Below are 144,179 nucleotides of genomic sequence, written 5' to 3'. Positions count from 1 at the left end.
AAAAACACATGTCCATCAAGTTCAACCAAGGGATGGATAAAGGGAAGCAAAACATTTCTACATATAGGAGCTAATATTTTTTTGTTCTAGGAAATTACCTAAGCCTTTTTTAAAGCCATCTACTGTCCCTGCTGTGACCAGCTCCTGTGGTAGACTATTCCATAAATTCACAGTTCTCACAGTAAAGAAGGCTTGCCGCCTCTGCAGGTTGAACCTTTTTTTTTTCCAGACGGAGGGAGTGCCTTGTTTTTTTAGGGGGTTTTACATGGAACAGGATTTCACCATATTTTTTGTATGTGCCATTTATATATTTATATAAGTTAATCATGTCCCCCCTTAGTCGTCCTTTTTCAAGGCTAAATAGGTTTAGTTCTTTTAATGTTTCCTCATAACTTACATTCTCCAAGCCCCTTATTAGCTTAATTATTCTTCTTTGTATTTTTTTATAACTCCAGGGCATCCTTTCTATGAACTGGAGCCCAGAACTGAACTGCATATTATAGATGAGGCCTCACTCATGCTTTGTAAAGTGGTAATATTACATCCCTGTCCCCCGAGTCCATGTCTTTTTTAATACACAACAATATCTTGCTTGCCTTTGAAGCAGCTGATTGACATTGCATGCTGTTATTTAGTTTATGATTTACAAGTACACCTCTCAACAAGTTACTCCCCCCGTGTAGCTTCCCCTAGGACATATGATGCATGGAGGTTGTTCGTACCCATGTGCATAACTTTACATTTATCTACATTAAACCTCATTTGCCAAGTGGACGCCCAAACACTCAGTTTGTTTAAATCCGCTTGCAATTCACAAACATCTCCCATAGACTGAACATTACTACATAGCTTGGTGTCATCTGCAAAAATAGAAATAGTGCTATTAATCCCATCTTCGATATCAGGGGTCTCAAGCACGCGGCCCACGGGCCGCATGTGGCCCCTGAGGCTGTCATCTGCGGCCCACGGGACACAGAGCCGCTAGTATCGGATCTGCTCCGGTACTCTGTGAAACCCCTGACATCGCTGTCCATGAATGGATACGCGTGGAGTCCCAAGCATTGCGCTAGCATTGGCTCTGCTCCGGGACTCTGTGGAAATCCCTGACATCACTGTCCATATATGGACAGTTTTGTCAGTGTCTTCCCCAGAGCGGAGTCCCGGGCAGAGCGCTAGTATCGGCTCTGCTCCGGGACTCTGTGGAATTCCCTGACATCGCTGTCCATATATGGACAGATTTTATCAGGGTCTTCCCCAGAGCGGAGTCCCGGGCAGAGCACTAGCACAGGCTCTGCTCCGGGACTCTGTGGAATGCCCTGACATCGCTGTCCATGAATGGACACACGATGTCTGTGGCTTCCCCAGAGCCTGAGTCCCGGGCAGAAGGCTAGTATAAGCTCTGCTCCGGGACTCTGTGGAATTACCTGACATCGCTGTCCATATATGTACAGTTTTGTCAGGGTCTTCCCCAGAGCGGAGTCTTGGGCAGAGCGCTAGCATAGGCTCTGCTCCGGGACTCTGCAATCCCCTGACATCGTTGTCCACATACTACTAGCGCTCTGCCCGGGACTCCAGCTCTGGGGTTGCCCCTGACATCTCTGTCCATATATGAACAGTGATGTCAGGAGCAGAGCTGGAATCCCAGGCAGGGTGCTAGAAGCGGCTCTGCTCCGGGACTCCAGCTCTAGGCAAGCCCCTGACATCACTCTCCATATATGGACACTGATGTCAGTTGCTTCCCCAGAGTTCCGGAGTAGAGCCTATACTAGTGCTCTGATCTGGGAGACCGGCTCTAGAGTTGCCCCTGACATCACATTCCGCGGTCATGGAGGATCCTCTCACGTCTCTGTGTATGAACAGTGACATCAGGGGCTCCTCTAGCAGAGGAATCCCTGGCCAAAGCGTCGGCAACACTCTGGCTGGGGATTCCACTCCTAGAGGGAGCCCCAATGGAGCTATCTACTGGGGGTGTCTGTGGCACTATCTACAAGGGGTGTGTGTGGCATTATCTACAGAGGGCACTGTGGCATTATCTACAGAGGGCACTGAGGCAGCATCTACAGAGGGCACTGTGACAGCATCTACAGAGGGCACTGTGGCAGCATCTACAGAGGGCACTGTGGCAGCATCTACAGAGGGCACGGTGGCATTATCTACAGAGGACACTGGCATTATCTACAGAGGGCACTGTGGCATTATCTACAGAGGGCACTGTGGCAGTATCTACAGAGGGCACTGTGGCAGTATCTACAGAAAGCACTGTGGCAGTATCTACAGAGGGCACTGTGGCAGTATCTATAGAGGGATCTGTGGCACGATCTAAAAAGGGGCTGCCTAATTTTGACATTTGTGTGTCTGCCAAACGCTGCCAACTGAGCTGCCGGACTGCATTTAGCAACACTTAAAGAGGCTCTGTTACCAGATTTTGCAGCCCCTATCTGCTATTGCAGCAGATCGGCGCTGCAATGTAGATTACAGTAACGTTTTTATTTAAAAAAAACGAGCATTTTTGGCCAAGTTATGACCATTTTTGTATTTATGCAAATGAGGCTTGCAAAAGTACAACTGGGCGTGTTGAAAAGTAAAAGTACAACTGGGCGTGTATTATGTGCGTACATCGGGGCGTGTTTACTACTTTTACTAGCTGGGCTTTCTGACGAGAAGTATCATCCACTTCTTTTCAGAACGCCCAGCTTCTGGCAGTGCAGACACAGCGTGTTCTCGAGAGATCACGCTGTGACGTCAATCACAGGTCCTGCATCGTGTCAGACGAGCCGGCACCAGAGGCTACAGATGATTCTGCAGCAGCATCGGCGTTTGCAGGTAAATCGATGTAGCTACTTACCTGCAAATGCTGATGCTGCTGCAGAATCAACTGTAGCCTCTGGTGCCGGCTCGTCTGACACGATGCAGGACCTGTGAGTGACGTCACAGCGTGATCTCTCGAGAACACGCTGTGTCTGCACTGCCAGAAGCTGGGCGTTCTGAAAAGAAGTGTTGCTGTATTTCTGTGTTTGTGAATCTGTTTGATTGCTAGCAAATAGAAGATAGCAAAAACTCACACAATTTAAAAAAAAAAATTTGTAAATTTTTTTATTTTTTTTCCCCTTGCAGATTCGTTCCAGCTGAGCAGCTGACGAGGGGGAAGGGGTTAACTGGACACAGGTGGTATAAATTAGTCAGCAGACCTCATTTTGAGCTTGCTCTTTCTGAGCTTGGTGGTTTAAGTGGCTTGTGAACTAAGTGGAGTTCTAAAACCGGATTGTGTTGCTGTACTTCTGTATTGTGTTGCTGTATTTCTGTGTTTGTGAATCTGTTTGATTGCTAGCAAATAGAAGATAGCAAAAACTCACACAATTTAAAAAAATAAATTTGTAAATTATTTTTTTTTTTTTTCCCTTGCAGATTCGTTCCAGCTGAGCAGCTGACGAGGGGGAAGGGGTTAACTGGACACAGGTGGTATAAATTAGTCAGCAGACCTCATTTTGAGCTTGCTCTTTCTGAGCTTGGTGGTTTAAGTGGCTTGTGAACTAAGTGGAGTTCTAAAACCGGATTGTGTTGCTGTACTTCTGTATTGTGTTGCTGTATTTCTGTGTTTGTGAATCTGTTTGATTGCTAGCAAATAGAAGATAGCAAAAACTCACACAATTTAAAAAAATAAATTTGTAAATTATTTTATTTTTTTTTCCCTTGCAGATTCGTTCCAGCTGAGCAGCTGACGAGGGGGAAGGGGTTAACTGGACACAGGTGGTATAAATTAGTCAGCAGACCTCATTTTGAGCTTGCTCTTTCTGAGCTTGGTGGTTTAAGTGGCTTGTGAACTAAGTGGAGTTCTAAAACCGGATTGTGTTGCTGTACTTCTGTATTGTGTTGCTGTATTTCTGTGTTTGTGAATCTGTTTGATTGCTAGCAAATAGAAGATAGCAAAAACTCACACAATTTAAAAAAATAAATTTGTAAATTATTTTTTTTTTTTTTCCCTTGCAGATTCGTTCCAGCTGAGCAGCTGACGAGGGGGAAGGGGTTAACTGGACACAGGTGGTATAAATTAGTCAGCAGACCTCATTTTGAGCTTGCTCTTTCTGAGCTTGGTGGTTTAAGTGGCTTGTGAACTAAGTGGAGTTCTAAAACCGGATTGTGTTGCTGTACTTCTGTATTGTGTTGCTGTATTTCTGTGTTTGTGAATCTGTTTGATTGCTAGCAAATAGAAGATAGCAAAAACTCACACAATTTAAAAAAATAAATTTGTAAATTATTTTTATTTTTTTTCCCTTGCAGATTCGTTCCAGCTGAGCAGCTGACGAGGGGGAAGGGGTTAACTGGACACAGGAGGTATAAATTAGTCAGCAGACCTCATTTTGAGCTTGCTCTTTCTGAGCTTGGTGGTTTAAGTGGCTTGTGAACTAAGTGGAGTTCTAAAACCGGAGTTGAAAAGAGGAGTTGAAGCCCCAGTAAGTACTCTTCTTTTTCTTTGACAATTGTTCGCTGTTTTGGTGTAACTTGGATAATGGATAGCAAGATTGGAGGTTTTCTTCAGTGCACAGTTTGTCATATGTATACACGACTGGAGCCGGAGTTCCAGGGTGAATATCTCTGTGGCAGATGTGAGCATGTTGTTCACCTGGAAGCTCGCAATAGAGATCTGGAGGCGCAAAATGCAACACTGAGGAGGATAGACAATTTTGAGCGGAGCTTGCTGCTCACAGAGCATGCAGTTAGTGGGTTACAACTGGAGGGTGAAGACATGGGTGAGCAGGATCAGGTAAGTAGCTGGGTTAATGTAGTTAGGGGCAGTAGAAAGGGGTCAAAGACAAGGAAGGCCGATCCGGTTTCTGACATTCCAGGCAAAATTGCCAAGTTGGGTGATGATGCGAGGGTGTCAGTCTCAGAAATGGCAGCCCTAGTGGATACTGATCTCCCTAACAGCCGGGAGAACAGCCCAGCTAGTAGTCGGTGGGATGGTAATGCAGGTAAGCCAAGACAATGGATAGTCGTAGGGGATTCTATAATCAGGAAGACGGATAGAATTATTTGTCGCCAAGACCACCTCAACCGAATGGTTTGCTGTCTCCCTGGTGCCAGGGTTCGGCATGTGGTGGAACGGGTGGACAAATTGCTGGGAGGGGCTGGTGATGATCCAGCTGTCGTGGTCCATGTCGGTACCAACGACAGAATAAATGGTAGGTGGAGGAGCCTTAAGAATAATTTTAAAGAACTAGGCTACAAGCTGAAGGGAAGGACCTCCAAGGTTGTATTCTCAGGAATACTGCCTGTGCCATGCGCATCACAGGAAAGACAGCGGGAGCTTAGGGAGTTAAATGCATGGCTGAAGTCTTGGTGTAGAGGAGAAGGATTTGGGTTCCTAGAGCACTGGGCTGACTTTTCATTGGGGTACAAACTGTATTCTGCAGATGATTTGCACCTAAATGGAAGGGGGTCCGCTGTGCTGGGGGAGAGAATTCTAGCTGGGGTGGCGGAGTATTTAAACTAGGGCTGAGGAGGGAGGTCAATGTAGAAAAAAAAGGGGTAGCCAGGTTAGAGAGGGGTCAGACTATATTGGTGGGGGGAGAAACAGAATGTGGGGAGAGGACTAGACAACAAGATAAGGAGATCCTTTCGTTACAAAACATCAGTGTAAATAAAAAGGACCGATTAATGTCAAATCACATTTCTGATAATAAAAGTGAAAAACTGACAGGCAAGTTAAAGTGTATGTTCACAAATGCCAGAAGTCTAGCAAGCAAAATGGGGGAGCTGGAGGCCTTGATACTGGAAGAAAATATAGATATAGTTGGTGTTGCTGAAACATGGCTGGACTCTTCACATGACTGGGCTGTAAATCTACAGGGTTTTACACTTTTTCGTAAAGACAGGACAAATAGGAAAGGTGGTGGTGTATGTCTGTATGTGAGAAGTGATATGAAGGCGAGTGTGAAAGAGACAATAGTGGGTGAAGACTGTGAGGAGGTTGAAACCTTGTGGGTGGAACTAGAAAGGGAGGTAAACACTGAAAAAATTACTTTTGGTGTAATCTATAGACCCCCCAATATAACTGAGGAGATGGAAGGTCAGATATATAAACAGATGGAGCGGGCTGCACAGGCGGGTACTGTAGTGATAATGGGAGATTTTAATTTCCGGGATATTAATTGGTGTCATGGTTCGGCTTCAACTGCAAAGGGGAGACATTTCCTCAACCTGTTGCAGGAAAATTTTATGGGCCAGTTTGTGGAAGACCCGACTAGAGGTGAAGCTCTGTTGGATCTGGTAATTTCTAATAATGCAGATCTTGTTGGGAATGTCAATGTTCGTGAAAACCTCGGTAACAGTGATCATAATATAGTTACATTTTACCTGTAAAATACTGTAAAAAACAAACGCAGGCTGGGAGGGCAAAAACATTTAATTTTAAGAAAGCCAATTTCCCCAGGATGAGGGCTGCAATTCAGGATATAGACTGGGAAGAACTAATGTCAAATAATGGAACAAATGATAAATGGGAGATTTTCAAATCTACTTTGAGTTATTATAGTGCAAAATTAATTCCTACAGGTAATAAGTATAAACGACTCAAATTAAACCCCACATGGCTTACACCTTCTGTGAAAGGGGCAATACATGACAAAAAAAGGGCATTTAAAAAATACAAATCTGAGGGTACAGCTGTAGCCTTTGTAAAATATAAAGAGCTTAATAAAATCTGTAAAAATGTAATAAAATTAGCAAAAATACAAAATGAAAGGCAGGTGGCCAAGGATAGTAAAACAAATCCTAAAAAATTCTTCAAGCATATAAATGCAAAAAAGCCAAGGTCTGAACATGTAGGACCCCTAGATAATGGTAATGGGGAGTTGATCACAGGGGATCAAGAGAAGGCAGAGTTACTAAATGGGTTCTTTAGCTCTGTATATACAACAGAAGAAAGAGCAGCTGATGTAGCCGGTGCCAGTGCTGTTAATATATCAGTTGATATACTGAATTGGATGAATGTAGAGATGGTCCAAGCTAAATTAAATAAAATAAATGTGCACAAGGCTCCGGGACCAGATGGGTTACACCCTAGAATTCTTAAAGAGCTTAGTTCAGTTATTTCTGTCCCCCTTTTCATAATATTCAGAGAATCTCTAGTGACTGGTATAGTGCCAAGGGACTGGCGCAGGGCAAATGTGGTGCCTATTTTCAAAAAGGGCTCTAGGTCTTCCCCGGGTAATTATAGACCAGTAAGCTTAACATCCATCGTGGGGGAAATGTTTGAGGGGCTATTGAGGGACTATATACAGGATTATGTGACAATAAATAGCATTATAAGTGACAGCCAGCACGGTTTTACTAAGGACAGAAGTTGTCAAACTAACCTAATCTGTTTTTATGAAGAGGTGAGCAGAAGTCTAGACAGAGGGGCCGCTGTGGATTTAGTGTTTTTGGACTTTGCAAAGGCATTTGACACGGTCCCCCATAGACGCCTAATGGGTAAATTAAGGACTATAGGTTTAGAAAATATAGTTTGTAATTGGATTGAGAATTGGCTCAAGGACCGTATCCAGAGGGTTGTGGTCAATGATTCCTTCTCTGAATGGTCCCCGGTTATAAGTGGTGTACCCCAGGGTTCAGTGCTGGGACCACTATTATTCAACTTATTTATTAATGATATAGAGGAAGGGATTAATAGCACTATTTCTATTTTTGCAGATGACACCAAGCTATGTAATATAGTTCAGACTATGGAAGATGTTCATGAATTACAGGCAGATTTAAACAAACTAAGTGTTTGGGCGTCCACTTGGCAAATGAAGTTTAATGTAGATAAATGTAAAGTTATGCATCTTGGTACCAACAACCTGCATGCATCATATGTCCTAGGGGGCGCTACACTGGCGGATTCACTTGTTGAGAAGGATCTGGGTGTACTTGTAAATCATAAACTCAATAACAGCATGCAGTGTCAATCAGCTGCTTCAAAGGCCAGCAGGATATTGTCGTGTATTAAAAGAGGCATGGACTCGCGGGACAGGGATGTAATAATGCCACTTTACAAAGCATTAGTGAGGCCTCATCTAGAATATGCAGTTCAGTTCTGGGCTCCAGTTCATAGAAAGGATGCCCTGGAGTTGGAAAAAATACAAAGAAGAGCAACGAAGCTAATAAGGGGCATGGAGAATTTAAGTTATGAGGAAAGATTGAAAGAATTAAACCTATTTAGCCTTGAAAAAAGAAGACTAAGGGGGGACATGATTAACTTATATAAATATATTAATGGCACATACAAAAAATATGGTGAAATCCTGTTCCTTGTAAAACCCCCTCAAAAAACAAGGGGGCACTCCCTCCGTCTGGAGAAAAAAAGGTTCAAGCTGCAGAGGCGACAAGGCTTCTTTACAGTGAGAACTGTGAATTTATGGAATAGCCTACCGCAGGAGCTGGTCACAGCAGGGACAGTAGATGGCTTTAAAAAAGGGTTAGATAATTTCCTAGAACAAAAAAATATTAGCTCCTATGTGTAGAAATTTTTCCTTCCCTTTTCCCTTCCCTTGGTTGAACTTGATGGACATGTGTCTTTCTTCAGCCGTACTAACTATGTAACTATATGTAACTATGTAACTATGTAACTGTAGCCTCTGGTGCCGACACGATGCAGGACCTGTGAGTGACGTCACAGATCTGCACTGCCAGAAGCTGGGCGTTGTGAAGAGAAGTGGATGATACTTCTCATCAGAACGCCCAGCTAGTGAAAGTAGTAAACACGCATCGATGTACGCACATAATACACGCCCAGTTGTACTTTTACTTTTCAACACGCCCAGTTGTACTTTTACAAGCCTCATTTGCATAAATACGAAAATGGTCATAACTTGGCCAAAAATGCTCGTTTTTTAAAAATAAAAACTTTACTGTAATCTACATTGCAGCGCCTATCTGCTGCAATAGCAGATAGGGGTTGCAAAATCTGGTGACAGAGCCTCTTTAAACTGTAAAAGTGGATTGTTGAAATAAGCACGTGGAGAAATCTCGCAAATTTCCGGTAAGTTTAAACCTAGCGCTATTATTATAGTAATGTAGTATTATAGTAATGTATCATTGTTATAGTAATGTAGTATTATTATAGTAATATAGTATTATAGTAGTTCAAATAACTAATTAATTAACAATAAGTTTGTAATGTATCAAATTTGAAAGTAATGCGGCCCGTCAACTTCACATTTTTTCTATATGTGGCCCACTTACCCGGCCGAGTTGAGACCCCTGCTCTATATCATTAATAAATAAGTTGAATAATAGTGGTCCCAGCAAAGAACCCTGGGGTACACCACTTATAACCGGGGACCATTCAGAGTAGGAATCATTGACCACAACTCTCTGGATACAGTCCTTGAGCCAATTCTCAATCCAATGACAAATGATAATTTCTAAACCTATAGTTCTTAAAGGGAAGGTGTCATGAGTTTATTTTTTTTATTATTGCTTTTAATATAATATTAACAAAAATTTTATTTATTTGTGTTCTCATTTTTTACTTTTTACTGTACTCATACTTTTACTTCTCCATGGGGGCCGCCATTTTTTTTTTCATCTCTGTATGTGTCGATTAACGACACATACAGAGATGCTATATGGCACATACAAGCCCATAGAGAATTCGAACGGGTGCCGCATGCGCCGCTCCCACACAGACCAAAACAAAGCTCGTTCATAGAACGAAATACGGCGTCATTTTCATGTGGACCGGAAGCCACTGCCGGATAGTAAGATGACGACTTCCGGCCGCGGCTTCCGGCCATATGTTCAACGTAGCGAAGGTGCAAGGAAGAAGAGCGTAGGCAGCAAGAACTTTGTTAGACCAGCGAAGGCGGAGGCAGGAGCAGGTAATTTATGTTCATGTATGATGTGCGTATTATGTTCGTGTATGTTCATGTGTGATACTGTCTGCTGAACCCTGTATCTAATCCTCCTACCACTGTGCATTCGCTCAGAAAATGGCGGAACACAGTGTAGGAGGTTTGAAGACATTCAAACCCCTCCTTCTCCTGGCACTAGCCAGAAGAAGGGAGGGGGGATTGTGTGAGGACACTAGAGGAGAGTGTGTCCACCCCAAATTTGCAGCATAAATCAATGAGTTTGCTTTACCACAGTGACCATGCTGCAATTTTGGGAACTGCTCCCTCTAGTGGCCAGCACAATAACAATGTTATAAATTAGAATCTAATTTATAATATTTCCTGACTTGTGAAAAAATAAAAAAATTAAAACAATGTGTAATCACTTATATACTAAATGTTTAACTGAAAAAAAACATTTTCTAGCGACACATTCCCTTTAATTTACCCATTAGACCCATCTATGAGGGACAATGTCAAATGCCTTTGCAAAGTCCAAAAACACTATATCCACATCGGCCCCTCTGTCTAGGCTTCTGCTCACCTCTTCATGATAACAAATCAGGTTGGTTTGACAGCTTCTGTCCTTAGTAAAACCGTGCTGGCTGTCACTTATAATGCTATTTATTGTCACATAATTCTGTATATAGTCCCTCAATAGCCCCTCAAACATTTTCCCCACAATGGATGTTAAGCTTACTGGTCTATAATTACCCGGCGAAGACCTAGAGCTAGTGGGGGGCAGGCGGGGCGCAACATAGAGGGGGGCGCCAGCGCCACCTTCTCCTGCACTATAATTGTACCTGTGTCTATAGGACACAGGTACAATTAGAAGAAATGAATGACAGGGCACGTTCCGTGCCCGGCTATTCAGAGCTTTTGCACCAGTGAAGCTACTGGTACCTTTTGTACCAGTGAAGCTTCCGTCGATGAAAGGCGCTGATTGACAGGGAAAGTCACCCTGCCCAGCCAATCAGCGCCTTTCATAGACGCTTCGTTCAACCCCCAGGAGACCTGCGCAGAAGAGAGCAGGTCTCCATGGCTGCCGGCCGGCGTGGGAGCGGGATTAAGGTGAGTTTGAATAGTTTTTCTTTTTTTAATTGTAATAAAAAAGTGTGTGGCTGTATCTACAGGGGGGACTTTATCTACAAGGGGGACTTTATCTACGGGGGGACTTTATCTACAAGGGGGACTTTATCTACGGGGGAGACGACTTTATCTACGGGGGGGCTTTATCTACACGCGGGGGGCTTTATCTAAGGGGGGCCCACAGGGGGGCTATATACTGGGGTGGGCTATCTATGAAGCACCATATACAGGGGTGGGCTATAGCTACAGGGCGGCTATATACAGGGGTCCGCGATCTATGGAGCACTATATACAGGGGTGGGCTATACCACCCCTGTATATAGTATCCCACAAATAGCTCCCCCTATAGAGCTCCACAGAAAGCCCACCCCTGTATATAGCCCCCCCTGTAAATATAGTCCACCCCTGTATATAGTGCTCCACAAATAGCCCACCCGTGTATATAGCCCTCCTGTAGATATAGCCCACCCCTGTATATAGTATCCCACAAATAGCTCCCCCTATAGTGCTCCACAGAAAGCCCACCCCTGTATATAGCCCCCCTGTACATATAGTCCACCCCTGTATATAGTGCTCCACTAGATGGTCCACCCCTGTATATAGCCCCCCTGTACATATAGTCCACCCCTGTATATAGTGCTCCACAGATAGCCCACCCCTATATATAGTATATACAGGGGTGGGCTATCTGTGGAGCACTATATACAGGGGTGGGCTATCTGTGGAGCACTATATACAGGGGTGGACTATCTAGTGGAGCACTTTATACAGGGGTGGCCTATATGTACAGGGAGGCTATATACAGGGGTGGGCTATCTGTGAAACACTATATACAGGGGTGGACTATATGTGGAGCACTATATACAGGGGTGGGCTATATCTACAGGGGGGCTATATACAGGGGTGGGCTATCTGTGCAGCACTATATACAGGTGTGGACTATATGTGGAGCACTATATACAGGGGTGGGCTATATCTACAGGGGGGCTATATACAGGGGTGGGCTATCTGTGGAGCACTATATACAGGGGTGGGCTATATCTACAGGGTGGCTATATACAGGGGCGGGCTATCTGTGGAGCACTATATACAGGGGTGGGCTATATACAGGGGTGGCCTATCTGTGGAGCACTATATACATGGGTGGACTATATCTACAGGGGGCTATCTGTAGAGCACTATAGGGGGAGTTATTTGTGGGACACTATATACAGGGGTGAGCTACATGGGGGCACTATCTACACGGGGCTCTATGGGGGCACTATCTACAGGGGGCTCTATGGCAGACACTATCTACAGGGGGCACAGTGTGTGTGTGTGTGGGACACGGTGTATGGTGCTATTATAATTAGAGGTGCAGTGTATGGTGCTATTATATTTAGGGGTGTAGTGTGTGGTATAATGAGAACTTTATCTTTATTTATAGGTGTAGAAATGTTGGAAAAGTGAGAAGCTGAAGACATCTGAGCGGCAAACTGCAGAAATGGCCTGTGACCGAGAGAAGTCAACATAGAGGTCTGGACCAAATGGAGAAAAAGAACTAGAATCTGAGACATCACAGGTGAGTCACTTAATGTAAATGCTTATTCTGCCTCTAATCAGTAATGTAGTCACTGTATGATCTGCAGCGTGATGATGGGTGGTATGATTTTTTTTGTGAAACAGCATCTCCCAGCATATCCTTACCATTGTTCGGCCCATGCTGGGAGCTGTAGTTTTTCGCCGTACATACCTATACAGCAGGGGTTGCACTAAATTGAGCTGTATTTGTGCTGGTGCTGTATATATGTAATGAGCTTGGTTCTGGGGCTGTATTTATGTACTGAGCACTATTCTGGTGCTGTGTATTGAACTATATTGCTTGTAAAATGTACAAATGTTTTTATGCTCGCATTACATAAAAAGAAATGTGGAAAAGAAATGACATGTCGATTGGTAGAGAAAACAAACACGGCGAGGGGGAAGGAGATGTCGGGAAAGAGGTTGGGGGGGGGGCGCCAAACTGAATCTTTGCCCCGGGTGCTGGAGAACCTAGCTACGCCTCTGATACCAGTCACTAGAGAATCTCTAAATATTATGAAGAGGAGGACAGAAATAACTGAACTAAGCTCTTTAAGGACTCTAGGGTGTAACCCATCTGGTCCCGGGGCCTTGTGTACATTTATTTTGTTTAATTTAGCTTGGACCATATCTACATTTATCCAATTCAGTATATCAACTGATATATTGACAGCACTGGCAGCGGCTACATCAGCTGCTCTTTCTTCTGTTGTATATACAGAGCTGAATAACTCATTTAGTAACTCTACCTTCTCTTGATCCACTGTGACCAACTCCCCATTACCACTATCTAGGGGTCCTACATGTTCAGACCTTGGCGTTTTTGCATTTATATACTTGAAGAATTTTTAGGGATTTGTTTTACTATCCTTGGCCACCTGCCTTTCATTTTGTATTTTTGCTGATTTTATTACCTTTTTACAAATTTTATTAAGCTCTTTATAATTTACAAAGGCTACAGATGTACTCTCAGATTTGTATTTTTTTTAAATGCCCTTTTTTTGTCATGTATTGCCCTTTTTACAGAAGGTGTAAGCCATGTGGGGTTTAATTTTAGTAGTTTATACTTGTTACCTATAGGAATACATTTTGCACTATAATTACCCAAAGTAGTTAAACCAAGATTTTTCTTTAGTAGTTTGTAAATCCATAAGCCGTGAACGACCTAGATTTATTCTCTACCTTTCCTCCTATTGACACAAGGCTCGTCCCATGGCTCAATATTGCTGCATATCTGAAAAGATTGCTAGGTAAGATATATATTTACGTAGATATAGATCATCTATTTTGGATTGTTGCTCCTTTTGCTTCCTAATGTAATGACGGGGTAGGGAGACAGACAGGTGAGCCCTAATCTACCCGCCACTCAGTCCCTGCCTACTTGCAACGACCTGTCCTAGGCGACGGGGTACAACTGGGCGACGGTCCCTACGCTCAGTAAGTGCACAACAGACAAACAGACATGGGTACACAGAAGCTAGGGAAATGCGGCAGCAGCCCACGGAGACACCGTGAGCAACGAGAGTAGTGAATGAGCCGAGTCAAACCAGGAGTGCACAAGGTACAAAACGCTGAGCAGGAGAGTGGTCAGTAAGCCAAGCTCAATAACAAGCAGAGGATCAGTAGTTCAAGCAGCAGCAGAGCCAGGAAACAAGCAGAGCAGAATCACAGGCAAAGGAGGAACAGGAAAGGCAGGTATAAATAGACAGTGGGCGGGAGCTAGCTCCATATGGCCAGGCTGTGATAGGCTCTCCCACTCCTAAGCCTGCCATCCTGAGTGGTGGAAGATGGAGTCAGTCTCACAGACATAGGAACAGGTGCAGACTGATTACCCACGGGCGTCGACACAGAAGCTGTGTCTGGCAGATCCTTTACAGTACCCCCCCTTTTATGAGGGGCCACCGGACCCTTTCTAGGTGGACCTGGCTTATTGGGGAAACGAAGGTGGAACCTCCTGAGCAATACCCCAGTGTGAACATCCCGGGCGGGTACCCAAGTCCTCTCCTCAGGACCGTATCCTCTCCAATGGACCAGGTACTGGAGGGAGCCTTGGACCATCCTGCTGTCCACAATCTTGGCCACCTCGAATTCTACCCCCTCAGGGGTGAGAACAGGGACCGGAGGTTTCCTCGAGGGAGCCAAGGACGGGGAGCAGCGTTTAAGGAGGGAGGCATGAAACACGTCGTGTACTCGAAAAGACGGGGGCAACTTCAGTCGGAAAGAGACAGGGTTAAGTACTTCAATGACCTTGTACGGCCCTATAAACCGGGGAGCAAACTTCTTGGACGGGACTTTAAGGCGCAAATTTTTTGAAGATAGCCACACCAGATCCCCGACCACAAACAAGGGGTTAGCAGAATGTTTTCTATCTGCCTGAGTCTTTTGTATGCTCTGGGATGCCTCTAGGTTCTTCTGAACCTGGGCCCAGACTGTGCACAGTTCCCGATAAACGACCTCTACCTCGGGATTGTTGGAACTACCAGGTAAAACGGAGGAGAACCGTGGATTAAACCCAAAATTACAGAAAAATGGGGAGACCCCTGACGAGTTACTGACCCGGTTATTAAGGGAAAATTCGGTGAGGGGAATGAAGGAGACCCAATCATATTGACAGTCAGAGATAAAACACCTTAAATATTGTTCTAGAGACTGATTAGTCCTCTCCGTTTGGCCATTAGTTTCAGGATGGAAGGCCGAGGAGAAGGACAGATCAATCTCCAACTTTTTACAGAAGGCTCTCCAAAACAATGAAACAAATTGTACCCCTCTGTCAGAAACAATATTGACAGGAACCCCATGGAGACGAAGGATGTGTTTGACAAACAAGGTAGCTAACGTCTTAGCATTGGGTAGTTTCTTGAGGGGCACAAAGTGGCACATCTTACTGAAGCGGTCTACTACAACCCACACAACCGACTTGCCTTGAGATGGAAGCAAATCGGTGATAAAATCCATGGAGATATGGGTTCAAAGTCTCTGGGGAATGGGCAAAGAACATAGTAAGCCCGCTGGTCGGGACCTGGGAGTCTTGGACCTAGCACAAAGTTCACAAGCGGCGACGTAGGCCTTAACGTCTTTAAGCAACCCAGGCCACCAGTAGTTTCTGGCAATGAGGTGCTTGGTACCCAGGATGCCTGTATAGCCAGATAGTGCAGAGTCATGATTTTCCCTAAGTACCCTTAGCCGGAATTGCAGGGGAACAAACAGCTTGTTCTCAGGAAGGTTCCCGGGAGCTGAACCTTGATCAGCCGCAATTTCGGAGACTAAATCAGAATCAATAGAGGAAATGATTATACCTGGAGGCAAAACACAAGCAGGATCTTCCTCTGAAGGAGGGCTGGCCATGAAGCTACGCGACAGTGCATCAGCCTTAATATTTTTAGACCCAGCCCTATAGGTGACCAAAAAGTTGAATCTGGTAAAAAATAACACCCATCGAGCTTGTCTCGGGTTTAGCCTCCGGGCAGATTCTAGGAAAACCAGATTCTTGTGGTCGGTAAGGACCGTTATCTGGTGCCTAGCCCCCTCCAGGAAGTGGCGCCACTCTTCAAATGCCCATTTAATGGCTAAGAGTTCGCGGTTGCCAATATCATAGTTACTCTCAGTGGGCGAAAACTTTCTGGAGAAGTAGGCACAGGGACGGAGATGGGTGAGGGACCTGGTACCCTGGGACAAGGCAGCACCCACTCCCACCTCGGAGGCGTAAACCTCCACGATGAATGGCTCCATTTGGATGGGCTGAACCAGCACTGGGGCCGAGATAAAGCACTTCTTAAGGACCTCAAAAGCCTGGACAGCCTCAGGAGGCCAGTGGAGGAGATCAGCACCTTTGCGAGTGAGATCCGTAAGAGGCTTAGCGATGACCGAGAAGTTAGCAATAAATCTCCTGTAATAATTAGCGAACCCCAGGAAGCACTGTAACGCCTTCAGGGAGGCAGGTTGGACCCATTCCGCCACAGCCTGGACCTTAGCGGGGTCCATGCGGAATTCATGAGGAGTGAGGATTTGACCCAAAAATTGTATCTCCTGCACCCCAAACACACATTTTTCGGTCTTAGCAAACAGTTTGTTTTCCCAAAGGGCCTGGAGCACCTTCCTGACATGCTCAATGTGGGAGGACCAGTCCTTGGAAAACACAAGTATGTCATCAAGGTACACTACAAGAAATACCCCCAGGTAGCCTCTTAAAATCTCATTTATGAAATTCTGGAAGACCGCGGGAGCATTACACAACCCAAAGGGCATGACGAGTTATTCGAAATGACCTTCGGGCGTGTTAAACGCAGTCTTCCACTCATCCCCCTCTTTGATGCGGATAAGGTTATAAGCCCCCCCGTAGATCAAACTTAGAGAACCATTGGGCCCACTGAACCTGATTGAAGAGATCAGGAATCAAAGGAAGGGGGTACTGGTTCCTTACAGTGACCTTATTCAAATTCCGGTAGTCAATGCACGGCCTAAGACCACCATCCTTCTTCACTACGAAAAAGAAGCCAGCACCTACCGGAGAAGTAGAGGGGCGAATGTAACCCTTGGCCAGGCATTCCTGGATATACCCTCTCATGGCTTCACGTTCGGGACAAGAGAGATTAAATATCCTACCCTTAGGGAGCTTAGCTCCTGGTACCAAATCGATTGCGCAATCGTATTCTCTATGAGGAGGTAACACTTCGGAGGCCTCTTTAGAGAAAACATCAGCGAAATCCTGTACAAACTCAGGTAGAGTGTTCACCTTCTCAGGGAGAGAAATAGAATTAACAGAAAAACATGACGTCATGCATTCATTACCCCATTTGGTAAGATCCCCAGTATTCCAGTTAAACGTGGGATTATGCAACTGCAACCAGGGAAGGCTTAAAACCAAATCGGACGATAATCCCTGCATCACCAGTACAGAGCACTGCTCCAAATGCATGGAGCCAACAAGGAGTTCAAAAACAGGGGTATGCTGTGTAAAATAACCATTAGCAAGAGGAGTGGAGTCGATACCCACTACTGGGACAGGTTTAGGCAAATCAATCAATGGCATAGCTAGAGACATAGCAAATTCCACAGACATAATATTAGCAGAAGACCCTGAATCAACGAAGGCACTGCCGGTAGCAGACATACCACCAAAAGAGACCTGAAATGGAAGCAAGATTTTATTAGGTTTCATATTTACGGGAAATACCTGTGCGCCCAAGTGACCTCCCCGATGATCACTTAGGCGCGGAAGTTTTCCGGCTGGAGTATTCTTACGCCTAGGACAGTTGTTCACTTGATGCTTGTCATCCCCACAGTAGAATCAGAGACCATTCTTCCTGCGGAACTCTCTACATTGTTGGGGGGACACGGAGGCCCCGAGTTGCATAGGTACATCCGAGTCTTCCGTGGAAGAACGAAGCAACGGAACCTCGGGAGGCATCATGGGGGAGTCAGAGGAGAAGGCACAAAAACGTCCAAGTCGTCGTTCCCTGAGACGTCGGTCAAGTCGTACCGCTAAAGCCATAACCTGATCTAGGGAGTCAGAAGAGGGATAGCTAACTAGCAGGTCTTTCAGGGCGTTCGACAGACCCAATCTAAACTGGCACCTTAAGGCAGGGTCATTCCACCGAGAAGCTACACACCACTTCCTAAAGTCAGAACAATACTCCTCAACAGGTCTCTTACCCTGACGTAAGGTCACCAGCTGACTCTCAGCAAAGGCAGTCTTGTCAGTCTCGTCATAAATGAGCCCGAGAGCAGAAAAGAAAAGATCAACGGAGGAAAGTTCAGGGGCGTTAGGAGCCAAGGAGAAGGCCTATTCTTGGGGCCCGTCCTGGAGCCGGGACATAATTATACCCACCCGCTGGCTCTCAGAACCTGAGGAGTGGGGCTTTAAGCGAAAATAGAGCCTACAACTCTCCCGAAAGGAGAAAAAAGTCTTCCGGTCCCCTGAGAACCGGTCAGGCAACTTGAGGTGGGGTTCAAGAGGTGAGGTGGGGGGCATTACCAGGGTAGCATCATGCTGGTTGTCCCTCTGAGCCAGGGCTTGGACCTGTAGGGAGAGGCCCTGCATTTGCTGAGCCAGGGTCTCAAGGGGGTCCATAGTTGTGTCAGGGACCAGGGTAGACTAGGTTTATGGGCCTGTGATTATGTAATGACGGGGTAGGGAGACAGACAGGTGAGCCCTAATCTACCCGCCACTCGGTCCCTGCCTACATGCAACGACCTGTCCTAGGCGACGGGGTACAACTGGGCGACAGTCCCTACGCTCAGTAAGTGCACGACAGACAAACAGACATGGGTACACAGAAGCTAGGGAAATGGGGCAGCTGCCCACAGAGACACCGTGAGCAACGAGAGTAGTGAACGAGTCGAGTCAAACCAGGAGTGCACGAGGTACAAAACGCTGAGCAGGGGAGTGGTCAGTAAGCCAAGGTCAATAACAAGCAGAGGATCAGTAGTTCAAGCAGCAGCAGCAGAGGCAGGAAACAAGCAGAGCAGAATCACAGGCAAAGGAGGAACAGGAAAGGCAGGTATAAATAGACAGTGGGCGTGAGCTAGCTCCGCCTGGCCAGGCTGTGATAGGCTCTCCCACTCCTAAGCTTGCCATCCTGAGTGGTGGAAGATGGAGTCAGTCTCACAGACATAGGAGCAGGTGCAGACTGATTACCCATGGGCGTCGACACAGAAGCTGTGTCTAGCAGATCCTTTACACCCACTTTCTCAAATCTTTTAAGGAACAATACATAGATTATATATCCATTCTTTTCGTGCCCAGCCCCCCCCCCAGTCACAAGGGACTGTGACCATGAGTCATCATAAAAGACACGTAAAGATTATATCACATGATTTATCATAAATGTTCTCATCATATTTTTAGCTGTGTGACAGTTTGGGCTGAGCTATAACTGATGCGCCATATCTAATAGGAACAAACGTTACAGTTTGTGGTTAGCCTTATCTGATAGGCATGTAAGAAAGAGGAACTAAAGTTTAAATAGTTGTTACACAAATTAATTCTAGAATGTAATAGTTTTAAGATAATAGAACGAAAATTAATTATTGTTACCAAATGGATGACATAACACAAAAGCAAATCTTCAGCATATTGCAATAGACAAGTGGTGGAGTGTTCGGGGGACCACTTATCCAACAGCTTTTTCATTGCATGGGTGGAAAATATCAGGGGAATTTGCTGCACCCTGGAGAAGCACCATCCAGGCGCACTGTTTGCCTCTATTGGTGAAAGCAAAATATTGGTAACAATCTGGAGACACAGAGATAGAGAAAAAATACATAATTATCAATTTCCTTTCTAATAAATGAGCAATGTCCTTTATGCAGACCATGCTTGTTGTAATATTTCACTTGAGGGAGAGAGAGCAGCAGCAACTTACTTCCTTCTGACATTCTCACACACTGCCCCGCCGCCTTTCACAACTTTCCTTTTCTTGTAGAACTAGAAGCCTTAGCAAGCCAAAATGCTGAAAGGAAACTGCTGTATTCATAACTGTAAAACCTGACTTTACACAGACAACTTTAATTAATTAAACCTTATATATAAGGTACTTTAAAAAGTCAGTCTATTTAGACAATCTTGTACTTCAGTTCAATGTTCTAGGACTTTTTACACAATATTTTTACATATAATAACAATAATTCAAAGTTCATAACATTCAGTTCTCAATCTGGATTGAGAAAAACATCTCACATCAAACAGTACGATCCATTCTCATTTGCTCCGGTCTGCGACACACACACTGTATACATGTCTACATCATACTTCTCATCATAATTCCGCAGCCATGGATCAGTAAGCGCTGGTCCGCATCTCAGGACACGCCAGCGCTCACTTCCGCTTCACTCGGCTCGTGTCCGCTCTTAAGGGGCCAGTGAGCACACCAGAATGAAAGAACCAAATTAGCCCATGAGCACCTGGACTGTAAGTAGGGCCCTGCCCCTTCCGGCATTGCCTGAGCTTACTGTCACGTTGGGTGCATGGACCCACTGGACTGTACCGCCTTAACGGTATGGAATCTGGCCAACAGGACACAGGTCAAAGACTATAGTTGAAATAGGTGTACCTGTGGCATCTTCGGACAGCAGCAAGACAGGCTCGGATGAGTCTTTGGTAGCAGGCAGGCACTAGGTGAGGTGTAAAAGGACAGGCGTAGTACTCTGCGCAGCACGACTACAACTCTATACGGCACTTGGACCAGGATAACACTGGATAAAGGTTAGAGGTAGTAGGAACGTGAACAGTGGGAACCGGAAGACACTTAGGGAACCATTTGCAGAGACGAACATAGGTAATGACAACAACGCTCAGGCAATGCAGGAAGGTGCAGGCCCCTAGCATGGGCGAACCCTATCTGGGAGAGACAAGGACAAGAGAACCGCAACTTCCAGGGGTTCCAATGGACATTTCGCACAGTGTTTGAGGAGCCTGGACGAGTCTCGTTGGCAGCTGCCTCCTTGCTGAACCTTCGCCAGGGAGACACTTCCGTGGGCGAGTATACACTTCCGCACCCTGGTGGGAGAATTGTTGTGGAACAATAAGGCCTTGGTGACTACATTCTGGCAGGGACTGTCTCCTGAGATTAAGAACAAGCTTGGCACCCGAGATCTGCCATCTACCCTGGATGACCTCATCCTTCTGGCCGCCCGGATTGACATAAGGATCTGAGAACGGTTCCAAGAATCTCGTCGTGAGGGAGGACTCCCTAGCCCTGTTCCTACTTTGCATAGTGTCTTGCAAATACACGCATCAGGGTTTTTGCCTATCTGGACTCTGGATCCACAGCTTACTTCATTCAGAGAGACCTGGTGGATCTTCTCCAGTTGCCCACAACCTCTCTGGAGAGGCCTTTGTTGCCTCGGTGAATGGACTACCCGGTTGTAGCTGCTGTGACCAAGCCACTGAAACTTCAAGTGGGAGCCCTTCATTCCGAGCTCATCTAATTTTTAGTCCTGTCTAAGGCAGTCAACCCTCTGCTGCTGGGCCTGCCCTGACTCAGACTACATGCCTCAGTCCTGGACTGAAATTCTGGAGAGGTCCTCCAGTAGGGTTCCGAGTGTGTCAACTGCTGCCTGGTACAGATTCATCCGGCTCAGCCTCCTCTGCCTCAGTCCTTAGCAGGATTGCCTTGTCAATATTCTGCGTTCTCGGATGTCTTCAGCAAGAAAGAGGCGAAGGTGCTGCCCCACACCGGGCGTATGACTGTTCTATCAAGCTGATTCATGGTGCATCCGTTCCCCGTGGTAGGGTATATCCTCTCTCCTTCCCAGAGACTCAGTCCATGTCCGCCTATATTAAGGAGAACCTGGAGAGGAGCTTCATACGGAAGTCCTCCTCTCTGGCAGGAGCCGGGTACTTCTTCGTCTAGAAAAGTGATGGTTCTCAGTGACCCTGCATTGACTACCGGGGTCTCAACCCTATCACGGTAAAAAATAGATATCCGCTGCCATTGATTTCAGAACTGTTTGACCGCATACGAGGAGCCAAGATTTTTTCTAAGCTAAACCTGCGGGGGGCTTATAACCTAATCCGGATTCGTCAGGGTGACGAATGGAAGACGGCATTAAGCACCCGTGATGGACACTATGATTATCTAGTAATACCCTTTGGCCTGTGTAACGCTCCCGCGGTCTTCTAAGAGTTTGTTAATTACATCTTCCGTGACCTCCTCTATGTTTGTGTTGTGGTCTATCTTGATGACATCTTGATTTTTTCTCCAGATCCGATGACTCATCAGAGACATGTCCGTCAAGTTTTGCTGCGATTAAGGGAGAATCGCCTGTACACCAAGTTGGAGAAGTGCATGTTTGAGAGAAATGCTCGACCTTTCCTGGGCTAGATCATCTCGGATCAAGGCCTCAAGATGGATCCTGAGAAGGTAAAGGCCGTCCTGGATTGGCCACGTCCTCAAGGTTTGAGGTCCATACGGCGTTTCTTGGGATTCGCAAATTTCTACAGACAGTTCATTCCAAACTCCTCCTCATCTCCACCCTCACCAAGAAAGGCATGAACGCCAAGGTGTGGATTCCAGAAGCGGAATCCGCATTTAATATCCTGAAGAGTGCCTTCACGTCAGCCTCTATCCTCCATCATCCAGATGTATCTCGACAGTTTTCGTTGCAGGTGTACGCCTCCTCTGTTGGTGCTTGTGCACTCCTGTTCCAGAGAGGTTTCAAGGGCAAGACAATGGTATGTGACTATTACTCTAAACACTTCTCTTCCGCAGAACGTAACTACTCGATTTGGGGATCAGGAGTTACTTGCCATCAAATTGGCTCTGGAGGAGTGGAGACATCTTTTAGAGGGCGCAGTTCATCCTATCTTGATATTCACTGACCACAAGAATGTCACCTATCTATAGATGGCCCAACGGTTGAACCCTCGTCAGGCCAGGTGGTCGCTGTTCTTTGCCCGGTTCCAGTTTGTGCTCCACTACCGTCCAGCCGACAAGAATGTGAGGGCCGATGCCATGTCCAGGTCGTTCGAGACAGAGGACACCATGGAGTCTCCACAAAGTATTATTGCCCCGTCTTGCATTGTCTCAGTTAACCCTCTGCAAGTTAGATACAATCCTCCGGGGCAGACTGTTGTGCGACTGGCAGATAGAGGGAGAATCCTCCACTGGGGACAGAGCTCCAGAGGAGGGGGCGTAAGAGGGGGGTACTGTAATACTCATGGCCACGGGCTGTCAGGTTTACTCACCTCCTGACGGCCGCAGCCATGGATCAGTGAGCGCTGGCCCGCATCTCCTCCTCAGGAGACGCCAGCACTCAGTTCCGCTTCACTCTACTTTGTTCTGTAGGGTGCGCGCGCACGCTCGTGGTCGCTCTTAATGGGCCAGCGCACGGATCTGAATTAAAGGATCAAATTAGCCCATGAGCACCCTGGCCTATAAGAAGGGCCCTGTCCCTTCCTTCCTGAGTGTTGTTGTCGTTACCTATGTTCGTCTCTGCAAATGGTTCCCTAAGTGTCTTCCATTTCCCAGTGTTTCTGTTCCTGCTACCTGTAACCTGTATCCCATGTTATCCTGGTCTATGTGCCGTATGGAGTTGGAGCCATGCTGCGCTGAGTACTACGCCTGTCCTGTTACACCACGCCTGATGCCTGCCTGCTGCCAAAGTCTCATCCGATCCTGTCTTGTTGCTGTCCGAAAATGCCACAGGTACACCTATTTGAACCATAGACTTTGACCTGTGTCCGATTGGCCAGCTGCCATACCGTTAAGGCGGTATGGTCCAGTGGGTCCACGCACCCAACGTGACATTGTTCTTTTCTAATATTCTTAATTATCTTAATCATCACAAATATAATAAATAATACAAGACCAACCAAACTTAGTGAAAAGCCTTCAGGACAATAGACGTTAATCCACTTTTGTGCTACGTGACAATTTGACTTACTAGTATTAATTTATCCTTTTATTCTATTATTTGGTCTTGGTTCTATGGTCTGACCTAATCTGTGGACATAAATTGACTCCCTTATACAGTCAGGACTTTATTTATTTAATCCTCATACATTCATCCACACATCTCATTCAAGGAGACTTGTAGGATTTTTATGGTTAGTTGGGAATGTTGAATAACAGTGCTCGCTGCACCTTATAAATAAAGCCGCTTACCAAAACGTTATTCTCCCTGGACTGTAGTGCTCGCTGCACTCTAGACGCCTAGAGCCGCTTACCAAAACACAGTCCCATGACAGTAATGTCGCTCACCCAAAGTGACCACGACGAGGATTTGCAAAAGACTATCTCAACTTTCACTTTTGCAACATTGAAGACAAAACATACAAATAAACAGATTCAACAGGTTTTCAATACTTATTATCCTATTATTTTACTCTATAAGTATACTTCTCATATCTTTAAAGTGCTGCATGGAGTTATTTATTACCTGTAGTCTTCTCACACAGACTATGGACCATCAATCTTGAGACGCCTTATCTCAGATTCAACCTCAAGACACCTTATCTTGGGTTCTACAGACAACAAATTACATATACTTCTATATATGAACAATAATAAAAATACAATTACCTATATTCAGATTAATTCTTGACTCCTCGATTCTCCTTACTACGTTCTTTAGAATTTGTCACTCCCCTCATCTCTCTGTCTGATTGGCCTCAGTTTGACGGCAATTCAGCCGTAGGTCTATAGATTTAGTGAATGAATAACTCACCCCGTTCACGGTGTACAGTCCTCGAGAGGACGAGGTCTGGAGATGTTGGATTCCGGCTTGAAGAACCAAGATGACAGGAGAATTCTTATTTTCTATCAAGTGAGGCACGAAGTCATCTGAATCAAGGATAAGCACTTTTTATTCTTGCTGGCAAAAAGACAACAAGACACACAGCATATAGTTGTCAAGCAGTTGTCTGAGTTTCATCACATAAGCCCAGGTTTATTTACACATATTAGTGCATATTGTGGCTCAGACTTGGCTGAAGACAGTTTGTCGGTTTCCTGTCATATAGATACATGCGTTAATCTCTTAGCGGTTGACCAAACTTCCTGACAGTTTCGTTTTATTCGTATCAGTCAATCTTGCCAGTACATCTTTGTATTAACTCTAAAAATATAGTACATATATAAATTTCAAACTTTTCCAACATGCTCTCTGGTTATCCGGCTGTTTACAGGCAGGTGATGTCTCACTTTATCACTAGGGCTAGGCGATATGTGCTGACCACTACTAGCAGCGTAAAAACCAGAGTAGATTGTGCCACACTCAGTGCCCCGTGTAGATGGTGCTCCACACTGCCCCCAGTAGATAGTGCCACACACTGCTCCCTGTAGATATTGCCACAGTGCCCACTGTAGATAGTGCCACACAGCCCCCTCTGTAGATAGTGTCACACACCCCTGTAGATAGAGCCACATAGCCCCCTGTAGATAGAGCCACATCACCCCCCTGTAGGTAGTGCCACATTGCCCTCTGTAGATAATGCCACAGTTCCCTCTGTAGATGATGCCACACCCCTTGTAGTTAAGGCCACAGTGCCCTCTGTAGATAGTGCAACAGTGCCCTCTGTAGATAGTGCCATAATGACATCTGTAGATTGTGCCACACAGCCTCCTGCAGAAGGTGCTATACACACCTCCTGCAAAAGTTGCCATACACACCCCCTGTAGATTGTGCCACACACACCGTTGTAGATGGTGCATGACACCCCCCCCCTTGTAGGTAGTGCCACACACACACTCTTGTAGATAGTGCCACACACCCCCTTGTAGATAGCACTACACCCCCTCCCTGTAGATAGCGCCATTAGGGCTCCGTCTAGGAGTGGACTCCCCAGCCAGAGCTTTGGTGAAGCTCTGGCTGGGGATTCCTCTCCTAGAGGAGCCCCTGACGTCACTGACAATAAATGGACAAAGACAACAGGGGCTATCTCTAGGAGAGGAATCCCCAGCCAGAATGTCGGCAATGCTCTGGCCAGGGATTCCTCTACTGGAGGAGCCCCTGATGTCACTGTCCATATATGGATAGTGATGTCAGGGGGGTTCTACAGGAGCAGAATCCCTGACCAGATAGTCGGCAACGCTCTGGCCGAGGATTCCGTTCCAGACGGGGCTCCTGATGTCACTGTCCAAATATGGACAGGGGCGTCAGGGGCGTCAGGGGCTTCCTCTAGGAACGGAAACCCTGGACAGAGATTTAACCCCAACAGGGATTTAGCTCCAGGAGGGAATGGCAGAGCAGGGAGAGGATAGTTTCAGTAGCATTCAATTGTATCTACGTTCTGAGGATGGGACACATCTGGGACAGTCTCTGTAAAGTCGGGACAGTCCCTGCATATTCAGGACTGTTGGCAACTATGGTATTTCATATGATAGGCTTAGATACAGTGTCCCAGCAGAGAGTATCACACATGATATGCTTAGATACATGGCCCCAACCGACAATATCACACATGATAGTCTTAGATACAATGCCCTCAGCAGACAATATCCACTATATTATACTTACCCAGTCACCGCTTGAGTTCTAATCACCTTTGGGCGCAGCACTGGCTTCTGACGCCGTTTAGTACCCGGACTTAATCTGCGCAGCACAAACAACGTCTTGATATTGAACGGTGTCAGGAGCCAGCGCTGTGTCCAGAGGTGAGAAAGACCCGACAGCAGGAGGGTGAGTAAATATATATAGTGGTGGAGTGATGGCAGCGGTGCCAACAAGTGTAGACCCTGCTCACCCCGGCCTGGAAAGGAATAACTGTTTCTAATTAGAAATAATGACAAAACTGAGTTTGTCTGGTTATAACTGGGCTCCTTCAAGATATAGCCCTGAGATTCAAAAAATTTAGGTAGATTACAGAGATTTGGATTAAAGTCCCTAGGACCCAGAGAACGCTCTCACTGATATATCGGGGTCCCCTGAATGTGAAATCCACTCTAATAACTGCATAAATATTAAAAAATGTGCTGTACATTAAAATCAATGAACAGAGACCTTAGGAGTGGGGTCTGTTTTTTCAGAGCTTTTTCTTGGCCTTAGCTCATATGTCTGAAAAAGCTGAAATAGGCTAAAATACATTTTTTAAAGAAATAGTTAATAACTAACAAGTGTCACATAAACAGCCAACTCATTTTGAAGAAATTTTTTTATTCTCCCCAGAGGAAAAAAAAGCAATATAAATAGAGTATAAAACTTGCATGTAATACAACAACGATGGTTTAAATGGATTATAGTGTATAATATAATGCACAGTAAAATGTATAATATGACACAATTGACATAACTGGTGCATTGGTAGAATGAACATGTACTGTACATCACAAGCCACACAGGAGGATTGAAAGGAAGGTAACTGATATCTACAGGTAATTAGCATAAAAGGGTAAATCACTAATACACAATGGTGGTTGCTTCACAAGACAAGCATTTCGAAAAACAGATGGAAAATTATTTGAGTAGACCTGCAATAAGTTTTAACATTCCCAAGGGATAACTGTGGAGTATAATTTTTCCCCAAGGACATAGATGTATAAATTGTCATGTATGTAAGTGCACTATGCTTAGGTCCTGTCAGTTAAAGGCTGGGATGCTTACAGTCCTGAGCCACAATCTGGCAAATATACATCATAAATGCAGTAGAGTAGTTACAAACTTGACATACAAAAATGAACATTGCAAAAATCTCCAAAAAAAATCTGATAAATCATATACATAACATGCAATAGTACATCTAGGAACCTTACTAATTACCTTTCCTGTATGCTGGAACACTGAAGAAAGGCACTTTAAACTATCCATGTTACTTGTTATATAATACAAAGGTGATGTTAATAATAAGTCCTGTAAACTATGTCTGTCTATGGAGAATTTAGATGGATTCTAGGTGTGAATAACCAGTCCTTGTGGTATCACCTTGGAGTTCTGTGCTCTATATTGATACAACAGGTCTGCAGGGGAGAAGCGACAATGTCCAAGTTGTTCTACAGTACATAAAGGGCTACGGCTGGGTTCACATCTGCATCAATGTTTTCGTGTTCTGCTCCGTCAGTGGAGCAGAACAATGGAAATACCTGAAGCGACGGTTCCATTGTATGACAGACAACACACGGCAGCGGATGGAACACATTGACTTTATTGGGCTTGTCAGGGTGTCCGTGGTTTTAACAGAAATGATAGCTCAGCATTCTGTGCTTTTGTTTCTGATATTTTCAGCCGGATCTGCGACGGAGGCCCCTAATGGAACCTGCAACGCACATATGAACGAGGCCTTACTCTGACTAGATCTTGTTTACTTCTGCAAATGACAATTTTTGCATTACATAGAGAGACTTGATCATCAATGTGACTATTCTGAAGAACGTACAAGTTCAAGTCATATAGATAAAGTTATTGTTGGTATATTACTTTAGATGGTGTTGCCCCAGGTTATACTAGTCAGCCTCCAATTGTTGGACTGCAAACGTCTGCACTAGTATGGTCAGGGTTCCTCTATGACATTCATAGTAGAAGGTAGATGTTTTTCTTAAATTCATGTTATATAATGACGTTTTCCATTTAGTCAACCTTCACATTGTTTTCCTCCCGTATTCTGTGAAGACGTAGTGCTAAAATATCCATAGGACAGCAGGACTTGGGAGTGTTTAACCATGTGAGGTAATGTAAATAAAGACCTGTCTCATATTTGACTGGCTTCAGAAATAGATTTACCAAAAGAGTATTTCTAAAATGTAAGTAAATCAAATGTTAATACCATACCAGTAAGCAAGTCTTTTAGACTGTGAAATTAAAAATGTGGAGGTTAAAGAGAGCCCTTCATCATGTTCTTATAAATATTACTTCAATTTGCTACATAGGTCAACAATTTAGCCCACTGAAACAATGGTATCAGTTTTCTCCAACTCTTATATAAAAACTAGAGGGAACTAAGCCTAAACCTAGACATATGTGAACGAGTCCTAAAACTGGCTCTAACAGTCATGGGACTGCTCTGTTCACACTACGTTTTCAGTCCACGTTTGACATATTTCACGAAAATCTCCCGACGTATATATGCCAAAAGTAACACTCAGATGTATGCATATGTCCACCAGTGACTCCTATTGTAAAAAAATGTATACCATGTGGTATAATTTTTTTTGCTGGATGTATTTGTAATGGAAAGCGTAGTAGGCTTTCTAATACAGTTGAAAAATATATTGTGACACACATTGCCCAGACATATACTAAAAGGATAGAAGTCTATGGATACTTTCATTATATACAGTGGAAGAAATAAGTATTTGATCCCTTGCTGATTTTGTAAGTTTGCCCACTGTCAAAGTAATGAACAGTCTAGAATTTTTAGGCTAGGTTAATTTTACCAGTGAGAGATAGATTATATTAAAAAAAAAGAAGAAAATCACATAGTCAAAATTATATATATTTATTTGCATTGTGCACAGAGAAATAAGTATTTGATCCCCTATCAACCATTAAGAGTTCAGCCTCCTCCAGACCAGTTACACGCTCCAAATCAACTTGGTGCCTGCATTAAAGACAGCTGTCTTACATGGTCACCTGTATAAAAGACTCCTGTCCACAGACTCAATTAATCAGTCTGACTCTAACCTCTACAACATGGGCAAGACCAAAGAGCTTTCTAAGGATGTCAGGGACAAGATCATAGACCTGCACAAGGCTGGAATAGGCTACAAAACCATAAGTAAGATGCTGGGTGAGAAGGAGACAACTGTTGGTGCAATAGTAAGAAAATGGAAGACATACAAAATGACTGTCAAACGACATCGATCTGGGGCTCCATGCAAAATCTCACCTCGTGGGGTATCCTTGATCCTGAGGAAGGTGAAAGCTCAGCCGAAAACTACACGGGGGGAACTTGTTAATGGTCTCAAGGCAGCTGGGACCACAGTCACCAAGAAAACCATTGGTAACACATTACGCCGTAATGGATTAAAATCCTGCAGTGCCCGCAAGGTCCACATGCTCAAGAAGGCACATGTACAGGCCCGTCTGAAGTTTGCAAATGAACATCTGGATGATTCTGAGAGTGATTGGGAGAAGGTGCTGTGGTCAGATGAGACTAAAATTGAGCTCTTTGGCATTAACTCAACTCGCCGTTTTTGGAGGAAGAGAAATGCTGCCTATGACCCAAAGAACACCGTCCCCACTGTCCAGCATGGTGGTGGAAACATTATGTTTTGGGGGTGTTTCTTTGCTAAGGGCACAGGACTACTTCACCGCATCAATGGGAGAATGGATGGAGCCATGTACCGTCAAATCCTGAGTGACAACCTCCTTCCCTCCACCAGGACATTAAAAATGGCTCGTGGCTGGGTCTTCCAGCACGACAATGACCCGACACATACAGCCAAGACATCAAAGGAGTGGCTCAAAAAGAAGCACATTAAGGTCATGGAGTGGCCTAGCCAGTCTCCAGACCTTAATCCCATCGAAAACTTATGGAGGGAGCTGAAGATCCGAGTTGCCAAGCGACAGCCTCGAAATCTTAATGATTTACAGATGATCTGCAAAGAGGAGTGGGAAAAAATTCCATCTAACATGTGTGCAAACCTCATCATCAACTACTAAAAACTTCTGACTGCTGTGCTTGCCAACAAGGGTTTTGCCACCAAGTATTAAGTCTTGTTTGCCAAAGGGATCAAATACGTATTTCCCTGTGCACAATGCAAATAAATATATATAATTTTGACAATGTGATTTTCTGTTTTTTTTTAAATATAATCTATCTCTCACTGGTAAAATTAACCTAGCCTAAAAATTCTAGACTGTTCATGTCTTTGACAGTGGGCAAACTTATAAAATCAGCAAGGGATCAAATACTTATTTCCTTCACTGTACATCAGGAGCATATATATGCCGAATAGTCTTTATTCTCAGTTCCACTTAGCGTTCCCTATAAATACCTGCAGCAAGTCATAGTATCCTTACTTGTAGAAACCAGCTAAATTAATTTTTTTGTACAAAATGAAGAATGTTGAAACTTAAAATCTTAGAATTTAGAACCTAATTTTCGACTCTCTTTGATAGACACAGATTCCAAAGTTAATGTGGTCACTTTAAAAGCATTTTTTATTGAATTGCACCTGTTGGCCACACACAGTCAGGGCAGTTGTTTTTAAGACTTGAGAGATGCGAACAACTACACAACCACTTTTTTTTTTTTGCTGAGATGAACACTGAATCAACTTTGCAAATAGTCTTGAAAAAAATGTCTCTACCATAGCTCCTATGCAGACCTATGCATCTCCATGGTAACAGACTACAAACACATTCTAATCTGATCCTGCAGTCATACTACCTTCCATCTGTCCACTATGCTAAGATTCATTCATTAGGTTAGCAGGAAATAGGGGAAAAATGGAGCAGCGTGTGACTACAGGATCAGACTATACAGGGTTTATTTTTAGTCTGGTACCATGGAGACGCATAGGTCTGTATAGGAACTGTAGACATAAAATGTTAAAAAAATCAAGACTATTTGCTAAGTTGCTTCATTTTTTCTTTTAGATGCGCTAGGACGATAAAAAAAAGGTTGTGAAGCTGATCTAACTTGTTAACCAATATTTAATAAAATGTATTGTACCAGTTCATTAGGAAAGAATGACAATCATGAGAAAGTGATATCTTTAGTTCTGAATCATTCAAAGGGCTCGACATCGGTTTGGCCACAATACTGCTGCCTTTACAATGATAGGTGGAAAGTAAATTCGTTTGTAAATCCTTTTGTCTTTTCCTTAATGTAGAAAATAAAATAAACCCCATGCTTCATTAACTAAGACATGCACATATGGATCTTATTCCAATGCACCTCTGGATACCTTATGGATTGTCAGCATGCAGATTTTTGTATAGCTATGTAATAATATTATCAACCTCAAACAATGGATGTATATAAAGACACATTAGCCACTTATTGTTGTGTTGGCCTGCGACTGTCCCAAATTTCTGAAAACTGTGATCAGATAGTATTTTCCGAATGTTATGTAAATTAAATAACTCTTGTCTATTTTATTAGAAGAAAATGCATGCTTTAATTTCCGTTTTTTAACTACTCTACTCTATGATGGGCTTTTAGTTGGGAGATAAATCTTTATGTAGCTATCACCAAGGACATAGCGCTACATTGCAGAATATTGAAAAGAGAGAAAACAGCTGGAGTTACATCAGAGGCGGACATATCATATGTGCAGCCTGGACAGTTGCACGGGGCCCTGAAGGGAAGGAGTTCCAGGCCACCTTTAAAAACAATAGTGCTCTCTACTACACTTATTCTTATCTAGGATTTACAATTATTGGTGTATTAGCATCACACTGTCATCAATTTAGCAGTTGAAAAACAAAAGGTCCACATACTGTTCTTGTACAGTTGCCCTCTTTTGTCAGTGTCCACCCCTGGACTACACAGAGATTTTTTGTAGCGTGACTTTCAAATTTGAACTAGTGACAGCTGCAGTCTACAGAAGTCACATGCAAAGTATTAGTTTGGACTGCAGCTGTAGCTCAAAAGATAAAATTGGAAAGTCTAGCTACAAAAAGTCTCCATGGTGTCCCAGCCTAATAGTTATATATTATGATTGTTAAGCTATGCATTGTTTCAAATAAAATAAAGTTATTGTTATACAAGGTAACATTTCGATAATGGTTCCCTTTAAACCTGAACCTGTTGCCTCTACACAGTGGAGATGGTGATTTTGTGACCTTTTGCAAATATTTGTCATATTACACTGTACTATTATTTTAAACTAGCTTAAAATGGAATTCTACAGGAGTGACTGTTGAAATTGAAATTGATCTTTTCTATACAGTGTCTACCACCACCCTTCTCCTCAGTACACAGATTAGATATAACTTACAATCGTTAATTGATTAAAGTTGCATGATTAAAGTATTTTTATGCTTGCTTCCGCATGATTGGACAAATACCTAAAGAAAGGCTGTGCAGCATGAAGTGGCAGTCTGTTGTATAGCAGATAATACTTCCTTTAAATACTTCAGCAAATGTAAATACATGTATTCAAATGGTGGTCACCAGGCAATAATTCAGATGGTTGCTAGACAACCTGAACTACAAGTCCCTTCATATTTGAACTAATAGAAATATATATAGATTCCACAGGTATGACATATGTATTAAATTTACAGCCGTGAAGTTAGGCATTCATTCATCAGGTCTGTATTAATTGTTTAGTGAGGACAGGTGGACATTTCTAGATAGGTTTTTAAATGTAATCTGTTGTCCCAAAACAAAAATCAAGATAACACAATGAATAGTACTAGATTATTTGCTACACAATCGCTTATACATTATTAGAATCACAACATACATTCTTTACATCTCAATAAACATTTTTTTTTTTTTACTTTTTCATTATAGAGTCTTTTTGTTATTTTTATGCTGCTTAAATTTTACAGGTATAGAAAGAATTGGGCACAATACTGACTGCAGATACCAACCGGGCACTTCTTTGAGTATCAAAATATGGAATGTTCGTATAACTTTTCCTGGACATTGCCTTCTTTTGTATTGATACATTCTCGTTATTACTGGTCAGATATTACAATTGATTTTTAAAGGGACATCTCTTTCAAGATCCATGCTCTGGATCTTCCTTGTTGCCTTCTGAGTCATGTCCATATATCACAGCTTTATGACCCTCCTAGATAAATATGTATCACATACTGCCCATACTTTTCTGAAAAATGTTCATTCAGCCAAACTTTTTGTAACAGTGAAAGCCATTGACTTGAGTATAGGTTTAGCTTGTACACCAGGCGCTATAGTGAGGGCTCTGACATAGCTAATATTTTTGAAAAGAAATGTCATTAAAGAAGGAAAATGTGCTCTGTACTCAGTAACATTGTTACTATTATATTATAAAACACAAAAGAGCATTATATTATCTTCCTACTTACTAAGAATAATATATCATAATAAATGTCATTATTATAATTGGTCGAAGATAACATTTTAAAAAGTAATTATTAAGTGCAAGAATTTTAGAGTCAATGGACTTTTGCTTATTTTTTTTGCCATTGATTAATACTTTTATTCAACTAGAGTTTTATGTTTTTAGTAGTATGGTTTTTTTTGGAGGGGGATTTTATAGGTCAGGCAATAATATTAAAAGACTGACTACTACATAAATGATCATTGCATGTACTAAAAATAACTTTGTAAATGGCTCCAGAGTATGTTTTACTAGCATCATCTTTCCTATAAACAGTGAACATTCTCCTTTTTTTCCCCCTTTCATTGTAACAATGACATTCAACACGATTTGGCTGGGTTAAGTGCTTGAAGGATTATGTTCTGCTGCTGCAGAATGTTATTTCTTCTCCTTTTTGGCTGCTTTTTTCTTGTTTCCTCCTGAAGGTGCAGGGGCCCTCACTTCTTGTTTCATGGCAGCATTAAGAGTAGCAGCGCCTGGAATATATATGTTTTTTCTGTAGTCAGGTACATGCTGCAGCGTAAACTGGGGTCCATAGCAGGCACCAAGACCCATAGTCCCTGTTCCTCCTCCAATATTGGAGCTTTCAGCAGCTTCTGTAAGATAAAATGGAATATGAATATTTATAAATACAATTTATGCATAGTTATGGACAATACATAAGAAATATTTTACGCTAGCCTTTAAATATATAATCTTAGTAAATGTTCACAAATTCAGCTGTTTTTGTCAGATATGTTTGGACCTTTTTACTTGATCATAGAAGGTCAGACACATAGCACCATAGTTGAAAAAGGCACTCGCTAGCTGCATGATCCAGCGGAAAGAACCCTTTCCTACATTGGCATTTATATTTTATTGTCTTTCCTCTACACATAAAGGATGTCCCTGGTCCTTGTACTGTTTTTAGAATTAATAAATCATGCCAGTTCTTTGTATTGACTACACATATATTACATACATGTAGATAAGATCACCTCCAAGTAATTTTTTTTCCTAAATGAACAAGCCCAATTTTTCAGCCCCACATTTATTAATCTAGTCACCCATTTGAAACCCTCTCTAGCTCTCTTATATTTCTGCAAAGTTTGCTTTTGTAGCTACTGCTAGACGTTGACTGCTTCAGTTTGATTTGTTTTCCCTAGTTGTATAAACCATTAATTTATAGGCAGCTATACTATTACTGTGACATAGGTGCATAACTTTACATTGCTTAAAGAGGACCTGTCACTAAGTCATAGAAAGTGAACCAGCAGTCTCACCTTACTACCGCTGTCTCCTGGACTTCAGCAGTGCTTTCATTTTATTTCTACAGGTTCCCTGTTCCCGAGATATTGCCCCCATTTTTTTTGTTGTTCCAAATATGGTAATGAATCGCTTACTGGCCAAGAGGGCGTCAACACCAGCGATTCTCCCGAGGTGGAGCTTCCTCACAGCCTCTCACGCTATCCTATCAGCATGAAGCCACTTCGCACACAGTGCTAGCTCAGCGTGAGGCTTACTGTTGGGAGACAGTCTGGAGGGAAGGTGGGGTCACTTTAAATAGACATTACTTGGGCCGTGGACAACAAAAACAGTGGTTCTGGTGGCATATGAACAATGAGATTCTAGCTGTCATACAACCGGAGATATCACCAGTTAAATTAGGGTTGTCACGATATCAGAATTTGGATTTCGATACCGATACTTAGGCTATGTTCACACGAGGTATTTTGCAGAGTTTTTTGACGCGGAAACCGCGTCGCAAAACTCGGCAAAAACGGCCCGAAAATGCCTCCCATTGATTTCAATGCGAGGCATCTGCGTCTTTTTCCCACGAGCAGTAAAACTGCCTCGCGGGAAAAAGAAGCGACATGCCCTATCTTCGGGCGCTTCTGCCTCTGACCTCCCATTGACTTCAATGGGAGGCAGAGAAAGCGTATTTCGCGCTGTTTTATGCCCGCGGCGCTCAATGGCCGCGGGCGAAAAACGGCGCAAAAATCGCCGGGAAAATCGGCGTGCAGGGAGAGGAAAATCTTCCTCAAAGTTCCAAACAGAATTTTGAGGCAGATATTCCACCCCCAAAATACTCCGTGTGAACATAGCCTTAGAGTAGTAGTGTAATACTCGATTCCGAAATGATACTTTCCAACAATAAAAGAACCCTCAAAAATATCCTTCCATTTTCTGATGTGAGGAACATGGTGTTATCAATATTGAACCTCCATGTGCCTCATATTAATAGTAATTAATCCCATCATGTACCTCACACATTAACCCAATGTTCCCCATTATGACTGTGAGCAAGGTACTTGATGGGATCACTTACTATAATCATTACAATGGGCACCATTGGGTTAATGTGTGAGGGAAATGATGTGGTTAATTCACATGGCTGTGTTCGGTTCGTGGGATACGGACCGTATGTTGCCCACTTTTCCTGGATACAACATAGTTCAGAAAGCCAGACTCCTAGCATCATTGTCATCCACGATGCTGTGACTCACTGCCTCCCCGTGGAACTACTGTCCTGTAGTATAATCAGGTTTTCAGTACAGGACAGTATTTCCGTGGGGAGGCAGTGACTCACAGCATCATGGATGACTATGATGCTAGGAGCCTGGCTTTCTGAAATATGTTGGATCCAGGAAAAGCGGGTTACATACGGTCCGTATCCCATGGACTGAACACAGCCATGTGAATTAACCACATACTAAGGCCTCATGCACACGACCGTATTTTTTCCCACCCGTAAATACTGGCGTAAATACGGGTCCGGTGTCACACGTATTCCACCCGTTTTGCACCAGTATTTACGAACCCGTGCCCGTAAATATGGGTCCGGTGTCACCCGTATTCCACCCGTATTTACGGGCACGTTTTGGGCGGCAAAATAGCACTGCACTAATCGGCAGCCCCTTCTCTCTATCAGTGCAGGATAGAGAGAAGGGACAGCCTTTTCTGTAATAAAAGTTAAAGAAATTCATACTTACCCGGCCGTTGTCTTGGTGACGCGTCCCTCTCTTCACATCCAGCCCGACATCCCTGGATGACGCGGCAGTCCATGTGACCGCTGCAGCCTGTGATTGACCTGTGATTGGCTGCAGCGGTCACATGGCCTGAAACGTCATCCAGGACGTCGGGCCGGATGTCGAGAGGGACGCGTCACCAAGGCAACGGGCGGGAGACCGGACTGGAGGAAGCAGGAAGTTGTCGGTAAGTATGAAAGTCTTTTATTTTTATTTTTTACAGGTTTATACTGATCGGTAGTCACTGTCCAGGGTGCTGAAAGAGTTACTGCCGATCAGTTAACTCTTTCAGCTCCCTGGACAGTGACTATTTACTGACGTCGCTTAGCAACGCTGCCGTAATGACGGGTGCACACATGTAGCCACCCGTCATTACGAGAGCTCCATAGACTTCTATGGACTGTCCGTGCCGTTATTACGGCCTGAAATAGGACATGTTCTATCTTTTTCAACGGCACGGGCACCTTCCCGTGAGAAAACGGGAAGGCACCCGTCGCCAATAGAAGTCTATGAGCCCGTTATTACGGGTCGTAATTACGACCCGTAATAACGGGAGTTTTTACGGTCGTGTGCATGAGGCCTAAGCTGTGTGGCCGCACGTCTTAGTAACAAACCCATAAATTGACGGTATTGAACTATTTGGCCCTGCGCAGCATCGAAATGGTATCGACATTTCGATGTATCATGCTTCCCTAAGTTAAATACACGGTCGGGAATGGTAACTGTGTATGCGTTTAGTATACACCTTCCATTCCTGACTGTGCATTCAATTGGTGATATCTCCCGTTGTATTACAGCTAGATATTCATATGCCAACAAAACCACTGTTATACGTGGTCCAGGGCCCGAAATATGGCTATTTGAAGTGATTCTCCTTCCCTCCAGTCTCAGTCTCTCACAGTGAGCCTCCCGAGATCACACTGAGATAGCACTGAGTGTGAAGCAGCTTCATGCTGATAGGACAGCATCAGAGGCTGGGAGGTAGCACCACCTCAGGAGAATTGCAGTGTTGATGCCCTCTTGGCTAGTAAGCGATTTTTTTACCATATTTGGCACAAAAAAAACCTGCTGGTTCACTTTCTATGACCTAATGACAGGTCCTCTTTAACATAAAACTTAATCTGGCATGTTCTTTCATTAGGCTTCCATCTTATCTAGGTCTCTCTGATATTTTACAGCATGTGTGAAAAGTGCTCCATCCTTTTGAAATATATGTAATTATTTAAGTTGCAGGTAGTTCCGTTTTCCATACAAGAGACTTACTAATCAATGTCCAAAGAAATAGTAGATGATATTTATGAAGGTAAAGGCTACACAGATATCTTAGGCTCCATGCAAACGACTGTAATTTTCATCCGTAATTACGGAATCTGTAATTACATATGAAATTGTGGACCCAATCATTTCTTTTGGCCATGGACACCTTTCCGTATATTTAAGGGTGTGTGTCCAGGCCGTAGAAATGATCCGCAAATTATAGAACATGTCCTCTTCTTGTTCGCAATTGCAGAAGTCTATGGGCATTTCCGCAATTGCGTACGGCTACGGATGTGTATCCGTAGCTGTCGAATACCTATTTGCAGACAGTAAAAATCCTTACGGTAGTGTGCATGGGGCCTTAATGTCTTTTTAATGAATAAGTAGGATTAGTAAGTTTTTATTTGTAAATTTTAACGTAAGCACGCTGAAAAACGAACCAGTTGCAGATGCCAAAATCATTGCTTGAAGCCTTTCTGTTTCTACAGGGTTGTTTGGCCAGACGCCGGCCTCCTCAGAAGGTTGTGCTCTGGTGAGTGAACTAATTTGTAGGAAATATGATAAATAGAAAAAAAAGGAGTATGTTAATTTATTGGGAAATAATACATTGATCAATAATTGAAAAGGGTTCTCTGTTTCGGAAATATTCTAATGTGTTTTGTGTTTCAATTCCTCACTATTGTCAAGATCTCAGATTGTAGTCAGTGAATGAAAACTCTTTGTTCACAGTCATAATCTGAAAACTATGCAGACCAAAATCATATACAGTATACAATGTATACAATGCATACAGTGTAGGCAATCATATGTGAGCTAAGCAGATCTGCAGCACAAGAGAATTTTAGATTTCTTCCTCTAATAGTTATTATAATACATGTTCAGTTTAGGTTTAAGTTACATTGACATTCTACAATAGAACTATTTCTATGCAACAAAAAAAAAAAATCTATGCATTCACTTACCCACTGGTGCCAGGTCTCTGCGCCTGTGAAAAATGCCAGTCCATGTTTGCTTGTGCCTGCTGAAAAAAAGGGAAGTAAATAGGAAATAAATAAGCAAAATATTTTAATTGCTGAAACACTATGAGAAAGAATATGTTTACTATTATTTGGTTTGATAATTGATAGTCAGTAGCAGGTCAAGGCACACCAGAAGGTGCAATTTGTTTGGTATGCTATTTCAAATGTTCCCAACAAATGTAAACATTAATATGGTGTGAATTTAGTCTTAGATAGGCTTTGGATTTAGGTGAAGGTGTTGCAGCCTAAATACAGACCTTAAAATGTGGCTGCATTACATTGACGTAAAATCAGTAACTTTCATAACAATAAATTTAAAACCATTAAGCATTGCTAAGGCCAAAACTGCACAAGTATGATACTATAATCACTTTGATCAATCATTCCCATGACCATGGGAAATAGCACAATGTTCTAAGTTCACGAACAGTTAGGGGGCTGCCTTAGAAAAATGACAAACCCAAAAAACGTGATAGTTTTATGGACAATTTTTGTATAATTACACCAGTAGGAATCATCTGTATAGCTTAGGCCTAAACTTAAAGGGTTTATGTGTGGACTGAAAATTCTAAGCAGTATACTTACTGCATTATGTGAGCACACTGCTAATATACATTCCAGTCCCCCGTCTAGCTGATTATGATAATTTAATCTATTTTTTTAGATAATTTAATAATTTTTTTAGCGCTGGTGGGGGAACGGAAGTCTAGTGGCACAGTCTTTCTTGATGATGATACGACTTGTCGTCATGTGACCGCCCCCGCTGTACGCTATGTAATCTCTGTACTACTGCTACAACAATTACATAGCATACAGCGGGGCCGGTCACATGAGGACGAGTCGTGTCTTCATGACATTAGAATGTGCCCCATGACTTCATCCCTGTATTAACCCCATCATCCCTGTATATACCAGCTATTGTCCCTGTATAAACTCTATCATTACTTTTTCCATCGGGGAGGGGTGCTTGCTCACCCTCTCTTCACATGCAGGCTTCTTCTGCTCCTGACAGGCTGCTTCAGAGGCGTGCTCTAGCAGACGTGGCCAGCATGCAAGAGCAGCGGGCCCCACCAACTCAGTGGGCCCGGGGACCCCGCCCCCTGCTAGCTATGCCACTAATAGATAGATAGAATTAATCTGCCGAAAAGTATATTAGAAATTCGTAGAACATTTCTTTTCAAAGTTTTTCTTTATTTATTTGAGCTATATAAACCGTTTCAGGCATTGAACAGTTTAATAAGTTACATAAGATGTCAGTTAGGCACGGTGAGAATGGATGTGCGGTAGAAATCAGAAACATCCAAGACAAGTTCAAAGTGATTCTCAGCGTGCTCTAAATTAATATCTTAAGGGTAACAGACTTAAGCTAGATTCACACAAACGAGAGAAAACTCGGACGTGAAAAACGGCAGTTTTTCACATCCGAGTTACACCCATGTGGGATCTGTTTTCACGAGATTCACATGACCGAGTGCAAACTCGGACGTGAAAAACGGCCGTTTGTCACATCCGAGTTACACCCTTGTGGAACCTGTTTTCACGAATCCCTCATAGACTTGAGTCTATTGAGGGATTCGTGAAAACGGAAGAAAATAGGACATGTTCTATTTTTCAACAGACCCTTTACACGGTCCGCTGGAATAACGGCCATGAGAACTGCCCCTTTGAAATACATGCGTCCGTGTGACAGCCGTTGTTTTAACGGCCGTCACACAGACGTATACTGCGGCAGTCTGAATTCGGCCTTACGGGGAATGTGTCATCAGAAAATGACCTATTGTTTAAATAAAGTTTTTATTTGAAACCTATTTTTAATTTTGGGTGTTTTTTTTTTTCTATGTCATTATCTACATTAAAAAAATCTTGAAATCTTGCTGTTGTCTCTCTGGCAACTGATCCTTATAATTGACTGATACTTCCTGTTCTGTAGAGATCATTTTTTCAGCAGTCATCTCATTATCATCACAGGCAGAATTACAATGACAGGTAACAGTCCCTTACTGTTTAGGACTCATTCAGACGAGCGTGTATCACGTCCGTGTGACGGCCGTTAAAAACATGTCCGTCACACGGACTCATGTATTTCAATTGGGCCGTTCACACAACTGTTGTTTCAACGGAGCGTGTGAGGGGTTTGTGAAGAAATAGGACATGTCCTAATTTTTTGCGCTTCACACATCCCTCCATAGACTCTAGTCTATGGGGGATGCGTGATAACGCGCCCCACACGGGTGCAGTTTTTCACGTCCGAGGTTGGCCACGTTTGTGTGAATGTAGCTGTCAACTGTATCTGCGTCCTCAGGACGCAAATACAGTTGAACCCAATGCTGAAGCAGCGAACCATCAGCTCCTTGCTTTAGAGTTAGTTCGGAGCGGAGGAGCAGAAGAAGCTCCTCCGCTCACCGTGGACTCCCTGGGCACAGCTGTGCTCGGGGAAGCCCTTGACGTCACTGTCCATATATGGACAGTGACGTCAGGGCTTCTCTCTAGGAGCGGAATCCCTGGTCAATAGCGCTATCTACAGGAGGAGTGGCACTATCTTCAAGGAGGGTGTGGCACAATCAACATGGACACTGTGGCACTATATACGGGCACTATCTACATGGTCACTATCTACATGGTCACTGTGGCACTATCTACAAGGGCACTGGCACTTTATATGTGGGCACTGGCACTAGGGGCAGCTTTAGGGGCATTATACTATATAAGGGCAGCTAGGGGAGCATTATACTATGGGGCAGCTATGGGGCATTATGCTGTATGGGGGCATTAAGCTGTATGGGGGCAGCTATGAGGCACTATACTGTATGGTGAAGATATGGGGCAGTATACTGTATGGGGCATCATTGTAGACATTATACTGTATGGGGGCATTATAATGTATGGGGCAGCTATGGTGCATTATGCTGTACGGGGGCATTTGTTTGGGCATTATACTGCATGGGGGCATCTATGTGGGTATTATACTGTATGGGGACATCTGTGTTGGTATTATACTACATGGGAGAATATTTGTGGGCATTATACTGTATGGGGGCATCTGTGTTGGCTTTATACTGTATGGGTGCATCTATGGGGTCATTATACTGTATGGTGGCAGCTAGAGGGAATTATACTGTGTGGGGGCAGCTAGAGGGCATTATAGTGTGTGGGAGGCACTATGGGAGCATGATACTGTGTGGGCTGAACCGGGTGTGTATGGGCGGGGATTGGGTGGGATTAGAGGCATGGCTTAAAAGAAAAAAATCTGCCGCATTGGTTGTCCTTCTTTGTGATACTTGATAGTTGGGAGGTATGCTGCTGTAAAGCAAATCTCAAAATGCTTTTATAAGCAAATCAGGCAAGATGGCTGCCCCCATAATCATGTACAGAAAATAGAATAAAAAAATCTAGAATAAAAAAATAAAAACAGCTTACAAAAAAAGATGATGTTTTACTATCTGGTTTTAACTAGTAAAAAAAATAGAGGTGATACATTCCTTTTAAGAATCAAGGTGTAATAATGGTCCTTAGGAGAAAAAATGCAGTGACCATACAAATTGTCAGATTGCAGTGAATAAGGATTTTTTAACTGGGGCGCAAGCATATCAATGCCAGAGAAGCGTTTCATTTCAGAAAATGCACTAGACTTCACACAAATGAAATACGCATGCTAGATACCTTTAGAAAAAAAAATGGAGCTCTCCGGTTAAGGGAGCATTGGCGACCATGCATAGGAGGGTAGCTATAGAATGTGCAGAGGTAGCAGCCACACCCGGACCCTGGTGCCTCAAGGGGCCCAAAAGCCCCTGGATCCTGAATTCCAGGCGGTGTCCCGCTGTCCCGGACGGACGGGGGTATGTCCCACTGTCAACTGTGCCTGTGTTCCCATGTCCTATTTTATTGCGCTTAACACATCCCTCTATAGACTCTAGTCTATAGGGGATGCGTGATAACGCGCCCTGCATGGGTGCACCTCGGACATGAAAAACTGCAGTTTTTCATGTCCGAGGTTGGCCATGTTCATGTGAATGTAGCCTTACAGGTTCCTATGGTCCATGTGGCTGCTGCATACCTCCCAACCGTCCCGGATTCAGCGGGACAGTACTGGATTCCGGGCGGTGTCCCGCTGACCTGGGCGGCCGGGGTATGTCCTGCTGTGAACTGTATCTGCGTCCTCAGGATGCAGATACAGTTGAACCCAATACTGAAGCAGGGAACCATCAGCTCCCTGCTTCAGAATTAGTTCAGAGCGGAGAAGCAGAGGAAGCTCCTCCGCTCGCCGAGGACTCCCCGGGTACAGCGCTACTTTAAGAGCTGTGCTCGGGGAAGCCCTTGATGTCACTGTCCATATGTCCATCAGTGACTACTGATTGAGCGGAATCCCCATTGCCTATGATCTGTCCGGGGGTTCTACTCCTAGAGGAAACCCCTGAGCTCACTGTCCATATATGGACATTAACGTCAGGGGCTCCTCCTGGGGTGGAATCCCCGGCCAGAGTCGGCAACGGGGATTCCGCTCAAGGAGTAGCCACTGATGTCATTGTCCCTATAGCCCCCTTAACCCGTTAGTGACCGCCCATAGTGTTTTTACGGCGGCCACTAACAGGCTTTATTCCGATGCAATAGCCTTTTTACGGCGCTGCATCGGAATAAGTAAACAGAGCAGGGAGCCGTTAAATCTCCCTGCTCTCAGATACCAGAGGTAGCTGAGGGCTGGGGGTATCCCTGCTCGAACGGGTGAGATCGATATCAGTATCGATCTCACCCGTTTAACCCTTCAGATGCGGTGCTCAATAGCGAGCGCCTCATCTGAGTGTTTTGGAGAGAGGGAGGAAGCTCCCTCTCATCCCACTGACACCCACGATAAGATCGCCGAGTGTCTGTGTCTCCGATGGCAGCCTGAGGCCTAATAAAGGCCCCCAGGTCTGCCTGTAGTGTATACCTGCTAGGTCATGCCAGAGGCATGGCCTAGCAGATGCCTGTCCGTTTTACACGGACAGGCATAATACACTGCAATACAGAAGTATTGCAGTGTTTTATAAATGCGATCGTAGGATCGCATAGTGAAGTCCCCTAGTGGGGCTAGTAAAATAGTAAAAAAAAAAGTTTCATAAAAAGTGTAAAAAAAAATGTGAAAAAAACTGAAAAACCCACTGTTTCCCCTTACAAACTGCTTTATTATTAAAAAACAAAATAAAGTTAAAAAGTTACACAGATTTGGTATCGCTGCGTCCGTAACGACCCCAGCTATAAAGCTATTACATCATTTGATCTGCACGGTGTACGTCGTAAAACATAAAATAAAAACAATGCAATTTATGTTTTATTTGAATCCAGCCTTAAAAAAAATGTGATAAAAGTGATTAAAATGTCGCATCTACTCCAAAATGGTACCAAAAAAAAAGTAGTACCGCAAAAAAAAAGCGCCCTCATACAACTGCATCGGCGAAAAAATAAAAAAGTTATGGCTCTTCAAATATGGAGACACAAAAACAAATAATTTTGAAAAAAAGTGTTTTGACTGTAAAAGTAGTAAAACATACAAAATCAATATAAATTTGGTATTGTTGCAATCGCAGCAACCCGCTGAATAAAGTTATTATGTTATTTATACCACACGGTAAACGGCGTAAATTTAGGATGCAAAAAAAGTGTGGCGAAATTGCAGTTTTTTTTCTATTCCCCCCAAAAAAAAGTTTATAAAAGCTAATCAATAAATTCTATGTTCCCCAAAATGGTGCTATTAAAAATGACAACTTGCCCTGCAAAAAACAAGACCTTATACAACTATGTCGACGCAAAAAAAAAAAAGTTATAGCTCTTTGAATGAGACGATGGAAAAACCTAAAAAATGGCTTGGTCATTAAGGTCTAAAATAGGCTGGTCATTAAGGGGTTAAAGTGTTGTCTCATCACAAGAACCCCCAATTGAATTTGGCTCAGTGATCAACTGATCATCACATGTCAGGCTTCAGAAGCCCCACACAGTCATTCGTTATCACTGGTGGAAGCTGCACCATATATTTTCTTGTGGTGTGTCCTTACTCTGGCTAATAGTGGTGGCCATCTAGACATCACATATAGATAGATATGGATAGAAGTTGTCTTCTGGGGTCAACCCCTTTAAGCAAGTATAAGTACAGGAGTTATCTGTGACATTGAGAGTATATTGAATCCTTATTGTAAAATGTGGCGAAATGCGCATTGGGACGCAGGGCTCTAACATCCTCTCTCAGACCTGGTGTATTATATTATCATTACATGGGAATGTTATTAAAACATTTTTGACACAATGTTACTAAGTTATGTTTATATTTTAGTTTGGGTCAATGGTTATTTACTGATCTTTATACTCATGATGTATTTAGCTTGATATTATGGTGTCGCGGATTGATGGCTGGGCTCCTTTTTTTGTAATTCGTCTGTGTTCCTTTACTGTGTATGGCTTATGATAACATATTAATAATAAAATATTGTGAATTTTAAAGTGTTGTCTCTTTTTGTGTAGTGTATTATTATATGCTTGATTCAAGGCAAATGCTTCTATTACTTGTGGAAATGGCTGCCTTCCTGGAAGAGAGCGATAAACTGTTTATTGTGAGAAGGGGGCTCCTATAGAAACCAAATGGTTTACTTTGTATACATTGCATATGACCTGGCTGACGGGTCCTTTTAAAACATAAATTATTTTGACATATATGTTGCATTTTTCATGTCAGGTATAGTTAGGGCTAAAATCATGCCACTTTTTATGTTAAGACGTAATAATTAGGCAGAGAAAATGTAAATGGTTTGTATTCTTTTGAAAAATTTACATTTTGTGTTATGTATAACGAGTTATGTGTAATAAGTTAGAAATAATACTTGCTTTTGATTGAAGTTGCTTCTTATGCCTCTATACAAGAAGTAAATTTGCTGTACATGTATTTATTTTCACAAATCAAAGTATGCTTGAACTGGTAAGGGCCTGTTCACATCAGCGTCAGGGTTCCGTTGATCTGTTCCGTCCCATCAACAAAAAGGCAAAAGGAAACCATAGCTTCCGTTTGCATTACTATTGATTTCAATAGTAATGCGTCCGCTGCAAATGGTTTCCGTTTCTCTCTGTTCCCTAAGGTTTCTGATTTTTGGCAGAAATTACAGCGCAGTCGACTTTCCATTTGCCTTTCCGTTGATGGTTTCTTCCGACCGAAAGGTCTGACGGAACCCATCGACGGAACCAAGGCCAACTCTAGCTTTTTTGCTGCCTGAGGCGAAAACTGAACTGGCGCCCTCCCCCAGGCTGTTCTACATCACTTTCAGCCTTAGAAAAAAAAAAATCATACCACCCATCATCTCGCTGCAGATCATTAAGTGACTACATTACTGATTAGAGGCAGAAAAAACATTTAGATTAAGTGACTCACCGGTGACGTCTCAGATTCTAGTTGTTCTTTTTTTCCTTTCTTCTTCATCCGGTCCAGACCTCTATGATGACTTCTCCTGGCCACAGCACATTTCGTCAGTTTTCCGCTCAGATGTCTTCAGCTTCTCACTTTTCAAAAATTTCTGCACCTATAAACAAAGATACAATTCTTATGGTGCCACACACTGTACCCCTAAATATAATAGCCCCATACACTGCACCTCTAACATAATAACACTGTGTTCCTGATTAGAATAGCACCATAAACTGTGTCCCATACACACACACAAACACACACACACACACACACACATACACACACACATACACACACACACACACATACTGCCCCCTGTAGATAGCGCCCCCATAGAGCCCCCTGTAGATAGCCCCCTGTAGATAGTGCTCCACATATAGCCCCACCCCTTGTATATAGTGCTCCACATATAGCCCCTCCCCTGTAGATAGTGCTCCACATATGGCCCCCACCCTCTGTAGATAGTGCTCCACATATATCCCCACATACAGCCCTACCCCCCTCTAGATAGTGCTGCACATATAGCTCCCACATAGAGCCCTACCCCCTGTAGATAGTGCTGCACATATAGCCCCCCCACATACAGCCCTACCACCTGTAGATAGTGCTGCACATATAGCCCCCCACATACAGCCCTACCCCCTGTAGATAGGGCTGTACATATAGTCCCCACATACAGCCTACCCCCCTGTAGATAGTGCTGCACATATAGCCCCTCACACTTTTAGCAAAAAAAAACTAAACTTTACATACTCACCTAAACCCATTCCCGTGCCATCTTCTTTGCATTGCAGGTCTGCTGGGGCTGAACGACGAGGCGCTGAGTGGCAGGGCAAGTCATTCTGCCTAGACAATCAGCGCCTTTCAACGTTGCATCGTTGAAAGGCGCTGACTGGCAGGCTGCCTTGCCCGGTCATTCAACTATGCAAATCGGCGAGATGACGTAATCGCACCACTTGTGTTGTAAAAAGGCGCTGAGTGGCAGGGCAAGTCACTCTGCCTGGCCAATGAGAGCCTTTGAACGTTGCGTCGTTGAAAGGCGCTGATTGGCAGGTTGCCTTGGCCTGTCATTCAACGATGCAAGCGACACGACATCTCGCCGTGTACGTCAGTGAAAGATGCTAAATAGCGGGGCATGGAACGTGTCCCACCATTCAGCGCTTATTAATGTAATTGTACCTGTGTCCTATAGACGCAGGTACAATTATAGTGAAGGAGGGGGTGGCGGTGGCTGGTTTCAGTGGCGCCGCTGCCCCCTCAGAGAGGCAGCAGGGCGACGCCCTTGGCGGAACCCTAACGCTGATGTAAGAGAAGTTTTAAAATTATCGATCATATACCACCCATGTAAAGGGGCGGTGACAGAGAGAGAAATTATTGAAACAGAGGGAATTGAAATGGTTTTATGAATTGGACATGTTAAGCCCTAGGGGACTCAACCCTGACTTCAGTTAAACCGTTTGCATGAAGGCAATTTGTAGGCTCAAATGTACTTTGTGCATTTTTTATTGTTTTTACTTGTTCACTTATATAACACCCTTTGTATGTGTTTTTTTTACAGCAACTTATCTATCAGGACGCACACAAACCTACCCAAACCGCTGAAATGGATCAGAAAATGAGATTGGATTTATTCACAGTTAAATTGTCTATATGGATTTTATGTCCTTGTTACGGTCTGCATAGACCGCTGTTCACATTTACTTGACTGTATACATAATATATTTGTTTTGTTATCTACCATTGTGCTGGACCATGTTTGGACTATTTGTGATGTTACTACTATACCATATTATTTACTTTTCTCTTGTCTCGAGAAATTGCTATTTATGTTATGAGATATGATATACATATTGTGTAAAAATGATGCCTAGATATTTATGTGTAAAATTTTGTACACCTTTAGTGCCTGACGAAGGTCTTCTAGGACCGAAACGTTGCACGCACTCCGCCCATGGCATTTGAATACAATACAAATAAAACGAAATAATTTTTTTGAATCATATTTGTCTGTGTGCCGAATACTTCTCTACACTACTATACCATCGTTATGTATTCTGTATTGGTGGAGCGGTGGATGCCTGGTGCGTTGTACTGAGCAGTGGATGAACGCTGGCGCATGCACATATGAGGTAATTGAACCAGGGAGCTATGACTCCGTGCTCCGTGAGTCTTTAGCGTAATCGGTCACTATTGTGTATGCACGGTTATCCGACGCATGCGCACTAGGATTGACAGCCGCCATGTTATTGAGGTATTGAAGCCCCTCTGGCTTCTGTATTGCAGACAGGCGCAATGGCATTGTTTAGACGCGAAATAGAAAATATGTTATTTTTATGAATATCCTTAGCGGCCATGGATCGGTATACTTAGCGGTTGCGGTGGGGTTTGTGGATGCCCAATATTCACTATTGTCTATTATCTATGTGATAGAAATGAATAAATGTGGAGTTTGGAAGAAGTATACCCCAGTGGATGGGATGTTTACTGGGGTTGCTAAGATACTAATGGTGACTCATCCGCACATGTGTTGTGATCGCTGGATGTAGGGTGTGGGGTATATAAAGCCACTATCTACAATCACTTATATTCTTGGTGGGTTTGCCTACAAAAACGGTGCAGCTTTGTATGCACTTTTTTTATGTACCTGTCTGAATAAACATACAGCAACTTTTTTACACTGCTGAAGAGTCTCTGTGGGGCTGTGTCCTCCTTGACCGTATAATAGGCTTAGATATAGGACCCAGCGGACAGTGTCACACATGATAGGCTTAAATACAGGGCCCAGCAGACAGTATCACACATGATAGACTTAGATACAGGCAGGGCTGTATTTAGAGTTGGTGCTGATGCCCGTTGTGTGCATCGTGACCTAATGATGCTGAAAGACGTACAGACCAGCGTTGTGTCCGGAAGCGAGGAGGGTAAGTTTACTGTTACTATAGTAATGGGCCCGTGTAGTTTATTATATAGGCCCCAGTTACTATAGTAACTGAATAGATGTGGTGCGGGGGGCCGTGGTCACCTTGGCTTCGGTGCCAGGTCGCAATTGCAACCGCTGCAACTCATAAAGCTATGCCACTGTTAGCTGCTATAAGGCGCAAAAAGGAGGAACTGTGCATGTTGGTCCTGGATGAAGATAAACTACAGGAGAACGTATATCACATGGCACCAACTATAAAACAATGGTAAGAATAGGGGGTATTACACTGTGCTTTATCTTGGGACATGCACACTTAATCATTATTTTCAATGGCTAACATTAATATTTTTCAAAGTTCTGTAATATGAAAAATTATTCTTTTGGTGGGAATACCCTACAGTATAAACAAACTAAAAATCGTTCCGCTGGAGCAGGCCTGGTCATCTATAGGGAGCACTGTGCCACTATCTACATCTGTGGCATTATCTACAGGGGCACTGTGAAACTACCTACAGGGGGCAGTGTGTGGCACTATCTACATGGGCACTGTGGCACTATCTACAGGGGTAGTGTGTGGCATGATCTACAGGGGGCAGTTTGTGGCACTATCTACATGGGCACTGTGGCACCATCTACAGTGGGCAGTGTGGCATTATCTACAGGGGCACTATCTACAGGGGCACTAAGTGTGGCACTATCTACGCTGTTGTTTTTGCTACGAGTAGTGGTAAGTACATATCGAGTAGCTTAGCCCTTTATGCTAGAGTATTTAATTTAAAGGGCTAGGCTGGTGGATAAATACAGACCAATATTCAAAGTGTTAAAACCAGAGGGTAGCAGGAGCGTGGCTAAAATAACGTGTTAAAAAGGATGCATTTGGAAACCCTCTTTTAAAAATCTCGCATTTACCGCTGAGAGTTACCCTTTTTCCGGCCTTCTCACCCGGTTACCCGCTCAGTAATGGTTTTTAGACCCCAGGAGTTCTGAATACATTTTTTTTGGCCTTATTTTTAAGATTCCTGCGCCAGTGCTGCTACCACATCAGAAGCTGGCAGAACTCTGAGCCAACCAGGAGGCATCTCAGTTGGACAGCATCACAAAGGTTTTACAAAGGTGAAACCTTTTATTGTTGTTGATCTATTTTCATTTGCTGCGATTTATTGATCTTATACGCTAAACATCCATATGTGGTTAGTGCTGCAAGCAGTCTCTCTACAGACTAATCTTAAGGGTATATTCACATGCTGCAGATTAATAAAAAAAATTCTGCAGCATGTGGATTTTTCAGTTCTGCCACTGAAAAATCCATTCCATTTATCAGAATAGGGTTGTTCCTGCAGCATGTGCATGGATTTTGTAGTCCCATTCAGCATTCTCTGCAGCAAATCTGTCGCATGTAAATACTTCCTTATGGATTACCATATTCATACTTGTATTTATCATTAGAGTTATCTAGGATTTGGACATTTAAAAAAAAAACTCCTGTAAAATAATAGAATAATTTTTTTTTCCGAAGGATCGGTTCACCCTGGCGTTAGTTGCTTTCTTGGTTCCAGTATTATTCACAGAAAGAATAATATAGTTTGTACCACTGTTCTTGCTCTCAAAAATTGTGAGTCAGGATTTGTTTGGATTAAAAAAAAACAACCCATCAAAACTATCATGGCTTTGTTAGGGAACAGAAGCCATGACTTTAGTGTGAAGCGTTGAAATTCTCTCTGTAAAGGATCTGCCAGACACAGCTTCTGTGTCGACGCCCGTGGTTACTCAGTCTGCACCTGCTCCTAAGTCTGATAGAGTGACTCGATCATCTACCACTCGGGCTAGGAGGCTGAGAAGTGGGTGAGCCTATCACAGCCTGGCCAGACTGAGCTAGCTCCCGCCCTCTGTCTATTTATACCTTCGTTTCCTGCTTCTCCTTTGCCTGTGATTCTGCTGGTTTCCTGGCTCTGCTTCTGCTGCTTGTACTATTTGTCCTCTGCTTCATACTGACCCTGGCTTTACTGACTACTCTCTTGCTCTACGTTTGGTACCTCGTACACTCCTGGTTTGACTCGGCTCGTTCACTACTCTTGTGCAGTATCTGCCCCTTTTCCCTTAGCTTCTTTGTAGCCTTGTCTGTCTGTCTGTCGTGCACATAGTGAGAGTAGGGACCGTCACCCAGTTGTACGCCATCGCCTAGGACGGGCCGTTGCAAGTAGGCAGGGACTGAATGGCGGGTAGATTAGGGCTCACCTGTCTGTCTCCCTACCCCATCATTACACTCTCTTTTTTTTTAAATTAGTTTAAATTCTTTTTATTTATTTATTAATTAAAAAAAAAAAGAAATATCCTAATGTGTACACAACCCTTTAGCTGCTTCCCGACCAACAGCAGTAAATTAACGTTGGCGCTTCCTGGGCTTTGTGTAGCGCCCCCAGAGTGTGTCTAGCACCCGGAATGGGCTGTTGCTATCAGCCTCTAGTCCAGGTGCTCTCAGCAGGACCTGATTGGTTCAGGTCTCAATCATGTGATCGCTACGATAACCAATCATAGCGACCACAGGGAATGTTTGTTGTAACAAACTTTCCCAGGGTCTGATTCGTATCTAACCTTCTCTCTCCCCCTGCCTCCTGTCAGTGTGAGTTCGGAGGAGAGAGAAGACTGTCACACTGGACTGGATCACAGCATCCCCACACAATCCCCACCACAAATGGGCATAAAGTAACGTCCTAAGGATGAAGGATGAAATTAGAGCCGGCACCTGCTGCGGATGGCGCGGGCACAGCTCCTGTGCCCGCGCCATCCGCAGCAGGTGCCGGCTCTAATTTACAGCAGACATCCCACTGCAACAGCGGCGATCGCAGTTATCTCCGATCGCCGGCGATTAACCCCTTAAATATCGCTGTCACTTGCGATCAGCGGCATTTAGGTGATTGACACAGAGGAAGGGGGCTTCCTCTGTACCCCATCGGCCCACCGCAGGGTGCCGATGGTTGCTATGGCAACCAGGAAGCCTGGGCCTCCTGGTCAGCCATCTATGGAAGCCTATTAGGTTCCAGCCCAATGCAGGACCTAATAGGTTAACGGTCAGTTGAAATATGACAGTTACAATACACTGCACTACATCAGAAGATCAGGTCTTTTAAGTAACCTAGTAAGTGTAAAAAAAAATTAAAAAAAAATAAATAGAAGTTTTACGTGATAAAAAAAAAGAATCGCCCTGTTTCCCTGATCAAGTACTTTGTAATTGGGAAAAAATAATTTTTTAAAAAAAACTATACATAATAGGTATCGCCGCGTACGTATCGGCCTGACTTTAAAAATATTTTATTATTTATCCCGCACAGTGAATACCATAAAAAAAAACAAAAAAAACAATGGCAGAATTTGCTTTTTTGGTCACAATGTTTAAAAAAAAAATAGAATAAAAATTTATCAAAAAGTCCCAAAATGGTACCAACAAAAACGACAGTTTGTCACGCAAAAACCAAGCACTCACTCCGCTCCGTCAACAACAACAAAAATAAATTATGGTTCTCAGAATACGATGACACTAAGACATTATTTTATTTGAAAAAAAAGTGTTTTTATTGTGTAGACCTAGTAAAACATTTAAAAACGACATAAATTTGGTATTGCTGTAATCGTATCAAACCAGAGAATAGAGTAAACATGTTGTTGATACTACACGGTGAACGCTGTAAAGAATGTATAAAAACCAGTGACAGGGGCGGAGCCTGACCGCTGAACGTGATGGAAGCATAAGAAAGTGCTCCTCACAAGCCGGCTCAGATCCAGAACGAATAAGAGGCACATTCATACTAAAAATGGTGAAGACGGGAAAGGACAAACTCAGGGACACATTGAGCACTCCGGGAGCGCAAAAACAGCAAGCTGATCTGGATAAATTCCTGCAGAAACGGGATTTGCAAACGGCGGCTGGAGCTTCCAAAATGGCGCCGTACCCTGCATCTGAGGACTCAGATGCTGACAGCATGTGCGGTGCTGCTGCAGCGATTTCAGACACAGGAGGAATAACTAAATCGTTCCTGAAGAAAACCCTACAACAAGCCATAATGCCGGTTATGAAGGAGATCACAGAATTCAGGTCAGATTTTAAGCGTATGGGGCACAGATTAGAAGTGCTTGAATCGGCATTATCAGACACAGTAAACCATGCGGACTCAGTGGGGCACAAGTTGCAAGTTCAGGAGTCGCAAATGAACAGGGCACTGACTATGATTGAGGACATGGAGAATAGAAGCCGTAGGAAAAATATCAGGCTGAAAGGCCTGGCTGAATCGTACGCAGCTGAGGCATTGCCTGCAATTGCGCGGCAAATATTTGCAGTCTTGCTGGGAGAAGAGAGGGCGGAAAAGGTGGTGATCGAACGGATCCATAGGGCCCTTAGACCTAAGCCTAAGCCGACAGAAACACCAAGAGATGTCATCTGTGGTCTGCTAAGCTACGTGGATACGGCAGCTATATTAACGGCTAACAGAGAACAGCAAAAGGTTACATTTGAAGGCTCTACACTACAGCTATATCAAGATATAGCGGCATCTACACTCGCAAAGAGGCGCATCATGAGACCATTGCTGGCGAAACTCCGGGAAATTAATTTACCTTACACATGGCTTTTTCCCTTCGGGTTGGCGATCATTAAGGAGGGGAAGAGGATCTTGATCCATACTCCGAACGATCTGGAAGAAGCATGGGAAAGATTGGGTATACGCCCGATTCCGATACAGAACTGGTTACCAGCTCAGACCGACATCACGCTACCAGATCTGCCAAAGATGGAACCTTGGTCTGTGTACTCCAAACACAGAACGCCACGCGGAAAGAAGCAAAGGGCAGAAGTCATGGAGGAGGATGTACCTTGAACTGTCCAGTCTTGTTCGTGAGCTATGCTGTTTATGTTTCAATTATTGATGTCTCTAACTGCTAATCTTAAAATTCTACTGTTTGGAATGTTTTATAGGGTACATTATTGTGACTAATAGATAATATGATAATTTGAGGTTTCTGGCTATGTGGATAGAGGCCTACATGTTTTACGGTACTAGAGGGGTGAAGAGGATATGTAGACCTCTATATATGTACTATGATAAGGAGCTACCCAGAACAACAACTTGAAGCAGCTAGGCCACCTGATACGTACGATATGCAACTCCAGCTAATGGAATATAGTTAGGTATGTGGTTTAGTATGTACGTTCTGAGATAATACTACTTGGACAAAAGGGCCAAGTATGTTAATGGTTAATATATCATCTCAGAAGTAATGTGGGTAGTGACCGGCAGTTATTCACATAAGACAGACATTCTACGATAAGTGCCTGTAAGGGAAGGTTATTTCCTTCCAATGCTATTGTTATAGATAATATGTTAATTTTTACTATTTGATCTCTCCTAAAGTGAGAATACACTATGGATCTGAGCCTGGCCTCGGCTCAGGAATTTTTCCCTCCCCTATCTCCGTATGCAACGATGCTATGGTGATAGAAGTAGGTGGGTAGTGGGATTTCTACTACACCTATTAAGTGGTGTTTTGTATATGCAGCCCAGTTGGCCATGTATGAGCGGAAGTTACATAGTGCCTGGACACTTATTGCTTGTTTGTAGGTCTGTTTTGTTGTTTGTTTTCCTCCCCCTCTTTCCTCTTGTCCTGCTCCTACCCCGTCGATTGTTTTTATCTACCCAAATACATGTCAAACAATACCTTAGCAAAATGAATAGCTTAATACATACTCTACAAAAATGGCGACAATAAAGCTAGCGACTTATAACACAAATGGGCTGAACTCGCCTCAGAAAAGGAACCAGATAATAACGCTGTTAAAAAGGGAGCAAGTATCTGTAGCCTTTATACAGGAAACACATTTTAAGGCTGAAAAAATACCTAAATTACCTACTAACTATTTTTCTTCGTGGTTCCATAGCTGCAGTTCGGGCTCTGCAGTTCGAGGAGTCTCCATAGCGCTACATAGAGACCTACCGTTTGTACTCCTGGCGAGGCATGATGCGAAGGATGGCAGAGCTTTATTTATCAAAGGTAAATTGGGGGCACTCACATGCACATTAGCGAATGTGTATGTTCCCAACAAATCTCAGGTTCCATGGTTACTTCACACTTTGGAAGAATTGAGAGCTTTTGCAGAAGGCCCTATTATTATTGGGGGAGATCTAAATTTAACTATTAATCCAGAGCTAGACTCTTCAACACAAAAGTCAACCATTCCACAGATTGGTAGACGGAAGCTTTTAAATAAGTTACAAGAATTTAACTTACATGACTCATGGAGAATTCTGCATACTACACAAAAAGATTATACTTTTTTTTCTCACCCTCACCGTTCCCATCAGAGACTGGATTACCTGCTTATACATGCACATTTTATATCATCACTGGAGTCGGCCAGTATTGGACAAATTACGGTCTCAGATCATGCACCAACATTTATTACGTTGAAGGTAGCTGAGCTGTCTCCTAGACAGTGGACATGGAGGCTAAATGAAGCCCTATTGGATTTACCGGATTTGTCCAAGACATTGACCGAGTCATTACAAACATACTTTGAAATCAATACCACAGACGACGTGTCGGGCACGATAGTATGGGAAGCGCATAAGACATATATCAGGGGCATATTAATCTCATTAGGAACTAAAGTAAAGAGAGAGAGGGAGAAAGGAATATTATTGTTGCTATCGCAAATTGCAGAGACGGAAAAGATACACAAAAATACCCCAACCAAAAAGCTACAATCGGAATTGCAAATTCTTCGGAATAATTTAAAAGATTCCTTGAACAAAAAGCTGGCAGCTAATATGGTGCACTATCACCAGAAGTTATACGCGCACGGGGATAAGGGGGGAAAGTTAATGACGGCACTGATCAAAAAGAAAAAAGAAAAGGCCTTTATTCATAGGATTAAAACATCAGAAGGAAATACATACACGAATACTGAGGACATTGCAGGAGTTTTTAGTGAATACTACTCGAGTTTATACAATATCCCGGTCCCTTCCTTGAACTCAGATATCTCCAGATCTATGCAGATTGAAGATTTTTTGAGGCCATTAACATTACCTACAATCTCGGCTGCAGATGCGGAGGAACTTATGACTCCGGTTACTTTGGCGGAGGTGTCAAAAGTGTTATATTCATTTCCCTCAGGGAAGAGCCCAGGGCCAGACGGGCTAACTATCAAATATTATAAAAAATTTAAAGATATATTATTACCTCCTTTGGTCAAAGCTTATAATGAGTTGCTAAAAGGAAATAAATTAACAGCACAGTCACTTGAAGCGTATATCACGATACTGCCTAAGGAAGGAAAAGATCCCCTCTTATGTTCTAGTTATAGGCCTATATCTCTTTTAAACCTGGACCTTAAAATATGGGCTAAATTACTCTCCACGCGAGTAAGAAAGTTCCTAAATACTTTAGTGCATTTGGATCAGAAAGGCTTTGTGCCAGGGAGGGAGGGTAGACATAACTCCATTCGCCTGATGAATTGCATACAGAAAGCACATGATTCAAAAACATCCCTGGTGCTCATAGGTACAGATGCAGAGAAGGCATTTGATAGAGTGGCATGGGACTTTATGACAGCTACGTTAGCTAAATTTGGATTCCCAGAACCATTTATCAAAGCGATCCTTACGCTATATAGCAAGCCATCGGCGAAGATACGGGTGAATGGGGTTTTGTCTCCCTCCTTCTCAATTGGGAATGGCACAAGACAGGGATGCCCCCTCTCACCGTCTTTATTTATCCTGACTCTGGAGACTCTCTTGCAGGCCTTGAGGCAGGATACACGAATTGAAGGCTTAAATATAAACTCAAAAATACACTTGGTTCACGCATTTGCTGATGATATGCTACTTACCATCACAAATCCAGAGAGCGCTATCCCAGTTATTTTAGAAACCTTTCATAGCTATGGAATGGTGTCTAATTTCAAGGTAAACTATACTAAGTCGGAAATTCTTAATGTAACCCTACCGCAGAGACGGGTGAGGGGATTGGCTTCAGCTTCTGAATTCCAATGGCCCTCGGAATCTGTGAAATACTTAGGTATTCAACTACCCGCAGATCTAAATGCACTATACAAATTAAATTATCAACCGCTCCTTCGGAAGATAAAAGAACTTCTTTCTGCCTACAATATTCCATACATATCGTGGATGGGCAGAAGGAATCTGCTACAGACCTATATCCTACCTGTGGTGCTTTACATTATGAATATGGTTCCAATTCTCTTACCAAGAACTTTCTTCAGGATAGTACAACAAATGTTCTCAAAATATTTGTGGAAACAAAGAAGGCCGAGGATATCATACCGCAATCTCACAAGGAGCAAACGTCAAGGAGGAATGGGACTTCCAGATATAGAGGGTTACTACAAAGCTATACATATACAAAGATGGTTAGATTTGGCAGCAGAGTCGGAGGAGCAGGGAGGGCTATCTAGGGACGCAGTAGGCGGATTAGATAATCCATTAGGAGTTCTTTGGGTGCCGAGCCAACAAGACATAGGAGCTATGAGAAATCCTTTAATGAAAGGCACTTTAGCGGTCTGGGCTAAGGTGGGCTTGACAGAGAAGGTGTTACCTCAACCGTCACCAATACTTCCAGTAGCGGCATTACCTAAACTTATTAAATTGGGGAGCGGATATAGCTCAGACCTATGGAAATGTTTTGCAGGAATTCAGATTAGAGACTTTATGTTAGACAATAGAGTACCTACAGCAGAGGAGATCCAGTCTATGATGCATGGTGAGGCTTTGAAGCTTAATTTTCTTCAGATTCATCACATACAAATAGCATGTACTAAATTTTTAAAGGATTACAAGACAACTAGAGAGCTCACATGGTTTGAGAAGCTCCTAGCTACTCATAGAGGGAATAAACATAAAATGTCTAAGATCTATCACCAACTTTCAGCAATGGAAGGGAGGGACTTGCCATCCTTCATAGCGTCGTGGGAAGCGGAGCTCGGACTGCGGCTGTCGGATCAGGAGAGGAATACGGTAATGTGCAACTCACATGGATTCTCTAGGTGTGTAAAACTACAGGAGAACCATTATAAATTGCTCACCAGATGGTACAAAACTCCGCAAAATCTTTATCGTATGGGTTTTGCCCCAAATGCTCTATGCTGGAGATGTAAGTCACAGGAGGGTTCTTTGTCACATATCTGGTGGACTTGCCTTCAGGTTAGACCCTTTTGGTCACAAATAGAAAGAAACATTAACTTGATATGTAATACAGATGTAGTTCTATCGTTAGAGAACATAGCGTTGGGGCTCCCTTCAAATTCTATGACTATGTCCAAAAAGTACTTACATACGCATCTGTTAGCGGCAGCAAAAATGTTAATTCCTTTGAACTGGCTACAACCTACTGCTCCTTCCGTAAGTCAATGGATAGACAAAGTTAGTCAGATATGTCGCATGGAAGAACTTTCTAACAGAGTGGAAGATACTTACGAGAAGTTTGTGAAAATATGGTCTCCTTGGTTGCAACATAGAGATGATCTAATGAGAATAATTTCCTAAGTTTCTGATTTTTTATTGTGAGGTATTGCTGTAATCCTATTCACATCCTTACCCATAACTATCCCCCTTGTATTACCCTTCCCTACCGTTCCATTCTGTCTTACCTCATGTTACCCAAAAATCACAGGTTATGTGGTATTAATCGAAATTACTGCAGTCGTATGGATTTATCACTAAAGATTGGCGAAAGGTGTTAATACATTGATTAAATCGAAACACATCGTTGACGTTTCTTAGAAATTCATGTTTAGCCATGTGTTAGATACAAGTGGAAGTCACTGCTCACATCGGAAATGTATTTTTTCTTTTCTCTTTTTATTTACCTTTTCCTTTCAGCTAGCACATGTTAAAAAAGTCCAACTGAACGACAATAATTCAATGTTTTTTGTATGACACAGGTAACTGTAGTGTCAGTTTTGTATTGTAATTTGTACTTTTATACTAATAAAAACAGATTTGATAAAAAAAAAAACCAGTGACAGAATTTCAGTGTTTTTTGTCTCCTCACCTCCCAATTTTTTTTTATAAAAACTAATCAAAAAATCGCATGAACCCCAAAATGATGCTAATAAAAACAACAGCTCGTCCCATGAAAATCAAGCCCTCACACAGCTCGTTAACAGAAAATAAAAAGTTTTGACTCTCAGAACGCAATGATGCAAAACGACGGCCCAGACTAATTATATGTACAGCAGTTCCTCACCCTACGTCATTATTTGCTAGGCCCCACAGGTAGACCCCATAAATGCAGTGGAAACTATGACATTTTGGGGTCTTGTGCTGCATCTGAGGCTAGTGAACAAGTCAAAGATTAGGCAATGATGGAGTGCGGAAGTTTTGTACAATAACACGGACACTCTTTATAAGTGCGACTCCTGCCCCCAAAAAACTGGCCTGTGCATAAAGGATTGGTTAAAAGCGTATATCACTATCCATGGATAATTAATTTTAGCATTTATATAGCCCATTATTATACGCTGATATACTCCACTAAGCTTAAATATGCTCCCACATTATAAACTGAAACACCGGTAAAACCCTAAACAAAACTACTACCAAGCAAAATCTGCGCTCCAAAAGCCAAATGGCGCTCCTTTCCGAGCCTCGCAAAGAGCAGTTTATGACCACATATGGGGTATTACTGTACTCCGGAGGACCCATTTAACAATTTATCAGGAGTGTGTCCCCAGTGGTACAAGCGGAGCACAACATATTGAGCACTGAAATGGGATATCTGTGGAAAAATGGCGATTTTGAATCTGCAATTTCCAATGTGTACTTATTTCTGCAAAACGTGTGGGGTCAAAATGCTCCCTACACCTCATGATAAATTCCTTATATGGGTTTAGTTTCCCAAATGGGGTCACTTCTTGCGGGTTTCCATTGTACTGGTACCTCAGCGACCAGGGCCGGCCTTAGGGGTGTGTGACCTGTGCCTTCGCACAGGGCACATCACTCCAGCAGGTGGAAGGGGGCGCTGCGCTGGCTCCCTTCCCCTGCTTGTTTCAGAGGCGCCTGGGCCCGGCGACTCAGCAGTCGCCTTTCCGCCCGGGCGCTTCTTCACTTAGTGGCCATCGGTACCGCTCTAGCAGCCACAGTGGCCGCTAGCGGCGACACCGGGCAGTGGCGCCGCTAGCAGCCTCTGCGGCTGATACACCGGTAGTGACGGCACTATAGCAGAGTAGGGAGGTATCTCCCTGCTCTGCTATCTACTAGCGCCACTGTAGCTCCCTGAAGAAGCGGAATCCCCGTGTGGCCGGGGATTCCGCTCCTGGAGCGCTCCTTGATGTCTCTGTCCATATATGGACAGTGACATCAGGGAAAACTCCTGCAGCGAAATCCCCGTCCACAGTGTTGCAGACGCTGTGACCGGGGATTCCACTCCAGGAGAAGCCAAAGACGTCACTGTCCATAAATGGACACAGACGACAGGAGCTTCTTCTGGAGTGGAATCCCTGGTCACAGCATCGGCAATGCTGTGGACGGGGATTCCGCTTCAAGAGTTTCCCCTGATGTCACTGTCCATATATGGTTGCTATCTACAAGGGGGCTGTGGGCTGTGTGGCACTACCTACCAGGGGGCTGTGGGCTGTGTGGCACTACCAACCAGGGTTCTGTGTGTTGTGTGGCACTACCAACCAGGGGGCTATTTGCTGTGTGGCACTACAAATCAGGGGGCTGTGTCGCACTACCAACCAGGGAGCTGTGTGGCACTACCATCCTGGGGGCTGTGTGGCACTCCCAACCAGGGGGCTGTGTGGCGCTCCCTACCAGGGGGCTGTGTGGCGGTATCTACAAGGGGGCTGTGTGGCGCTACCTACAAGGGGGCTGTGTGGTGCTACCTACAAGGGGGCTGTCTGGCGCTACATACAAGGGGGCTGTGTGGTGCTCCCTACCAGGGGGCTGTGTGGCGCTCCCTACAGGGGGCTGTGTGGCACTATCTACAAGGAGGCTGTGTGGCGCTATCTTCAAGGGGACTGTGTGGTGCTACCTACAAGGGGGCTGTGTGGCGCTACCTACAAGAGGGCTGTCTGGCGCTGCCTTCAAGGGGGCTGTGTGGTGCTACCTATAAGGGGGCTGTGTGGTGCTACCTACAAGGGGTTGTGTGGCGCTACCTACAGGGGGAATCTGTGTGTGGTGGGCTGATGGTCATTTTACTGTGAGTGGGGGGCTGATGGTCATTTTACTGGGAGTGGCGGGCTGATGGTCATTTTACTGTGAGTGGGGGCTGATGGTCTTCAAGTGGTTTCCGCCTCTGACCTCCAATTGAAATTAATAGGAGCCAGAAAATACCTGCGGCGCCCGTTTGGAGCTTTTTTTCCCTGCGTCTTTTGCATTCGATTCAACAGCTTAAGAAAAAACACAAAAAAAAGGTCAAACAACGCTGTCAGTTCCTGAAGGAATTTTGAGGCAGATTTATTTTGGCTTACAAAAAAACGCATACCCTAGGAGTGTAGTGCTCTTTTTTTTTTTAGCCATTTTCTGACTTTCTCATAAAAAAATTGGTAGGGGTGCCCTGAGGAAATTTTACTTTTCCAGTGCAGCCTCGAGTCTGAAAAGGTTGGGAAACTCTGTACCAGGCTACAGGGTCCCGTCATGGAGCAGCTCAGTTCATCATGGGAATGGGGCCTAGGTGAGTACAATTTTTGTTTTTGTTTGGGGGCACTGTCTACAAGGGGGAGGTGGGGGACTGTATGGCACTGTCTACAAGGGGGAGGTGGAGGGGGCTGTATGGCACGATCTACAAGGAGGAGGTGGGGGATTATGGCACTGTCTACAGGGAGGCTGTATGGCAAAATCTACAGGGGGCACTATACTGTGTGGGGGCCACTAAGCGTAGTATAACATTATACTGTGTAGGGGTACTACAGGGGGCATAATACTGTGGGCACAATCAGAAGACAAAATACTGTGTCCTTGAAGGAGTTGTAATATACAGTATTATATTATTAAATATTATAAAGGGTCATTATAATTTTTTTATGGGGCATTTTTTTTAATGATGGGTGGGGCGCCAAAAGATCATTTCGCACGGGGCGCCATCTATCCTAAGGCCGGCCCTGCTCAGCGCAATGCAAAATGGTGTCAAAAAACTATTTTGGAAAGTCTTCACTCCAAAAATTAGAGCCATTTAGAGCCTTGCTGTGTGTCTATATTGCAGTTTACAACCACATGTTGAATATTTCCTTACTCAGGAGAAATTGTGTAACAAATTTTGGTGTGTCTTTTTCTCCTGAATTAGTTGTGGAATTGAAAAATATTTTTTCTTAATTTTCGTGGCCCAATTCTAATAAAATCAACAGGGTGGGCCATTTATATGGATACACCTAAATAAAATGGGAATGGTTGGTGATATTAACTTCCTGTTTGTGGCACATTAGTATATGGGAGGGGGGAAACTTTTCAAGCTGGGTGTTGACCATGACGGCCATTTTGAAGTCGGCCATTTTGTATCCAACTTTAGTTTTTTCAATGGGAAGAGGGTCATGTGACACATCAAACTTATCGAGAATTTCACAAGAAAAACAATGGTGTGCTTGGTTTTAATGTTACTTTATTCTTTCATGAGTTATTTACAAGTTTCTGACCACTTATAAAATGTGTTCAAAGTGCTGCCCATTGTGTTGGATTGTCAATGCAACCCTCTTCTCCCACTCTTCACACACTGATAGCGGGATACCTTCTGTTGCAGACTTCCCATATGGTGTATTGTCATAAATTGTACAAACAAACAAACCATACCAAACAGTGACTAATTATAAGTGGCATACACTATAGTGCCCTAATAGTGCCATACCTTGACCAAATAACCTACATAGTTGCCTAAATGGCAACATTATACAGTATTGCCACCACCATACACTGCAAAAATAATATACTGTACAGTAAATACCACCATACAGAGCTCAAATTATACCAACATACAGTAATCAAATAGCAGTTCTATAAATAAAGTAATCAAATAACAGTGACAGTGGCGTAATAATTGCGGTCGCAGGGGTGCCCTGCGTATCTCCTTATATACTTGCAGCAGTCCCGAATTTGCCGTGACTGTCCCAAATTTACAGAGACAGTCCCGGAAAATTACTGTTTCGGCTCATAGATGGAGCCCCTGACTTCACTGTCCATATTCCTCCTGCAGCGGAATCCCCCCTGACCAGAGCGATGGTAACGCTCTGGCTAGTTATTCCCCTGCTAGAGGGAGCCACAATGGCTTTATCTACAGGGTGGTGGGGTGGTGGTGTGGCGCTACCTCCGGCTGGAGTATGTGGCACTATCTACAGGGAGGTGTGTGGCACTATCTACAGGTGGGCTTTATGGCACTATCTACAGGGAGGTGTGTGTGGCACATCTACAGGGGGGCTGTGTGGCATCATCTACAGGGGGCTGTGTGGTATCATTTACAGGGGGGCTGTGTGGCATCATATACAGGGGGCTGTGTGGCATCTACAGGGGGGCTGTGTGGCATAATCTACGGGAGGCTGTGTGGCATCATCTACAGGACGCTGTGTGGCTTTATCTGCAGGGGAGCTGTGTGGCTCTATCTACAGGGAACTGTGTGGCTCTATCTACAGGGGGGCTGTGTGGCACTATCTACAGGGGGCTGTGTGGCATCATCTACATGGAGCTGTGTGGAAATATCTACAGGGAGCCTCTGTGACACTATCTACAGGGGGCTGTGTGTGATGCTATCTACAGGGGGCTGTGTGGCACTATCTACAGATGCGCTGTGTGGCACTTTCTACAGGTTGCTGTGTGGCAATATCTAAAGAGGGCACTGCAGTATTATCTACAGAGGGCACTGTGGTATTATTTACAGAGGGCACTGCGGGACTATCTAAAGGGGGACCATGTCGCACTATCTACAGGGGGCACTGGCATTATCTACAGGGAGCAGTGTGTGAAAATATCTACAGGGAGCACTGTGTGACCATATCTACTGGAGGCAGTGGGGCACTATCTACTGGGGGCAGTGTGGAGCACCACCTACAAAGGGCACTGGGTGTGGCACTAGCTATGCTGGTTTTTACGCTACCAGTAGTGGTCACCACATATCACCTAGCCCTAGTGATAAAGTGAGACATAATCTGCCTGTGAATAAGTGGATAACCAGAGAGAGATACCGGCCGCCATAGTAGTTGTCAGCCAAACTAGTGCATACATTTTTCTTAGTTTATTTGTATGCAGAAATTGTGGAAAGCCATGCCCACCCACCCAATAAGTCACGCCCCCATAAGATGCCACACCCTGAGTGTCCCTGGAAAAAAATGTCAAATGTTGGCAACTATGCCCTTAGGCTGCCACATTAGGTGTCGGCAAAAGTTTGTGCCGCAGCGCAAACAAGGCTCTGTGCGAGGCCTAACTGTAACTTGTTACCCTTCTGAACAGTGATATGTCTAAACAAAACAGCAATACAAGATTTATGGTAATAACAATTCTTAAATGCCTTGCCATCTGTTGCGCCCAGCAGGAGCGGCTGATGCGCCCAGTGCGACCACACAGGTTGCCTGCCTTTTTGGTAGGCCCTGGTTATTATAAAGGAATGAGTGACTATTTTTATACTACATGCCTTCTACATTCCCTCTTCTACAGAAATCGGCATTAAAATGCAGCTCACTGTGACACAGATACCAATAATGTAAGCATCTAATTAAGGTGAAGGTATTGATACAAAAGATCTCTTGTACTTGAATATTAACACATTCTTCCCGTTTGTATGATTTATCCCTGGCCTCATTCTGCATTTGCTGGAACTATAATAGTCAATCTTTATATAGGTTTTTATGCTTCACAAATCAATGCAGGCTGCTGAATGGAGGCATAGTCACCCTGAAGAGCTGCATATTCAACTCTCATGTCTGCAGTCCTCTTTACAGTTGCTATGGCAACCTATTGCCAGTTTGTTTACATGGCACTGCATGTGTTGGCGCTCAGGCATAGTAACAACACTGAGGGTATATGCAATTATTTTAAGTGGGTGTTAAAAAACAGCTGAGCATGGAACAATGAAAGTAGAAATCCAGCAAGAAACTAGAGAAAATTGAAAAAATAGGATAGAAAAAATATATAAAACACATTAGGACAGATCTATCAATGTCCTCATGAGTGAAAACTGGGGTAAGAGGGTCCATATAACCATCACAGGAGGCATGTGCCATATTTATTAAACAGTTTTGCAATTTTTTTTTAAACTATTGTTTTTTTATCTAGCCCTCTTATTTATGAAGAATAAGAGGGCTTTCTCAATATGTGTTTTATACTGACAGTATGTGACACCACGGCCGCACCCTTTCTGTGCAATGTATTGCACAGAGAGTGGTGAAAGGGGCCATGTCCACCATCTGGTCCCTGGCGGGGGTGGACATACCATTGATGCAACCTGTGCAGCTGCACAGGGGCCCAGTAGGTAAGAAGGCCCACTGTCACCTTAAACCAGCCAATTAATTTTATGGTTAACAATTAGGGCGCTTGCACAAGACCGAGTACCACTCGGGCCGATTTTCACAGCATCCAAGTGGCATCCGATAGTTTTAATGGACCCATTCACTTTAGTGGGCGAATCGGGAGCGTGATAACGAATCCGATTCTCCGATCCGTGGAAAGATAGAACATGTTCTAACTTTCCATGGATCACAGACAGGACTTGGGCGGCACACATGGTCATGTGAAAGGACCCTTACAGATCAATTGTTAGATAGAACTGAGGGGGTGATTTATGATGAGAAATTGGTGTGAAAGGGCCCCATATACTGTTTTTGCACAGGGGCGCACAGCTGTCTGTGCCCGCCCCTGGTCCCTCCATACAGTCTGCTCAAAACTGTATAAAAGTAAAACTGACTTTGTTGCCCATAGAATCCTATCATAGCTCAGCTTTCATTTATTAAACTGCTCTGGGAAAATGAAAGCTGGGCTCTGATTGGTCACTATAGGCATCAATTTTACTGTTAGACCATTTGGTAAATGAGGCCCATAGACTTTAGACCCTCCCTAGCTACACCAAACTGAGAAATAATGAATTGCTAACTCCCCCACAATCAGTGCGTTCTCATATTTATAGAAATAATCATGCCATACAGTACAGAAATAGCAACATACAGTACATACATAAAACAGTGCCCAAATAATAATGCCAACTAATGCCTAAATATTACTACCATACAGTGCCCAAATAATACTGACACACAGTGCTCAAATAATACTCTTACATCATGCTGAAATAGCAGTGACAATCAGTACTCGAATACTGCCATACAGTGGCTACTTAGTAGCAGCATAGCAATGCCATACTGTGCTCATATAACATTTCTATACAGTAGCCACATAATAGTTTTATACATACAAGTGCCATAAAATGCTAAATTAATACCACCATGCAGTGCCCAAATATATTTCACAATGCAACATAGAAGTATTTGTGTAATTTCAATTTACTTACATGTTTCACAAAATCTGTTCTGCATCATTCCAACAACTACCCCCAGTTCCTGAAGTTGTCCCGTGTGATGTTCTACCTTTCTCACATCCTGTCTGCCTAAATCTGCTCTGGTCATCTACATCTACAAATCTACGTATGCCGAGGACTTCTTCTCTGGAGTCCAATTCAAATACCACTTACAAAGTCAATAAGCAAAACAAATGCATATTACGTTATTACATGCTGCGTGTTAGCTGCCTTTGGGCTTATATCAATGTTTACATGTTTATACACAATGGGGAAGATGTATCAAAATTGGTGCAAAGGAAACGTGGAGTCTCTCTCCTTGGCAACCAATAAGGTCACTGCTTTTATTTTTCAAAGAGCCAATGAAAGGAATCTAAATGGTAGACATGGGCAACTACTCTTTTTATTTGCATTAGATTTGATACATCTTCCAAATGAGTATTTGACTGATCTGACTGATTAGTTATTATTGTATAAATGTAAAAACTGCTTCTCTTAGCCATCATGTACTTTTCTTGGTTTTTTTTTTTAATACAAATTTAATGGATCCCAAATATGGCATCCATACCATTCTATTGTGTGGCTCTATTGTGTTTTTTTCTCATGGCTTCCGTGCAAATATATGTGTAAAAAATCTATAATATTATTATAATGCAGCTTCGCATTCTGTAAAAACCTCTTCCCAACATTTGACATAGGTTTACGTTTCAGCCGGGAAGGGGAAGCATGGAGTGGGCTCACGGGCTGTCCACGCTCCATGCTGAATGGGTGCCAAATGTATGTTACAGCAGCCAACACCTCATTGCAACAGGCAGAATATCAGGATCCTGACCGTTGAACCACTTAGATACCGCAGTCAATACCGACTGTGCCATCTAAGCCATTAGAAAAAGGGTCCTCCAACAGCCCATCGCCCTCTCTTCCCTGCAACGCCATCACGGAGTGCCAATGGTTGTCATGGCAGCCTGGGTGCCCAATGAAGGCCTGCCATTCATCTGCTGCTATCAAGCCCTGCCAGAGGACAGCATTGCAGTATATTGTGCAAGCGATCCAATAATCGCTAGTTCAAGTCCCATAGGGGAACTAATAAAAAAGTTTAAAAAAGTTTTTTTATATATTAGAAAAATATAAAAAATTCAAAACAAACCCAAAGTAAGGTAAAAAATAAATAAACATAATTCGTATGAAAAAGTCCAAACTATTACAATACTAAAAAATACAAATACAATACAAAAATATTTAACCCTCAAGGCAAACACTATAAAAAAAATTATTTAAAGATGCCAGAATTGCTGTTTTTTGGTCACTTCAACTCCCACAAAAATATAATAAAAAGCATTGTGTGTACCCTAAAAAAGGTACCAAAAAACAAGCCCTCACTCAATCTCAATTGACAGAAAAATGTAAAATGTATGAGTCTCAGAATATGGAATAAATTTTTTTAACAACTCATTGAATATAATGATGAATTTATTTATGTTATTATTAGGTATTTCTATTTTTTTTTCATTATTTACTGATTATTTATAAATTTTCTAGCACTTGCACTATATTAGTTTGGACCCATAGGCAAATAAAGGGAATTTCGTTTTCTTTGTATATACCATTCTTTTTATAAGTTATTTCTGACATATGAATTTACATGTATATAAATATTATATGAAATATAATTTATTTCATAATTAGGCCAGTGCATTTATGGGAATGGGTATTGGGGGGAGTGCTTATCATGGAACACGCCAAAGACTTCCTTTGTGTGATTTTTAAATGTTTTTATCCTATTTTTGTTTGGAAGTCGTTTCTAAGGTATAATAAAATTTAGTTTACATTGCATATTTTCGTCGGCGTGTGCACTCTGTTTTTCACCTATTTGTATTCTTTAAAGTGATTTAAATGGACACTAACTTTTCAAACAACTTATGCTGATCTAATAGTATACCTTATACAAAACAACTTTATCATTTACTCACTGTTAAAATTCAGAGCCTGCAGATGGGAAACTGCAAAATAATGCCACATGCAAGCCATATAATTGCCAGAAATAGTGTTGTTCCTCATGCACACACATATATCAGCTTATTCTGAAAAGTCACCTGAAAAGTTAGGTACGCTTTAACTGTTTAGGGTTAGGGTCGCACCTCCTCAATATATTGACAGTGCACACCATCATGTACCGTTAGGTCCAGAATTATTTGGACAGTGACACAATCTCCATGATTTGGGCTCTGTATGCCACGACATTGGATTTTAAATGAAACAACTGAGATGCAATTGAAGTGTAAACTTTCAGGTTGAACAAAAATATCCTGTGAAACATTTAGGAATTGCAACCATTTTTCTACACAGCCTCCTCATTTCAGGGGCTCAAAAGTAATTGGACAAATTAACATTACCATAAATAAAATGTTTTTTTTTTTTTTAAATACTTTGAAGAGAATGCTTTGCAGGCAATGACTGCCTGAAGTCTGGAACCCATGGACATCACCAAACGCTGGGTTTCCTCCTTTGTGATGCTTTGAAAGGCCTTCACTGCAGCTGTCTTCAATTGTTGCTTATTTTTCTGGTCGTTCTGCCTTAAAGGGGTTGTCCACCTTCTGACAACTGATGACCAATCCAACGGATAGGTCATCAGTATGTCATCGGTGCGGGTCCGACTCCCGGAACCCTCACCGATAAGCCGCTCCGGTGGCCTGCGGGGACCGGATGTTGTGGCACATAACGCTATGTACGGATCCCGGAAGCAGTTGGCTCCTTACATAGTATAGTGGCCGTGCTGCAGAACTGCAGGTCTGCTCCAATTCACTTGAACAGGAGCAGAGCTGCAATACTGCTGCTCGGCCGCTATTCCGTGGCCGGAGCTAACTGCTTCTGGCATGTACGTCCGGTGCACGGAGGCACCGGACCAGCTGATCTGTGCGGGGCCCGGGTTTCGGAACCCCACAGATGATGTACTGATGACCTCTATGGGGGCTGCCATTTTTTTTTTCATCTCTGTATGTGTCGATTAACGACACATACAGAGATGGAATACGGCACATACATCCCCATAGAGAATGGGAACGAGAGCCGTTCCATTCACTGCAGCATACGCCGTCTGTGTGGGAATGTGCCGCTCCCACACAGACCAAAATGGATCTCGTTAGCAGAGCGAAATCCGGCGCCATTTTCATGTGGACCGGAGCAGGTAAGTTATGTTTGTGTATGTGATGTGTGTATTATGTTCGTGTATGTTTGTGTTATACTGTCTGCTTAGCACTGTATCTAATCCTCCTACACTGTGCATTCGCTCAGAAAATGGCGGCACACAGTGTAGGAGGTTTGAAGATCCAACCCCCTCCTTCTCCTGGCGCTAGCCAGGATAAGGGAGGGGGGATTGTGTGAGGACACCAGAGCGAGTGTGTCTACCCCAAATTTGCAGCATTAAGCAATGAGGTTGCTTTACCACATTGACCATGTTGCAATTTTGGGAAGTTCTCCCTCTAGTGCCCAGCACATGGAAATGTTATAATTTAGAATCTAATTTATAATATTTCCTGACTTGTGAAAAAAAAAAAAAAATGAAAACAATGTGAAATCACTCAAATAATAATTGTTTAACTAAAAAAAATAAAAAATTTTTTTCTAGCGACACATTCTTTTTACGTTTTGTCTTAAGGGGCCAGTGCGCGCACATGTAAATAATCAGTAATTAGCAGATGATCACCCTGGACTATAAGAAGGGCTCTGCCCTCTTACTCCTTGCCTGAGCGGTGTTTGTATTCCTCTGTTAGTCTTGCAAATGCTCTCTTAGTGTTAACCTGTTCCCTTTGTTCCCGTGCCCTGCTACCTGTATCCTGTATCCCGTGTTGTAGTTGTTCCTGTGCCCGCTATAGTGTTGGAGACAAGTTCTGTCATCGGCCATGTCTGCTGTGTACATCACGTCTGGTGTCATATGTCTCGTCTGCATCCCCTGCCGTCAGGATCCCATCTGTGCCTAGCCGTTGCTACTGTCTGGACTATTACAGGTATCCTTGTGCTTGGACCATATATATTGACTTGGTACACTGTAGTTTGGACAGCTGCCATCCCGCTACAGCGGTGCGGCCCTGTGGGTCCGCACACCCACAGATCGTGACAACTCTCAAATTAAAGCTGAGAGTCTGCACTTTAGGCCCATATTGATTATATAACTGTATATTCAATATTTTTGGTAAACAGCTAAAATGCCAAAACTTGTGTCACTGACCAAATAATTCTGGACCTAACTGTATATGCTGTGTATTAGCATATTGACACCTCTGTTCATTAAAGTGTTTATCCTACCATAACAACTTATCACCTATCCACAGGATAAGAGATACGTGTTTGATTGCTAGGGGTCGCGCTGCCGGGACCCCCATTGAACAAGAGAATTGGGGTTTCAAGTCCCCCTGTTTGAATGGAGTGCGCTGCCACTGCATTCATTCTTTATGAGGCTGCCAGAGACAGCCAAGTACAGCACTCTGGCATGGAGTTAATTCTTAAAAAAATGATGCATTATGCTACTAAGACTCTATAAGCTTTTGTGTTATAACAGAACTTACAAAGTAAAAATTCAGCTTCAGTTCATTGATACTACCCATCCAATACTGCATACAGAGCTGAATTCCTGGCTAGCTAGCGGAAAAGACACAGCAGGACATATTTTAGAAATTCTCACCAGTATACTGTATATTACACAGAGTCTGTCACTGATATGAAAATCAATTTATATTTCTAAAGATAAAAGTACCGAAGCGAAACATTGAAAGAATATGCTCCATGTTTGCAAGATGTATAACAGGCCATCGCACAGATGTCCTAGAAAAGGAATGAAGGAGCTGCACATGAACGAATACGTATTTTATTGTTATAGAAAAAGCGCAATCAGAAATCAGTTAATACAGAGTTCTGTACTATGCACAAGTATGAGACTGCTATTTGGTTCATTTCCAGTCAAAATTACCAATAATTTATTAATTTTTCAAAAGAAAGTCAGTAAACATATATTTATCATGAATAGAGAAAAGTGTTCATCAATAAGTATAATAGTGGCAAAAAAACAGTAGATTACAAAACTGAATTTAAAAACAATAATTAAAAGAGAAAACAAATGGTACACCTCCAAAACTGCTTCGGATTTCTTGGGGATGCAGTCTGTCCATGCATCACATAGGTGACCATAAATTTTTAATGGCCGCCATCTAATACTACATCTTCCCTGCAGTGACCGATGCATGAGAAATGTATGGCTAGATTAACTACTGTTTTCTAGGATTTAGAGAAGTTGGACCTGTGGCGATGATTGAAGCTCAGTCAAAAAGGGATCTTGTACACCAGGAATGTGGTTAGGGGGTGCCACTAAGGCACTTGTTTAGGGTGCAAAATGTAGAGAGGGTGCAGCAGGGGCAAACAAATATAATGGGCTGGGCTGTATACTTACCCTCCTCGCTACTGGCTCCTATCCAGCTCCGGGTGCAGTTGCACACAAACTCCGGCATCAGGTTCCAGCACACCAGTATCCAGAGCTGAAGAAAATCTGGAAACACGGAGGCTAAGTATAAAATTTGGTCTGGTGTCCCTTTAATATTGGGGTCTAGTCTAAAGTTTGAATAACTTAGGGGTCTTGTCAGATTTCATTTTGGGGTCTGGCCTGAGGTCTGGATTAATTTTTGGGTTTGTTGTGGAATTTGAATTAATTTTGTGGTCTGGTCTGGGATTTGAATTCGTTTTGGGGTCTAGTTTAGGGTCTCAGTTTTTTGTGGGGTCTGTTGTAGCGGTACTATTTATGTGTACAATATAGCATACTCATAGTTGCCAACAGTCCCGAATTTGCCAGAACTGTCCTGAATTTACAGACAGTCCCGGCAAATTAGTGTCCCGAACGTGTCCGGGCAACTACCATATTCAATTGCATCTGCATCCTCAGGACACAGATACAAGTGAATACTATGGCAGAGCAGAAAACTATCCGCTTCCTTCTCTTCCATTCACTCCTGGAGCAGAATCCCTGTTCAGAGCATTGCCGACGCTCTGGCCAAGGATTCCAGTCCTGGTGAACTCCATGACGTCACTATCCATATATGGACAGAGACGTCAGGTGCTCCTTCTACGGTGGAATCCCTGGCCAGAGCATTGCTCTGGCCGGGGATTCTGATCCTAGAGGTAGGCTCTGACGTCAGGGGCTCCTCCAGTAGAGAAATCCCCGGCCAGAGCCTCGGTAATGCTTTGACTGAGGATTCAACTCCTAGAACAGGGGTCTCAAACTCGGCCGGGTAAGTGGGCCGCATATAGAAAAAATGGGAAATTGACGGGCCGCATTACTTTCAAATTTGATACAATACAAAATTATTGTTAATCAATTAGTTATTTGAACTACTATAACACTATATTACTAGAATAATAATACTACATTACTATAATAATAGCGCTAGGTTTAAAATTTGTGATATTTCTCCACGTGCTTATTTCAACAATCCAGCTTTCCAGTTTAAGTGTCGCTAAATGCAGTCCGGCGGCTCAGTTAGCACACATGTCAAGATTGGGCAGTCCCTTTTTAGATAGTGCTGCAGTGCCCTCTGTGGATGCTGCCGCAGTGCCCTCTGTGGATAATGCAACACACCCCTAGATAAGGCCACAGTGCCCTCTGTAGATAAGGCCACAGTGCCCGCTGCAGATAAGGCCACAGTGCCCTCTGTAGATAATGCAACACACCCCTAGATAATGCCAGTGTCCTCTTCAGATACTGTCAAACACCCACTTGTAGATAACGCCACAGTGCCCTCTGTAGAGGCTGCCACAGTGCCCTCTGTAGAGGCTGCCAAAGTGCCCTCTGTAGAGTCTGCCAAAGTGCCCTCTGTAGAGGCTGCCAAAGTGCCCTCTGTAGAGGCTGCCCCAGTGCCCTCTGTAGAGGCTACCCCAGTCCCCTCTGTAGAGGCTGCCCCAGTGCCCTCTGTAGAGGCTGCCCCAGTGCCCTCTGTAGAGGCTGCCCCAGTGATGTCAGGGGCTTGCACAGAGCTGGAGTCCCAGACAGAGCGCTAGTAGGCTCTTCCTGGGACTCCAGCTGTGCTCCTGACATCACTGGGACTCCTGCTCTGGGGAAGCCCCTGACATCATTGTTGATGTATGGACAGCGATGTCAGAGGCTTCCCCAGAGTCCCGGAGCAGAGCCGATAATAGCGCTCTGCCCGGGACTCCGCTCTGGGGAAGACCCTGACACACTGTCCATATATGGGCAGCGATGTCAGGGAATTCCACAGAGTCCCGGAGCAGAGCCGACACCAGCGCTCTGCTCGGGATTCCGGCTCTGGGGAAGCCCCAGACATCGCTGTTCATATGTGGACAGCGATGTCAGGGAATTCCACAGAGTCCAGGAGCAGAGCCGACACCAGCGCTCTGCTCCGCTCTGGGCAAGACCCTGACACACTGTCCATATATGGGCAGCGATGTCAGGGAATTCCACAGAGTCCCGGAGCAGAGCCGACACCAGCGCTCTGCTCGGGACTCCGGCTCTGGGGAAGCCCCAGACATCGCTGTTCATATGTGGACAGCGATGTCAGGGAATTCCACAGAGTCCAGGAGCAGAGCCGACCCCAGCGCTCTGCTCCGCTCTGGGCAAGACCCTGACACACTGTCCATATATGGGCAGCGATGTCAGGGAATTCCACAGAGTCCCGGAGCAGAGCCGACACCAGCGCTCTGCTCGGGACTCCGGCTCTGGGGAAGCCCCAGACATCGCTGTTCATATGTGGACAGCGATGTCAGGGAATTCCACAGAGTCCAGGAGCAGAGCCAACACCAGCGCTCTGCTTGGGACTCCGCTCTGGGGAAGACCCTGACACACTGTCCATATATGGGCAGCGATGTCAGGGAGTTCCACAGAGTCCCGGAGCAGAGCCGACACCAGCGCTCTGCTCGGGATTCCGGCTCTGGGGAAGCCCCAGACATGGCTGTTCATATGTGGACAGCGATGTCAGGGAATTCCACAGAGTCCAGGAGCAGAGCCGACACCAGCGCTCTGCTCCGCTCTGGGCAAGACCCTGACACACTGTCCATATATGGGCAGCGATGTCAGGGAATTCCACAGAGTCCCGGAGCAGAGCCGACACCAGCGCTCTGCTCGGGACTCCGGCTCTGGGGAAGCCCCAGACATCGCTGTTCATATGTGGACAGCGATGTCAGGGAATTCCACAGAGTCCAGGAGCAGAGCCAACACCAGCGCTCTGCTTGGGACTCCGGCTCTGGGGAAGCCCCAGACATCGCTGTTCATATGTGGACAGCGATGTCAGGGAATTCCAGAGTCTCGTAGCAGAGCCGATACTAGCGGCTCTGTGTCCCGCGGGCCGCAGATGACAGCCCCAGGGGCCGCATGCGGCCCGCGGGCCGCGTGCTTGAGGCCCCTGTCCTAGAAGGAGCCCCAATGGAGCTATCTACAGGGATAGGGTGTAGAACTATCTACAGGTTAGGGTGTGTGTGGCACTATCCACAGGGGAGGATGTGTGGCACTATCTACAAGGGTGTGTGTGTGTGGCATTATCTACAAGCGTGTGTGTGTGTGTGACACTATCTACAGGGGGTGTGTGTGTGGTACTATCCACAGGGGGTGTGTGGCACTAACTATAGAGGGCACTGTAGCATTACATATAGAGGGCACTGTGGCATTATCTACAGAGAGCACTTAGACATTATCTACAGAGGGCTGTGTGGCACTATCTACAGGGGGGCTGTGTGACATCATCCACGGGGAGGCTATGTGACTCTAACAACAGGGGGGCTTTGTGGCTCTATCTACGGGGGGGGGGGCACTATCTACAGAGGGTACTGTGGCACTATCTAAAGAGGGCGCTGTGGCATTATCTATGAAGGGGGTTTGGGACTATCTACAGAGGGCACTGTTGCATTATCTTCAGAGGGCAATATGGCATTATCCACAGAATGCTGTGTGGCACCATCTACAGGGGGCTGTCTGGCATCATCTACAGGGGGCTGCTTGGCACCATCTACAGGGTGCTGTGTGGCACTATCTACAGAGGGCACAGTGGCACTATCTATAGGGGCACTGTGGCATTATCTACAGAGGGCATTGTAGCATTATCTACAGAGGGCACTGTGGCATTATCTACAGAGCGCTGTGTGGCACTATCTACAGGGGGACTGTCTGGCATCATCCACATGGAGGTTGTGTGACTCTAACTACAAGGGGACTGTGTGGCTCTATCTATGGATGGGGTTGGTGGCACTATCTACAGAGGGTACTATGGCACTATCTACAGAGAAGTGATATTAACTATAGAGGGCATTGTGGCACTATGTACAGTGAAGGAAATAAGTATTTGATCCCTTGCTGATTTTGTAAGTTTGCCCACTGTCAAAGTCATGAACAGTCTAGAATTTTTAGGCTAGGTTAATCTTACCAGTGAGAGATAGATTATATAAAAAAAAAAAAACCTGAAAATCACATAGTCAAAATTATATATATTTATTTGCATTGTTCACAGAGACATAAGTATTTGATCCACTACCAACCATTAAGAGTTCAGCCTCCTCCAGACCAGTTACACACTCCAAATCAACTTGGTGCCTGCATTAAAGACAGCTGTCTTAAATGGTCACCTGTATAAAAGACTCCTGTCCACAGACTCAATGAATCCGTCTGACTTTAACCTCTACAACATGGGCAAGACCAAAGAGCTTTCTAAGGATGTCAGGGACAAGATCATAGACCTGCACAAGGCTGGAATGGGCTAGAAAACCATAAGTAAGACGCTGGGTGAGAAGGAGACAACTGTTGGTGCAATAGTAAGAAAATGTAAGACATACAAAATGACTGTCAATCGACATCGATCTGGGGCTCCATGCAAAATCTCACCTCGTGGGGTATCCTTGATCCTGAGGAAGGTGAGAGCTCAGCCGAAAACTACATGGGGGGAACTTGTTAATGATCTCAAGGCAGCTGGGACCACAGTCACCAAGAAAACCATTGGTAACACATTACGCCGTAATGGATTAAAATCCTGCAGTGCCCGCAATGTCCCCCTGCTCAAGAAGGCAAATAAACAGGCCCATCTGAAGTTTGCAAATGAACATCTGGATGATTCTGAGAGTGATTGGGAGAAGGTGCTGTGGTCAGATGAGACTAAAATTTAGCTCTTTGGCATTAACTCAACTCGCCGTGTTTGGAGGAAGAGAAATGCTGCCTATGACCCAAAGAACACCGTCCCCACTGTCAACCATGGAGGTGGAAACATTATGTTTTGGGGGTGTTTCTCTGCTAAGGGCACAGGACTACTTCACCGCATCAATGGGAGAATGGATGGAGCCATGTACCGTCAAATCCTGAGTGACAACCTCCTTCCCTCCACCAGGACATTAAAAATGGCTCGCGGCTGGGTCTTCCAGCATGACAATGACCCGAAACATACAGCCAAGGCAACAAAGGAGTGGCTCAAAAAGAAGCACATTAAGGTCATGGAGTGGCCTAGCCAGTCTCCAGACCTTAATCCCATCGAAAACTTATGGAGGGAGCTGAAGATCCGAGTTGCCAAGTGACAGCCTCGAAATCGTAATGATTTACAGATGATCTGCAAAGAGGAGTGGGCCAAAATTCCATCTAACATGTGTGCAAACCTCGTCATCAACTACCAAAAACGTCTGACTGCTGTGCTTGCCAACAAGGGTTTTGCCACCAAGTATTAAGTCTTGTTTGCCAAAGGGATCAAATACTTATTTCTCTGTGCACAATGCAAATAAATATATATAATTTTGACAATGTGATTTTCTTTTTTTTTTTTAATATAATCTATCTCTCACTGGTAAAATTAACCTAGCCTAAAAATTCTAGACTGTTCATGTCTTTGACAGTGGGCAAACTTACAAAATCAGCAAGGGACCAAATACTTATTTCCTTCACTGTACATGGTGTCCCTGTGGCATTATCTACAGAAAGCAGTGTGTGGCAATATCTACAGAGGGCACTGTGGCACTATCTACAGGGGGGCTGTCTGGCTCTATCTACAGGGGGGCTGTGTGGCACCATCCACAGGGAGGCTTTGTGAATCTAACTATAGGGGGGCAGTGTAGCTCTATCTAGGGGGGGGGGCACTATCTACAGAGGGCACTGTGGCACTATCTACAGAGGGCACTGTGGCATTATCTACAGTGGTCACTGTGGCACTATGTAAAAAAATGAGTGTGTGGCACTATCTACAGAGGGCATTGTGGCACTATCTATGGGGTAGCCATCTAGCACTATCTACAGGGGGCACTGTGGTATTATCTACAGGAAGCAGTGTCTGGCAATATTTACAGGGAGCAGTGTGTGGCACTATATACTGGGGGCAGTGTGGAGCACCATCTACAGTGTGGAGCACTATCTTCTAGGGCCTGGGGCACTGAGTGTGGCACAATCTACGCTAGTTTTTACTCCACCAGTAGTGGTCAGCACATATTACCTAGCCCTAGTGATAAAGTGAGATATCACCTGCCTGTGAACAACTGGATAACCAGAGAGAGGGAATCCAGCCTTAGTATATGTTCCCACAGGCAGGAGGATTCTAAAAGAAACCGGAGGTAAAGCAATCACAGAAATCTGCAGCAAATAGTGTGTTGTGCTGTGCTTATGGGCATGACCACACGTGGCGGATTTCCTCCGCAACTGTCCGCATCAATGCCGCACAGAATCTGCGTTGCAGATTCTGCTGCGGATCTGCACAAAATGTGCAGTAAATTGATGCGGACTGCGGGAAAAGTGCTTCCCTTCTCCCTATCAGTGCAGGATAGAGAGAAGGGACAGCACTTTCCCTAGTGAAAGTAAACGAATTTCATACTTACCGGCTGTTGTCTTGGTGACACGTCCCTCTTTCGGCATCCAGCCCGACCTCCCTGGATGATGCGGCAGTCCATGTGACCGCTGCAGCCTGTGATTGGCCTGTGATTGGCTACAGCCTGTGATTGGCTGCAGCTTGTGATTGGCCTGTGATTGGCCTGTGATTGGCTGCAGCCTGTGATTGGCTGGTGATTGGCTGCAGCCGTCACTTAGACTGAAACGTCATCCTGGGAAGCTGGACTGGAGACAGAAGCAGGGAGTTCTCGGTAAGTATGAACTTCAATTTTTTTTACAGGTTGCTGTATATTGTGATCGGTAGTCACTATCCAGGGTGCAGAAACAGTTACTGCCGATCGCTTAACTCTTTCAGCACCCTGGACAGTGACTATTTACAGACGTCTCCTAGCAACGGTCCCGTCATTACGGGAGCCCCATTGACTTCCTCAGTCTGGCTGTAGACCTAGAAATACATAGGTCCAGCCAGAATGAAGAAATGTCATGGCAAAAAAGCAAGACGCATCCGCAGCACACATAACATGTGCATGACAGCTGCGGACTTCATTGCGGAACTTAGAATCTCCATTGAAGTCAATGGAGAAATTCCGCCATGAGTCCGCCACTGCTCCGCAACAGACAGAGCATGCTGCGGACACCAAATTCCGCTCCGCAGCCTATGCTCCGCAGCGGAATGTTACGCATCGTCTAAACGAACACTTCTAAATAGAAGTGGAAGTCAATGCAGAAACGGCTCCGCTGCGGATTAACGCTGCGGAGTGTCCGCAGCGGAATTTAAGTGAAATTCCGCCACGTGTGAACCCAGCCTATTGCTGTGAAAACGCTGCAGATTTCCACAATGGCTTTATCTGCGGATTTAGTGTGAAGCATTGATTATAGCAAAGTATGTGCATCTGCGGATTTCCAGCGTTTTTTACCACGTTTCCGCTGTTTAAATGCTGGACACAACTCAGCTTATTTTAGTTCAGAACTAATGCTCCCTATTGAAGTCTATGGGCCAAACACGCAGCATCTCTGCACAGAATACGCAGAATAAATTTACATGCTACGGATTTAAAAGTCGCACTGCAGAACATTTTCTGCATGACTTTTCCGCAATTTTTTTCCACAGTGTTGGCCTGAGATTTGCAAAATCTCATCCACTTTGCTGCTACTGTAAGGCCTCATTCACACGGCAGGGTTTCCCGGCCGGGTGCCGGCCGTTCATAAATCGGCCGGCACCCGGCTGCATTAGGAATAATAGACCCCTAATGGGGCTATTCACACGGCCGATTTTTTGACGGCCGGGAAAACCGCCCGTCAAAAAATAGGACATGCTCTATTTTCGCCCGGGTACCCGGCCGCCCGGCTCCCATAGAAGTCTATGGGGCCGGGTAATACCCGGCCATCACCGGGATGTGTTTTCCGGCTCTTGCGCTCTATCTCCTCCTCCTCACAGCGCAGAGTGCATGTGAGGAGGAGGAGTTGATGCCATTCTGACGAATGGCATTGCTGTACACGGTGTGGCAGGGCCGGGGTGTACAGCAGGTGGAAGGGAGCGCTGCGCTGGCTCCCTTCTCCTGCTTGTTAAAAGCGCCCTGGCCCGGCGACACCTTTGATGGCGCCGCTAGCAGCTGCAGCAGCTGCTGCTGCTGCTACTACTGTAGCGACGCCACTATAGCAGAGCGGGGAGGTATCTCCCCGCTCTGCTATGTGCTAGCCGCACTTTAGCTCCTTGAAGGAGCGGAATCCCCGTGTGTTCGGGGATTCCGCTCCTGGACAGAGCGCTTGATGTCTCTGTCCATATCTGGGCAGTGACATCAGGGGAAACTCCTGAAGCGGAATCCCCGAACACATGGGGATTCCCCTTCAGGAGCTGCCGCTGACGTCACTGTCCGGATCGGCCCGGCCCGGCACGGATGCATAACTTTATGCAAACCGGCCGGGCAAAATGGCCGATTTTACCGGCCGACACTCGGGCTCGGGAACGACCCGGTCGTGTGAATCCCGCCTAAGGATATGTTCCCACACACAAGAAACACTGCGGATTTTCCGCAGTAGAAAATAAGCAGAGGAATGTCAAAAAAACGCTGGTAAATGTGTGACAAATCCGCACCAAATAGTGGGTTTTTGCTGAGCATATTGCAGCAGAAAATCTAAGTTTTTTTCTGCAGTTGTTTTACCAGCGGAATTACTGTCAAGCATTGATATGGAATGTATATGTGAACCTGCGGATTTCCAGGTTTTTACTGCGTTTCCGTTGCATAAACGCTGTACAAAACTCAACTTCCTTATTTTAGTTTGCAACTTATGTTCCCCATTGAAATCTATGGGCCAAACACGCAGCATCTCCGCACTGAATGCGCCGCATAAATTGACATTCTGCGTCATTGAAAGTCGCCCCGCAGAACACTTTCCACGCAACTTTTCTGCGTTTTTTGGACTCGCAGTGCTGGCATGAGATTTTCTAAATCTCATTGACTTTACTGCTGCTGTAAATGCTGCAGAAATTCCGCTCAGAATTCAGTTGCGGAAATTCTTCAGCGGTTAAGCTACAGTTAGGTCCACAATTATTTGGACAGTGACACAAGTTTTGGCATTTTAGCCGTTTACCAAAACATATTGAATATACAGTTATATAATCAATATGGCCTTAAAGTGCAGACTCTCAGCTTTAGGAATTACAGCTCTTTAATATGTAGCTGCCTCTTTTTCAAGGGACCAAAGGTAATTTGACAATTATGTCAAGAGCTATTTAATGGGCTGCGTGGGCTATTCCCTCGTTACTCCATTATCAATTAAGCAGGTAAAAGGTCTGGAGCTGATTGCAGGTGTCTGGAGTTGATTGCAGGTGTGACATTTGCATTTGGAAGCTGTTGCTGTGAACCCACAACATGAGGTCAATGGAGCTCTCAATGCAAGTGAAACAGACCATCGTTAGGCTGGAAAAAATGAAGAAATCCATCAGATTGATAGTACGAATGTTAGGAGTGGCCAAATCAACAGTTTGGTACATTCTTGAAAAAAAAGAGAGCACTGGTGATCTCGTGAACTCCAAAAGGCCTGGACGTCGACGGAAGACAACAGTGGTGGATAATCGCAGAATCCTTTCCATGGTGAAGAAAAACCCCTTCACAACTTCTACCCAAGTGAAGAAAACTCTCCTGGAAGTAGGTGTATCAGTATCTATGTCTACCATAAAGAGAAAACATCATGAGAGGGTTCACCACAAGGTGCAAACCATTAATCAGCCTCAAAAATAGAAAGACCAGATTAGACTTTGCCAAACAACATCTGAACAAGCCAGCCCAGTTCTGGAACAGCAGTCTTTGGACAGATGAAACTAAGATCAACCTGTACCAGAATGATGGGAGGAAGAATGTATGGAGAAGGCTTGGAACGGCTCATGAACCAAAGCACACCACATCCTCTGTAAAACATGGTGGTCAAGTCAATCACCAGATCTCAACCCGATCGTGCTGCATTTCACTTGCTTAAGACAAAACTTAAGGCAGTAAGACCAGACAAATAAGCAACAACTGAAGACAGCTGCAGTGAAGGCCTGGCAAAGCATCATAAAGGAGGAAACCCAGCGTTTAGTGATGTTCATGGGTTCCAGACTTCAGGCAGTCATTGCCTGCAAAGGATTCTCTACAAAGTATTAAAAAAAAAAACATTTTATTTATGGTAATGTTAATTTGTCCAATTACTTTTGAGCCCCTGAAATGAGGAGGCTGTGTAGAAAAATGGTTGTAATTCCTAAACGTTTCACAGGATATTTTTGTTCAACCCCTTGAATTAAACCTGAAAGTCTACACTTCAATTTCATCTCAGTTGTTTCATTGCAAATCCAATGTGGTGGCATGCAGAGCCCAAATCATGAAGATTGTGTCACTGTCCATATAGTTTTGGACTTAACTGCACATGGGAACCCAGCCTAAGAGTGTAAAGCTGGCCATACACTTCAGAAAGCTTTTGACCGAATGATTGAACGGCCAACAGCTATTTCTTCTGACTCCCCCATTCATATGTACTTGTAAATAATGCTTGGTTACTGTATAAATGAAAAGTTCTGGACTAAGTGCACTTGTAGCGGTGGTTCCCAGTATTACAGCCTTTTCCCATTCACTTGCAGGTTAGGGGAACACCCCTTCAAAACAGCTGATCAGCGGGGGTGCCATGAGTCGAGACCTCACCGATCAGATATTTATGGCCTATTCTGAGGATAGGCCATCAATTCTTTATGACTGATTTATATCTACCATTCATAACCTAAACAAACAATCAAATATGCTACTCCTACATCTCCTAGCGGGGGCTAAACTGCTTATTGCTGCTCTCTGGAGAACGTCACAACTTCCCACAATTTCACACATGTTTACATAAGGTAGATCAGATCTATCATATTGAAAAAATTGCAGCAATCTCTAAGGCCTTATTCAGATGAACGTGTAAATTGTCCGTGTGACGACCTTTTTTTTAACAGTAGTCACATGACTGCATGTATTTCCATGGGGCTGTTCAAACGACCATGTGAAAGGCACATGAAAAATAGGGCATGTCCTATTTTTGTCTGTTTTCACGGATCCCTCATAGACTCAAGTCTATGACGGATCCATGAAAACGTGTCCTGCACAGGTGCAAATCGGCCGATTTAACACACGTTTGTATGAATAAAGCCAAACTATTGTACCCTTGCATTTAAAAAATCTGGAAACCCAGGCAAGAATTTAAAATACTCAACCCAAAGCCCAGTGTTAATTACAGACCCGAAGTAGTTGATACACAATTGAATTACATATACACCCACCATTTGAGTCACGTCTATGGATGTACCTCACTTCTTACTCCCCGATTCATGATCCATCCCCCACCACAACCCACCCTTCCCCTCCATCCCCTTCTATAGCCAAGTCATGTTGAAACCAGTTTACCTAGCTTACTGTTATACAATTTCTAGACTTTCAGATGTTAGTTCTATAAGATGCTCAGATTAAAGGGAAAGTATCGCCTATATTCGAATTTATTACTAAAAAAAACAACACTTTTTACAGTTTTGAATTTTTCGATTATATTTTTTCTAATTCTATTTTCTGTACATGATTATATGATTTTGGCACAGACAAGTGGTTTAAAGTAAGCCAATCAAGAGATGGTATAAAGGTAGAGCGAAGTGTCTAAAGATGCTCCAAATTTATAATGCAGCATAATCCACTGTGATAATTTGGCACATCTAGTCTAATTCTAAACTGTCTAAATTTAAGACAGTATTAGTTAATCTGCCCCTTTGTGTTTTTTAATTCCTCACTCTTTTAAATATATTTGTTTGCTTTCAGTGAATGAAAACATTCTTGTTTAAATTCAGAGGCAGCCAACCTGTACATACCCAGTCCTGGTCTCAGGTGAGAAGTGGATATCATTGTATCCAGTCTAGGCAATTCTCTGTGAGCTTAACACATCAGCAGTGTAGCCCAGAATCCAGCACTGGGGTGAGATATAACTCTTACTGGGAAGCTGCTGCAGCTTCTCTTAGGCCTCATTCACACGACAGGGTCCGAGTGTCGGCCGATAAAATCGGCCGTTTTGGCCCGTTTTTCCCGGGCCGGTTTTCATCCGTTTTGCATCCGTTCCGATTCCGTTCCGGGCCGTGTTGCCGTTTTTAACGGCCGATTTTGACCCGTTTTGCATCCGTTTGTTTCCCTGTCCGTTTTAAAATCGGATGAATTTCATTAAAATTTGTTGCCACACACAGCCCTCTGTAGATAATGCCACCCAGCCCCCTGCAGGCAATGCCACGCTGCCCCCTGTAGGTAATGTCACCCAGCTCCCTGTATGTAATGCCACCAAGTCCCCTGTAGGTAATGCCACCCAGCCCCCTGCAGGTAATGCCACCCAGCCCCTTGCAGGTAATGCCACCCAGCTCCCTGTAGGTAATGCCACCCAGCTCCCTGTATGAAATGCCACCAAGTCCCCTGTAGGTAATGCCACCCAGTCCCCTGCAGGTAATGCCACCCAGCCCCTGTAGGTAATGCCACCCAGCTCCCTGTAGGTAATACCACCCAGCTCCCTGTATGAAATGCCACCAAGTTCCCTGTAGGTAATGCCACCCTGCCCCTTGTAGGTAATGACACCCAGCTCCCTGTATGTAATGCCACCAAGTCCCCTGTAGGTGATGTCACCAAGTCCCCTGTAGGTAATGCCACACAGCCCCCTGTAGGTTGCACCCATTCCCCCCCCCTTCCAGGAGAAGTCACTGACTTCAATGTCCATATATGGACAGTTTAGTCACTGACTTCTCCTGGAGAGGAATCCCCTGGCACAGGGTCGGGGATTCCGCTTCTGAAGTGAGTGACGTCACTGTGTCAATATATGGACTGTGTAGTCACTCACTTCTCCTGTAGCGGAATCCCCGGCCACGGGGTCGGGGATTCCGCTTCAGAAGTGAGTGACGTCACTGTGTCCATATATGGATAGTGTAGTCACTCACTTCTCCTGTAGTGGAATCCCCGGCCATAGGGTCGGGGATTCCGCTTCAGAAGTGAGTGACGTCGCTGTGTCCATATATGGACAGTGTAGTCACTCACTTCTCCTGTAGTGGAATCCCCGGCCATAGGGTCGGGGATTCCGCTTCAGAAGTGAGTGACGTCGCTTTGTCCATATATGGACTGTGTAGTCACTCACTTCTCCTATTGCGGAATCCCCAATCCCCGACCGGGGATTGGAGACTCCGACTTCTACAGGGAGCAAAAAAAGATCCTCCTCCTCCTCACATGCACTCTGCACTGCGAGGAGGGGGAGGAGAGCGAGCGTGAGCGATGGAATACATGGTCATCACTTGGGACACATTCCGGTGATGGCCGTGTATTACCCGGCCCCATAGACTTCTATGGGAGCCGGGCGGCCGGGTAAACGGCTGAAAATAGGGCATGTCCCATTTTTTGACGGCCAGGTTTCCCGGGCCGTCAAAAAATAGGTTGTGTGACTAGCCCCATTAGGGGTCTATTGTTCCTAATGCAGCCGGGTGACGGCCGATTTATGAATGGCCGTCACCCGGCCGGGAAACCCTGTTGTGTGAATAAGGGCTTAGTCTTTCTGCCTCTCTCTCTCTCTTTTCCCTACCCCCTCTCTCATTCCCATAGACTTCTAGGGGCAGCTGTAACCTTATCCTTTCAGTAAGCTAAAAGTGGAAAAATCAGTAAATTCAAAGTGAGTGAACAGTTAGGAAGGGGAGGGAGGAGGAGAAGAGTCTAAAAAGTGAAGAAAGAGACATGTTTCTCCAATAGGATATATTATAACGTTTCTTATATTCACTTGTACTATTGCTATATATAAATTTTGTTAAAAAGTTAGTGACCATTAAAGCACAAACTATATTAGGTAGTTGTATAACTTTTCATTTATACAGTGATTAAACTTTATGACCATTGCTTATCGCGATGGGAGATATCAGGGGTCAGTAAGGCTGCCACGTACACATTAGATTTTTGGAGGACCCAAGTGTTTAATGTATATGGCCAGCTTTAGTCAGTGCACAAGATGTGAACAGTATTAGTTACTGTCTGAGGAACCGGCTGGTGAGTGGCAAGAGTAACCATTTATAGGACATGAAAGAATGTTTACTGTGTGCACAGAAATCTCAGTGTATAACAATTTCATATGTAAAAGCATTGTTAATGCAATATATTCATTTTATCTGTAGATTGACTGGTTTTAGAAGCTGTATTTGAAGTCAAATAACACATACCTTTGGGGTCAGTGCATGTGGCAATAGTTTGTGCGATGTGAATAGCTGCAGCTGATTACATACACATAGAGAATTATACTATTACAAATGAGAATGTAAAGGGTTTGATAAAACTGCATACCTCATCATTAGTCCACTTTCTGAAAACTGATGACTTATCCACCGGATAGGTCATCAGTATATGATCAGTGCGTGTCCGACATCCGGACCCCGCACCGATCCGCAACTCCGGCTTCCTCCGTGCACCGGATGTTTGGAACGGGATGCAGTAGTTGGAGCCAGAAGCAGATGGCTCCGACCACTGCATAGCAGTCAGTCAATAGAACTGCAGCTCTGCTCCTATTCACTTGAATAGGAGCAGAGCTGCAATACTGCAGCTCGGCCGCTATTCTTTGACCGGAGCCATCTGCTTCCGGCAATATCATCTGGCGCCCGCAGGGTGCGGGGTTTTGGTGTCGGACACGTACCGATCATATACTGATGACCTATCCAGTGGATGGGTCATCAGTTTTCAGAAAGTGGAAAACCCCTTTAAATTACTCAGTTCTTTACCCTAATCTGGGAAGCCAGGGGCATAGCTAGGGGTTGCTGGTGGATCATGTGACCTGGGTGCTGAGTGCTGGGGGAAAGGCACCAACAATCCACTGTCTTGGACAGGGTATTCAGCTTTAGGGCTTGGGCAGTGAACTAAGTCTTTGCCCTGGGTAAAGGAAAACCTAGCTATGACTGTGGGACCTCTATTTACAATGAGACTATAAATTAAAATGACCAGACTACATCACAACCTGTGACATTAGTGCATGTTCCTCTGAAGGGCTTTGCTGTAGTCTAAACATTATACCACTGGTCAAAAATGTGCTTATTCTGGGCATACCTCCCAACAGTACCGATTTTTGCGGGATGGTCCAGCAAATGGGGCGCAAAGTGAGCGGGGCTTATACACACTTCCACAATAGTGTGCATTCTCTGCTGTTTTGTGGGCGTTCCCAGTTGGATTGGAGGCAGAGTTTATGCAGGGGTGTAGCTAAGTGGGGGGCAGGCGGGCATGTGCCCCGGGCACAACTAGGTGGTAGGGAAGGGGGGGCACCGCAGAGCAGCTGATCGCTGCTGATAGGCGCCCTGTATGTCAGAAACCTGCAGCAGTGATGAGCTTTAGGAAGAGCCAGGAGTTCATGCAGCGGCGTTCTGACTGGGGTCTGTGGCGGCCAGGGAGTGGACCAGTCCAGTCACCTGACCTGTCACCTGACCTCACGTCAGTGACATGAGGTCAGATGACTCAGGTCAGGTGACTGGACTGGTCCACTCCCGAGCTGTCACCGACCCTAGTCAAAAGGAACTCCGCCGGTGCCTGCGCTGCATGACCTCCTCGTCTCCCCCGGTAAGTCACGTCTGGCAGAGCGGAGAGTGGTAGCAGTAGGCTACTGCTCACCGCTCTGTTTACAGTGTGGCGCTAAGTACAAGGGGGGAGTGTGGTGCTATTTAAAAGGGGGGGAATGTGGTGCTATTTACAAGGGGGAGTGTGGCGCTATTTACAAGGGGCAGCGGGCTGTGTATAGCACTATCTACAAGGGGAGGAGTGTGCCGCTATTTACTAGGGGTGGAGTGTGCCACTGTCTACAACGGGGAAGCGGGCTGTGTGTGGCACTATCTACAAGGGGGGCTATGTGGCGCTATTTACAAGGGGGCTGTGTGTGGCGCTATCTACAAGGGGGGCTGTGTAATGCTGTTTCCAATGGGGCTATATGGCGCTGTTTACAAGGGGCAGCGGGCTGTGTGTAGCACTATCTACAAGGGGGGAATGTGCCGCTATTTACAAGGGGTGGAGTGTGCCACTGTCTACAATGGGGGAAGCGGGCTGTGTGTGGCACTATCTACAAGGGGGGCTATGTGGCGCTATTTAGAAGGGGGGCTGTGTGTGGCGCTATCTACAAGGGGGGCTGTGTAATGCTGTTTACAAGGGGGCTGTGTGGCGCTGTTTACAAGGGGGGGGGGGTGCTGTGTGGCGCTGTTTACAAAGGGGGGCAGTCTGGCACTATTTACAAGGGGGGGCAGTGTGGCGCTATTTACAGGGGGCAGTGTGGCGCTATTTACAAGGGGGAGCAGTGTGGCGCTATTTACAAGGTGGCTTTGTGGCACTGTATACAAGGAGGGCTGTATGGCATTATCTACAAGGGGGCTGTATGGAGCTATCTACAAGGGGGGGCTGTGTGTGGCGGTATCTACAACAGGGGACTTTGTGTGGCGCTATCTACAACAGGGGGATGTGTGGCGCTATCTACAAGAGAGGGGCTGTGTGTGGCACTATCTACAAGGAGGGTTGTGTGTGGCACTATTTACAGGGGGGCAGTGTGGCGCTATCTACATCAGGGGGGCTGTGTGGCGCTATCTACAAGGGGGGGCTATGTGTGGCGCTATCTACAGGGGGCTGTGTGTGGCCTCTTTAATTTATTTTCTTTTAATTTATTCTTATGTTAACTACTTTATATAACTATATTGCTTGTAAAATGTAGAAATGCTTTTATGCTCGAGCTACATTAAAAAAATTGTGGGAAAAAAAAAATTACACCTCATTGATTGGTAGAGAAAGCAAACATGGTGAGGGGGAAGGAGATGTCGGGAAATAAGTTGCGGGGGGGGGGGGGGGGCAATCTGAATCTTTGCCCTGGGTGCAGGAGAATCTAGCTACACCTCTGGTTTATGTGTATCCCATGAATGAGGTTGCAAATGTTGAGAGTTTTAATTCTTCGGGTGGCCAAATGCATAAGACAACCTGTATTTCAATTGTATGGAGTAGTATAGTGTTTCATTTCAATTAAGATAAGTAAATAAATTCTACACAAATCGAATTCGGTCTGAATTTCTCCAAAGATTTGGAATTGCCTAATTCCGAATTTTTTGTGGTTCATGGCGCACAAATTTTGACAATATGGTGGCAGCCGGCACTCTGGACATTTTACGGATTAAAAAAAGAGCACATGCTTCCATATAATGCCTTGCAGGCAGCCTTCCCAAAATACACTGCGGTTATCCCTCCATCTACCTATATATGTTGCTGTTTTGACATTACTAATTCTGTCTTGGCGTTAAATAGCTTGAAAGGGGTTGGATACAGTCCTAGAAGGCATCCGAGATTCAGACATGAATATTCAGGGCAATCGGACACTTGCGATTTGTGGCAAATTTATTTGGACCGAATCGAACCTGATCTGAAATAAATTTCAGTAAATTCGCTCATCTCTATTTTCAAGTATTAGTGTTTAAAAGGGAATCTTGTATCACACATCCTAATGTATGCGTGGGAATAATATGTGACTAATACTGTTGAGACGTTTTATCATTATAGTTGTAGGAAAGCTGCCAGTCAGTGTAAGATATGTTATACAAACATTGCCTGTGCAATGAGACAAAAATATAGGGGTAGGTTAACTACTGTGTCTCTGTGTAGAATGCATTAAAAAACGCACCACATTTTGGCATAATTTGGTGCATTTAGTTTTGGACTAATTTACACCTCACTATACACTTTTAAAAAGTGTCTAGAAAGGGGTGTGGCTTAGTGGAGGGGGAATGGCTCAAAATGCACCAAAGTGCGCCAAATGAAAACTAGGCCAACCAAAAGGAAGAGAAAGCAAGATGCACCAAATATATCAAACAGTGTGTGCCATTGGGATAAATTTGGCACATCTGCACACTGCCTGGTCTAAGTTTATACTGTCTAAATAAATCTGCCCCATTATCTAAATCTTTTTATATATTGTAATTGTAAATATCATCAGAAGTTATATATTAACAGGGTTTTATTATTTTACCAATTTTTCCCTCACTGTGTGTCTGTCACAGCCATGTGTAGTGTACAGCTGCCATTCCCATTTAGAGCAGGAAATCCCTGCACAATGTGAGGCACTTTTCAGTAACCAATCTGCTCCTTGTAAGGCTAGCCTTGTGTCTCTATATGTGTGCTTCTGGCTCAACATCACCTCCACACTGAACAAGCCAGCTATAACAAAAGTGGAGATAAATGTAACGATAACTGATATAAATGATCAGTAAACACTATCTTTAACCACTTCCTGCTGTGGCCACTTTTGACCTTCCTGACAGAGCCTCATTTTTAAAATCTGACATGTTTCACTTTATGTGGTAATAACTTCGGAATTCTTTTACCTATCCAAGCGATTCTGAGATTGTTTTCTCGTGACACATTGGACTTTATGTTACTGGCAAAATTTGCTCGATGCATTCAGTATTTAATTGTGAAAACACCAACATTTTGTGAAAAATGTCCAAAATTAGCATTTTTCTAAATTTTAATGTATCTGCTTGAAATACAAGTCGTTATACCACACAAAATAGTTGCTAATTAACATTCCCCATATGTCTACTTTAGATTGGCATCATATTTTGAACATCCCTTTATTTTTCTTGGACGTTACAAGGCCTAGAACTTTAGCAGCAATTTCTCACGTTTTCAAGAAAATTTCAAAATGCTATTTTTATAGGGACCAGTTCAGTTGTGAAGTGGCTTTGAGGGCCTTATATATTACAAACCCCTAATAAGTCACCCCATTTTAAAAGCTGCACCCTCAAAGTATTCAAAACAGCATTTAGAAAGTTTCTTAACCCTTTAGGCGTTTCACTAGAATTAAAGCATTGTAGAGGTGAAATTTACAATTTTTTTTTTGCAGAAATTCATTTTTTATCTATTTGTTTTATAACACAGAAGCATTTGCCAGACAAACGCAACTCAATATTAAATGCCCACGTTTTGCAGTTTTAGGAAATATCCCACATGTGGCCCTAGTGTGCTACTGGACTGAAGTACAGGCCTCAGAAGCAAGGGAACACCTAGAGGATTTTGGGGCCTGCCTTTTATTAGGGTATATTTTAGGCACCATGTCAGGTTTGAGGAGCTCTTGCAGTTCCAAAACAGTGAAAATCCCCCAAAAGTGACCCATTTGGGGAACTACACCCCTCAAGGAAATTATCTAGGGGTATAGTGAGCATTTTGACCCCACAGGTTTATTGCAGAAATTATTGGAAGTAGGCCGTGAAAATAAAAATCTAAATTTTTTCTAAGAAAATGTAGGTTTAGCAAAAAATTATTTATTTCCACATGGATTAAAGAGAAAAAAGCACCACAGCATTTTTAAAGCAATTTCTCCCGAGTAAAACAATACCCCACATGTGGTCATGAACGGCTGTTTGGACACAATGCAGGGCTTAGAAGGGAAAGAGCACCATTTGACTTTTGTTGCTCAAATTTAGCAGGAATGGTTTGCGGAGGCCATGTTGCATTTGCAAAGCCCCTGAAGGGAAAAAACAGTGGAAACCCCCCACAAGTGACCCCATTTTGGAAACTACACCCCTTGAGGAAATTATCTAGGGGTATAGTGAGCATTTTGATCTGACAGGTTTTTTGCAGAAATTATTGGAAGTAGGCCATGAAAATTAAAATTAAAATTTTATCAAAGAAAATGTAGGTTTAGCTAATTTGTTTTCATTTCCACAAAGACTAAAGAAGAAAAAGCACACAACATTTGTAAAGCAATTTCTCCCAAGTAAAACAATACCCCACATGTGGTCATAAACGACTGTTTGGACACATGGCAGGGTTTAGAAGGGAAAGAGCGACATTTGGCTTTTGGAGCTCAAATTTAGCAGTAATGGTTTGCGGAGGCCATGTCACATTTGCAAAGCCCCTGAGGGGACAAAACAGTGGAAACCCCCCACAAGTGACCCCATTTTGGAAACTACACCCCTTGAGGAAATTATCTAGGAGTATAGTGAGCATTTTGACCCCACAGATGTTTTGAAGAAATTATTGGAAGTAGGCTGTGAAAATGAAAATCTAAATGTTTTCAAAGGAAATGTCGGTTTTGCTAATTTGTTTTAATTTCAACAAGGACTAAAGGAGAAAAAGTACCACAACGTTTGTAAAGCAAGTTCTCCCGAGTAAAAAAATACCCCATATGTGGTCAAAAAACGGTTCTTTGAACACACGATAGTGCTCAGAAGGGAAGGAGCAGCATTTGGATTTTGCAATGGTTTCTGGGCGCCATTACGCATTTACTGAGCCCCTGAAGTACTAGTTTAGTGGAAACACCCCAAAAGTGACTCCATTTGGGAAACTACACCCCTTGAGGAAATTATCTAGGAGTATATTGAGCATTTTGACCCCATAGGTGTTTTGCAGAAATTATTGGAAGTAGGCCATGAAAATGAATAATTATTTTTTTCCGAATAAGATGTAGTGTTAGATCAACATTTTTCATTTTCACAAGGAATAAAGAAGAAAAAGCACCCCAATGTTTGTAAAGTAATGTCTCCCGAGTATGGTAACCCCCATATGTATTTATAAACTGCTGTTTACATATATGGGAAGGTTCAGAAGAAAAGGAATGGTATTTGACTTTTCGAGTGTAGATTTTGCTGGAATGGTTTGCGGACGCCATGTTGCATTTGCAAAACCCTGATGTACCAAAAAAAGGTGACCCCATTTTAGAAACTACACCTGTAAAGGCATTTATCAAGGGGTGTAGTGAGAATTTAGACCCCACATGTGTTTTTCAGAAATTAATACGCAGTGGATGATGCAAAGTGAGAATTGTAGTTTTTCCACTGATCTGCCGTTTCACTGCTCAATATGTTGTGCCCAGCTTGTGCCACTGGAGAATCTTACCACATAAATTGTTAAGTGGGTTCTCACGGGTATGGTAATGCCTTACTTGTGGGTGTAAACTGTTGTTTGGGCACACTCTAGGGCTAAGAAGGGACGGACCGCCATTTAGAGCATGGATTTTGCTTGGTAGTAGTTTGTTTTGAGTTTTACATCAGGGCATAATAAAAGGTTATAATAATGGGGTAAATAATAAAATTTTCTATAGATGTGTGTTACGATGTGAAGCAATCCGTTGTGCACAGGCCGGTGTTACACTGATAAACGGTTTTCTTTCTTATCCCCCTTTTGTAACACTCTGCACCTTTTGGGGTCTTTTCCCCCTTGTAGTTTGGAAAATTTTGCTGGGAAAGTGTTGCACTGGTATAATACGGGCAAATGTCCTATGTCCGTTCCCAGTTCCTAAATACTAGGGCCCTGAAACTGATGGAATGTTCCCCTCTGGCCTGCACATCGGGATGTTTTTTCATCACGACATTACTAGTACATAACTTTTTTATTTTTCGGTTGATGGAGCTGTGTGCGGGCTCATTGTTTTGCGAGACAAGCTGTCGATTTTTCTGGTATATTTTGGGACACATACGACTTTTTGATCACTTTTTATTTCATTTTTTGGAATAGGAAATGACCAAAAATAAGCAATTCTGGAATAGTTTTTTATTGGTTTTTTTTTCGGTATTCACCGTGCGCCATAAATTACATGTTAACTTTATTCTGCTGATCGATGCGATTACGGCGATACCAAATTTAATTTGTTTTCTGTGTTACCATATTCTAAGACCAATAACTTTTTAATTTTTGCGTGGACAGGGATTATTTTTTTGCAGGATGGGTTGTCGTTTTTATTGGTACTATTTTGGAAACTTTGGTGACTTTTTGATCACTTTTTATACTATTTTTTGGGAGATGTGACCTAAAAACAAAGATTCTGGCGTTGTTTTTCATTAGTTTTGTTTTACGGCGTTCATCATGCGGGATTAATTTACATAATAGTTTTATAGTATGGGTCGGTACAGATGCGGCAATACCAATTATGTATAGTTTTTTTAATTTTTTACGTTTTTCCCAATAGGGAGGCAGTTTGGCTTTTTTTTACTTGAAACTTGTGTTTTTAGTTTTTTTACAACATTTTTATTAACTTTTTTTACTTGTCCCACTAGGGGACTTGAAGACCTAATGCTACATACGTAGTGCAGTGTTTTATAGCTGTCAGTTAGTCACTGACAGCAAGCATATGAGGACCCGCCAGGGCCGGGTCCCCATCCCCTTCCGTACAAGGCAGACAAGGAGGCCACTACTTGGCCTCTGTTTGCCATAGCAACCCAGCGATTGCGTCGCTGGGTTGCCAGTCGGGTAAAAACCTCTCTTTATTGAGCGCAGCATCTGAGGGGTTAATCGGCCAGATCGGAGAATAGCTCCAGTCCTGGCCATTACAGGAGGGTGCCAGCTGTATAATACAGCTGTAACCCTGCTGTGATGGTGCGGGCTCTGCTTCTGAGCCTGCACCATCACCGCGCACGGTTTGCGGGAACACCTTCCTCGACAACGCAGTATATATACGGCGGATGTCGCGAAGGGGTTAATGATGGTTGTCATATGTGTAAACAATCGGTTCTGACCAATGGACATTTGTTTAAGGTTGCGAACTTTCTTAAATTTTTTATGATATGTAATCCGCACAGATATCTAGACCTATTTAGTCTGTCACCAGAAATTTTCATATCAAACAAGCAGCACAGTAATATAGTGTAGCCTCACCTGAATCTAATACTTTTTTCATTTTTCAGCTGAGTGGCTCCGTTGCAGCTATAATCACTTTACTCTGTATATGCAAATAAGCTTTATGGAGCAACGAGGGCATCACCGTTGGTCCGAACAGCTTTACCTTCTATGCCCGGTCCAACCCTCCCTGCCTTCCTTCTTTGAATATACTGTACAATTCCAAATCTTTTGGGAAATCCAGACCGAATTCGATTTGTGTAGAATCAATTCACTTATCTCTGCTTGACTAAAGAGATTATCGCTGCAACGGATAGCTGCTTATGGCTCTGGTTCAAAGAAGCTTATTCCAAAAGGGGGAGCCCACTCTCTCACTTTAGCGGACTCAGGCTGTCCTTGTATTACATGGACGGCCATTCAGAAAAATGGGCACCATGTAATACTTTATTTTCCCTGTAGAGGCCATTACAGGGGAAATGTGTGGTTGTATGCCGGCGTTTGAGGAGCCCCTCTCGGACAGCTCAACCCAAAAGCTCCCTAGAGTACTACAAATAATACCATTTACAACTTCACCACCCTAGACCACAAGAATTGCTAGGTATTAACCCTTAAAACATTCTAGACCATGAAGGATGTTATCAGGAATACTATAACTAACCTATAAGCCACCATATCTAGAAATGTTTTATGTAGTACATGTAGAAGGTTGCAAAGTAAGTATAATGGAAGGCACCGAGGAGTTTAGAAACCCCATTTTAAAAATCCTGTGTTTGCTCTTAGCTTCATTACATTGGCGCTTCTACTTCACATTTTCTGTCCCCTGTTATTACAGGTATCCTTCCAGCATGCTGCATGGGGGTTATCAATTGTGACTGGAATTTTTCTATGACATGAAAGAGTCGGCCATATGCATAAATACTACGGGTGAACAGTAGTGCCGCACCATCTCTGGTGTATGCATTTGGTACCCACCAGGCATGTATATGTCAGTATAGTTTTTTTTTTATCATATAGGAAAGTGTAGCATGCTGCACATTCCTGTACAGTAGTCCACCGCAAAAAAGCAGATAAAGATGTAGCAATCTTTAACTTAACTCTTACCATGTTAAATGCACTATGGCAAGAAACTATAACTTGACTTTTTCAATGGCCTTTCAATGACTTTTGTTGTATTATATTCGTAGCGTATTCAGGTGAAGAGTACATCCTGCTGTCTTTTAAAACATTTAATCTCAGTCTGGCTATAGACATCGAAACACATAGGTCCAGCCATAATGAAGAAATATCCTGTTCGTAAAACGAATACGCAACGCAACACACATAACATCTGCGGATTTCATTGCGGAATTTTGAATCTCCATTGAAGTCAATGGAGAAATTCCGCAATAAGTCCGCAACAAGTTCGCTACAAGTCCGCAACAGCCAGTGTATGCTGCGGACACCAAATTCTGCACCGCAGCCTATGGTCCGCAGCGGAGCTTTCCGCCACGTGTGCACAAACCTAACTAAAAAGGTGTGTAAACCAATGGAAAAAATGTCCGCTGCGGATTTCCGCAGCGGACTGGCCGCAGCAGAATTCCAGAGCAATTCCGCCACGTCTGGCCATGCCCTAATACCGATCAAATCTAAGTTAGATTCGATTGGTATCAGTGTTTTACTGTGTTTTAGAGGCACACAGGAGCCGAACAATCACAGGAGGCCCGTACACACATTAGATCTTCAGTTGACTTTTATCTACTGTGCATGGCCAACCTTAATCTTTTCCTCCTAACTCTACACTATCATTTTTTATTTATTTATTTTTGTTAAAAAGGAACAACTCATTGTGATGGATACAAACTGTTTTCAAAGTGCATTCTTCTTGATCAGTTCGGTCATGATAATTTATTTTACAGGATCCAAAAAATGCAGCCTAAGCGCCGTTCACACTGACATTCTAAGGCTGGGTTCACACGTGGCGGAATTTCACTTAAATTCCGCTGCGGACCCTCCGCAGCGTTAATCCGCAGCGGAGCCGTTTCTGCATTGACTTACACTTTAATTTAGCAGTGTTCGTTTAGACGATGCGTAACATTCCGCTGCGGAGCATAGGCTGCGGAGCGGAATTTGGTGTCCGCAGCATGCTCTGTCTGTTGCGGAGCAGTGGCGGACTCATGGCGGAATTTCTCCATTGACTTCAATGGAGATTCTAAGTTCCGCAATGAAGTCCGCAGCTGTCATGCACATGTTATGTGTGCTGCGGATGCGTCTTGCTTTTTTGCCATGACATTTCTTCATTCTGGCTGGACCTATGTATTTCTAGGTCTACAGCCAGACTGAGGAAGTCAATGGGGCTCCCGTAATGACGGGAGCGTTGCTAGGAGACGTCTATAAATAGTCACTGTCCAGGGTGCTGAAAGAGTTAAGCGATCGGCAGTAACTGTTTCTGCACCCTGGACAGTGACTACCGATCACAATATACAGCAACCTGTAAAAAAATATAAGTTCATACTTACCGAGAACTCCCTGCTTCTGTCTCCAGTCCGGCCTCCCAGGATGACGTTTCAGTCTAAGTGACGGCTGCAGCCAATCACAGGCCAAGCACAGGCTGCAGCGGTCACATGGACTGGCGCGTCATCCAGGGAGGTCGGGCTGGATGCCGAAAGAGGGACGCGTCACCAAGACAACGGCCGGTAAGTATGAAATTCGTTTACTTTCACTAGGGAAAGTGCTGTCCCTTCTCTCTATCCTGCACTGATAGGGAGAAGGGAAGCACTTTTCCCGCAGTCCGCAGCAGCTAGTCCGCATCAATTTACTGCACATTTTGTGCAGATCCGCAGCAGAATCTGCAACGCAGATTCTGTGCGGCATTGATGCGGACAGTTGCGGAGGAAATCCGCCACGTGTGGTCATGCCCTAATTCCTGTTTTTTTTAACCTATCACAATTATATATGTCAAATAACAAACAAAAAATGCAGGTGTAAAGTTGCATTTATAGTGATAATTTGGAGGTTTAGGGTGTGTGTTCTCATCAGCGTTAGGTTCCGTTGATGGGTTCGGTCAGACCTTTCCGTCGGAGGAACCCACCAACGGAAAGGCAAACGCAAACCACAGCTTCCGTTTGCATTACCATTGATTTCAACGGTAATGCTTCCGTTGCAAATGGTTTCTGTTTGTCTCAGTTCTGTAAGGTTTTCATTGTTTTGGCGGCTGCGCTATTATTTGCGCAAAAAAATTTTCTACACTTATCTCTAGAATGGGGCCCTCCGACCCCTGTCCCACCTTCTCCTTCTCACTAGTCTTAGGCCACTGTCTGACGAGGTGATCGGGAGTACAGAAAAAGGCGATCTTGCTGAGCTACGCTGTTTCTGTAGTTTTTATAGAAGTGAATGGGAGTTACAGAAACAGGGCACCATACCGAGCTATGGTGTTTCCATAATTTGGGAGATACGAAAACAGTGCAGCTCACTATGCTACACTGTTTCCAGAACTCCCTTTCACTTCTGTGGGACTTCTGGAAACAGCATTGCAAAAAGTGCATGGCTATATTTGTATTCCGGCCACCTCGTAACTCAGTTGCCGGAGCACAGCAAAAGTGGCAGAAAGTAAGAGAGTTGGTTAGGGGGCCCCGCTCTAGAGATAGGTGTGGGTTTACTTTTGTAGGACCTGTATCTATCGGATGTTTATGGCCTTTCCTGTAAATATGCTATAAATGTCTAAGATGGGAAAACCCCTTTGAAGATTTCCACCAAAAGGGTAAAAATGAACATATATTGGTAAAACTTTAAAGCAGTAGTCAAAGTTTGGTAGTGATGTTTCTTTGACTTACAGAGATATTGCCATTGATCTGCTTTGTTTTGGTGGAAGGTGAGGAAGGTGACAACAGAAAATGCAGCCATACTGGTTGTCGTCTTTAAATTGGCTTCTCAGTAATTTAAGATCAATTGTAATTTTGTCACAATTTGCTGAGTTTTTACGACAACCAATATGGCTACTGTCACTTTTTCAAAAATGGCTGCCACAAATAAATAGAAAGTAAAAGAAATATAATTACCAAACTTTGACTACTGCTCTAACTTCTGACTTTTGGTAATTTTTACAGTTTTGAGGAAATCCTCTGCTGAGGAAAAATGTAATGTGGTCATAAGTGCAGTTTATCCTTGCAATGTGTCCTACACCTGGATGATGTTTTTCAGGATGACTGGTTTGGATGATGAACTATTCCAATCTTGTTATGATGCTCATTCTTTTCTTTAAAACTGTGTGATGTAAATATCCATATCCCAAGCTACATACCTGTTTCTGCAAACTTCAAAGCAAGCTGATGATGGTCAGTACTTGATGGAGAAATGAAAACTTTTTGCAGCAACTTTAGCATACCTAGCATTTCAAATACAATTTTAGAATTTATCTGAAACTAGAAACTCTGAAGATGTTTTGGGTGAAGTTTCCAGCCAACCCTTCCCAAATCCTGCCAACTTGAGGTTTCATCTGCCCAGACACCCAGTAGGAAGAACAGACCCTTGAGGTTATAGAGGCCAGAGCCATAGGTGGAATTAATAAGAAGCTGTAGGTGGGTGGTGTTTCATGATTGATGAAAAGTCCAGAGAAAGTTGAATTTTCAGCATATGTTTGATAGAGTGTTTGAGTCCAATTCAACTACAAAAACTGTTGTCCTTTCTCTTAGCTCGGTGCTAAAATCATAACTGTCCTGCAAATAACTCACAGAAAACATGCGAAATGTGAGAATCATATGTCTATGCACTTCAAAACTTTGCTATGTGTAGTAGCCTGTTCCATGGCACTCGGAGCCCAGTGCCGCAAGGACTCCATGTGCTGCCACATGCTGCTCTGTGTGCCATTTTATGTTATAGGTATTCTATCCTAGAAGCAATGCTACTAGGGAAGAATACAAAGAATTGTAAAATAAGGCATCTGCTCGAGCATGACTATTTTCACTAATGTGACATCACTGCAATTTTACAATTCTTTGTCAAGTCCCAGCATATTTCCCCTACAAGTCATATCTGAATTATCTGCCATTTTACTGTTAAAGTTGCATTAAATCGCATATTCATGTATCTTGTTTCTGATGATAACCGTGAAATTCGCCTAAGATGAGGGAGCCTGATTGTCTGTCTCAGCAGCTACATCAGGAATTTAATTTAGTGAGGAAAAAATAAAAATAAATCTATAGTGAGAAATATTATGGTTTGTCAAAGGGGTTTTCTGACCCCTACAAATTAAATTCTAAGTGGCTTCAAATGTTAAAAAAATAATAATTCTAATATACATTTTTTTTTTTTAAATTCATTGAAATCGTCGGCAATCCTGCACTGGTGATCACTAGATCATCGGCTGCTTTCTGTTTTTATAGCACAGTAATCACCATGGCGTCACCACTGCAACCAGTCATTGGCTCCTGTGATCCCGTAACAATGGCCTCTGGTGGAGCAGGTAAGCAACAAATTAAAGAAAAAGTTTATCATACCTTTTTTAAAAAAAAACAAACAAACATGTAGAGCAACTTAGAATTGTTTCTCAGTGGTTGGAAAACCCCTGTAAGCAGTTTAATTTTCCTAAAGCTGTAGAATAAGGCTAGGTTCATACTACCGTTACTATACGTTTACCTCTCTTCCGTCAGAGGAAGAGAGGATCGACAGATTAAACGGAAAGCATGATGATAATGATCACGCAGCCACGCATCATACGGGGCTGACACACGGAGCTGTTAAGTACCATTTGCGCGCACAAAATGCAGCGTTTTTTGCGTGCGCAAAACACACACGCTCGTGTAAATCCGGCCTTATGCTGATAACAGTTGAAAGTTGTCTAGAGTTTGTGCACTTTTTTTCCCCGTGGTGTGATGTTTACATCAGGTTACAGTTGTAGAAGAGAATAATTTGAACTACAAAACATCACCTTCTAGTAATTACATATCCGTGCCTCCTTATTTATTTACGCCATCTCTGTACCTCTTCACCTCCTTTCCGTTTTATTTTGATTTGGTTTATTTCTTTTCTAATATGCTACATTGCTCTATAATGTTTTGTATTGCTGTATGCTTTGTATGCCTTTAATACGTCATTACTTTAATACTGTCATGTATGGAATTGAGACAATGTAATGTACCCATTCAAGTTGCATGCATTTCCCTGCATGTTTTGTAATGTTATGCTTTTTCTTTCTGGTTTTTCAAACTAATAAAAACTATTGAACCACAAAACATCACCTTCTTATTACATAATGTACATTGTTCAATATTTTAAAATAAGGTATTTAAATATTTAAAAAAAAGTTTGTGTTCATGTTCCACCATGTTATGGAAAAATAATTCAGTTGAAATGGACATGTAATTGATTACAAGTATCATCACACAGTGTTTTTTTTTTTTTTACATCTAATGCAATTATGTCTACGGCAGTTTTTACACTGGGTCATTATTATGATAATATAACTGCAATCTGTGCCAGTGACATCATCATCAATCAATAACCCACAGTGATATCACAATTCCCTGAAGGAATCAATAGTAGAGTAGAAATATGTCTGCTTTTTTTTTCTGGAAACAGCACCACTTTTGGCCTTGTGCTGTGCCTGGTATTGCAGCTCAGCCCCATTCAAGTTATGTAATACCAGACACAACTTTTTTTTTTTCTATCTCATATAATCTCTTTAAAGTAATACACCAGATAAAAGCTTAAATTACAGCGTTTGTCCGGAATGGAGACGCTTGGCCCAGCCCGAATATATCATCTTCTGACGTCGGGATCCACAGGTTTCTTATGGCAGGCCTGTACGCTCAGGTCCCAGGCAATGTTTTTTATGACCTGTGTGGAAATTTGGAAAGAAAATTACTCACTGTAAAGTCTTTTTCTTTACAGGTTCCCGGTGATGGTCATGACAACTATTGTCTGGGACTTGAGCTTACAGAGGACCATGGAGGTGAGACTTTGGGACTGGGCTAGGGGCCTCTACTCCTGGCAATATCTGTATTTTCAGTTTCAAGGTTGTAAAATCGTTAGTTATATGATACTATACATAGTTACATAAGTTGAAAAAAGACATAGGTCCATCAGGTTCAACCTTTCTCAATAAATTACCCGTCATTCATTGCTTGATTAATTGTAACCCTCAATGTCATTCGTCAATAAATAAGCATCTAGCCTTTTTTTAAATGCTGACATAGTATCTGCCATCACTACCTCTTGGGGTAGGACATTCCATAGCTTGACCACTCTAACTGTAAAGAACCCTTTTCTATATTGATGTCTGAAACGTCTTTCTTCCACACGCAATGGGTGTCCCATTGTCCTTTGTAGAGTCCTTGAAAGGAACAGATCATGTGATAGTTCTCTGTATTGACCACACATATACTTATACATATTAATAAGATCCACTCTAAGACGTCTGTTTTCCAAGCTGAACGAGCCCAATTTTTCTAGCCTGTCATTGTAAGCGACACCTCCCATCCCATTTAATAATCTCATTGCCTGCCTTTATACCTTGAGAATGTTTGCCTGTACAGTGTATATGTGCACTTTAAGAGATGACCAGTATAATATACCTCATGTTCATATCCTTTATCCAGCTATGAAAATAAACATTTGCATCATTGTGACATAACTTATGAGCATTATCAGAAATATGTAAAACAGGATGAAAAACAATGTACCACACACTCAATTGACACAAAGTAAATATGAAAATGCTTTATTATGAATGTAAGAAAATGTAGAGCACATAAATGATTTTTTAATGACAAAAATATGCAAAATAAAGAAGAATTTCATGAAGCATGATGTCTCTTACCCCATCATATGGTCTTCAATAGATGCTTGTATGTAAATCTGGACTCACTAAAAACTTTACAAACAAGTCTGGGTCTGTGAGAACAGACCGAAATACATGACAATGTACTTCTGAACGCCTTGTTGATTACATTGTAATTATGGCGTTTTTGCTGGTGTGTTTTCCTCAAAAGTCTCTTTCTTATCCAATACAGTACCAACTTTAATAAGGCACTCTAAAAAGTGCTGCAGGTTAATAGATAGAAGATAAGGACACATCAGTCAGTCTGTTGCTTAATCAAGATCCAAAAACCCAACAAGGTCTGGTGGACTTTCATCCTTCTTAGTTTCAAGAAGTTTGTTAAGTACAATATTCCAGATTGACAATCCGCAGTGAAAGTCTAATTCTAGATCACATCTTGACAAGTTTCATTGTCCATAAAGAACATATTTAGCAGTCAGGCTTGACACAAATGACTATGAGCTGTGAAATATCATTGCCTGGAGAATTCCTGGGGCTGATCACATGTAATTGTTACCTAAATATTTATTATGGATGATTGCAGAACATATTTTATTTGAAGAAGATATGCAGGATAAAGTCCCTAAACTACTGCTTTTGTAGGGATCAGAATGATATAAAAGGACATATTATCCTACAATAATATCACAACTAGTCCCATCTGCAGTGATTAAATAGACTAAGTTACTTATTACTTTAATAGAGGTTTTATTAAATTAAATTCTGGGATTTTATATCTTCTGAAGAGATTAAATACATTTTGGCCTGTACATTTTTTATTTACTGTACAGGACTCAATGTGAGTTGCTCAAACTATAAAAATTATCCTTGTCTTACATTTGTTTGGTAAATTTAACCTAGTAACCTCCATTAGTCTAATCTCGATTGGTAGTTAAAAAAAAATGTTAACGTTACTCTTACTTTATCTGAGGTGTCCCAAAAAAGGTGTCCTTAGTTTTGTTTTAGGCACTTTGATCCTACAGCAGAATATCTGGAATGCATTCAAAGATTCAACCTCGACCATAAATTACATCTTGTCTCATACACAATCTTTATGTTAAGCTGTACCCTTCATACCTATATTAAAATGATTAAAACACTGTATACATTCTGCGTTCTCTCGTCATTTGTATAAACTTAACAACACCTAAATACCTAGATATTAAAATGAAACTTGTTTTATAGTTATTCATATTAATCTGCACTTGAGATGCAGAATTGAAAAATCTAATGTCAATCTAAAGGCCTTAATGTCTCCTGAGAACATGATTTTGTCATCCAAATTAAATTAAAGCTATAGCAGCTTTTAATTTCAGTCATGTTGGTGATAATTTAAAAATTTATTTGATTAAAAGTGGATTTCTCCTTTCAATGTCAATGTAGTAATGTTTTACTGTCTTTCATAAAGTGGACACTATGGCATAATGACCTTTGATGATAAAAATGGCTGTATATATGTTCACCACACTGCTCACAGATGCCATGAAAGATGAAATATAGAAAACTTAATGACATTCATCTTGTTTGACTTTGGTTTCAAGTAATGGCAAATACTGGGAGCTCACCTCATTGGAAGCAATGGAGAAGTTAGGATCTGGAACCAGTATTCCCGGGGAAGAGGAGCTAGCAGTGACATGAGGTGGCCTCATAAACATAAACTCACTAATATCTGAGACTGGGGAGAAGCATGTTCTGACCCTTCGATTTGATGGGATATTTCCAGCACAATCCACTCGGACCCCTATTATGGTATTACAGAGGCTTGGGTGTAGCTGAAATGTTCCATGGAGCTTGGATCCTGCTACCACCGCTTTCTTTTGATTTTGCCGACAACAGAGAGGGAAATTCTTGTTCTCGCATTTGTGAATTTTAATTCCAAGAGCTGCCAAACCAATTAGTGAGATGACGGAAATCACAATCAAACAGACAATCAGATACAAGGTGAGACTAGAAATATTCCTTTTTTTAGAATGGTCTTTTACACCCTGGGAAACTTCTAGGTCCTTGTCTTCTAGGGTCATCATTACTGTTACGGAGGTTGATAAACATGGTTCTCCAGAATCTTTCACAAGTAGAAGGAGCTCATGTACATTAGGATCCACATCTTGAATTGCACGTTTAGTTCTTATTTCACCAGTTCTCATAACAATGCTGAACAGGGTAGGATCTGTTGCTTCAAGTAAGTTGTAGGAAAGCCATGCATTCCGTCCTGAATCATGGTCTACAGCAGATATCTTGCTTACCATAACATTTGGCCCAGTAGAACGTGGAATCTTACACTGGGCAACAGAATTGGCTCCAATTACAGGAAATACAACTACTGGAGAATTATCATTTTGATCCAAAACGAAAACATGTACAACGGTCTTATTTCTAAGAGGTGGAGAGCCAGCATCAGAAACTTCTATCTGGAACTGGAAGTAGTTAATTCTTTCATAATCGAGAGGAAACTTAAGGTAGACCTGTCCATTTTCTGAATTGATGTATATATGAGATGAACTAGCATAGTCCTCCTTAGGGTTTTGTAATATGGCATAAGAGAGACGTGAATTCTGGTCCAAGTCTGGGTCCGTAGCAGAAACAGTACAAAGTAACTCACCAGCTTTGTTATTTTCTTCCACAAAGACTTCATAAACCGGTTCAACAAACTGAGGCGTGTTATCGTTCACATCAGAAACTGAAACAGATATAACTTTCACAGTGGAAAGAGGAGGGTTCCCCATATCCTTTGCAGTAATGGTTATTTGGTATTCAGAAACACTTTCTCGGTCTAAGTTATCACTTGTAATCAAGGAAAACTGGTGCTCAAAATCCTCCCTTACGGTGAAGGGAAGATTTTTGTCTACTTGGCACTGTACTCTACCATTGTCACCATGATCTTTGTCTTTTATAGTGATTACAGCAACTACTGTCCCAGATGGTGAGTCTTCTGGAACTGAACTAGAAAATGCACTTATAGTCATTTCAGGAGTATTGTCATTTACGTCAATAATGTGGACAATTACACTGCAATGCTCTTCCATAATGGGACTACCTTTATCTCTAGCTTCAATATCAATCTCATAAACAGAAATCTCTTCAAAATCTAAATTTCCAAGCACTCGGATTTCTCCAGTTTCTGAATTAAGCTGAAAAATATTGCTTAAGGCTTCTGAATTGTGGCTGCTAAAAAAGTATTCAATTTCTCCATTAGGGCCTTCATCTAAATCTGTGGCATTAAGTTTTATGACTAGAGAGTTTTTGGGGGCATTTTCTTTTAGCTGGACATTATAAGAAGGTTGATCAAATGCTGGGTGATTATCATTGGCATCTAGGACAATAATTGTGATCTGCATGGTGCTCGATCTACATGGTACTCCACCATCCTCTGCTTTGAGTACTAGATGGTGGACTGCTGTCTGCTCCCTATCTAGAGCCTTTTCTAGAACTAACTCTGGAAATTTGCTACCATCAGTGCGTTTTTTAACAATGAGAGCAAAATTTTCACTTGGGCTAAGATGGTATTCCTGCAATGCATTAGAGCCTATATCTGGATCCTGTGCATTTGGAATTAAAAACCTAGCACCAGGGGAAGCCAACTCATTTATTTTTAAAGTCAGCTCTTCACTCTGAAATCGGGGGGAATTATCATTTATATCTAATATCTCAACCTCAATCCTGTACACTTCCACTGGATTCTCTATAGCAAATTTTAGATTTAAAATACATGTAATACTCTGTCCACAAAGAAGCTCTCTATCTATTCTGTCATTCACCAATATGGCTCCATTGTTTACATTTATAGAGAAATATTGGGAATCGGAATCAGAAAGTACCTGGAGATTAGCAGCTACTAGTTTTGCCACATCTGTTCCAAGATCCTTAGCGATATTCCCAACAATTTCACCCCTGTTCAGCTCCTCAGGGATAGAATATCGGAACTGTGCATATGTAAGGTTTACAAGCAGCCACAAAGGAAAGAGATGCAGAATTCCTACTTGCAAAACACGGTAACCTGCTGGATGAATCATTGCAGAAAAGCCTTGTCTGAAAGCCGTCTCTTTTTCCCCTCAGCACATCTTGAATACAGAGCAGCTAATCCTTTGGAAAAAAAAGAATGATGCAGTCAAGGTTGTTTTGTAATTTCTTTTTCCATCAGACAGAGAGGCTAAGGTAAAATCTAGCTGGCAACAGAAGGGAAACGAAGGAGGAGCAAGCACATAGCAGCCATTGAATTGTATGCAGCACTGCATTGGCTCGAGATATGTTTTAGTATATCCAATCACCGACTGGAAAAATATTTTCTACGTATTAAAATAAGTTACGGACGTTCCAGGAAAGCAAATTCAAATTTCAATGTTCCTTATTGCGAATGTAACACGATTTGATTATATTCTGCAAAAAGAATTCATGAAACATTGTGAAATTCATGTCAGAATGAATTGTAGTTTAACCTTTTGTATGCCGACAGCAGACATGCCTTGTTTGAAAGGGGTGTGGAAGGCATAGCGCCATCATTGATCGGAAACATTTCTTAGATATAATATTATCTGTTAAGCAGTATATACATGCATGCTAGTGACAAATAAAAATCTTTCAGCTACAGACGGAAGGCAGGAGCTGGGAATGGAATGAGATGGCTTCATAATTTATCATGTGTTTTGGAAACAGGAGAAAACATTACTCCCACAACACAATCTGCCTTTCCAATGCAGGCAGCTTATTAAAATAACATTGTAATAACTTTCCAAGTGTCAGCCATTCAACAGACTCTCTTATAAATGACTAATATCTGCTCTTCACTTGCTAGCAGCTTGTCAACACAATGCACAAGGAGTAAACAAGACATATGGAACATTTCCATGTAAAAGTCACACATTCACCAATTTTCAATTAATTTATCAGCAATTTACAATGAACTTTCTGCTCTTACAGTTTCTAATTTGGATGAACAATCTTAGAATCATCTATCCTTCCATATTTCTGCATATTACAATGGCATAAAGCTCTAAATACAATCAATCTAAAATGTCATATAGTCCATATAGCACCGACATATTCTGCAGTGTTGTACAGAGAGTGGACTCACATCAATAGAGAGCCTTACCACTCAGCCCAGCAACATTATAGAACAATACTAAAATCTGTAAGCTAGACCAAATAGCATTATATTACCTAGAGAAACCTAAGAATACTTGCCATTTTAATCATTCATGAAGAATTGGGACTGAATGATAATACAGAAAAATAAATCCAGCCAGGGTAGCACAAACAAACACGCAAGTAGGATCCTAGCATTGTTTTATAGAGCTTATTGAATCCTGTACTTCTCTTCTCAAACAGCAACTGTGATTCTCTAGAGTAGCTGTTCTTTCACAGTATAAATGGCAAGAAAGAGGAGGGAGGGATTCATCCATTCATTGCGAGTGGGGGGGGGGGGGGGGGGAAGAAACAAAGAGAGATTTAGACACAATGCCACTACCCTGCACCCATCAGTTAGGTGTAGATCTGTCAGAAAAAACAAATGATTGCAATAATATTACGTTGCTATTTTAAAAAAATGCAGCATAAAAATACGTTTTGTAAAGAAAAAGTGACTTGTCACTTGTTTGTTGAACAACAAAACGACTACCTAAAAAATATATGCACACCCAAGACAATACACAATATAGAAAATATTTTATTAAAATATGTCAAATATAATGTACACCTACTAACAATAAAATTTAAAACATAATTAAAACAAATATTTTTTCCAAGCGAAGGTCACAAAAAATAATGTGGCCCTCTGGGGGTGATGTCCCAAGATAAAGGGTAAGACCAGACAAAAAAAAATAAAGATGTGAATAGATTTTGCTCTCAAAAAGATGTATAAATAATGTCCTAAAGAAGTACTATGTGCTGAAGGATAGTATAAATAACAAAGTGCATAACTGCATGAAGCACACATACACATATATAAATGGTACGCTACATGCAAAGAGATAGGGGGTCAAGGAGTGATAAATAGATGATAAAGGAGAGCACATAAATAAGGTCTGGTTAAGACAAAACCACAAAGTGAACCCACACGTGTGTTACTGATCAACAAGTCAGCTTCCTTAGAAATCCTCATTAGTAGGTGAAGTACTTCATACATACCTCACAACGGCAAGGCAATTTTTTTTTCTTTTAAGCCATGCCTCTAACCCTGCCCAATCCCCACCCATACACACCTGGTTCAGCCCACGCAATATCGTGCTCTCATAGTGCCTCCCCACAGTATAATGCCTCCCATAGAACCCCCATACTGTATTAAGCCACTATAGCTGCCCTGCACAGTATAATATTCCATAGTGCCTCCCATACAGTATAATGCCAAATAGCTGCCGCCACACAGTATAATGCCCACATTGATGCACCCATACAGTATAAATCCCCCATAGCTTGCTCCATACAGTATAATGCCCACATAGATACCCCCATACAGTATAATGCCTCATAGTGCCCCAGCGCACTATGTAGATAGTGCCCACAAAGATAGTGCCAGTCCCCAAATAGTGCCGCAGTGCCCACTGTAGATAGTTCCACAGAGCCCACATATAAAGTGCCAGTGCCCACATAGTGCCACAGTGCCCATGTAGATGGGGCTCATATAGGGCCACAATGCCCATGTAGGTAGTGCCACACCCCCTTGAAGATAGCACCACCCTGCCTGTAGATAGCGCTAACCCCCCCTATAGTTAGCGCCATTGGGCTCCTTCTAGGAGTGGAATCCTCAGCCAGAGCATCGGCCATGCTCTGGCCAGGGATTCCGCTCCAGGAGGAGCCACTGACGTCACTGTCCATATATGGATAGTGACGCCAGGGGATTCTCCAAGAGCAGAATCCCTGGCCAAAGCATTGGCTGTAGCGGTGGTCACTTGGGATGAAACTTCATCCCAGGAGGCCGGACTAGATGACGTCGGAGGGCCGGCCTCTTGGGATGTTGTTTCATCCCACGTGACAGCCGCTGCAGCCAATAACAGGCTGCAACGGTCACCTGGGATGAAACCTCCTCCCAGGAGGCTGGCCAGGTGAAAAATTGCACCATCCCATGGGACCGCTGCAGCCAATCACAGGGGACCACTGCAGTCTGTGATTGGATGCAGCGGCGGTCACATGGGATGAAACATCATCCCAGGAGGCCGGCCCTGTGACGTCATCCAGGCTGGCCTTCTGGGTTGACGTTTCATCACAAGTGACCACAGCTACAGCCTGTGATTGGCTGCAGCCGTTACATGGAATGAAACGTCATCCCAGGAGGCTGGCCTGAAGGAAGAAACCCAGACTTCAAGGTAAGTATAAGATTTTTTTTTCTGAGTGGCATTTTTTGCGTCAGAATCGCTGCGATTCTGCCGCAAAAAACGCAACAGCTGCTATTTGTTAGTAGAACCTATCCACAGGTTATATACATGTATCATTTTACATAGTAATTTCCCCACATAACACGACTGTACTCCTTATATATATTGTAACAAAAAGAGAAACCACAGAGTCTATAAGTCAAAGGGTAAAACATAAATTTTATTTAATAAATTTAAAAAAATCAGTACATGAACTATTTAAAAAATTAATCTCCACAAATGACAGAAAAAGACTGCCAAACATAAGACAGTTATCATACGAGGGTTCAAATATCAGTCATATATCCACATATGCGTTGGTATAAAATATAATACAAAAGTGCATAGTGCAAAGTGAATATTGAACATTTATTTGTCTGGTTATAGAGATATGAGAACCATGCTGTTACCAGCCTCCACAGGGAATTCAATAGAAACCCCCTACCACTATTCCATCAGACTCCATATATTAATTGTAAAGTGCTGAGTGCAAAAGAATAAGGTGAAAGACCTAGGATGAATGGTGGACTACTGACCCATTTTGCTGTGTCAATTGTCACATGTCAATTTCTGGGCGTTTTTTCTGCTCAGTATTTACGTAGCATGTGGATGAGATTTGTTCTATCTCATCCACGTTGCTGCTACTGTATATGTTGCAGATTTTCCGCAACCAATTCCGTTGCGGAAAATACGCAGCATTTACGCAATGTGTGAACTGACCCTAACACTGGTCTAACGAAGCCATTCGTTAGGCCGGATTTACACGAGCGTGTGCGTTTTGCGTGCGCAAAAAATGTGGCGTTTTGCGCGTGCAAAAGGTACGTAACAGCTCCGTGTGTCAGCAGCGTATGATGCATGGCTGCGTGATTTTTGAGCAGGTGCCATCATGACACTCTATTTGTATGTTTGTAAACAGAAAAGCACATGGTGCTTTTCTGTTTTCATTCATACTTTTTACTGCTGTTGCGCGAATCACGCGCGTCACGCGGAAGTGCTTCCGTGTGCTGCGCGTGATTTTCACGCACCCATTGACTTCAATGGGTGCGTTATGTGCGAGAAACGCACAAATATAGGACATGTCGTGAGTTTTACGCAGCGGACACACACTACGTAAATATCACTGACTGTCTAAACGGCCCCATTGACGAACATAGGTCTGTGCGAGGCGCGTGAAAATCACGCGCATTGCACGGACGTATATCACGTTCGTCTGAATAAGCCCTTAGTCTGAGTCATTCAGGCCGAGTCCAGGATACAAACAAAGCACAAGCAATTTCATGAATAGGGATAGAGGAGCCAAGTACCTTCCTAGGGTATATACATTTTTATATATAAATAACATGATAGAAAAATGCACAAAATTATGCTGGAAAAATTTTTTTTATTTAATAAATTACTAATAAATGTTTAGAATACTATCCCAAGAATCCAGTGAACAAGAGTTCTTCATTAATATCTCTAGGTGTAATTGTGTTCAAATTGTAGATCCTTTTGGATTCTGCCCTAAGAAATTGCTTATTGCGCTATTGATTCCGTCAAAACAACAGAACCCTGTCACATTGGTGACAAACGGAAACCTTTAGCAACGTTTCCGTCACCATTGATACCAATGGTGAGGGAAACGGAAGCTTAGGTTTCCGTTTGCTTTTCCGTTGAGGGGTTAACCCGACGGAAACCTCCTAAATGGAAGGGCAACGGTGATGTGAACAGGCCCTTAGCAATGGCTGGTGTTATTCAAGTAGTAGGAGTTAGGGGAGGATGAAGAGTAGACTGCACTTTGCTACACCATTATGGTGCCCAACTTCAGCGCTACCAGCGCATGTACTGACAGCCAGTGAACACCACCTTTTTGTGCGAGCATTGACAAATGGGTGTTACGATTCACCTTGTCAAAGGGCTGTGTCCCTACATACTGACAGTTTCCAACCATAGCTGACAGTATCACACTTCCTCGTGACAATGGGAATGGTAACACACATTTGTCTATTAGTACTGGGTACACAAAGATATGTAGAGTACAAGGATTTCCTACAACAGACAAGTCAGGATCCCCTATAGATCCAGTGACTCACAGGTGATATCTTCTCTGATGAAAGTCATTTTCTTTTCTTCTCCATCTGACGCGGACCGTTATGGCGACTTCTCCTGATGAGACATCTTTGCCCATCACTTCTGCAGCCATTTCCAGCCTCTATAGAAACACAAAAATGTAGACACCAAGGCCCAGAACCATACATTAAAGGGGTTGTCCGGACACAGACCGTTTTTTATACTGATGACCTATCGATGTGCCCAGACAACCCCTTTTACTCAAACTAATACATTTGGACCCCAGACTAGATCATAGAATACATACAGACCCTAGACGTTCTAAACTATTGCAGTCCACAGACGAGACCCCCCTAAACAAATACAGGCCCCAGAACAAGCACCCTAAATAAATACAGACCTCAGACAGGACTCCAAAATACAGACCCCAGACCCGACCCTCTACATTAATAATGACCCCAAACCTGACTCCCTTAATACAGACCCCAGGACAGACCCCCTAAACTAATGCAGACCGCTAAATAAAGACCCCTAGACTAATACAGACCCTAGACCAGGCCCCCTAAATACAGACCCCATAAACTAATACAGACCCCTAAATACAGACCCCTAAATATAGACCCCAGACCTCAAACTAATACAGACCCCCTAAATACAGACCCCAGACCTGACCCCCTACACTAATAATGACCCCAGACCTGACTCCCTTAAGTAATACAGACCCCAGACCAGACCCCCTAATCTAATACAGACCCCAGACCAGACCCCTAAATACAGACCCCTAAATAAAGACCCATAAACTAATATAAACCCTAGAACAGGCCCCCTAAATAGATCCCATAAACTAATACAAACCCCAGACGTCAAACTAATACAGACCCCCTAAATACAGACCCCAGACCCCTTAAACTAACACAAACCCCTAAATATACAGACCCTAAACCCCTTAAACTGATACAGACCTCAGACCCACTAAATACAGACCCAAGACCCCTTAAAGTAACACAGACCCCTAAATTTACAGACCCTAAACCCCTTAAACTGATACAGACCCCAGACCCCTTAAACGAATACAGACACCAAACTTCCTAAATACAGTCCGCACACCAGACGCCCTAAATACAGACCCCTTAAAAAAAAAATCATCCCCTTATACTTACATAGCAGCTCACCTCAGTCTTCTCTGTGGAGTCTTGCTGCTGCTCATGGACCTGCGGTCATGTGACCAGCAGGTCTCTAAACAGTAGTAAGAACTTCAGAGATGAGGTCATGTGACCTTATGTCTAAAGGTCCTTTTGCAGGACATATACAATGGCGTTTCGTCGCGGTTTTTGCCGCTATTCGCAGCAAAAACGCGACAAAACTACATTGTACTTTGGGCGGCCATGTGCCCCCGGGAGCCTCAAGGCCCGGGCGGCTGCCCAAAACGCCCTATGATGATCCGCCATTACTGACAGCTAAAGAAGACGCAGCAGTGCTATCACCAACAGGAGGAAAGGGCCGGACCTGAACGATGTTCTTGTGACTGTGGAGATAGAGGAGGCTTGGAAAGCTGGTAATTTTCTGGTCATTCTTAGGTTTCTTTCTCACAACAATATACCGCCCAACCGTCCCGGATTCAACGGGACAGTCCCGCTGTCCCAGGTGGCTGATGGAATGTCCCGTTTCAAATGTATCCCTCAGGATACAAAACATGCATACAGGTGCAAGGAAGCCTAAGACTGCAAGGCAATACAATATACAAAAAGGTGGGTTCACACAATTTGATCAAAATGTGCAATATACAAAAATGGCGACAGCACTCTGCGAACACTAATGCCACCTAAGCACTATACATAAATAAATATGCATGACTGCTAAATCTACTTACAATAGTGAGGTTCTGAGTGCACATTTTGATCAAATTGTGTGAGCCCACCTTTTTATTTATTGTATTGCCTTGCAGGCTTCTCTGCACCTGTATCCACGTTTTGTTTTATTTTGGTGGAATGCGCTGATCAAACTTTTTGGAATTTTTTGTATATATGTGGAGTTGGTGACTGCCTCAATTTTTGATCCTGCACTCCTCCCATTCTGCCCTGGGTGATTTTAATTAGTTTAATGCTGGTTCCTACCATCCCCAGGTATCTGTAGACTTAGCTCCAGTTCTGGGATTACGAGCAGTGTAGGGACCCACGTATAGGGGACACCTTTTTGTGGCAGATGGGCGCACACAATTTGATCAAAATGTGCACTAAGAACCTCACTATTGTAAGTAGATTTAGTAGTCATACATATTTATTTATCTATAGTTCTTAGGTGGCATTAGTGTTCGCAGAGTGCTGTTGCCATTGTTGTATATTGTATTGCCTTGTAGTCTTAGGCTTCCTTGCACCTGTATACATGTTTTGTTTCATTTTGCTGGAATGTGCCGATCAGACTTTTTGGATTTTTTACATATTTGGACAGTGACGTCAGGGGCTCCTCCTGGAGCGGAATCCCCGGCCACAGCATAGCCGATACTCTGGCTGCGGATTCCGTTCCTAGAGGGAGCCCCAATGGACAGGGGCTGGGGTGTTTAGCGCTGTCTACAGGCAGGGTGTGCTATCTTCAAGGGGTGTGTGGCACTATCTACATGGGCACTGTGGCACTATATGGGCACCATTTGCATGAGCACTTTATATGTGGACACTGGCACTTCATATGGGTGCACTGTTGTACTATGTGGGCATTGTGGCACTATATGGGCACCATCTACATGGGCACAGTGGCACTATGTGGGAACTGTTACTTTATATTTGGGCACTGGCACTTTATATGTGGGCACTGTGGCACTATGTGGGCACTGTGGTGGTATGTGGGCACTGTCTACAGTGGGTACTGGCACTATTTACAGGGCATTGTGGCACTACGGAGCATTATACTATATGGGGGCATCTGTACGGGCATTATACTGTATGGAGGCTGCTATGAGGGCATTATGCTGTATGGGGCAGCTATGGGGGCATTATGTTGTATGGTGACAGCTATAGGGCATTGTACTGTATGGGGGCATCTGTGTGGACATTATACTGTATGGGGCATCTGTGTTGGCTTTATACTGTATGTCTGCATCTGTAGGGCATTATACTGTATGGGGGCATCAGACTGTGTGTGGGGAAGCTTTTTGACATTATACTGTGTGGGGGTACTATGGGGGCATTTTACTGTGGGGAGGCACTATAGGAGCATGATATTGTGTAGGCTGAACTGGGTGTGTATGGGTGGGGATTGGGGCGTGGTTAGAGGTTTGACTTAAAAGGGAAAAATTGCCCCCCTTTGCAATACTTGAAAGTTGGGAGGTATGCAACAATGTGATGACAGTACATGGGAGACCTGCATGGCCTCTGATTGTCTGATGTTATAGATGGATCACCTAGTGAGTTGAAAATTAAATGACACACTGGGATTGCGTTACTGTTTGATCTTAAAGAGTGTCACCACCACCTCTGCTACCACTGTCTATTCTATTGCCAGTTTGACTTTTGGCAACCACCTCGGCTAATCTTTGTCGATAATTGCCCTGTGTAAACAGCAGATGAACCGGCAAACGCTTCTTTCATCTGCTGATCGGATCATTTTAAAAAACAGAAATATTATCGTTCTCGACAGGACATCTCCCTGTGTAAACAGGGAGACTTGCTGCCGACATGATAATGTATGGAGACGAGCGATCGGAGAAACGACTGCTCGTCCACATAAATAGCCTCTTGTGACAGGAGCAAACGAGCGCCGATCAACCATGTCTCGTTGATCTGCGCTCGTTACACCAGCCAAAAGTGTAATAGGACCTTAAAGAAATTGCAATATGACTCCCATTTTCCTTTCCATCCCATCCAAGGGGTTGATGCAGATGGAGAACGAGGTCCATGCCCAGAAATTAGTAATGATATTTAAGGGCCAATCTTTATTCTCTGTAATAAACTTATTTGGTTAATTAGTTAATGATGCTAGCAGAGACATCTAGGAGCTATTCACACAGTGCAGCCCAATAGAGGTTTATTGTTGCGTTAACAGCAAAATTGCTGCAACACCGCTGAATTATGCTGCAATTTTGTAGTAATGACGGCAATGAACCGCGATTTTTGTTTGTCAATATGATAACCATATGTTTTTTATCACATAGATGTGCAGTGGCAGGCAGAGGAGTGTCCGGCTCCACACAAAACGTTTAACTGTGTTTTCAGTGGTGTTTTTCGCAGCATTTTCTTTTCACATTTTTCTTTGTTAAAAAACATTGCGGCCAGATGTTACTTTACAGTTTATAGTAAAATATTGTGAATTCTACATTTACAGCGCTTCAATTTTTGGCGTTTTTATGTTCTTGGTATGGCATTTTTTCTAGAGTTTTTTCTATAGGCTTCTGAAAAGCCCTTCTAATCAATGAGATAAAACATGTACACAATGTCACAAAGTAAAAAAATGCTACAAAAAATTTCACTAAAACCACTTGAAATGCATGGCATATTTAACTTTTTTTTTTACAATGCAAAACAATAATTGTGTGAAATGGCCCTAATTGCATTTTAATAGTCTATGAAACAAATACTTATCTTGCAGAGAAGGCAACAAACGTTACTATAAATAAAAACATAAAAATGGTAGGGGAGACCTCCTCTAGCAAGGAGTGGTAATTACAATGTTGATCATTGCATTGTATCACAAGCTCTAGTCAACTATGAGGCGCCCCCCAGCTGTTGATGAGGCGTGGCTGGGTAGCAGTTTAGACAGTTTTTTTTTTAACTCTTGTGATCTGTTGTGATCTGCTGATCTCTTCTGCTGCATGAGGCCTTCTATGACTGCAACAATACTAGCTGATTTAGCAACATAATTGCATAGTTGCTGACATTCTGAATATTTTTCTAGGGACACTTTTGCCAGGGGAGGAGGAGGGGTTAATTTATGTGGCCGATGCAGTGAAATACAGAATATTTTCCTTTAATAGGCCACACCTCTAAAACCTGCTTTTAAATCAAGGTGACAACACAATATCAAAGGGGAGAGGAGCAGCCTGGGGCCAAATTGATAAATCTGTCTCAACATAAAATACAAAGCAGCTATTCTGTGAAGTCAAGGGGGTTTTACACTGGGCAATTATTGGGCAAATGATCGTTCATAGAACGCTCGTTGCTGATAATTGCCCTGTGTAAACAGGGCAGTGATCAGCAGATGAACGAGCAAACGCTCGTACATCTGCTGATCGTATCGTTTTAAAAAAGTTAAATATTATTGTTGTCGGCAGCACATCTCCATGTGTAAACCAGGAGACGCGCTGCCGACATGATAATAATGTATGTGATCGGAGTAACGACCGATTATCCCCATACATAGCTCTTTACATAGCTGACAGGAACAAAAGTGCACCGATCAACAAGCTGTCTCGTTGATCGGCACTCACTGCATCTGTCAGGGATCATTAGCCTGCATATTGCTTGCAAAAACATTATTACCTTATATAAACGAAATATCAGTATATTTCACAAAGAATTTGAATGTATGAAACAAGATGGAGTCTGCATAAGGAACACGCCTATGGAGACACCGCCCCTGGAATGCAAGAGGAGTGTACAGATGAACTCACAGCTGAATAGAGCCAATGGGGCTTAAGCACGTCCGACCTTCCTACAGAGAAGATTTTTTTAACTCTTTGTTCAATAAAGTTCAGTTGTAATTCCTACTTCACTGACGGAGGATCTTTACCAACAACTCTGTCTGGTACACTACCGTTCAAAAGTTTAGGGTCACTTAGAAATTTCCTTATTTTTGGAAGAAAAGCACAGTTTTTTTCAATGAAGATAACATAAAATTAATCAGAAATACACTCTATACATTGTTAATGTGCTAAATGGCTATTCTAGCTGCAAACGTCTGGTTTTTAATGCAATATCTACATAGGTGTATAGAGGCCCATTTCCAGCAACCATCACTCCAGTGTTCTAATGGTACATTGTGTTTGCTAACTGTGTTAGAAGGCTAATGGATGATTATAAAACACTTGAAAAACCTTGTGCAATTATGTTAGCACCGCTGTAAACAGTTTTGCTGTTTAGAGGAGCTATAAAACTGACCTTCCTTTGAGCTAGTTGAGAATCTGGAGCATTACATTTGTGGGTTCGATTAAACTCTCAAAATGGCTAGAAAAAGAGAGCTTTCATGTGAAACTCGACAGTCTATTCTTGTTCTTAGAAATGAAGGCTATTCCATGCAAGCAATTGCCAAGAAACTGAAGATTTCCTACAACGGTGTGTACTGCTCCCTTCAGAGGACAGCACACACAGGCTCTAACCAGAGTAGAAAGAGAAGTGGGAGGCCCCGCTGCACAACTGAGCAACAAGACAAGTACATTAGAGTCTCTAATTTGAGAAATAGACGCCTCACAGGTCCTCAACTGGCAGCGTCATTAAATAGTACCCGCAAAACGCCAGTGTCAACGTCTACAGTGAAGAGGCGACTCCGGGATGCTGACCTTCAGGGCAGAGTGGCAAAGAAAAAGCTAATAAAAGGAAAAGATTAATATGGGCAAAAGCACACAGACATTGGACAGAGGAAGATTGGAAAAAAGTGTTATGGACAGACCAATCGAAGTTTAAGGTGTTTGGATCACGCAGAAGAACATTTGTGAGACGCAGAACAACTGAAAAGATGCTGGAAGAGTGCCTGACGCCATCTGTCAAGCATGGTGGAGGTAATGTGATGGTCTGGGGTTGCTTTGGTCAGAGGCGTAGCTAGGTTCTCCAGCACCCGGGGCAAAGATTCAGTTTGGCGCCCCCCCCAACCTCTTTCCCGACATCTCCTTCCCCCTCACCGTGTTTGTTTTCTCTACCAATCGACGTGTCATTTCTTTTTATGTAACGCGAGCATAAAATTATTTGTACATTTCACAAGCAATATGGTTCTATACACAACACCAGAACCAAGCTCGGTACATATATACAGCCCCAGCACAAATACAGCTCAATTTAGTGCAACCCCTGCCGTATAGGTGTGTACGGCGTAAAACTACAGCTCCCAGCATAGCCCGAACAATGGTAAGGATATGCTGGGAGATGCCGTTTCACAAAAAATAAATCCTATCATAATCCTACCACCCATCATCTCACTGCAGATCATACAGTGACTACAGTGCTGATTAGAGGCAGAGTGAACATTTACATTAAGTGACGTCTCAGATTCTAGTTCTTTTTCTCCATTTGGTCCAGACCTCTATGATGACTTCTCCCGGTCCATTTCTGCAGTTTGCCACTCACATGTCTTCAGCTTCTCTCTTTTCCAACATTTCTGCACCTATAAATAAATATAAAGTTATCATTATACCACACACTACGCCCCTAAATATAATAGCGCCATACACTGCACCTCTAATTATAATAGCACCATACACCGTGTCCCACACACACACACCGTGACCCCTGTAGATAGTGCCTGCCATAGAGCCCCCTGTAGATAGTGCCTGCCATAGAGCCCCTGTAGATAGTGCCCCCATATAGACCACCCCTGTATATAGTGTCCCACAAATAACTCCCCGTATAGTGCTCTACAGATAGCCCAACCATGTATGTAGCCCCCTGTAGATATAGCCCACACCTGTATATAGTGCTCCACATATAGTCCACCCCTGTATATAGTGTTTCACAGATAGCCCACCCCTGTATATAGCCCCCCCTTGTACATATAGTCCTCCACTAGATAGTCCACCCCTGTATATAGTGCTCCACAGATAGCCCACCCCTGTATATACTATATACAAGGGTGGGCTATCTGTGGAGCACTATATACAGGGGTGGACTATATGTACAAGGGGGCTATATATAGGGGTGGGCTTTCTGTGGAGCACTATAGGGGGAGCTATTTGTGGGATACTATATAGAGGGGTGGGCTATATCTACAGGGGGACTATATACAGGGGGACTATATCTACAGGGGGACTATATACAGGGGTGGGCTATCTACAGGGGGACTATATACACAGGGGGACCATATCTACAGGGGGACCATATCTACAAGGGGACCATATCTACAGGGCTGGGCTATATCTACAGGGCTGGGCTATATCTGAAGGGCTGGGCTATACACAGGGCTGGGCTATACACAGGGCTTGGATATACACAGGGGGGCTATATCTACAGGGGTGGGCTATACACAGGGGGGCTATATCTACAGAGGGGGGCTATATACAGGGGTGGGCTATACACAGGGGGGCTATATCTACAGGGGTGGGCTATACACAGGGCAGGGCTATACACAGGGCTGGGATTTACTCAGGGGGGCTATATCTACAGGGGTGGGCTATACACAGGGGGGCTATATCTACAGAGGGGGGCTATATACAGGGGTGGGCTATACACAGGGGGGCTATATCTACAGGGGTGGGCTATATACAGGGGGAATATATCTACAGGGGGCTATATCTACAGGGCTGGGCTATATCTACAGGGCTGGGCTATATACAGGGTGACTAGATCTACAGGGGGCTATATACTGGGGTGGGCTATCTATGGAGCACCATATACAGGGGTGGGCTATATCTACAGGGGGCTATATACTATATAGCCCACCCCTGTATATGGTGCTCTATAGATAGCCCACTCCAGTATATAGCCCCCCTGTAGATATAGTCCCCCTGTATATAGCCCCCCTGTAGATATAGTCCCCCTGTAGATATAGTCCCCCTGTATATAGCCCAGCAGATATAGTCCCCCTGTATATAGCCCAGCCCTGTAGATATAGTCCCCCTGTATATAGCCCCCTATAGATATAGTCCCCCTGTAGATAGCCCCCCTGTAGATATAGTCCCCCTGTATATAGCCCAGCAGATATAGTCCCCCTGTATATAGCCCAGCTCTGTAGATATAGTCCCCCTGTATATAGCCCCCCTGTAGATATAGTCCCCCTGTATATAGCCCCCCTGTAGATATAGTCCCCCTGTATATAGCCCCCTGTAGATATAGTCCCCCTGTATATAGCCCAGCAGATATAGTCCCCCTGTATATAGCCCAGCAGATATAGTCCCCCTGTATATAGCCCAGCCCTGTAGATATAGTCCCCCTCTATATAGCCCAGCCCTGTAGATATAGTTCCCCTGTATATAGCCCAGCCCTGTAGATATAGTCCCCCTGTATATAGCCCAGCCCTGTAGATATAGTCCCCCTGTATATAGCCCCCCTGTAGATATAGTCCCCCCGTATATAGCCCCCCTGTAGATATAGTTCCCCTGTATATAGCCCAGCAGATATAGTCCCCCTGTATATAGCCCAGCCCTGTAGATATAGTCCCCCTGTAGATAGACACCCCCCGTAGATATAGTCCCTCCCCCCGTAGATATAGTCCCCCCGCAGATACAGCCACACTTCTATTACAATTAAAAAAAAATAAAAAAAAATTTCAAACTCACCTTATTCCCGCTCCCACGCCGTCCGGCAGCCATGGAGACCTGCTCTCTTCTGCGCAGGTCTCCAGGGGGTTGAACACAGCGTCTATGAAAGGCGCTGATTGGCTGGGCAGGATGACTTTCCCTGTCAGTCAGTCAGCGCCTTTCATCGACGGAAGCGTCACTGGTACAAAAGGTACCAGTCGCTTCATTCGTGGAGAGGCGCTGAATGGCCGAGTACGGAACGTGCCCGGTCATTCATTGCTTCTAATTGTACCTGTGTCCTTGCGACACAGGTACAATTATAGCGCAGGAGGAGGGGGCGCTGGTGCCCCCCTCTGAACTGCGCCCGGGGCACATGCCCCGCTTGCCCCCCCCCTAGCTACGCCCCTTTTTTGGTGCTGGTAAAGTGGGAAGATTTGTACAAGGTAAAAAGGATTTTGATTAAGGAAGGCTATCACTCCATTTTGCAACGCCATGCCATACCCTGTGGACAGCGCTTGATTGGAGCCAATTTCATCCTACAACAGGACAATGACCCAAAGCACACCTCCAAATTATGCAAGAACTATTTAGGGAAGAAGCAGGCAGTTGGTATTCTATCTGTAATGGAGTGGCCAGCGCAGTTACCAGATCTCAACCCCATAGAGCTTTTGTGGGAGCAGCTTGACTGTATGGTACGCAAGAAGTGCCCATCAAGCCAATCCAACTTGTGGGAGGGCCTTCTGGAAGCATGGGGTGAAATTTCTTCCGATTACCTGAGCAAATTAACAGCTAGAATGCCAAAGGTCTGCATTGCTGTAATTGCTGCAAATGGAGCATTCTTTGACGAAAGCAAAGTTTGAAGGAGAAAATTATTATTTCAAATAAAAATCATTATTTCTAACCTTGTCAATGTCTTGACTATATTTTAAAGTCATTTTGCAACTGATTTGATAAATATAAGTGTGAGATTTCATGGAACACACAAAATTGTCTGGGTGACCCCAAACTTTTGAACGGTAGTGTATATTTCTTCCATGCATGCCCTCAGTTTCCAATTTACAGAGGTGGCTATTCGGTGTGAAATAACAGGGAAAGGAACCCTGACAATTGGCGCCCAATGTGGGCTACACTCCAGGGGATCTCGGAATCCGGACAACTGACGATCACATGGTGAAGCAGATGACCCGGGACTGCCCACTGAAGGAGCCTGATCACCTCCACAATAACACGGTAAGTCAGTTGATTTTAATAAATCTTCGTCTTATCTGTGTTAGTGGACGGTCTTGTGGGAATCTGTAGAACCCTGATCGGTTGGCTGGATTAGCTAAGGCAAAAGGAGAGACATCCCCGCTGTGTGGTCACGAACACGTAAGAAATTAGTGGCACCCGACTAACCATCCTCTGGGTAATTAGGGACTATATAGAAAATATAACCTGTCTTATACAGGGACATGCGGGCATGCAGAGTGTATAAAACACTGATAAGACGTGTGATAAGTCTTCGGTAATATGTTGGCCAGACTCCGGTGAACTGGTCACTAGAGGGTTGCCGAACAAAGGTTGTAGTATTTTGGCTAGACCACGGTGAGCCGGTCACTAGAGGGTTGCAGGCCAAAGGTTGAAGTATTTTGGCTAGACCACGGTGAGCCAGTCACTAGGGGGTTGCAGACCAAAGGTTGTAGTATTTTGGCTAGACCACGGTGAACCAGTCACTAGAGGGTTGCAGACCAAAAGGTGTTATATAAATTACGTGAAGGATATAGAAGCTTAGAATGGATGGTTTACGGTCCATATTCAAATCATCAGGATCACCCGTAACCGGACGATCCTATTCGTATGATTTGGTGAAGCGAAGTGAAGGGAAACAGTATGTGAGTAAAACGAAGAAATTGATGGAAGTGTGCGGGATGCATAGGGGAGGGCGGCTACAAGCCGGAGACTGGGCAAAAGGTATTCGAGAGAACAAAGGGAAGTTAGGAATTAGAAAAGCATTGCATTATGTTATATGTATTATAAACCACAGGCCCTGCCATCGCCCTATAATGGTGAGGGTCCCTCATGTTGGGTGTGTCCTCATTGTGGTCAGCAAAACCCCATCACAGCTGATTCCATCCCAGGGGTGCACAAGCTACAACTAGGAGACTGTGTACTAGTGAAAAGACACGTCATCATAATATAGAGATAGTGGCCGACAGATTAGACACTGTTACAGATTATGTGTTTGATGTTTTGAACGTAGATAATTCCTATACAATAGTGAAATGAATGATTGCAGATACGTACGTTATCTTGAGTTGTTGTACAGATGTGTGAATCTATGGGAGAATTTTTGCCGGCAGTGAACATTGAAATTGTTAAGATTGTGAGAACAGAAGCTGTGAGGAGTGAGTGCGTGGCCCCCTCCTGTAGAATGTGATGGCTACTATAGATTGTGACGGGGAGGGACTGTGTGATGTAACATGTGTGTGATATAACGTGTGCAGTGTGAAGTCTGAAAAGCAGACTGTTATGAGCTTATATATAGAGCATGGCCTGATAAGACAAGTGATTACAATATTGCACTGATTTTAGATCTATATTGTATGCTCTTATTTTTAACAGCAGTAATGTCTAAAAAAAATTCTTAGTGTTTTGTGTATGGGGTTAAAATCAGTTTCTTTTTTCTGTGTAAAGGAATGCTTCTTATCTTTGCGCATGCGCTGTTGTCCGTAACTACACCAAGCGAGAAAAATATTACAGCCGGCTGGATATGTCTGCAAAAAGATAAAAGTTACGCTGCATATTTATATGTTATGATGTGATAAGATTTAATGTTGGAATGTTTTGATGTTAATTCAAATGAATTAAAATACAGATATTATGAGACACGGGGTCTTGAAAATGTATGCACCCCCACTGTTCCCTATTTTTATATATAGTTTATTGGTTTGCAGTAATTAATATTACCAGATATATTATTTTCTGTTTTATTGAATAACTAATTACAATTGTTTTGTTTTTGTTTTCACACATGGGGCACGTGCTATAGTGCTGCCTAAATGTTATTTTTGAAAATGTGAGATGTTTTACAGGTAAATGATTGCAAGTCATTTTAAAGATAAAATGTATTTTTGTTCCAAGCTGTTGTCTATTACAGGGGGCTAAACTAGTGTCCCCCAGACATAGTGCCCGACTTTATTATGTTGAGATATGTAGTTTTGAACTCTGCTACATTACTTTCGCAGAGTCCAAATAGGAGGGAATGGTGAAGGGACTGATCAGGTAGTTTTGTTTTGTGTTTTATTTTGTTTTGGTTCTAGGAGGTCTACAAAATGTGTATGAGACCCCAATGAGTAATCCAGATTAAATGTGTATGACAGTAAACGAAACTTTGAGGTTTTTCTGTATAGATAGTTCCAGATCCTTCCAGAATGGTAAATATGGCACTGGGTATGCTGTGCTGTAGTCTCCACCCAATATGAGGTATTGTGTAAGAGACCATCCCCCTCCAGCAAATTTACACAGGAGGCGAGGTGACGTCACTCACAGATGAGTCTTTTCAGATTTAAATGGGGGAGAAGACAAAACAAAAAAAAATTGTCTGAACATTGTTCACTTTACGCCAGATTTCAGTAACATCATTTGTTTGTTTTTGTATTAATCAGGTATTTACAGGACCTGGTGGGTGGGGTTTACAAGTGTCCTGGATCGTCAGATGAATGTGGAAAAATAAAACTCCATCCTTTTGAAATGTTCTATCTATATGTGACATGGGTTTCCAATGTAAATGTGTAATGTAGAGATACTTGATCATATACTGTATGTACAAGACAGGATATGATGCACGGGATAAATCATCCAGAAACCACTCTCACCTTCTTGTTCATCTCAAGGAGCGGAGCTGGAGGTGCTCGCTGAGGCTTGTAACCTGGCAAAAGGTAAGACGGCCGACATTTACACTGACTCTAGGTACGCTTTTGGTATCGCCCACAATTATGGGCCCATTGGTAGTAGGACCTTTATTGGATCATCGGGTACGCCAATTGAGAGAGCAAGAGAAGACAGAACTGACAACAAGGGTATGTGAAGCCAGGTATCAGTAAATTGGCTTGTCCCTGGATACAATAATGCAACCACTAGGTTTGTAGCAGCCTGCATGATGTGCGCACGGCATGACATAGGTAAAACAGCAAAGGTACCTATGAAAAGTGCACCCTGGTCAGATTACCCAGCCCAGCGACTGCAGACATACAACTACCCGAGGAAGAAGTGTATGAAAAGGTGCTCGTACGTGTAGATCTGTTCTCAGGGGGGCCTGAAGCCTGGCCTGTATCTTGCCCACTGCAGAAGTTGTGTGTATTGACAGGGGAATCGTTTTTATCCCAAGTATTGAACTGGTGTTTGTACAATGATAAGATGTCAGCAGTTGTCCAGATGTTTTCCCGAAGTTAGTTTGTTTAATAACTGTATTCTTGAAGTGTTGTGGGAATATTAAATACTGAGGTTAAGTTTTATGTAAAGTTCTAGACCAGCCTCAGCATTGGACTATTGGAGGCATGCGTCAGATAAAAGCTACAGCAGCGGAATATTCCCATTTTAATTTTTTTTTATTTATTTATTTTTTTGTTGTAGTTGTGAAAGGAAAATTTTAGAGCAGAGAATTCTGTGCAGTATCTATCTATCTATCTATCTATCTATCTATCTATCTATCTATCTATCTATCTATCTATCTATCTATCTATCTATCTATCTATCTATCTATCCTGTATATAAAGAAGAAAAATTAGTTTGCATGTATCACTTCTACGTACTGCTCAATGTGAGCGTTTAATGTAAAGATGTTATTTGTTAATGTTTTTCTTCAAATTAATTATCTGATTAAGATCAATTAATGATTATACAATGAAAAAGCTTATTCTCCACAGGAAGTGTCCAACTGGGAGCGGAAGGCGTGAAAACCAGATTCTAACAGAATGTGGACGGATATAGGAAGGTAAACCGGTAGCACCCAAGGCACTCTTGATGGCACTTGCATCGATGGTGTGACCTCACATGTGCCCCAAGACTGCAAGGATCGATGTGGTAAGATCTAATTGGTATGTCCCAGGCTTTACAGCTGATGCTGGTAAATTCTGTTAGAGCTGTTTGATTTGCCTACAGAACAGTCCTGGCAGACCGGTGCCAACCTTATCATACCCGCCTCACACAAAGAGAACCGACCTTGAGAGGCCTTCCCAGGTGGAACGAACCAGATTAGAGTAAGAAAAATTGGTTTGAGACACTTGTCAGATAAACATATGGAATCTGTGTATATTTCTGTGAGGTGGAGATGTTCCAGGTAATCAGCTGAGATCAAGGTACAAATCTTTGTCTACACGGGGGACTTTATCTACGGGGGGTGTTTATCTACAGGGGGACTATATCTACAGGGCTGGGCTATATACAGGGGGACTATATCTGCTGGGCTATATAGAGGGGGACTATATCTACAGGGGGACTATATCTACAGGGGGGCTATATACAGGGGGACTATATCTACAGGGGGGCTATATACAGGGGGACTATATCTACAGGGCTGGGCTATATACAGGGGGACTATATATGCTGGGCTATATACAGGGGGACTATATCTACAGGGGGGCTTTATACAGGGGGACTATATCTACAGGGGGGCTATATACTGGAGTGGGCTGTCTATAGAGCACCATATACAGGGGTGGGCTATATAGTATATAGCCCCCTGTAGATATAGCCCACCCCTGTATATGGTGCCCCATAGATAGCCCACCCCAGTATATAGCCTCCCTGTAGATATAGTCACCCTGTATATAGCCCAGCCCTGTAGATATAGCCCCCTGTAGATATATTCCCCCTGTATATAGCCACCCTGTGTATAGCCCACCCCTGTAGATATAGCCCCCCTGTGTATATCCCAGCCCTGTATATAGCCCAGCCCTGTAGATATGGTCCCCCTGTAGATATAGCCCACCCCTGTATATAGTCCCCCTGTAGATATATCCCACCCCTGTATATAGTATCCCACAAATAGCTCCCCCCTATAGTGCTCCACAGAAAGCCCACCCCTGTATATCCCCCTTGTACATATAGTCCACCCCTGTATATAGTGCTCCACAGATATATATAGATATACTATATACAAGGGTGGGCTATCTGTGGAGCACTATATACAGGGGTGGACTATCTAGTGGAGCACTATATACAGGGGTGGACTATATGTACAAGGGGGGCTATCTGTGAAACACTATATACAGGGGTGGACTATATGTGGAGCACTATATACAGGGGTGGGCTATATCTACAGGGGGGCTACATACATGGTTGTGCTATCTGTAGAGCTCTATATACAGGGGTGGGCTATATCTACAGGGGGCTATATACAGGGGTGGGCTATCTGTAGAGCACTATAGGGGGAGTTATTTGTGGGACACTATATACAGGGGTGGTCTATATGGGGGCACTATCTACAGGGGCTCTATGGCAGGCACTATCTACAGGGGGCTCTATGGCAGGCACTATCTACAGGGGGCACAGTGTGTGTGTGGGACACCGTGTATGATGCTATTATAATTAGAGGTGCAGTGTATGGCGCTATTATATTTAGGGGCGTAGTGTGTGGTATAATGATAACTTTATATTTATTTATAGGTGCAGAAATGTTGGAAAAGTGAGAAGCTGAAGACATGTGAGCGGCAAACTGCAGAAATGGTCTGTGACCGGGTGAAGTCATCATAGAGGTCTGGACCAAATGGAGAAAAAAAACTAGAATCTGAGACGTCACCGGTGAGTCACTTAATGTAAATGTTTATTCTGCCTCTAATCAGCACTGTAGTCACTGTATGATCTGCAGCGAGATGATGGTGGTGTGATTATGATAGGATTTATTTTTTGTGAAACGGCATCTCCCAGCATATCCTTATCATTGTTCGGGCCATGCTGGGAGCTGTAGTTTTACGCCGTATACACCTATACGGCAGGGGTTGCACTAAATTGAGCTGTATTTGTGCTGCGGCTGTATATATGTACCGAGCTTGGTTCTGGTGTTGTGTATAGAACCATATTGCTTGTGAAATGTACAAATAATTTTATGCTCGCGTTACATAAAAAGAAATGACACGTCGATTGGTAGAGAAAACAAACACGGCGAGGGGGAAGGAGATGTCGGGAAAGAGGTTGGGGGGGGGGCGCCAAACTGAATCTTTGCCCCGGGTGCTGGAGAACCGAGCTACGCCTCTGGCTGTGAATATTTATAAATCCTACTAAAAAGTGTAACACCAAGTGCAAATACAATGTACCCAGTAACTACACATTTTCTAGGTGCCCTGTCCATTGTAACAGAGAAGTTTTTCTTACATAAAGGTGTTTGTCTGATGTAGTTTAAGGGCCTGTCATTATTATTGTATGTACTTAGAACAACGTTTATAGTGTATGCGGATGATGTTATCACCAGATTAGCATTTATTTTAACAATTGACCAGGGTTTGGGGTCCCTGGCAAGTGCCAGTAAACATGAACTAGATGACTTTTAATATGATGAACTCCATCACTGAGATGCAGCAGGCACAGCCTGAGCCAGTACAACACGTTTGTCATGAACTGATGGCAGTGTCACAATTCTAAGCAGCCGTGCAGACAAGTAACTCACCGGAGGAAGAGGACAGATACGGAGGTCCGTCTACGTGGGATCTCACCCCATGCTCACAGCATGAGGTGCTATGTACAGCCCGGTGACGTATACTAAAAGAGACGGTGTCTGACAGATGAGAAGGACCAAACCAAGTCCTGATGACATCAGCAAAGTAAAGTAAAGACCAAAGACCTGAGTGAATCCGTCAGCAGTATCAAGTGTTTTAATAAGTAAGTGACCAGGAGGGGGTAATAATAAATCCCCCACTGGACACCACCGTACAGTCTGACTCTACAATTATGTGGGTTTCCCTGAGGGTGACAGTCAGTGAAGAGCAGAAGACAGAAGAAGAAGAGGACGATGATGTACAGGACTTGCAATGAACTGATGGGACCAAAAACCTGAGGGTGATAGCATGAGATTGGTGATAGCATTATATTATTAATTGAGGCCCTATTGTTTATAGTGTCTGAGGTTTATAATTATAATGTGTGTAAATATGTCAGGGTACTACAAATTACAATCTGAGGAGTTTTATGTGGAGTGATGAGGTGAAGGTCACTGGTTGTTGTCACTCATATGTAAGAAGTACATGGCAGCAATGACAGCCCGGAGGTTATGATACCTGGGTGTCTTTAGGTTTGGGAAGGATGCTGCCCATAACCTGTTATATCTGCAGGGGTAAAAGTCCAATTAGGACAGTAAGTGACAGTGCGTCAATTATGACCAATACAAGTGCCGTGGAGGAGAAGTTTGGATTATTGCAAATATTGGTAGGTTTAACAGCAAAGAATGCGAGGGCCTTAGGAGCCAGATTCGAGGGTCCATACCAGGTCTTCCTGATCTTGCCCACTGCAGTTAAGCCGGAAAGAAGGAAGGCAGACATGGATCGACGCCTCGCACTGCAAGAGGGTCTCTTCCAAAGAATGACTATCACCATATACCTCCTTATCCATTTTCGTGTTATTGCACAGAGTGCTGAGGGGGGACATGTAGCAATCACCCAGGCTGATGGGGTGACCACCTTTTGGTATAATTCTTCTAACACACATGTAGCTACATACCAGTTTGAATTTTAGTCTCTTATCCCAATTATTACCGTTAATAAAAATGTAGACTGGATTAATTATATATATATATATATTACAACCAGCAGCGGTTTGTAAATTATACCCGAGATGCTTTACAAGGGTTAGCCGACCAACTAAGGCCCACCTCAACTATGACATTCCAGAATAGAATGGCTCTTGATATGATATTGGCTGAAAAAGGTGGGGTATGCCGAATGATAGGGACAACCTGCTGTACGTATATCCCCGACAACACCGGATCCAAAGGGAAAGTCACAATGGCCATACATAAGTTGGAGAGCTTATCTCAAGAGTTAAAAAGGAACTCAGGTATTACCGACCCATGGGGCCAGTATTTTTCATGGATGACTGGATGGCAGAAAATATTAGCACAAATAGGAGTAGTGATAAGGGTCTTTTTAATACTATTCTCTGTCCTTGTGTGCTGTGTTTTGCCTTGTATCAGGAAAATGATGATGAAAACTGTAGAACAGACTGTGCCCACTATGTTTACACAAATAGACGAGGTGACACCTACAGTCCCTTTAAAGACAACCATCCTGTATCCTGAGGAGAATAGGGAAAGTTAGGACCATTCAGAAACCTTGGAAGTCCAGGTACAAAGGGGGGTCATTCATAAGGAGTAGCTCGTCTCAAGCTGGTGAAGAAATCCAAAACCCCTACCCGCCTGGTTCGAGTGGTCAGTAGTAGGTTGCTAGGCGAGACTCAGGTATAGAGTAATAATATTTTTAGGGTGGACTGTCATGGATCATTAGCCTGTATATTGCTTGCAAAAACATTATTACCTTATATAAACTAAATATCAGTATATTTCACAAAGAATTTGAATGTATGAAACAAGATGGAGTCTGCATAAGGAACACGCCTATGGAGACACCGCCCCTGGAATGCAAGAGGAGTGTACAGATGAACTCACAGCTGAATAGAGCCAATGGGGCTTAAGCACGTCCCACCTTCCTACAGAGAAGATTTTTTCGTAACTCCTTGTTCAATAAAGTTCAGTTGTACTTCCTACTTTACTGACCGGAGGATCTTTACCAACAACTCTGTCTGGTATATTTCTTCCATGCATGCCCTCAGTTTCCAATTTACAGAGGTGGCTATTCGGTGTGAAATAACAGGGAAAGGAATCCTGAAACATCGGCCAAAATTGGCCGGTGTAATAGGGCCTTCAGGAAGAGTCATAAAACCATTAGAATGCAACACAGTTAAAGAGGCTCTGTCACCACATTATAAGTGCCCTAACTCCTATATAAGGAGATCGGCGCTGTAATGTAGGTGACAGTAATGCTTTTTATTTCGAAAACAATCTATTTTAAACCACTTCGGCGTATCATACACCGGTGCATCTAGCTTTTTGTCATTTTTTAGGCACTTTTTTTAGGCTGGCTTTTGAAATTAATAAAGTGTGTACATCACACTTTAGATCATATACTTGCATACTTCCCGTTCTTACATTTTTCTTTCCGCTCCCGGTGTTTGCCCTCAGCGGCCACGCCACGTGGGACGGTCGAGTGATCACTCTTTCCCAATCTGTTCTGCGTTACTCGGTTGGTGGGGGTGTACATGAGCGGAGGGGTTCTATTCCATGGCAATATGCGATAGGACGCTATAGTGCGTCGGCAGGGTGTGTCGGCGGCGACCGCTGCCGAACACAGTGCCCCCCTATGGGAAAAGGCAATCACTCATTACCAGTTTATGCTTCACATGAAACTACTTGTGGGGTGGGTCTATTTAGAGCTCCTCGGGTGGGTTGGACATCAATCCCTGACGAAGCATCTGCGAAACGCGCGTCGGGTTCAGCAGCGGACCCCCCGGTCTTGATTTCCTGGCTATTCCCATACTTTGCAGGTGTAGGTATATTGCTGCTCAAGCGTGATTGTTTGATTGTACTTACAGCTATTTACGTTTATATACCAATCTGTGCAAAAATGTCATACCTATTACCTGTTTAAAAATGTATTATCCATGCACTTCAGCATTTTCGTTTGACCGGATTACTATCTGGTTGATCCGCTGCGTTAATCTTCTGATTCCATCTTTTATCCTGCGAGGGTTATGCTATTTTATCGTGTCTAATGTTGTCTGTTTGCATGTGTCTAATTGACATTAATAAATAATTTTTTGTATTTTTTCAATTATATGGTCGTGACCGTTGGCTAAATGGTATTTTCTGTATTTATTACAGTATACAACCCATTCCTATAATGGATTGCAGGAGCAGGGAGATCTCCTGGTCAGCACAGGCTGCAAATGTGTTTTCCAATCAACCCTCGCACTTGATGGAATCCGTCCAGAAGGTAGCAATTAAGAAAACCTTAACCAATCTGTTACACCGACGCACTCGGGTGTGGTGGAATAAAACCTATATTCAACAATACTTAAGTAAAGGCCTAATTCCACGGGGCCTGCGAGTACAGGTCTTCCCGTCTTTCCCTATAGAGGATGATGCGTTTACTACTAAATGGGAGATATCATGTGCCATGTGTTCCAGGAATTTCATGGAACTCCTGGTGAGTCATAACACCATGTCTCTTGAATCAAAGGACAAGAAGATTGAGGAGGTACAAAAACGTGTGCAAACTGACTTTTCAAAAGATGAGATGGATAACTTCAATAGAGAATTGGAGGAATCCTTCACAACTTGGGAGAAAGAGATCTCCTCTACCAAAATAAAGAAATATCAACGCGATGTGGATGACTTCCAGAATAAATGCGTTTATAAATGGCAGTGGAAGACCGGTGGTGAAAGGGCATGATCGTTATCTATTACCTCACGATCGTCTGCCAGTACCACCTCCAACACCTCTATGTCTAGACCTGGAAGATACCCTCAGAGACAGGGAAAAGACAAAGTTGATTAAGATCAGGGGCATGACCAACGACAGCATGTTAGCAAACGGACCTATGAATCCAGATTAGAATCGGTATCTACCCACCCACTTAAGGTAATTAATCTTTCCGATAGAACCTTAACACCTGCCCAACTTGATGTTTTACAACTGGGTTTAACATTCTCCCCTGTAGCTAAATTCAATGTTTTTTCTGCAGTAAAGGACCTCCATCTATTTGCTCGCAAATTCGTTTAAAAAAAAATCTATGCCAACAAAGACCCTACCTTTTCTTACCGAGCTGCAATTGGAAGCTATGAATGCTCTCCAAGGATTATTGGATGAACAGATGGAGCCCCCCCAAGGTAAGTACCCGCAACATTTCTTACCCAGATCTACCAAATTTCCCACACTTAGTATGTTCCCAGGGATTTCTCTATTTGTTATTTTAGTGTCCGAGGAGTTGAAGAGGATCCCTGGTCGTATTGAAAATGACAACCTCACCTACACCCAGAGAGCGGCGATCAAGGAATTGACCTCTATGAAGGGGATCGTCTTCAAACCTTCGGACAAAGGTGGGTACATTGTACTCTGGCCCACTCCATCTTATGAGAGAGAAGTGCTCCGTCAGTTACGAACTGTAGAATGCTATTAGAAATTAACATTCAATCCACTATCCAAATTCCAACAGGAATTGTCCATCCTTATTGGTCAAGCATGTAACGATGGTATTTTTACAAAAAAAACAGGCAGATGGGTTGCAGATCTTGGAACTGACGGTAGCTACAACCTACCTACTCCCCAAGATACACAAAGATGCTCAAAATCCCCCAGGACGCCCGATTGTATCCGGATGCAATAGTATTCTGGAACCACTTTGTAAGTACATAGACCATTTTTTAAAAACAATTGTTGAAACCCTTCTATCTTTTGTCCAAGACACTAATGACATCTTAAGAAAGATCGAAGGGATACATCTTCAACCAGATATGTATTTGGTTACATGCGATGTCGAATCACCCTACACATCTATTCGACATAAAGATGGTCTTAAGGCAGTACAATTTTTCCTGGCAATGGGCAACCTGGATTGTGGGCTTCAAGACTTTTTACTGAGAGCTCTCCAATTTATCTTGACCCATAATTTTTTCATTTTCAAGGAGTCTTTCTACCTACAGCTCCAGGGAACGGCGATGGGGGCAGCCTGTGCACCCGCATACGCCAATTTGTTCCTGGGGCTCTGTGAAAAAGAGATGTTCTTGTCTAACCCGGTTCCAAATATCGACAAAGTACATCTCTGGGCCAGATACATTGATGATGTGCTGTTGATCTGGCAGGGAACATCAGAGGGGCTCAAAACATTTATTGATTATTTAAATTCCAATGACATTAATGGCAAGCTAACTTATCAACTTAGCAAATCGATAATCGAGTTCCTTGATATCCAGGTTCGGGTTGACGACCAGGGCCTGCTACATACGGATCTGTACAGAAAAAAAACTGCCGCAAATTCTGTACTACATGCATCCTCAGCTCACCCTCGACACCTCATCAATAACATCCCGGTTGGACAATATCTGTGAGCAAGACGGGTATGCTCAGACCAACGGACCTTTTCGGTGCAAGCTCAGGATCTGAAGAAACGATTCAGAGAAAGGGGGTATAGTAATCGTTCTATCAAGCAAGCCTATGACAGGGCAAGATGTAGTCAGAGGACGACTCCTGCTACAAGGCTCTAGACGGAGTACCACATTGGACAATAAGGTTCGTATGATTACCGATTTTAATTGCAAATCTGAGCAAATTCTAGGGACAATGAAAACATTCTGGCCAATATTTACACAAGATTACATCTTGGGAAAGCTATTGCCCCCGATTCCCTCCATTACCTTTAGGAGAGCAAGAAATCTCAAGGATTTGTTGGTACATAGTTACCATAGGGGCTTACAACCCCAATATGCTTTTGGGTCTAAGGGTCCCAAGTGGGGCTGCTTTAAGTGCGGGCGATGTGTGGCATGCCCTAACATCGAACAGGCAACAACGTTCTATGACTTTGATCAAGGGCATGATTTTGAGATTACCCATCATATCGATTGTGCTACCACAGGAGTTATTTATTTTGCCACTTGTCCCTGTGATAAAATCTATGTCGGTATGACTATTAGACAACTTCGTAGGAGGGTACGGGAACACGTACTTAGTATTGAAGCAGCCATTGAAACCGAGGATGTGCCATCACTTAAAACGATCCCTCACCATTTTAGGTTACATCACAATTGTGATGCATCACTCCTGAAATTAAGAGCCATCGATCGTGTATTAATCGGACCAAGGGGAGGGAACTGGAAGAAAACGTTGGGGCAGAAGGAAACCATATGGATTATGAGGTTGGGAACCTTATGCCCCTATGGCCTTAATTAATATAACAGTTTTGTCCCATTTCTGTAGGTTTGTCCTTTATATCTAGTCTTGAATTGCCACCTTCTTATTGGTGTCCACGAATACTTTTAATCACTTTTAATCTTGCTTTTATGTATTTTGTATGCTGCAGTTTTATCTTGGCATACTTTTCGTTCCACCCATTCCCGGGCCCCTCCCATATATAAGGTCTTGATCAATCTATACCATTGAACCTGATTTTGGTTATTGATGTATTTCTGTTGACATCTTCTTATACATATCTGTTATTTTTCAGTATGGTTCCTTGTACACCACTTGGAGGTGTCAGCCTTGCCTTCCATGGCGTCTCTATCGTACTTCTAGACCTAGACTCCGTAGCTGGAGTCACTTTCATATTGGAATGACGGCGGTTAAGATCCAGCAGGATGCATTACCACGTGTAATGTCGGGGTAGGGAGACAGACAGGTGAGCCCTAATCTACCCGCCACTCAGTCCCTGCCTACTTGCACGGCCCATCCTAGGCGACGGCGTACAACTGGGCGACGGTCCCTACGCTCAATAAGTGCACGACAGACAAACAGACAAGGGTACACAGAAGCTAAGGGAAATGGGGCAGTTTCCCACAGCAACACCTTGAGCAACAAGAGTAGTGAACGAGCCGAGTCAAACCAGGAGTGTACGAGGTACCAAACGCAGAGCAGGAGAGTAGTCAGTAAAGCCAGGGTCAATTTGAAGCAGAGGTCAATAGTACTAGCAGGAACAGCAAAGCCAGGAAACCAGACAGAATCACAGGCAAAGGAAGAGCAGGAAATTAAGGTATAAATAGACCGAGGGCGGGAGCTAGCTCCGTCTGGCCAGGCTGTGATAGGTTCTCCCACTCCTCAGCCTACCAGCCTGGGTGGTAGCAGATCGAGTCACTCTATCAGACCTAGGAGCAGATGCAGACTGATTAACCACGGGCATCGACACAGAAGCTGTGTCTGGCAGATCCTTTACACCACGATTGGCGGATCACGCCATATTTACTTTCACATTTCTTTTTGGGTAATGATTGCCTGCTTGATGTATCTTCTCACATAACATTTATTCATGCATTTTTTGTATTCCAATTGTCCACTGGTTTACATTTATGATTGCTCATAATGTACTTTATTACCCAATGATTGCATTTTTCGCACTGGGCTGTTCGCCCTATTTCTCTTTTTATCCTCCGGTATCTTTTGTACAGATTGGTATTGACTGTCTTACCAGGTTTTACAATCTCTGTACTACTGTTAGTTTTTGTATCACATGCATTATTAATTAATCAATTTTTTGTAATATATTGGTCCTGGATGTATTCCATCCCTTTTCATCAAAAATTGATTTCCCTTCAAGGGTATTTGCCTCTTGTGGGGCGATCTATTTAAATTATTACAATTTATTTTGTACTTTTCTACATAAATTCAGTATTGTGTATGCATTTCTATCTATTATAGAGTTTGTCTATCAATACATTTGCCTATTCATTTACACATTATATGTTTTGCATATTATCCCCTTGTGTCCCCCTGCATGTTCACTTTTTCACTTTTTTATTTTTTCACATTTTTTATTTTTCTCACTTTCACAGCACCATTACCTTTTTTCCGGTACTGTGTATCAGTTTTCTGCTGGATTTCAGCCTCTCTTACTCTCTTCAGCACTTTGAACAGCAGCCGCTGCTTTGACTGCCTTTTTTACTAACTTCAGCACTGTGGACAGCGACCACTATTACAATGCCGCACTGTTGCTTGGCAACATGACGCTTCGGCGTATCATACACCGGTGCATCTAGCTTTTTGTCATTTTTTCTGCACTTTTTAAAGAGGCTCTGTCACCAGATTCTCAAATTCCTATCGCCTATTGCATGTGATCGGCGCTGCAATGTAGATAACAGTAACGTTTTGTTTTTTTTAAAACGTTCATTTTTGGCCAAGTTATGAGCTATTTTATATATATGCAAATGAGCTTTGAAATGGAAAACTGGGCGTGTTTTTTTTCATATGTCCAACTGGGCGTGTATTGTGTTTTTAACTGGGCGTGTTTACTTGTTTTACTAACTGGGCGTTGTGAATAGAAGTGTATGATGCTGACGAATCAGTGACCAATCAGCATCATGCACTCCTCTCCATTCATTTACACAGCACATAGTGTTCTTACTAGAACGATGTGCAGCCACATACACAAGTGTCCTGATAATGAATACACATGACCTCCAGCCTGGACGTCATGTGTATTCAGAATCCTGACACTTCTGAATCTTTTCTGTGAGATTTCCAGCAAGGGAAACAAAATCTCGTTTACCTCGTAATCTCGCGAGATTACGCGTGGCTTGCTGGAATCTCACAGAGAAGATTCAGAAGTATCAGGATTCTGAATACACATGACGTCCAGGCTGGAGGTCATGTGTATTCATTATCAGGACACTTGTGTATGTGGCTGCACATCATTGTAGTAAGAACACTATGTGCTGTGTAAATGAATTTTAGAGGAGTGCATGATGCTGATTGGTCACTTATTCGTCAGCATCATACACTTCTATTCACAATGCCCAGTTAGTAAAAGAAGTAAACACGCCCAGTTAAAAACACAATACACGCCCCCAATTGGACATACGAAAAAAAACACGCCCAGTTGTCCATTTAAAACCTCATTTGCATATATATAAAATAGCTCATAACTTGGCCAAAAATGATAGTTTTTAAAAAAACAAAAAACGTTACTATTATCTACATTGCAGCGCCGATCACATGCAATAGGTAATAGGGATTTGAGAATCTGGTGACAGAGCCTTTTTAAGTTGGCTTTTGAAATTAATAAAGTGTGTACATTTAGATCATATACTTGCATACTTGCCGTTCTTCCATTTTTCTTTCCGCTCCCAGTGTTTGCCCTCAGCGGCCGCGCCACGTGGGATGGGGGAGTCATCACTCTTTCCCCGTCTGTCCTGCGTTGCTCGGTTGGTGGGGGTGTACACGAGAGAAGGGGTTCTATACCATGGCAATATGCGATAGGACGCTGTTGACGCTGTTGACCTGTTATTGGTGACCGCTGCCAAACACATTGCTGCCCTATGGGAAAAGGCAATCACTCATTACCAGTTTATGCTTCACATGAAACTACTTGTGGGGTGGGTCTATTTAGGGCTCCTTGGGTGGGTTGGACATCAATCCCTGACAAAGCATCTGCGAAATGCGCATCGGGTTCAGCAGCGAACCTCCGGTCTTGATCTCCCGGCTATTTCTGTACTTTGCAGGTGTAGGTATATTGCTGCTCAAACGTGATTTTTTGATTGTACTTATATCTATTTACGTTATATACCAATCTGTGCAAAAATTTCATACCTGTTACCTGTTTAAAAATTTACTATGCATGCACGTCAGCATTTTGGGGGATCGTTTGACCGGATTACTATCTGGTTGATCCGCTGCATTAATGTTCTGATTCCATCTTTTATCCTGCAAGGGATATTCTATTTTATCGTGTCTAATGTTGTCTGTTTGCATGTGTCTAATTGACATTAATAAAGGATTTTTTTGTATTTTTTCAATTATATGGTCGTGACCGTTGTTTCTTCTTTATTTTGATGTATTATTAATCATGAATCATTAATCATGAATCATGTATCATTAATCATGTACCATGAGTCATGAATTATGAATCATGAATCTTGAATCATGAATTTTGAATCTTGAATCATGAATCATGTATCATGAATCATTAATCATGTATCATTTATCATGAATCATGTATCATTAATAATGTATCATGAGTCATGAATCATGAATTTTGAATCATGAATCATGAATCTTGAATAATTTATCATGAATCATGAATCTTAAATCTTGAAACTTGAATCATGAATCATGTATTACGAATCATGAATCTTAAATCTTGAATCATGAATAATTAATCATGTATCATATATAATGAATCATGAATCTTGAATCATAAATTATGCAACTTGAATCTTGAATCTCGAATCATAGATCTTGAATCTTGCATCATGAATCATGAATCTTAATCTTGAATCATGAATCATTAATCATGTATCATATATCATGAATCATGAATCTTGATTAATGAATCATGAAACTTGAATCTTGAATCATGAATCTTGAATCATGAATCATGTATCACGAATCATGTATCATGAATCTTGAATCATGAATCATGAATCTTGAATCCTGAATAATGAATCTTGAATCATGAATCATGTATCATGAATCTTGAATCAGGAATCATGTGTATCATGATTCATGAATCATGTATCATGAATCATGGATCATGAATCCTGAATCATGAATCATGAATCATAAATCATAAATCTTGAATCTCTAATCATGATTCATAAATCATGGATCTTGAATTTTGAATCTTGAATCATGAATCTTGAATCATGAATCATGTATCATGAGTCATGAATTATGAATCATGAATCTTGAATCATGAATTTTGAATCTTGAATCATGAATCATGTATCATGAATCTTTAATCATGTACCATTAATCATGAATAATGTATCATTAATAATGTATCATGAGTCATGAATCATGAATTTTGAATCATGAATCTTGAATCATGAATCTTGAACCATGAATCATTTATCATGAATCATGAATCTTAAATCTTGAATCTTGAATCATGAATCATTAATCATGTATCATATATCATGAATCATGAATCATAAATCATGTAAACTGAACCTTGAATCATAAATCTTAAATCTTGAATCATGACTCATTAATCATGTATCATATATAATGAATCATGAATCTTGAATCATAAATCATGTAACTTGAATCTTGAATCTCGAATCATAAATCTTGAATCATGAATCATTAGTCACGTATCATATATCATGAATCATGAATCTTGATTAATGAATCATGAAACTTGAATCTTGAATCATGAATCTTGAATCATGTATCATGAATCTTAAATCATGAATCTTGAATCATGAATCATGAATCTTGAATCCTGAATAATGAATCTTGAATCATGAATCATGAATCGTGTATCATGAATCTTAAATCATGAATCATGTATCATGAGTCATGAATTATGAATCATGAATCTTGAATCATGAATTTTGAATCTTGAATCATGAATCATGTATCATGAATCATTAATCATGTATCAATAATCATTAATCATGTATCATTAATAATGTATCATGAGTCATGAATCATGAATTTTGAATCATGAATCATGAATCTTTAATCATGAATCTTGAATCATTTATCATGAATCATGAATCTTAAATCTTGAATCTTGAATCATGAATCATGTATCACGAATCATGAATCATGAATCTTATATCTTGAACCTTGAATCATGAATCATGACTAATTAATCATGTATCATATATAATGAATCATGAATCTTGAATCATAAATCATGTAACTTGAATCTTGAATCTCGAATCATAAATCTTGAATCATGAATCATTAGTCACGTATCATATATCATGAATCATGAATCTTGATTAATGAATCATGAAACTTGAATCTTGAATCATGAATCTTGAATCATGAATCATGTATCACGAATCATGTATCATGAATCTTGAATCATGAATCATGAATCTTGAATCCTGAATAATGAATCTTGAATCATGAATCATGTATCATGAATCTTGAAACAGGAATCATGTGTATCATGATTCATGAATCATGTATCATGAATCATGGATCATGAATCCTGAATCATGAATCATGAATCATAAATCATAAATCTTGAATCTCTAATCATGATTCATAAATCATGGATCTTGAATTTTGAATCTTGAATCATGAATCTTGAATCATGAATCATGTATCATGAGTCATGAATTATGAATCATGAATCTTGAATCATGAATTTTGAATCTTGAATCATGTATCATGAATCTTTAATCATGTATCATTAATCATGAATAATGTATCATTAATAATGTATCATGAGTCATGAATCATGAATTTTGAATCATGAATCTTGAATCATGAATCTTGAACCATGAATCATTTATCATGAATCATGAATCTTAAATCTTGAATCTTGAATCATGAATCATTAATCATGTATCATATATCATGAATCATGAATCATAAATCATGTAAACTGAACCTTGAATCATAAATCTTAAATCTTGAATCATGAATCATTAATCATGTATCATATATCATGAATCATGAATCTTGATTAATGAATCATGAAACTTTAATCTTGAATCATGTATTACGAATCATGTATCATGAATCTTAAATCATGAATCTTGAATCATGAATCATGAATCTTGAATCCTGAATAATGAATCTTGAATCATGAATCATGAATCGTGTATCATGAATCTTGAATCATGAATCATGTATCATGAGTCATGAATTATAAATCATGAATCTTGAATCATGAATTTTGAATATTGAATCATGAATCATGTATCATGAATCATTAATCATGTATCAATAATCATTAATCATGTATCATTAATAATGTATCATGAGTCATGAATCATGAATTTTGAATCATGAATCATGAATCTTTAATCATGAATCTTGAATCTTGAATCATTTATCATGAATCATGAATCTTAAATCTTGAATCTTGAATCATGAATCATGTATCACGAATCATGAATCATGAATCTTATATCTTGAACCTTGAATCATGAATCATGACTAATTAATCATGTATCATATATAATGAATCATGAATCTTGAATCATAAATCATGTAACTTGAATCTTGAATCTCGAATCATAAATCTTGAATCATGAATCATTAGTCACGTATCATATATCATGAATCATGAATCATGAATCTTGATTAATGAATCATGAAACTTGAATCTTGAATCTTGAATCATGAATCTTGAATCTTGAATCTTGAATCATGAATCATGTATCATGAATCATGTATCATCAATCATGAATCTTAAATCATGAATCTTGAATCATGAATCATGAATCTTGAATCCTGAATCCTGAATAATGAATCTTGAATCATGAATCATGTATCAGGAATCTTGAATGATGAATCATGTGTATCATGATTCATGAATCATGTATCATGAATCATGGATCATGAATCCTGAATCATGAATCATAAATCATAAATCATGAATCATGTTTCATGAATCATAAATCATGGATCTTGAATTTTGAATCTTGAATCATGAATCTTGAATCATGAATCATGTATCATGAGTCATGAATTATGAATCATGAATCTTGAATCATGAATTTTGAATCATGAATCATGTATTATGAATCTTTAATCATGTATCATTAATCATGAATAATGTATCATTAATAATGTATCATGAGTCATGAATCATGAATTTTGAAAAATGAATCTTGAATCATGAATCTTGAACCATGAATCATTTATCATGAATCCTGAATCTTAAATCTTGAATCTTGAATCATGAATCATTAATCATGTATCATATATCATGAATCATGAATCATAAATCATGTAAACTGAACCTTGAATCATAAATCTTAAATCTTGAATCATGAATCATTAATCATGTATCATATATCATGAATCATGAATCTTGATTAATGAATCATGAAACTTTAATCTTGAATCATGTATCACGAATCATGTATCATGAATCTTAAATCATGAATCTTGAATCATGATTCATGAATCTTGAATCCTGAATAATGAATCTTGAATCATGAATCATGAATCGTGTATCATGAATCATGTATCATGAGTCATGAATTATGAATCATGAATCTTGAATCATGAATTTTGAATATTGAATCATGAATCATGTATCATGAATCATTAATCATGTATCAATAATCATTAATCATGTATCATTAATAATGTATCATGAGTCATGAATCATGAATATTGAATCATGAATCATGAATCTTTAATCATGAATCTTGAATCTTGAATCATTTATCATGAATCATGAATCTTAAATCTTGAATCTTGAATCATGAATCATGTATCACGAATCATGAATCATGAATCTTATATCTTGAACCTTGAATCATGAATCATGACTAATTAATCATGTATCATATATAATGAATCATGAATCTTGAATCATAAATCATGTAACTTGAATCTTGAATCTCGAATCATAAATCTTGAATCATGAATCATTAGTCACGTATCATATATCATGAATCATGAATCATGAATCTTGATTAATGAATCATGAAACTTGAATCTTGAATCTTGAATCATGAATCTTGAATCTTGAATCTTGAATCATGAATCATGTATCATGAATCATGTATCATCAATCATGAATCTTAAATCATGAATCTTGAATCATGAATCATGAATCTTGAATCCTGAATCCTGAATAATGAATCTTGAATCATGAATCATGTATCAGGAATCTTGAATGATGAATCATGTGTATCATGATTCATGAATCATGTATCATGAATCATGGATCATGAATCCTGAATCATGAATCATAAATCATAAATCATGAATCATGTTTCATGAATCATAAATCATGGATCTTGAATTTTGAATCTTGAATCATGAATCTTGAATCATGAATCATGTATCATGAGTCATGAATTATGAATCATGAATCTTGAATCATGAATTTTGAATCATGAATCATGTATTATGAATCTTTAATCATGTATCATTAATCATGAATAATGTATCATTAATAATGTAT

General features: G+C 42.8%; 1 protein-coding gene across 4 annotated transcripts; it reads right to left on the bottom strand.

Moving 5' to 3' along the window:
- Positions 1–30,772: 30,772 nt before the first annotated feature.
- Positions 30,773–107,316, bottom strand: LOC142748885 (protocadherin gamma-C5-like). 4 transcript variants are annotated; one of them, XM_075856219.1, is made up of 4 exons: positions 104,369–107,315; positions 39,165–39,220; positions 38,643–38,743; positions 30,773–34,533 (listed from the first exon to the last, which is right to left on the bottom strand). In XM_075856219.1, exons 1-4 carry the CDS (start codon positions 106,811–106,813, stop codon positions 34,316–34,318), a joined length of 2,820 nt encoding a protein of 939 aa, XP_075712334.1. In that variant the 5' UTR covers positions 106,814–107,315; the 3' UTR covers positions 30,773–34,315. The 4 variants fall into 4 exon arrangements, 2 of the variants coding, with proteins under 2 accessions (XP_075712334.1, XP_075712333.1); XM_075856218.1 differs by having other exon boundaries at positions 39,165–39,223; positions 104,369–107,314; XR_012882328.1 differs by lacking the exon at positions 30,773–34,533 and having other exon boundaries at positions 38,718–38,743; positions 39,165–39,223; positions 102,804–107,316.
- Positions 107,317–144,179: the final 36,863 nt, after the last annotated feature.

Source organism: Rhinoderma darwinii, chromosome 3 (genome assembly GCF_050947455.1).
Source record: "Rhinoderma darwinii isolate aRhiDar2 chromosome 3, aRhiDar2.hap1, whole genome shotgun sequence".
NCBI classification, from domain to species: Eukaryota; Metazoa; Chordata; class Amphibia; order Anura; family Rhinodermatidae; genus Rhinoderma; species Rhinoderma darwinii.
Note: the sequence above shows the minus strand (reverse complement) of the source record. Positions and strands in the feature narration are given on the sequence as shown.

Coding starts and splice junctions, on each gene's coding strand:
- LOC142748885 (XM_075856218.1), bottom strand. CDS start 106,813: ATGATTCATCCAGCAGGTTACCGTGTTTTGCAAGTAGGAATTCTGCAT. Junction 39,224..104,368: donor TCTCCATTGCTTCCAATGAG/GTGAGCTCCCAG, acceptor CCTTTTTTTCAG/CAGGCACAAGCAAACATGGA. Junction 38,744..39,164: donor CAGAGACCTGGCACCAGTGG/GTAAGTGAATGC, acceptor CCTACAAATTAG/TTCACTCACCAGAGCACAAC.